This window comes from Telopea speciosissima, chromosome 8 (genome assembly GCF_018873765.1).
Source record: "Telopea speciosissima isolate NSW1024214 ecotype Mountain lineage chromosome 8, Tspe_v1, whole genome shotgun sequence".
NCBI lineage: Eukaryota > Viridiplantae > Streptophyta > Magnoliopsida > Proteales > Proteaceae > Telopea > Telopea speciosissima.
This window is the reverse complement of record NC_057923.1, coordinates 49,454,833-49,599,011: the sequence shown is the minus strand read 5'-3', so window position 1 is coordinate 49,599,011 and position 144,179 is coordinate 49,454,833. Positions and strand designations below refer to the sequence as shown.

Genomic DNA, 144,179 nt, shown 5'->3' with positions numbered 1-144,179 from the left:
GTTACCAAATTAGGACCAAAATGCAGCCATGAGAAGTAAAGAAGCTTTTACCGATTGTTTTAGTTTCCCCTTCCCAACACCATGGGTCCCACATCCAGTGATAACCCTGAGAAAAAGAATGGCTGAACAAAGAAGTACAAAGCAAATACTCAGTTAAAGGACGTAGTGCTTACTAGGTAATGGCAATGCACCAGAAAAAAAGGGATGGGGGTAAAGATAAAGATTGGGAGCACTCAACGCTTACAGGGTATGTATGCTGTAAACAGGAGGAGGTGGACCTTTAAAAGCTTAATTGCTTGTTTGACATGTTGCCCATGCAAATCAATTGTTACCACATTTTCTATTTTCTTGTTCCTGCAAATAAGTAAAGCCTGCTATCACCCTTTCACCAAAAAATGAAGAAAACGAGGAAAAATTCAATTTATTTAACAGTGCACCAACCTGGCTTCAAATATTTCCCGGCTAGCCTTTTCATCTGCCTCCAGAGCCATTTTGTTGTGAACTTTCCCCTAAACAAATGCAACATAAGCCATGTAATCAATCTAATTGGATAAAGCATTTGATATCCACAGTAAACTCAAATTTTGACTCAGTGCCAATCAACTGAACTGGGCTTTCCATTGCATGGGTTGGATCTCAGATGAGTAATGGCCGAAAGAGCACTACTCGGACAATGAAAAAGTTCGATGCACTTTGTGCCAAAACAACAGACAGAACATCTTCTTAAGTATGTCAATCAAAAACCACTCAACTTATATGGTTTTCTGGCCTATGGACCATCCACAAATTGTTGAATGGCTGAACGGCTTAAGTGTATAGAACACTTCTGGGATGAAGTGTATAGAATATTTCTGAGCTCAAACATCTTACATATATGTCTACACATTTAGCCACGTCAACCTTCACCTTCATGGTACATTTCAGCCAATAGTTCATGGCCACGCAACCAATAGTGAGTGTTAAATCTAAAATCTTTACATTTGAAGACTCTGGTTATTCCAAGGCAAACAACATGCAGAAGTAGCAAGTCCAGAATAACTCCTAGTTAAGGGAACGGTTGTGATAGAGCATATTATCCATGTGGATAGGAAAGGGTTCATGTAGGTAGGCCTGAACGGTCCATGTAGATTGTAGAAAACCTTCGCCCTTTGTAAGAAGGATCTCTAGATAGTCTCTATTGACTTAGAAAAAGCTTATGACAGAGTTTCTAGAGAATTAATTTGGCAAGTGTTAGAGAAGAAGAGTGTTTCGAGTAAATATATGGACAGCTTATGACAGTGAACTCTACATTATGATAAGATTACATCGAGGATCAGCTTTAAGCCAGTATTTGTGTGCACTAATCATAGATGAGCTGACTAGAGTCGTTCAAGATCAGATCCCTTGGCATATGTTTTTTGCTGATGATATTGTTTTGGAGGATGAACCAAAAGCAGAGACAAATGTGAAATTGGAATTAAAGAGATCAACCGTAGAATCAAAAGGTTTAAGATAAGTTAAGTAGAACCAAAACAGAGTATATGGTGTGTAACTTTAGTAACAATAGGACTGAAAATGGAGGGTGAAAAATAATGATAGGGAGATACCATAAAGTGAAAATTTTAGGTACCTAGGTTCAACCATAAATAAAAAAGGAAAAATAGAGGATGCCGTTGCAAAAAAGAATTAGAATAGGGTAGATGAAATGGAGGGATGTGTCTGGATTGTTTTGTAATTGACATATTCCTTTAAAACTCAAAGGAAATTTTAGAAGACAGCTGTACAACCAGCAAATATGCATGGAGCTTGAGTGTTGGGCATTAAAAAAAAACAACATATAAACAACTTATTGTAGCTGAAATGAGGATGTTGAGGTGAATGAGTGGTAAAACTAGAAACGATGAAATAAGGAATGAACAAATTAGAGCTAATTTAGGAGTAGCTCCTATACATGCTAAGTTGTGAGAAAGTAGTTTGAGGTGGCATGGACATGTGTAACGGAGGCCTTTGAATGCTCCAATATATAGGGGTGATTTGACTCATTAGATTGAAATAGCTAAAAGAGCAAGGGGCAGGCCAAAATGACTGTAGGATAAGTGGTGAGGAAAACCATGCATAGCTCAAGACTAGTAACAAGTAATGAATAGAGCTGATTGGAGAAAAAGAATCCATGTAGCCAACCCCACTAGTTGGGATAAGTCTGTGTTGCGTTGACTTGAGTTGAGTTTAACCTTTCTCCCACTGTAAGTGAGTGTGTGAACATATAATTCTCAGGTGGGGAGAACTCATACCTGTTCTGAAAGTAAAGCTGCATAACTCCTTTCTCCCCTTGAATACGCTGTTGCAGCCTGAATATAATTTTTACATGAATGTTACTAAGCAAGAATACTCACTTAACCTTAAACATCCAACCAGGGTGAACATAATACTCAATTGATGCATTAAAAACATCTTACTTTCTGATAGCAGGATTTCATTGAATCCCAGTGCTGACTTGACTCTTTCCGGAACACCTGATATTCATCTCCTTCAGCTACAATTTCAGAGAAAGCAAAAGGACTTGTAAAAGTAATAAAAGGTTTATAATATAACAGTAAGCATTAAGTCACAATAAACATGCCTTTTTTTTTTTTTTCTCTTTTTGGTCAGCAAAGTCGAATTTTATTAAACTGAAGACTCAGTATTAAGAGGAAGGACAGGTGGCGGATAGTATACAACACTCAAATCTCAGAAATATCATATGGGGCAGCTCCCATCACAATAAACATGCTTAATGACAATGTCCCCTAATTCATTATATTCATAAATGTAAATTCCTAAGTACTAACCTTTAAATGAATTATAAAATCGACACCCAAGCTTCACAGTTAGCAACTCAATGACCAGGAAATGTACAGTGCTGGAACAATTCAGATACATTTAAATATCAACAGTCCAATTCTGTTAAAAATGGGTATATATCGTAAACCAAACCACTATGACATACTGACCTTAGACTCCAAAGTGACAGTAGCACCGTCATCCAATTTAGTTGATAGTATCACCCATTAGATATGTGTTAAAAGAATATTTTTGAAGGCTATTCTAGTAAACTTTGATTCCCCACCCATAGTTGTCAAGGTGAATAGGAGACCCAAGGCGTTGGAGGGAGTGCGTACCTAGGCACCCTAGGCATGCAATATATGGCTATATGTTATATAGCAATGATAGTTTTATATAATTATAGCTTATCTGCAAAATAGAAGCCATATCAATGAAATATGATATAATTATGCTAGTAATGACCTAATATGAAAAAATCAACATAAAATAGACAAAAGTATAGAATATAATATAAGTATATTCATCGAAAAACAAAGCAATACACATAAATCAACGTAAACTCGTGAAGTGTAAACAAAGTGCGCTGTCGCCTTGGGCCAGAGAAAGAGCTTGGACAGCTAAGCGGTGCCTAGGTGACACCTACACAACTATGCCCCCACCCATGTTTCATAATCTCACCCCCAATTCTCCCTCTCACCCTTTTTTATCCATTGTGACCTATTTGGAACCCTTGCAATTATTCACAGGGCCAACTAGTTACTGGGCACTAATTTAATCAAATGCCAGTTATTATTTTTAAGAGGGTACAATAATAAAAAAAAAATTCCACTTGCTCAATCAGCACAATTCGTGTGACTGGCTGTCATAGTTGTCAAAACACTAGGTGATCCAGGGCGTTCAAGGGCCAGCTAAGCACTTAGGCAACAAGGCGCTTGCCTAAGGCTTTAGTATTTTTTAATGTATTCTCATAAGATTTGTCATCATCTCAATCTTAAAATATCCAGAAAGACTTTGGAAGCTTTACTTATGCATTAATTTTTAACTCATGTTCCTTTTGGTTATAATAAAATAGAATATTAAAATAAGATAAAACAAATATGTTATTATAGAAAGAGGGAATTGAGAACATTCTTGATGGATTCTGCCACAAATACTAATAAAAGAAGGGCGGTTAAGGGAATTAATATATAAAATAAGATAAACAGATATCATATTAAAGAAGGGGGGGAGTTGGAGGGATGTCGACAGATTCTGGAAGCAGGGACTAGAGGGCCAAGGGGAATAGCGGAGCAAAAACCATTCATCCTCCCGGAAACATGCTCTATGCACAACGTCGAAAGAATCACGACTTTGTGGCGGCCTGTTCTCGACGAGCTTCTCTTCATTCTTCTTCTTTTCTTTTATGGTGGTGATGATGGTGTGGCAATGGCTGCTGTGACTTCTCTTCATCGGCGACAATTGTTGTGGCTTCCACTGCTCTACTATTTCTTCAATCTCTTTATTCTTTCTCCTTCCATCTTCATCGTCTTATATTTATTACGCTGCTAATATGGCACTGGCGGTGGAAATGGCAGTGTTTCTGTTGTTGTTTCCTTCTTATCGGAGGTGGGGGAGTTGAGTCGGAGGAGTGAGCATGTGCTGTTGACACCAAAGCGCCTTGGGCAATAAGGCGAAGCTTGCCTTGGCCCAGATTTTCCGCCTGGAAACCTAAGCAGCGCCTAGGCGACGCTTTGACAACTATGCTGGCCGTAGAGTCCAAACTGAAAATTTGTCTTCAAAACTTATACTTTCTGAAAAAAGTAGGTCTTCCTTAAGACCTTAACTTGCCCAGTGAACAAATTGCCTCCTTGCTGTCTTAAAAGAAGAGTGGATCTGCATGTTGGTTTCCTTAATGTTCATTAGTAGTTGCATTACTAGTTCAGATGAAGCATCAATAGAAGATTAACCCTCTAGAAGCTACCTGCAAGAAGTATTAAATCAAACTTCACAGGCTTTTACCAGGAACTGGATATGGATAAACCATGGGCTTGTATATAAGCTGTCCCATCGTTGCGCCTCTGCCCATGGCCATCTCCTGACACTGCAAGATGGTCCATTGGCTTTCATACTAGTTGTCTTTAAACAATGATGGGGCACAGCCGCACATACCCTATAATAAGCTGTCTAACAACTTAGAATTATTGTAATCCTAATCTCTCTCTCTCTCTCTCTCTCTCTCTCTCTCTCTATATATATATATATATATATATATATATATTTATTTATTTATTTTGGGGGGGAGGGGGGAGGAATTTGAGAACATTTTATTTATAAATTCTTCGAAGAGTGAGCCAAGTAATAATAAATCCATCTGCTGTATCAAACATGTTTTGAGCTTTTACTTTGCTATAAAGTTAAATTGAGAGCAGAGCTCCATTCTCTCAGGCCAGAGCAGTAGTTTGAATTGACAGAAGGTTTTCATGACGAATCGTTGTCCCCTCCAATTCGCTGCCCCCCCCCCCCCCAATTCCTCACATGGGGGTGGGAATGACCACCCTACCCCCTGCCCGAAAACACTGCCCAAGGTAGGGTCCACTCCCCCTATTAGAGGAATTGGAGGAATTGGAGGTGCCTGCGAATTAGAGGTGATAATTATTCTTTTATGACATCATTGTGGAGAGTGATAAGCTTTCATTGTAGTCTGGACATGGATCAGCATAGAGGGATCCTGGAGGCTGGCTCATAAGATCCTGGCTTCCCAGATCAACTGCTCATTCATCTCGAGGCTTAGGTCAGGCAGATGAGCTTGATAGGCAAGTTGTATACCAGGATGTGTGGGTCTCAGGGTATTCATTGCCATTCCTGGAGTAGCGCTTCCTTTGGAATTTCTGTGTTATGCGTATCTCTATTTTCTGTTGTATATCCACCCCCCCCCCCCCAAAAAAAAAAAAAAAACAGGATTTAAAATACTCAAAATCCAGAATGCAAGCACTATGTAAAAGATCAGAAATCCTATGTAATTTCTTATACTTAATCTATTTTCCATTATCTCATCCTTTAGGTTTTATACATTTCCTCTCAATTAATGTTCATATGTACAATTCACAGTCTCACAACATAGTTGATTTATTCTTATCAATCCATCTGATGTAGATTTATCACCAAACTGGGCTTCTTTTATTAGGAATAAGTCTAGGGTTGGGTTATATACATGTTGGGCCTTTGATCCCATGGGTTTTCTATGTAATAGGCCACTTTTATGGGCCTAAAATATGGGTCATTAGATTGCATACGGGATTAGATGTTTTAGTCCTATACTTAGTTTTATTTTCATGTTTTTAATGTTTTAAATTGAACCGGTCCAAAGCTGGTTTGAACCAGTAGTTCAATTTAAGTGATTTTAGTAGTTTCCTTTTAATTTTTAGTTGGGCTGGATTAGGACTCTATTTTGAGTCTATTTCAATTTCCTAGTCAGTTTAAGTTACATAATAGGTTAGGCCTTTCCTTTTTAGTGTAGGAGTCTACTTTTGAGTCTTTTTTATAAGGTTGTAAGGGGGAAAAGCATTGAACACGAATTTGATTAATAAAAAGAAAACTCTTGTTTGCTGCCATTGCTGTTGCTGCTGCCCTGCTCTGTTGAGTGTTGCCTTGTGAGCAAGGTTTAAAATCTCGTTTCGTTTCGGTATTTCGGTCTGATCGAAATATCCGAAATTTCGTTCGAAATATTGTATTTTCGCTGCAATGTTTCGATAGGTCATTTTGGTAGGTTTTAGGCCAAGTTAAGACCTAAAACTTCATGGAAACCCTATTTTTGGCTATGTGAACACATGTAAATGTTTAAATTGAAAAAATAGTCACTCTGTGAAATCCGGGTATAAATTTGAACTTTGGAACTAGTATGATTTCAGGTTCTAGTTCTGTGGCGATGGTTGCCTCGATGCAATAGGCTGCATCGGTGGAGGATGTAGATCAATTCTCTAACTCACCTATGGAGGATTCCAGGGAGTCATCACAGCAAGCCATTCTTGGCTCTGAGGATTCTGCAGGCTGTCTGCATCTGAGCTACATGTGTCAGACATGCTTGGATGCACACATGTAGAAACTCTCCATTTCTTAGACTGATTTGTAAGTATTAATCCATTCTTACGTATATATATATAATATATTGCTTAATTAATATACAGGGGCAGAATGGTATTTTCCACTTGTGGGACCCATGCCCCTAGTGTGGAATTCAATTCCCCATAGCCTACCTTAGCTGACCCTTCTTAATTATGTCATATGACATCAAATAGGTAACTTAAATATAAGTAATTATACATTAATTGTGTAAAATTAGATTAGAGAAACTGTTTTACAAAACTGATTTTACTTAAACTAGGCAAACAAGCCTTAGTTAAGGCTTAGTATATATACATTACTTAGTTCCTATTTCATTTCCTACCATCTAAAAGAGACCAAATCGATTTCAGCTTTGGAAGGCAAAGAGAGAAAGAAGAGAAAAGAGAAGAGAAGAAGCTAGGGTTTGAAACTTTGATCTAATTGGAAGCTTGGAGCTAGGAGTTTTTCCACAAGTTGGAATTTGGGCTGCCATTGTCTTCTCCATCTTCAATTTCAGGTTGACCCTTGAACCTAATTCTGTATTTGACCTAAATCCTCTCTTTCTCCTTCAATTTCCATTAGGGTTATAACCTTATTAAACCTTAGCATAGGAATTGGTTAAACCCCCATCTTGAGACATGTAATTGGGTTAAATTAACCCAAATCACTGAATCTAACTTAACTGTACACTCCTTTACCAAATTGGGTCTGTGCATGTAAAGATCCAGCCCTAAGGAGTAAAAACCCCAATTCTGGAAGTCCAGCCGGATGCTGTTGCAGGCATCCAGTTGGACGTCCGGCTCCTGTGGCAGCCTGAATCCGGCTGCCCCTCTGTTGTGTTTTGTTGATCTATTTCTTAGGGGTATTGACCTAGACTTCCACTATAATTAATGCATACTGTTTAATGGTTATATAGGACTGTACAGCCAGTTTATTAAGTTGTTTTTTTGGGTGAATAAAAATTTCAATACTAAAAGCAGCCCTCAAATAGGAGGGAAGAAACAAGAGACAAGGACCAGCAAAAAAGGCTCAAACAGCGGAGCCCGCTGGCGTAAGGGTGATAGAAGAAAGGCCCCAAGATACAACAATGAGTCTGTTCCTTGGGGTGTCAATACAAGTAGAGGGAGCAGCTAAACTAATTTTAGTTTTGATTTCAAAAGAGATGAAATCCCAAATCTGGTTGGTAGATCTCGATTTGGAGGTCCATTTCCTTAGATTTCTCTCCATCCAAATGTGGTTGATAGCTGCCGAGAAAGCCAATCTCCCAATCATATCACAGATAGTAGAGCCACCAAAAGTCATATCAACCCAAATCCACTCACGATCAAAAGGAAGAATCCTCCTGTTTGACGGCCAGCATTTGGAAAGGATGCCCTTCCAGATAGAGCGAGTGAAGGGGCAGCCAAAGAAGAGGTGATTTGTATCTTCAATCCCATTCCAACGAAGGCCACAGTTGGGGGAGACCATAATGTGCCGGTGTCTGAGGAAAGCTTGCGTTGGGAGGCAGTTGGATAAGACTCTCCAGACCGTGAAGCTATGTCTTGGAATGTGGTGCTTGCGGAAGGCTAGTTCTGGCAAAGTCCCAAGCTGATTTAGTGCTGAACTTTCCCGAAGGGCTAGGCATCCAAGAGACACAGTCTTCCCTGTTGAAAGGTCTTCTGGAAATTGTAGGAAGGAGAGCCCAAATAGAAGTAAGAGTAGGGGAGGTGGAGTCAGGGGGGTCCCATCCATCTTCATTTAGAATATCAGCCACCAAAGCATTTCTAGGAAGCCCCGAGTCATAAATCATTCTAGGGGTAACCTGGTGAAGCAGAATGCCCATAGGATGCCAGTGGTCCAGCCAGAGCAAGGTGGTATTCCCATTACCAATGTGAGAACATATAGATCCAAGAGTCAGAACTCTATTCTCAAGAATCTTGCGCCAAGTCCAAGAAGTATCTGAATGTATTTGGACCGACCAAATAGAGTCTGAGGGGAGAAGACCTGAGTATATCTAATCCACCCAAATACTTTTGGCCCTAGAAACAATCTTCCAAAGAAGCTTAATAATGCCAGCAAAATTCACATCTTTGATCCTTCTAATTCCCAAACCTCCTTCCTCTAAAGGATGACAAATCAAGTTCCAGCTGATAGGCCGGAGGAATCTAGTGGCATTAGTGCCTTTCCAAAGGAAAGAAGCCATGAGGGTCTCCAAAGACTGAATGGTGGACTGAGGCAAGCCATAGATACCCGACCAGTAGATGTAGGAGGCTTGGAGAACAGACTTGACAAGAACCAATCGGCCTGCATAGGAGAGAAGATTTATTAAGTTGTTATTGTGGGATTGGAAGCTAAGTTAGTTTGGATACACATCCAACTTTAGGTAAGGGAATATGAGTTTAATTTGGAGTGTTTATGTTATTAATTTCTATTTTATTATGACTGCCATACCATGCATCAATCTTATAACTCAAGTCATATAGTTTTATTAGCTTTTATACTTTGCATTAGATGTGCATAATTTAGGATGCATTCTCATATTGCATTGCACATATTACTTGTTCTTGGAATTACTGTGGTTTATGATGATGTTGTTGGACAGCTTTAATGTACTACTCTTATTGAAACATATGATATCATATTAGAATGCATATGGTTAGGATTGGCATGAACCCAGTGCTATGGCCCTTACCAACAGGGGAGAGGTGTTGGTTAACCCGTGGTAGGTCCGAAGGGATGATTCCGGAATGCCATTCACTGTCCCATATCCGAAGAATATTACAGGAATGGGAACAAACAGTAAGGTTAGCATTTCGGGGTTCGTTAGCGTCAGATGTGTAATGCCTGAGCTGCCGGGTCCCCACCATAGTAGATTGGTATCGCTCCGGTAACCGACGTCTGGTTATGTGTTTCCGGGACCGAGGATATCACATTTACTATAGTAGCACTTATACCCCATGAGACCTAGTATGAATGTTAGGAGCATGCTTAACTTAGATCATTCATCATGGACTATCTGCATATGCTTGTGTGTTTCCCTTGCTGGGCTCAGTGGAGCTCACCCCTGTGGATCCTTATATTTTTTAGATGAAACTACTTCTGCTGCTGGAGTCTCTGTGGGAGCTTCATCCGCTCAGGACCCTCCTAGTGCTCATGGAGTTGATACTTCGCTGTATGTGGAGCACGATGTCTCGTGCTCGTGTGGTGATTGTGCATTCTCTTGAAGTGCCTGACAGACAAGGCTATCTCCCCACTCTTTGTTTTATAAAACACTTTTGTATACCTAGCTTTATATAGATCTTGTATCTTTTTGTATTGGGTTACTGTGTGAATCTATCAATGTAACTCAAACTTCGGTTTTATATATAAATGCATTATCACTTAGCCTTCTCTATTATTGCCATTATCTCTAGTATTTATGTTACAGCTTGGCATATTTTCGACCTGACCCCTATAACCCAAATCCGAACGTAGGTCCGAAACCCGAGGTCATAGCACCGTGTTCATTATGGAATGTAGGTTGGGTGTTCGAGCGGGTAGAAGAGGAAGATGGAATCCTTGCGTCAATACGACATCTACCAATAAAACGACGGATACCTCCCTCGTGTTGTTGCGGGATCCACAAACGAATGTACAATTCGTGATAAGTAACCCTAACCGCGTATAAGGTACTTTTAGTTTTATAAATATGTCTGTGTGTGTGTTCGTATGTGAAAAGCACCAATACTCGGGCGTCCAGGCACAAAAATAACAAGGACAGCCAACACTGGTTGATTACTCCATCAACTAGAGATTGCTGTCATGGTAGATTTTGGTCCTGGAAGTGCCAGACCCAATGTTTTGAGTTGGGGATCTCGCCGCCACGTCCCAAATATTTAGTTAGAATGTTTCCCCAACATTTTGGATACATGGGGCCCACTAATCTAACTACCTGTGTAAGTGTCGGCTTTAAACATAAATTATTACAAACAAACCACTAAACAACAAACATTATAATTAGTTGTTTAATTGGTTATATAAAACAAAAGCCCAAACTATTCAATTCTCATCTAATCAAACCGACTAACAAATACAATAGTTAATTAAATAAAGGTAAAAACAAATCTAAAACTCTAGTCATTTATCCTCAAATCTAACCGATTGAATAGAAAGGAGAAGAAGAAGTAGAAGAAGAGGAAGGAAGGCCATGGGGGACTGCTATCTTGGCCGAGCCCTCATCCATAGGTAAAAATCCTTACCTTCATCATCTCTATCACCTTTAATCATGTTAGATTGCTTCTTCATCTCAAACTCTTGCTGAATCACAGGGGAAAGTCATCAATTTTCGATCTTTATTGATGAATCCATTGTTGGATTCATTTCCTCCTTATGAAGATATCAAACCATATGAAATTCTTGCTTTTCTAATTACTTCTTTTACTTATACTAGATCAATTTCTGAGATTAGAATCTGAATATGGATTACCTACTGATTTCTGTAGCTAATTAGTTTAGAAATTTCAGAAATTAAAACAATTATCTCATATATGTTCAAATCCCAAACCCTACCCCTATGTCAGCCTTGTTACCAACCTCTTCGCTGCCTTGATGATTGAATTAAGGCATTTAATTCTTGTTTCAACCATGGAAAGCTGCTATACTGTTTTGGAATCAAGGAATTACAGCCATGTTTGTACCCATCCTTAAAACCCTAATTCCTCATGTAATTGGAGCATGAAATGGGTCCACCTCATGGAATTGGTCATGTGAACATCATCCCCTGACTAATTGGGTGGAATTCCAGCCAAAACCCCATTGAAACCATAAATTCCTGCATTTCTGGGCTGCTGTTGCATCTCTGGTGGATGTCCTGGTCGACTGCATCATCAACCAGAGAATGTTGTCTCAGTCCCTTTTACTACTGCTATCTCAGGATGATGTCCTGGTCGACTGCGTCATCAACCTGAGTTGCTGTCTCACTCTTAAATGAATCTTGGACTATACCTAACCTCACCCTAGGGTAACCCTAGGACTCCACATGAGTTTGGACACTTTCTAACACTGTGTGTGATTAAACATTCGTAGGACTTTACCTTTCGATCGTCAAATCGTACCGGCAACCGACACGAAGCATAACCCGACATCACAATCGCAATTATAACAAAGTAAGTGGGGGTAGGCTTTGATTGTTTTCAAGAATGTTTGTTTCATTCTTAGATATATTTGTGAGGAATCATTTGCATATTTACATTCCTGTCTTATTTATGATATTTATTGATTTAATTGTTTATGAATTATGAACGTGAATGATGCGATGCGGAATGATATGCTATATGAATGCTTGTGTTAGAATAGACGCCGTAGTCGGCTTGGAAACAAGAGGTATGGTGTGCCGTAGTATGGGATGCAGGAGCATTGTACACCTCGTACTATGCCATTTATATTGCATATGGCTAGGGATGTCATTCTTTAATGCTACAACCCTTACTGGCAGGGGTCCAGGTGTTGGGTGATCATAGCCCCTTGTCCCGAGGAGTACATGTCGGGGTGGGGTCCAAGCTATGGTTATCGGGGTCTACCCACGGGGAGGTATGTAATACTAACGACCGGTGTGGGTCCCATACAACAATTGAGGTACGTCTCGGGGAAATGGGAAGGAACCGAGATTGTTTCCCGAATTATTGGCGTGGCATTGACCTAGTGACTTAGGCATTGCTTGTCAGGTGGAAATTAAGATTAAAATTGAACTCATACATTTAAATTTCATGCTTGTGTGTATGTGGTCTATCCTTTACTTGCTGGGCTCGGTGGAGCTCACCCCTGTGGAATTTCTCCTTTTCTTTTAGATGATCCTGCAGGTGGATATCATGGTGAAGGGGAGGATTGTTTCGAGCCGGAGAGTTATGGTGACGATATGCAAGCTGATTTAGATGGAGAGGGGTGTGACCCCTATTATCCGGACGATCAGGATATTCCTGGGGAGTAGGGACAAAAGATGTAGACTGGCTGTTCTGTTTTCTTTTTGACATTCTTTACATTCTTTTGATGGATGAAAATCCATTGTAGATACTAGGTAGGTTACTTTTCCTTTTGGGAAGTGTGTGTAAAATGTAACCGAATGTAGGGATCAGTAGGTGGACTTGTGAACTGGAACTGTCAGTAAATAGTACAACTTTGCGCACTCTGACAATGTAAGTTTGTGTATATTTTAATCTTTTGGTTGTTTGTGACTTGTATATACTGCATCTGGATCCTGGAGGAGTCTGAATACTTCGGGTATTCGGGTCAGCCATCGGATCCTCCCAGGGGGTGGTTCCAGGGTGTGACAAAGCTTGGTATCAAAGCGTGATGCTCTATTTACAGTCACAAGCGAGGGAATAATAGAAACGGAGTCTAGCCATAAATAAAAGCTGATAATATATTATAACTTCTAAGAGCATAAACTGCTATATGGTTTGCCTCATAAAGATAAATAAGAACAGAAAATACAACTGATATAGGAAAGAAGATAAAACATAAAAACATAAGTGAAATCCTTAGAAAGTTCTAAGCCTAGGTCCACTCCTGAGGCGGATCCTGTGCTGATGGTGGTGGACGCGAGTCAAATCCGATGTGGGTATCCCAATAGTCAAATCTCAGCTCTAGAGTGCCCACCCTGCCGCTCAAAGTAGATATATCTCCTCGAATGCTCGAAAAACCCTGATCCATCCAAGTAGATATGCCAGTAAGCCCCGTACCCAAGTTGTCAAGGCGGGCTATCACATCCTCCCATCCATAAGCTCCAGATGAAGGTAATGGCCCCTGTGATGATGAAGCCCCAACGTGACCTCTAGCAGTGTCACCATAACCAAGTTCTTCCTCATCCTCACTTCCGGGCAAGTTATACATCTTCATCCTCTTCAACGAAGCCCTGTTGATTGGCTCAGTCCCTTCTCTACCTGTCAGCTCCCCAGTAAAGTCAACCCTGCAGTGTTGGAACACTTGAGATAAAAGTCTTCCATATAGTAGGTTACCATCCTCTGGGTTCCTTGCATGATACAGCATAGTCTTCAAGATGAGGTATGGCAGACAGATCTGTGGACCACCTCTACCTGCCAAGTACAAGCAATAGGTCACATAGGCTCTCGCTATGGCAACCCCACTCCTGTTTCCACCCTTAGGAGAAATGTTATATTGGACTATTCGGCTTAAGATTCTAGCTGATGGTTTGAATTCCACCTCTAATTTTGGAGCTGGATTCCCTCCTGTAAGAGCCTTGAAAACCTTCTCATGTGTTGCTAAAGGTATAATGTCTGAGGAGTTGAACCTGGGCTTGCAATAGAAATTAGTTCCATTTGGGACAATTCCCAAAATAACAGATAACCGATGCACCGATAAACTGATGTCAAACCCCTTTACTCGACTCTTCAACTGGAAACCTAAACTCTCATCATCATTACAAACCGCCAGGTTGCAGTAGAAGTGTCGAACCAGGTTTGGGTAACATGGCAGGTCTAGGGTCAACATGGGTGCCCAACCCAAGGCATTAAACCTTTCATACACTTTAAACTTCTTCAGATCATTTATATTGACATCTTTCCCATTCTCTACCTTCTTGTTCTGGTAAGCTGCCCATTTTGCGAGTTGGAGTAGTTTGAGAACCAAACCTCATCAAATTCTCCTTCTTCCTCCTCTTCTATTTCATCCTCTTCCTTTGATATGTTAGGGAGAACCTCATCCCAATCCTCATCTGGTGATGATGGAGATGTCTCTTGGCGTGTACGTTTACTTGAGGTAGTCTTAACACGAGAACTCCTAGTGATTCTTGAAGACATAGCTAAAAAAAATATAATAAACACATATATTCAAACAGTTAAAAAATCTGATTATAAAAGTAATAAACCATGAGTTAGTAACTACACAAACATACATAAATGGTTATAAAAAAAAAATAACAATAAACAAGCAACATAGTAGAGGGAGGTTAGGAATTATTACAAGAAGCAAAATGACATGTAAAAAAAAAAAATGATGAACAAACAAATTAGTAGAGGAAAGTTAGAGATTCTTGCAATGGCATATATGCAAACAAGATGGGGAAAAATCAGGAATTTTTGCAAGAATGAAAGAAGGTAAACATATGCACATAAGAGGGTTTGGGTTATTAACTAAACAAACAAAGATTTAGTCATGGTTTTATAGCCATAGAATGAGGAAAATCGCACAAATAGGTTAAAAAAAAAAACACAGCAGCATAACAGTGAAGAAAAAAAAAACAGCAAATAGAGTATGGCATTGGGTACAAAAGAAGCTTATAAAGCCATGGTAAAAGAATGCAACAGCAAGGTGGGAGCACAAGATGAAGAGGAACACAAAGATTATGTAATATAACAAGAAAATCTGTGGCATTTACAAGATGGAAGAACAAAAGAAACCCTAGGTGGGTGGAAATGCAGATTTTTCAAGAGAGCTTACCTATTTGGGGTATAAGATGCAATAAACTTGAAGAAGATCCTTGGAATGGGGTGAGAAATGCTTGGACACAATCTCCAGTCGATCCTAGAGCCACCACTCCTCCAAATTTGAAGACAGAATGGGAGAAATGAGTCTCAGCTGGGGTTTAAAACCTGCTCGCGATTCTCTGGTCGCTGTCCCGGTCGATTGCTGCATCGACCAGAGATGGGCAGAATGGTGAGAAACTGAAAACAAATGGGTTTGGGTGCCTATGGGCAGCATTTTTAACACCCCACATATGCTCCTAACTCACCAAACACGAAATAACGACACTAGTTGTTTGGATACGTTCCTTAAGTACGAGAATATATCTTGTTGGCCATGCTTTAACGACTAAGAACTGTATGATAATTTTTTTTTTTTTAGAACCTATTTTAGATGACTAATACCCGATTCTCCTGTAACAGGAATGGGCATGCTAACCGGGTGTGAGCATCCATTAACAACATGATCTGGGTTGTTAGGTTGAGGAGAAGGACAGCGAGGCTTGAAAGTATTAAAGTTAGGGCCAAAGAGGAATTGGAAAGGATACTTGAGTGAGCGGAGGTTTGCTGGGTTGTAGACAGGGGTTATATATTTTAATCTTTTGGTTGCTTGTGACTTGTATATACTGCATCTGGATCCTGGAGGTGTCTGAATACTTTGGGTATTCGGGTTAGCCATCTGATCCTCCCAGGGAGTGGTTCCGGGGTGTGACAAAGCTTGGTATCAGAGCATGATGCTCTATTTATAGTCACAAGTGAGAGAATAATAGAAACGGAGTCGTGCAAACTTCCGCTCGCTCAAGTATCCTTTCCAATTCCTCTTTGACCCTAACTTTAATACTTTCAAGCCTCGCTATCCTTCTCCTCAACCTAACAACCCAGATCATGCTGTTAATGGATGGTCACACCCGGTTAGCATGCCCATTCCTGTTACAGGAGAATCGGGTATTAGTCATCTAAAATAGGTTCTAAAAAAAATATTTTATCATACAGTTCTTAGTCGTTAAAGCATGGTCAACAAGATATATTCTCGTACTTAAGGAACGTATCCAAACAATTAGTGTCGTTATTTCGTGGTTTGGTGAGTTAGGAGCATATGTGGGTTGCTAAAAATGCAGCCCATAGGCACCCAAACCCATTTATTTTCAATTTCTCACCATTCTGCCCATCTCTGGTCGATGAAGCAATCGACCGGGACATCGACCAGAAAATCGCGAGCAGGTTTTAAACCCCAGCCGAGACTCATTTCTCCCATTCTATCTTCAAATTTGGGAGGAGTGGTGGCTCTAGGATCGACCGGAGATTGTGTTCAAGTATTTCTCACCCCATTCCAAAGATCTTCTTCAAGTTTATTGCATCTTATACTCCAAATAGGTAAGCTCTCTTGAAAAATCTGCATTTCCACCCACCTAGGGTTTCTTTTGTTCTTCCATCTTGTAAATGCCACAGATTTTCTTGTTATATTACACAATCTTTGTGTTCCTCTTCATCTTGTGCTCCCACCTTGCTGTTCCATTCTTTTACCATGGCTTTATAAGCTTCTTTTGTACCCAATGCCATACTCTATTTGCTGTTTTTTTTTTCTTCACTGTTTTGCTTCTGTGTGTTTTTTTTTAACCTATTTGTGCGGTTTTCCTCATTCTATGGCTATAAAACCATGATTAAATCTTTGTTTGTTTAGTTAATAACCCAAACCCTCTTATGTACATATATTTACCTTCTTTTATTCTTACAAAAATTCCTGATTTTTCCCCGGCTTGTTTGCATATATGCCATTGCAAGAATCTCTAACTTTCCTCCACTAATTTGTTTGTTTATCAATTTTTTTTTTTTACATGTCATTTTGCTGCTTGTAATAATTCCTAACCTCCCTCTACTATGTTGCTTGTTTATTGTTATTTTTTTTTTATAACCATTTATGTATGTTTGTGTAGTTACTAACTCATGGTTTATTGATTGGGCTGTAATCTTAGATAGAAATCACTATTTACTTACTGTTTTTATTTGAATATTTATGAAGGATTTGATACTGCTATGCGATTTCTATGATTGCAGGCCTGGAAGGAGAAAAGCATGAATCAGTGATAGAATCAGCCCCCTTAGCCGATTTTGGATGTTCAATACCAGCTGGGCCAAAGGTCCGCATGTGTGCAAATTGTCATCTCAAGGGCATTATCGTAATTTGACAAAGAGGAGATTTCTCAAGAAAAGTCGATATTGGACTCATTGCATCAGTAAAATTAAATGGTTAACATTTAATTCTTGGGTCGAGTCAATTCGGTTCAAGGAAGGAGGGATTATGGCAAAAAAATGGACTATGGCAAAGTTGGAAAGTGTGAAGAAAGAAAAAATAAATAAATAAAAAAAACAAAGAAAGATCTCTCTCCCTAATTTCTCTCTTCTCTTACGTAAACCCTCTCTCACACATATCTCTCTCCACATTTATACCTCTCGGTCCCACATATTTCTCTCTCCCATACATGCCTATCCCCTGGATTTCATTCCTAATTTTCTCCCTTCCATATCTCTCCACAGAATTTGTCTTTCTTCTCTATGATTAGAAAACATATCTTCCTCTCATTCTTTATGGGGAAACTATCAAAAGGATAGGAGGAAAAAGGGGTATTCATGAGGGAGACAGCAAGCTATAAGGAGAGGAGATTTCAGAGAAAAGGAGATCGCTCTTGGCTGTGGAGCTTTTGGATCACGGTTTGGGGAAAAGAAGGCTTGAAGAAGAAGAGGAAGAGCATCTACCATCGCCACCATCCAGCACCTTCACACACCTGAATCGCCATTGCTTCTACTCTCTTCTTCCCTCTAATTCTCTGAGCTTGTATCCCTAACCTCTCTTTAGTAATTCATGTTAAATGAGTAACTAAACTTGCTGCTGTTTTTGGGAACATGACACTTTAAGGAAGATTTAATTATTCATTCTCTTTTCTTATTGATTGCTTGGAAAAGAGTTAGGCATCCCATTGTAATTTTTGTGTAATCAAGTTTACATCTAGTTAGGGTAATTTGTTTCTGTGATTCAAGTTAACCTACCAAGCAATGGTATTGAATTGATTCATGTGGTCGTATCGATGATACGGTATACCTGAGCGGATTGTGTGTACCCGAGCTCTTTGAACTTTCGATTCATTGTAGCGATCGGACGACAATTTCGCCAAGATACTTTATACCTAGAAGGGACCCTATATTCTGTAGTTGTCGTGGGGCTTGTAGTTGCCATGAGCCAAATATGAGAGAGATTGAATGATGAATCTAAATTAAAGTTGATTCAACCTAAAAACAGTATTTTTCTCACCATCTTTTATTCGCTTTAATCAGTTGCTAGTGTTAGCTTTAAATTAATTAATTTGCATTTTTAAATTAACCTTAGACTTGATTTAATTTCGTGCAACTTAGCCTCTATTCCCCGTAGTTCGATACCCTTACTTTCCACTGTATTAATGTATGTTAGGATTAATTTTTGATTGGTTCAACGATTCGATCATTTATTACTTTTATAATCAGATTTTTTTACTGTTTGAACATAAGTGTTTATTATTTTTTTTTAGCCATGTCTTCAAGAATCACTAGGAGTTCTCGTGTTAAGACTACCGCAAGTAAACGAACACACCAAGAGACATCTCCATCATCACCAGATGAGGATTGGGATGAGGTTCTCCCTAACATATCAGAGGAAGAGGATGAAATAGAAGAGGAGGAAGGAGAATTTGATGAGGTTTGGTTCTCAAACTACTCCAACTCGCAAAAATGGGCAGCTTACCAGAACAAGAAGGTAGAGAATGGGAAAGATGTCAATATAAATGATCTGAAGAAGTTTAAAGTGTATGAAAGGTTTAATGCCTTGGGTTGGGCGCCCATGTAGACCCTAGACCTGCCATGTTACCCAAACTTGGTTCGACACTTCTACTACAACCTGGCAGTTTGTAATGATGATGAGAGTTTAGGTTTCTAGTTGAAGAGTCGAGTAAAGGGGTTTGACATCAGTTTATCGGTGCATCGGTTATCTGTTATTTTGGGAATTGTCCCAAATGGAACTAATTTCTATTGCAAGCCCAGGTTCAACTCCTCAGACATTATACCTTTAGCAACACGAGAAGGTTTTCAAGGCTCTTACAGGAGGGAATCCAGCTCCAAAACCAGAGGTGGAATTCAAACCATCAGCTAGAATCTTGAGCCGAATAGTCCAATATAACATTTCTCCTAAGGGTGGAAACAGGAGTGGGGTTGCCATAGCGAGAGCCTATGTGACCTATTGCTTGTACTTGGCAGGTAGAGGTGGTCCACAGATTTGTCTGCCATACCTCATCCTGAAGACTATGTTGTATCATGCAAGGAACCCAGAGGATGGTAACCTACCATATGGAAGACTTTTATCTCAAGTTTTCCAACACTACAGGGTTGACTTTACTAGGGAGCCGACAGGTGGAGAAGGGACTGAGCCAATCAACAGGGCTTCCTTAAAGAGGATGAAGATGTATGACTTGCCCGGAAGTGAGGATGAGGAAGAGCTTCAGAAATATGATCATACAAAGAACTTCAACAAAGCAGGTTTTTTTTCCAATTGTTTCATGGTTCTGCAAGCCATCTCCACTAGCATGTCAATCCAATCTAACAACTCATGATTGAAATTCTAAAATTTTGATACGGACCAAAAGAGAAGACAAGAAACAGAGGAGTTTCATTGGCATAAATGTAGCAATCAAGTCCAGTGCCAACCCTTGAAAAAATATTATTCAGAAAGTTACCAGTGGCCATGGACTAACCAGAAGATACCATGAGAAATTGACAGGCATGAAGGGATAATTGATGGAGGACTAGTTGGAAGAGGTGGTAGTAGAGGAAGAACACTAAAGGCAGATAATTTCAAATGAGACAACTGAAATTGCATTCTTAACTCAAAGCAGGTAATAGAGTCTGGTTTGGAAAGCGTCATTCCTAGTAGCAACATTCCCAATACCCTACCACTCACAAGGATAGGCTTACTAGATTACAATTAACTAGGTGGTCTTATTATTCCCCAGATCCCAGAAGAAGTCCCTTTGAAGCTTCTCTAACATCTTACAAACTTTTCTAGGGGCCTTTAACAGTGAAAAGCAATAAACCGTGAGGTTGGCCACCGTTGCTTTGATGATGGTAATCCTACCTCCCAATGAAAAGTAAATCCTAGCCCAAGCTTCCAGCCTACTGGTCACCTTTTCCACTTATCCACACTACCAGATCCCTAACCCTTAGAGACCTACAGACGCCCCCAACAGGAAGACCTAGATACTTAAGGGGCCACCAAGCATAGTACCTGATGCTTATTAAAAGGGGGGCACAAACAAAAGTTCAACATGGCACCTAGGATTCAACCATAATGTGCTCAAAAATGCAATCACTTCTATTTGTTTATGCGTTTTTTAAGGGGACAATAAGATGTAGCTGAGAGAGTGGGGAATTTGGGGGTTGGGGCAGGAGACAGGAAAAGAAGATATATCAAGAACAAGTCAAATATGCTAACCATACCCAGAATGCTTCATCCCCAAGATATAGTTCTATTGTACAATGCTCTCTGTGAGGCTTGCTTAGGTGTCTTGAGATCCTATATAGGGAAAAAATGTAAAATTTCCCATTTGAGAAATTTAAAAGATAGCTGATAGCTTCATGAAACAAATAGGCAAAATTGAAAATTAACTTTCATAAAAACAAATGCACAACCATCAACTTAACCTCTCATGGCTCACTTACCAAGTTAGAGCCTTATATTTTGGAGGGCTTGGATTTTTCAGACCAGTTCTATACGAATAAGCATTGTTTTTATTGATTCTGGATAGGAGAGCATGGAAAAGTGATTTGGAGAAAAAATTTCCAATAGCGGTTAGAGTCCAAATGTGGAAATTAAATTCAGCAGGGAGAATGTAAACATCAAGCTAAGAGCTAATAAATTCAGTGGTATCCTGCATCTCAGACTTCCTAACACTCCTAAAACCATAGTCCCAACTAAGCTTGTTCCAGACACCCACCACACATTAACAGAATAACAATCCTATTCTCAACTCAGAGCAGGTAATAAAGTCTAGAAAACCTATTGGCCAGCCCCACCAAAGGCCCTCCAACAACTAATCTGACTGCTATCACCCATCTGGTATCTAATGAAGCGAATAAAGGATGGAATAATTCTCACAATACTCTTATAGGGACATGTAAGTGTGACTCTGCTGTTAATACCTCATACCTGAGTGCCCAACATTCTCAATTAAACCATATTTCAACCTAATCACTGACCATTTATAAAGGAAAGTGTCATTCCTAGTCGCAACATTCCCAATACCAAACCACTCACAAGGGGAGGCTTATTAGATTCCAATTGACTAGCTGGTCTTTATTATTTCACCAGATCCCAGTAGAAGTTCCTTTGAAGCTTCTCCAACATTTTACAAACTTTTCTAGGGGCCTTGAACAGAGAAAAGCAATGAACCGGGAGGTTGGCCATCGTTGCTTTGATGATGTTAATCCTACACCTCCCAATAGGCAAAACAGAAAAGTAGCTTTCATAAAAACAAATGCATAAAATTCCAATGACCAGAACTCTAGTTCACTAGTGGAACTGAGGAATGATAAGGAACATAATCAAGGATATTTTGGAGAAACAAACAGAAGAGAATCCAGACAAAGCATAAGAAGACCAGATTCCAGAAGAAAACAGTCAGCTTGACATGATAAAAGGTGAATACCATAACCCTTCAGTTGAAGTTTAGTGCCAGCAGAATGAAAATCCAATCCTTTCCCCAATGAATCCATTTTCTTTACTACATTCTTCCAGTTCATACTGCTAGGATCATGTTCAGCACTCTTGGGGATATTAAACAAGGACTCCAACACCTTTTGAGGGAGACTCGACTTTTTAATTCCAGAATCATATCTGAACAAAAATAGAAAGAAAATTCAAATAAATTAGGAACAGATTTCACAATTTCCGTGTAGCATATTGAAATTCATAAAATATTTCCCTAAATTCCAAAATAATTCATTAGACCTTTAAAAAGAAAATGTTAACTATTAAACAGATAAAAATTAAAGTAGAAGTTAGAAATCATAAGCTTATAAAACATTGCAGAGGGGAAGGGCGATAAGTAAAGCACCCGACAAACAACTCAGTTTAAAATACAATAGTTAACAACCTCTAATACATTCTCCACTAAGCTCCATATAAAGTTCATAACTTTTTTAGAACACCACTGTAATATATGCCTTTGGATGCAGAACTGGAAGTTCTAATTGGAAATTCTAGACCCTCTGGAATTTTACTTGCCCATTAATGAAAATATAGAATCCAAGTTACTTTGATGGAGTTCTAGGTCACCTCAGGATTAGGGATCAGAATTCCCTGTAAAACCAGAATTGCAGTCAGGGAATTGACCAGATTTCAAGAGATTCCATTAACGGACTAAAGGAAGATCTGCCCTGGTTAAGACTCACATCAAGTGTCAATAATGTGGAGGAGAACAACTTCTAAAAAACTGGTTCAAATCTGATGGTCTGATCTGGAGATATAGCAATGTACTACTGAAGACAGGACTCTTGAATAAAGTTTCCAGAACAGGGTATCGAACTCAGAATGAGAGAATCAAATCAGTAAATGAAGGTGGATCAAACCAGTAACAGAACTCAGAGATTATAGTAGAATATCAACCCGTAATAGAATCCAAAAATCAACCAAAAGTAAGAGAAAACAGAGAACACACCTGCTTTAGAATTCTTTCAAACAGAAACAAGATTTTTTTTCTTCTTGGAAACAGAAATCAATAAATCATGAGGTGCAATTGCGAGATATATTCAGATTTGTAACCGATGGAAGGAGAGAGAATAGAATAAGAATAAGATGTCAACAGGAAGAAAGATCGCAATATAAGGAAGAGAGAGGAAAGTCATCATGTGGGGAAGGAAGAGAGGAGAGAGATCCCACTCAATTTTCAATGAAAATTCAGATTTTGGAGAGGTGGGTTGGTTACATTGCTATTTATAAAAACAGAATTAAAATCTCCTAATTTGACTCCACTAATGACTCTTAACCTTCCTAACTAACTTAAACACTAAACTTAAAAGGACTCTTACATAGCATATAGGACCCACACAATATACCCATATATTTAATCTGGTGTACCCCTAAAATCCCAACTTTTGGACTTATAAAAGAATCTCAGTACAATTAAAAAAAAAAAAAACTCAAAAATAACAAGCCCAAGGCCCATAGAACCCAACTACGGGGCAAAATAAAGTATTCCAAGGCCCAACTGGCCCAATTGTACACCCTTGACGGCATCAATTCCCTCGGTGTTGAAAAAAACCAGCCCTTGAGTTTTACAGTAGAGGAGAAGCAACAACACCAGATCGACATCCGTGATCGTTGGCTTTGATGGTACAATGATCCAACGCATCTCATGATCAAAATCAGCTTCCTCACATTCAAGATTTATGGAGGAAGAAGGAAATCAACTGTCTCGATCTCTGTATGAACAGCGCCAAGTTGTGTCTCTTTGATTGGTATATGTTTTTGGGGCTCCACATCTTCAGTCAGACAGTTAATCAAATCGTACACAAAAAATCTTAGTCGTGGTCTACTCTTGGAAATTGTCCACCTCCAGTGATTATTCAAGTAATTCAAAGATAGCTTCACTTTTTCGATTAAACTCTTTAGTGGCTTCAATATAATATTCTCTTTGGACATGCATACTCTCTTGGAGTGCATGGGGATCATCTCTCATTGAGAGGAGTAAGTCAGACGAATTGATCAACCTCCATGATGAAGAGTTTCAGGTTCACTCTGATAATAATTGATGGAGTTCTATGTCACTTAAGGATTAGGGATCAGAATTCCCCGTAAAACCAGAATTGCAATCAGGGAATTGACCAAATTTCAAGAGAAATCAACTAACAGACTAAAGGCAGATCTGAACTGGTTAAGACTCGGGTCAAGTGTCAATAATATGGAGAACAACTACTCAAAAACTGGTTCAAATCTGATGGCCTGATCTGAAGATATAGCAATATCCTACTGTAGACAAGACTCTTGAATAAAGTTTCCACAACAGGGTTTTGATCTCAGAATGAAGAGGAATCAAATCAGAAAATATAGGTGACCCTAACCCGTAACAGAACTCAGCGATTATAGTAGAATATCAACTGGTAATAGAATCCAAAAGTCAATCACAAGTAAGACAAAACAGAGAACAGACCTGCATTAGAATTCTTCCAAACAGTAACAAGATTTTATTTTATTTTTTTTAATATTTTGGAACCAGAAATCAATAAATGACAAGGCACAATTGTGAGATGAATTCGGATCTGCAACCGATGAAGGAGAGAGAATAGAAGAAGAATAAGAAGATGATAAGACGACAAAAGATCACAAGATAAGGAAGATAGAGGAAAGTCACCACATGGGGAAGGGAGAGAGAAGAGGTAGATCCCACTCAATTTTCAAACTGAAAATCCAGATTTCATTCCCATACAAATCATGGAGAGGGTGGGTTGGTTACATCGCTATCTATAAAAGCAGAAATAAAAATCTCCTTGAATACTATTTTCTGTGTTCCATACTTTCTAATTTCTGTTACTGGTTGTTTTCTCCCAATTCCCCATTGGAAAAAGCTGAAATTTAAGCATACAAACAGCCCCACAGGGCCTTCCTTCGATCGAAATTTCAGCCTCATCCATTGATCTGATAAGGAGTTATCACCACTTCTATACTATGTCCACAAGTTCTGTTGAGTTTTGGTCACTGCAAATCTGGTTTTCTGTTAGGTTTGATAGTGTTGACCCGTTTCAGCCTACCATACCACATCATTTAGTATCAGAGCTATCGCCAGCAGCAATCCATAGCACTCCAATGATGGTGAAAAGCTTAACCACCTCATAGAGCTGATCACTCAACTTACTCATCGAGTTGCAAAACATAGAACAGCAGCGTTTGGAGCCTAACATTGCTAGTTCTAGGCCTCAAGATGACATGTATGGGTATTCTACAGCAACTAATTTCCCAAGGACTCTTCGGGAACCTCGGAGGAAATTAGTAAAGCCACCTCCCCACAGCCTACATTTGAAGACCATGTGCATGCCTACTTTGAGGTGGGCACTCCCACTTGGCATAACATGGACGACTACCATAAAGTGAAGCTAGAATTGAAGGACTACAACGGCCGACATGATTCTCAGGTATTCTATGACTGGTTGTATTATTTAGATGATTATTTTGTTTGGTTTAGCTTGATGGAGCCCAGGAAGCTACAACTTGCTCATGTTAAGCATTTGCCTCCAACTTTTAAGGCTCAGTTACATGAGAAGCTCAACTTCCTACGACAAGGTGCCATGTCAGTAGAAGAATACATGGACCAATTCAGCACCCTCGTGTCACATACGGATGCTGAGGAGGATGAACACCAGCTGACATCCTGCTTCAAGTTGGGATTAAGGCCTGACCTACAGGACAGGATTGGAGTTGCAGATATATTTGACTTACAGGATTATTTTCAGAGAGCACTCTGAGCAGAGGAATTGTTGAAGACTTTAATGAGACGGTTTGGTTCTCAAACCGGAGAAAGTAGAATGGACTTACAACTGATAGGCCTACGGCTTGACCAACCCCCCACTACTATCCCCGCACGTACAGACAACAAAGGGAAGGCGCCTATGGATGGTAACCACAAAACGCAATGTTTCCAATGTCTTAGACATGTTGCAAAGTTCTGCCTGCAACAACAGTTGAATGTTGCGGTTACTAACACTACTGAAGAGGATGATGAAGTGGAAGTGACCAAGCCATACCCACTTGATGATGATGCCGACTATTGAGGTGAGGACATTCAGGGTGTCGATCTATATGTCTTCATACTATCACTGATACTGATGAAAAGAGCGACAATGCAAAGGACAGGGAGCTTGGTAATATTACAGAGATTGAGATGGAGGTTGACACTACAGTCCCGGAGATTCCCACGGAAACACGCATCTTAGTGGAAGATGAATCTGGGGAGGAGCACATTGAGTTTATAATTCCATCCAAATTCTTTGAGGAGAGGGGACCACCACTTGAGGATTACATTCCTACTATCATGTGCTACCAGAGTACTTATATGGGCTTTAGTTGGACATCCATCATACACAATTGATCCCTCGACTTACTAAAACTTGACGTCAAGTTTTTTCAAGCCGGGGAGTGCTGATGCAGTTCAAGGAAGAAGATTGTTCATGTGTTATTGTTCACATGGTACTGTTCAAATGAACAGTGGTACATGGTTCTGGTTCTGGTGCCTCGTTCAAGCCAGCTATTGGGCCAGCAAATGGACAGCTCGCATGCTTCAGTTTTGGGCCATATGGACAGCTGACACAGAAAAGTAGAAGCTGCCAATATTCTTTAAGATTTTATTTCAGTAGTTGTTATTTTCTAGTATTGCTATTGATTCAATTGCTAGATTGATAGGAACTTCTATTTTCTCTGAAGTTTCTATTTTGATGTTAGTCACCTTTTTCAGTTATCATGGCAGCCAAGCTTCTCCCCACAGTTTTGGGAGTTGCTATTTGTGTAAAGTTGATATGACATATTATACATAAAAATATTGGGCCTCATATGCCCATGATTTGGTTGAGAATTGAAAGCAATGTCTTATTCAATGGAGCAGTAGTCTGGTAGTGAATCAAGATGCATCCCTAGGTGGTGATTCCTAAGTTGGGACTGGTGGTGAAGCCTTTCCCACAGGCGCAGGCCTTGGTGGTGAAGCCAGGTCATATCCTCCTTTTCCTTCTTCTTTCTCTATCTCTCCCATCTCTGTCCATCAGAATTCCAGCAGCCATCCTTCACAGCCGTGGACTCTTATCAGGTAATATCAGTGCTTATTAGGATGCTTGACTAACTAACTATTACTGTTCTTAATCTCTAAATCAGTTCTGATACTTTCCAGCCCTGTTTAGTGTCTGCAATAGGTTTTTTGTCAGCAGCATGTTCTGATCTTCAGTCTTGGATTTTAGAAAATCTAACCGTTAGTTTGTGTTGAGATTTGGGTATGCTGTTTCTCCCCTTTTCAACTCCCTTCAACCCAAGTCTGAAGACCATCAGACTGCTGGATTGAAAGTTAGAAGTTACTATTTCATACAAACAGCCCCACAGGACCTTCCTTCAATTGAAATTTCAGCTTCATCCATCAATCTGATTAGGGGTTATCATCACTTCTATATTCTGTCCACAAGTTCTGTTGAGTTTTGGTCACTGCGATTCTGGTTTTCTGTTAGGTTTGATAGTGTTGACCTGTTTCAGCCTTACCATACCTCATCAATTCCACTAATGACTCTCAACCTACCTAAACAAACTTAAACACTGAACTTAAAAGGACTCTTCTAGATTAAACTAATTTGACTGCATAATAGCACATGGGACCCACACAATCTTATCCCACACAATCTTATCCATATACTTTATCGCATGTAATCACTTAAATCCCAACTTTTGGGCTTATAGAAGAGGCCCATTACAAAAAAATAATAATAATAAAATAAAATAAAAATAACAAGCACAAAGCCCATAGAACCCAACCATAGGCCAAAGTAAATTATTCCAAGGCATGATTGGACACCCTTAACTGCATCACACTTGGTTCTGGGTTAGACTGTAGGAATTTGTTCCAGACTGCCGACCAAGTCATATGAACACAAAAATGGAAACTGAAAACAGAAAATATATGAAAAAAGGAAAGTAAAAGCATTTGTATCTTCCCTGCTGTCATACCTAGCAGATTGTAGGATTTCCTCTAGTTCTTGTTCAGATAAATAGACAGTTGAATTCAATGCCCTATCTGCTATCTGTCACAAGATTACCCGAATCAAGATGGAGGAAAAGAAGATAATCTATGCACATTAATCACCTAATAAGGTCAAAGCACCTGACAATTGAGCAAAGTGGAAGAGACAGAAATGATTTAATCCTTCATCACCCAGTCCTCATTGAGTACAATAGGAATTCTAAATAATATATGGACAATCATAAGAAATGCACAAAGTTTAGTACAAACATCTCAGTTCAACCCATGAAACCAGGTGAAGAAATACGACATCATAATGCAACAGGAAATATGAAGAAGAATATATATTAAAAAAAAGGGGAATTACCCAATGCTGGTCTCACCTATGCGATTTCGTGGAAGGGGGTGAGTTTGGAGTCGGTCCTAACCTTTGGCATTTTTTGTGCAAAGTGGCCACTCTCAAGACTCGAACCCGGGCATTTTCCCTGGCAGCCCGAAGCTTTTAGCATTGCTCTAAGCAATGGCCCCTTAAGAAGAATATATATTAAAAGTATTAACCAAAACTTGAACTAAAAAAAACAGAGAACTCCAACCCTCTACCGCCCCCCCCCCCTGCCGCAAAAAAAGGGTTTTTTTCGTGTACCTCCCCTGAGGTTTGCCTTAATTATAAAAACATTCCTCGGTTTTGGAAAATTCTGCATACCCCCTTGAGGTTCTTAAAAGTTAACACACACCTCAATTCCGTTAGTTTAGGTCTAACAGTGTTAAAAACAAAGGGTGAACTGACAAAAATACCCTTCTAAGAAAGAAAAAAACCTACAACTCATCTTCCCCAAAATGAGTTGCAGGTCAGTGATCCTCATAATTTTGTTTCAGGCCGATCAACATTCCATGTGGATAGAATTCATCGTCAGTGACACCGGAAGAACAGCAGAAGAGAAATGGGATTTCAGCCATTCCATGCAACCCAGCTTCTTATATGGACTTCCAATTTACAGACAGCATCTCCCACGAGAGCTTCAGAAGCAACCACTTCGGATTTTCAAGACGGGTTCCATTGCCAGAATCCATTCCATACCAAAGAACTAAGATGTTAATGGATAATGTAGAAGACACTGATTCTCCTCACTCTGCAATCTCTTCACTCTGTTGAGAACCAGAGGCAAAACTCGCCATTCAAGGCAAAGAATTGGACGACCAAGAAGAAGATGAAGTTATGAGCTCTTATGTTATTGAGATCACATCTAACAAGATGGAAGTAACAGATGGAGTAGTGGATGAAGCAATTGCATGGGCCAAAGAGAAGTTTTTGACTCAAAGCTTAGAGGTGTTGGAACGAGGTGATCAGAATCACAGAGACCACTATTCAGAAAAAGAAGGTAACACAACCACTATTGCCTGAAGAAGAACGAATTTCTATGATCTTATACTTCGAGTTCTCACAGAATATCTAAATATGAACTTTTTTCTGTTCTTTTTTCTCAAAAATTTTGCAGGAAGGCACCAACGAATGGATCCAGCTGAAAGAATGCAATTCCTTACAGTAAAGGTTAACTTTTTGGTTATCTGCAACCCATCTTCAAATGTTGCAGGTTTTTTTTTTCTTCTTAGAAGGGCATTTTTGTCAGTTCATCTCATACTTTTAACGTTGTTAGTCCTAGACTAACGGAATGGGGGAATATGTTAACTGTTAAGAACCTCAGGGGGGGCACGCAGCATTTTTTAAAAGTGAGGGATTTTTTCATAATTACGTGAAACCTCATGGGGGGGTACGTAAAAAAAAAGGCTTCTAATTCTCAGTTCAACCCAAGTCAACAAATCCCTAGCTTCATGATCAGCAGAACGGATGGAACATATCCATATCAGTAGCCTTACAGTAGAAACTGCATTAATACTCAAATTCAAACAATTCTCAATAGTATCCAGAAGAGTACTGAGAAGATTTTTATGAAGTCTAGGAGATATTCATACTCCATAGTAACAAACCAAAACCACGACGAGAGTACAAGTGAAACTTCTAAATTTCCACCATGGTTTCAAGTATCAGGATCAGATCGGCAGACTGATAGGATCCAGATCAAGATTGGCAGAGACCGGTCTATCAACCCAATACTGATAACAAGCCTCTTTCAAAACTTTCTTATTAATTTCTGACCACTTCCACCCAGGTTCAAGCCGCAATACCAAGTTTTATATCTTTAATAAAAACATAACAACTTTGATCCTTGAAAACCAAATCCAGAAAAGCTAGATACAACAGGTTAAATTTTCCAAGTAAAATTTGAGACCATACAAGCCATACTAAATTAGAAGAGAAAACTCAATAAACATATTAAAATAAAGAGATTTGTCCTCAGGTCCCAGATAAGTAGAAATTACCCAAGAGTACAGATCTCAAAGCTAAAGATATTACCTTGCATTCCCCTATTGTACCATCTAAACTGTCATTGCACTTGGTAGCAGTTCCCCTATCTTGTTTATCGCCTTCAGAATAAGCAACATAGCCACAGCTCTTGGACTGGTCGTACGAGGAGGAAGATAATTCAAGCAATATATCCAAGGCCTGCATTCAGACAACTCTGTGTTTACTACATTTGCCAGAGAGGTTCTATCAACATTGGTGGTTGGAAAAATAGGAGCCTGCATAATTGTTAAGGCATTGCATGGCGTCAAGGCGCCTTGACAACTATGGTCTCCTTGGTCTGCCAGGCAGGCGCCTTGGTCACCTTGTTGGTGTCATCTTGCGTCCAGGCCCCCTCCAACATCCCTAGGTGCCGTGACAACTATGAGCCTTCCTACTATGGTATCTTATATTTCTCATGAAAACATGACATTTTAGCAGTGTGGGATCTACCATAACTATCATCATCGGCCATGAAATGTAGTCAGAAATAAAGGGAGCATCAGGAGGTCCAATCATCAGGTTGCTTAAAGGTCCACATTGACTGGTGACATTGATGAATAAGATCATGTAATGATCCAAATACAATGACGATGAAGATGATGATAACAATAATTACAAAAATAGGAACAGTACTAATAGTCAATGTCAAGTCATAACTGCATCAAATGAATTTAACTTGTGGGTCAAGTTTACCAAAACATGCATGTCATGAAATATATTGGTGTATGTTTACAAATCATGTATCTGAAAGTGGATCCTTTAGTCCACATTCTTTTCAAGTATAGCAACTGCTCAACTGGCAAGTCACCAATTTGAAGTAGGATTGCTATCCACCAGAACTAGTTATATTGCATACCGAACATCAAATCTCATTTCTTGGATTCTCTGTTACATATTTACGTCCTGCTAATATCAATACAGATACCCAAAAATAAGAAAAATTTGAATAAGACGTCAAGGATGACCTCTAGGTCCACTTCAATGGAATATTTTCACCATGTCGAATCATCCCATACACAGATATGAATTACACATTCTCAGAACTTTATTATTCACCGACAGATCTTGGTTTGAACTGTGAGTCAGTCTAAAACAATGAACCCACTTCTCACCTGATCTATTCAGGGTCAGATTTTGTTCTCGCAAGAAAAAAATCTAATCTATGATCACCATCAAGTGGAAAACAAATATAAAATAGAACTAGTAGCAATGCTTACCATACCAACGTCACATCCACATTGACCTGCAAAGATGAATTTCTTGTTATTCACCATATAATATAAGTTCATCCCTAAAATATCCTAATGTCATAAATAAACTGAGGTGTAAAATATAATACATGTCAATCCATAAGTAAACTATCTATTTTATGCTTTCTACAGTTTCATGGACAAAGTATAATGCTATTAAACTTGGACAGTGTAGCATGGGAAGTAGAATCAGGAGGGGTCAACGAAAAGAAACAAATGGATGCCCTACTGTGGTAGGTTTGGTTTGGCATAATTCAATTCCGGGCTGGGTACTCATTTTGGGATGGGGTCACATTGCAAAAGGGAAGTAGAATCAAGCAGGGATCAATGGAAAGAGACAAATGGATGCCCTGCAGGGGTAGTTTTGGATTGGCATAATTCAGTTCCAAGTTGGGTACTTGGTTTGAGATGGGGTCACATTTCAAAAGGGCAAGTAATAAAGGTTTTTTCCAGTTCATTTCTTCCAGTTTCTTACTAAAGTTCTGCTCAACCTATCCTCCCCCACCCCAATGCAGCCCTCTCTAGCTGACATAGGCTGGTGGAGTTGGGACCAATAGGGTCTGAGCCACGTCTGTCAAAACTCATACCAACCCATTCCATTGCCATATCTTATTCCCCACAAACTATCTACCTATTATTTTAGCCTACCTGGATACAGAGGTTTTTCTTTAAAAAAAGGGCGTACCCAGTGCACTAAGCTCCCGCCACTGCGGGGTCTGCGGAGGGTCATAATTTACTCAGCCTTACCCCAGTTTTCACAGAGAGGCTGTTTCCAGATTCAAACCCATGACCACTTGGTCACAATGGAGCAACCTTTACAGAGGTTTTTCTTTCTCAACCATAAATAGAAAATGAACGATTGCATAATTTCCCTTCTATTCAATTGGCTTCTGCAGAAATTGTTAGATTTATGTGCCAACCCAATTTAAATGGTTTAAATAATAAATTGATTTACAATGGTTAATTGTTTGGCATTTGATTGTCCTAAGGTTATGCTTACATTGTTCGCAACTAGGGACAAAACTAGGCATTCTGCTCATATGGTTGTCGCATTGTGTGTTGATGTGAATGTTTTAAAGTCCAATCAGTGACCTAGACTCTCTATATAAGCTTTTCCATACTCGTAGGTCCATTATGCGATATTGTTAAATGAATGGACTAAATTGTAAGGAAACCATATTTTTGGGGCTTAACTGTTGTATCTTATATTAGGTGTCCTTGTGAGTAATTTGTCTTTATTTTAGATAGACAGACTCACTCAGTTAAGGATTTCCCACTAGGATCCCACCAATTGGCAATTTGAGAGATACAGGGAAATTGGATAAGAATTCTACAAAATGGTAGCTTGTAGGAGAGAGGAGCACCCCTTAGTCCCTTACCAACACAAGCAATTTTTCTCCCTCTCTCCCTCTCCTGCATTTTGGTGCTTCCTCTCTCTCTCTCTCTCTCTCCTCTTATGTTTAGTGCTTTGACCCTAGACTGTGAGGAGATAATTTAGCTGCATTCTTTCAGCATTGCTTGTGGGAGGCATTCTTCCAGCTCCTGTGATGACTCGATTGATCAAGTGCTGAAAATCTTTAGGAGAATCTGCGCTTGTGGATTAACAGGTAACCCTAAGCTCTATCATTAATTAATTTGAATACACTAATGCTACATGAGGGAAGATAATGTGTATAAAAGATTTAAAAGGTATATTTTTTCCATAACAAAAAGATGAGGTAAAACAATGACCTATTAAGAGAGAGAAATCAAGTATGGGAATTCACCAAAAGGAGGTTTCGCAGAAGGCAATTTGTAGGACAGGACAAAAGATTCATTTATTTCAGTACTAGTTCTAGCAGAATCAGTCACAAAATTCAATTCCATCTAGTTTATGTAGAGACATGACACTGAGGCCCAAAAAACAGGACAGGATGAACCATTTACTTTATAGCATGTCCACATTCTTTCATAGCATATCCAGCATCAGATTGCTAGAGAGATACAGACCCTGATGGAGCACAAGCAGTTCTTAAGAAACCATTGCTGTCAGCCTGAAAAGAGTACTATTCATATTATGAAATTCTACGTTCTCACTCTCAGAACAAGCACAAACCTAGACAGGTCAAGATTTAGTTGTAGTAACATTTTATGTTCACCGGCAGCCATGAGATTCCCCATATTAATTCGTTTTCTTACTGTCATATGTCAACAACGTTGACAAATTTAAGCGACTAAATTGGTTTGAAAGAAATTCTCAAAAGACCAGCACTTCGAGCCGATACCATAGATGAGGAGGACCTCGATATAAAAGCCAAAGAATTGATGAAGAACATGAAGAGGGGCTTACACAGGACATCTCTGACTACCGCCATACTCAGTTCACACTCATCACCAAGCATGGAACACAAGAATTGTTCGGTCTCTTCATTGCTTAAGTGCTCTTTACTGACCTCATTGGACTTCCTTGGGCTAGACATCACATAGTCCTTTCCCAAAAAACTTGAAACTGTGCCCGTAGATGCAACAACCCTCTTCTGCTTACTTCCTCTGAAGCCTTTCGAACGGACCGGCGTCTGAACAACATTGGCCTCGAAACAACTCTCCGAGGAAGTGGAACTTGTGGCAGCAGAATCAACGTTCTCCGAAGAAATGGAACTTGTGGCAGCGGATCCAACGTTCTCAGAAAAACCACCAATAATCTCCGCTTCCTTATTCGGATCCTCTTTCACCTCTCGATAAGCAGAACCAACTCCATCGAGAGAAACCGAAGATAACAACTCGGTCAAGCATTCCAACCCTCTATCTTTCTCCTTCTTTTCATCCCCTGAAACTTCTCTACCGTTCCGCTGAGAAGCTCGCGACTTCCTTTTCCTCCTAGATGGTTTCATCTCTTCAATAAACTGCGGAGATATTCACCAGAATCCAGATAACCTGATTTTTTTTTCTACATCAAATTAAAAGGAAGAGAAGGACAAGTATCTCCAATTCAATTCAACACAGAACCGCAAAACAGATCTTCTGAGTTGCAAGGTTTCCCCTCCAATTAACAAATCGAAGACGCAAATTTACAAGAAGATTTCGAGTCAATGATGACATAAGTCAGCAACTCGTGCTCGTCAGAATCCTAATCAGAGATCGAAGGGAGGAAATTATCGGAACGAAGATAGAAAGCAAAATGAATAACGAAATAAACGATTGGCATCTGTGATCAATACAACAACGGCTTTACTATTGGAAGACTTCTGAAAAATTTACCCACAATCTAGAGAGAGGGAGAGACTCTCAACCCTGGGCCTGAGGTAGGTGGAGCCGTGGAGGTGGCCGGGAATCTCGTCGTCTTCCTAAACTTCAACTTCCAATAATGGAGAGGAAAATCTAATAAAGTTGCTGTTATTCGCGTTGTTCTGACGGTTGATGTTCGTAATTTATCCGTTAATCTCTTACCAAAAAACAAAAAAAATTTATCCGTTAATTCTGATAATGGAAGCTAGCAATCCGTCCTACCATCGGACACGGTGACCCACATCATGAAAATTACCTTTAAAAGCTGCCTAAGATATTTTTTTGGGGCAAAAGCATCTCATTGGGGAGCGTGGCCCTGCAATGGGAGTATGCAAGGCGACATCACCAAAGTAGTCGGTGGTCTTTATCGCGTTTCATGGGGTGGGGCGGTAATTTCGCCTCCCATCTATGTGTGTGGGCGTAGGACACACACTCTCCTCACAAAGAACTTTTTTCCTTTTTTTTGTTTAAGGAAAGAGATCAGCCCTCTAGAGCCTGCACGTTCGTTGGCCAATGACAGCATGTGTGCACAAGCATCATTCTAATCAAGATTTCTGTTTTTTCATGGGGGCAATGTGATACTTTCGCATGCTTCTATGTCTAGGTGCAGGAATCACGTTGCCCATGCAACCAGGTAGATTATTTTCCCTCTTCTTTTATGAAAAGTTTTCATATGATTGATGTCGTACATTGTTGAAAAACCAAGGCTTCCTGACTTCGCCCACATAATCAGGTAACTCACAAGTCAAACACTCAAACCTACTAATGTTTTGGTAAGATTTCTATTTTGAATTTCATGGGGTGATATTTTTTATTTTGGTTTTTGGTAAAAAAAAAATTCTATTCGATTAAATATAAGACATGTGTTACACAAGGTTTCAAAAACATTTAGATTTAAAAACCAAGGAATGGAATATGGCCCTCTCTTATATGTCATAGACAAGACATTCCGCTTAAGGAATAGGCACAACCATTAATATCCCTAGAAACAAAGTTAGATGTCATATTCTTCATACTTGGTAAAGCCACTATGGGCATGGGAGCGTTGGGATTGACAATCTTTTTCTTATTATTTTTTTTGTCACATTTCTTTTCTTGCCATGATAAATAAAAATTAAATTCACCGAAGACTAACCAATCAAAATCATGGCTTGTACTTAAAGCCACATTTGCTTCACTAGGATTGTAACCTCTGACCGCAAATGGTAATTGATAAGCACTAAATATAGATATTTGTGGAGCACTAAGTGTAGATAAGGGTGTCAATCTGTTCGGTTTTGGTCATTCGGTTCGATTTCGGTTCGGTTCCATGAAGTGATAGTGTCATCCAAATCCAAACCAAGAACCACCTCGGTTTTAGAATTAAATCCAAACCCAAACCTTCTCGGTTCAGTTCGGTTACGGCTCCAATTCAGTTATAAAATGCGGTTTCAATTCGGGTTTTGATATGGTTTTAATTCAGTTATACAGCTCGGTTCCTATTCGGTTTGCTAAATGGTTCTACTATTAGGCTTTAAATTCCTAGCAACATCTTCTACTAAAAGTCCTACAAATGCCCATCTTGTATTTTGGGCCTTACATTTTTAAATGCACAGTCTGAAAATCCATTTAATTCAAAAATTATAAAAGGTTGGAACTTGGAACTTGGGACTTGGGAGAGACGAAGATTCATAGAGAATAGAGATAGTAAAACCTTTTAAAAATTATAAAAGGTTGGAACTTGGAACTTTGGAAGGTAAAGAGTCTCCTGCGACAAAGGAATGAAGGAATAAAGCATTAAATCCTAAAGCCTAAAGGTCAATTGTCAAATGTAAAGTTGTAAAACTAAAAAAACTAGGGATTTAGTCGTGCGTGGCGTGGGGGTCATCTACGAGCCCAGGCGGGATTTAGTCAGCCTAAAGTTGGATACCCCTCCTGTCTCCAAAAAAAAAAAAAAAAACTAGGGATTCAGGTTTGGTCATTCAGTTCGGTTTCGGTTAGAACCGATGGTTCCGACATCGAAACCATATCCGAACAAAACCGAAATAAAATCTTGATTGGTCGATCCGAATCCAAACCGAGTTAATTCGATCCAGTTCGATTCGGTTAATTCGGATTGGTTTTGGATTCGGTATTCAGTCCTGGTTACATTTTGACACCCTTAAGTGTAGACTTAGAGGAGCACTAAATATAGATGCTAGTGGAGTTTTAGATGCCGTAACCGACGAGAGATAAGAAGATTGATTACCACTAGGAGATGTGTAACCGCTGCCTAATTGAACTGATTGACGAGCGTTGATAGATGTGAAACCGCTGCCTAATTAAATTATTGACGAGCGTTGATAGATGTAACCCCTGTTGTTGTCTTGAAACCGCTAAATCTGGATAAATGTGATGGCCAATAATGGCAGACTCAAGAACACTACCATTAGAGCCTACTGACATATTGCCACGTGGATGTATGCTATGTGGAATATTGTGTTGAATATCTAGTGCAATTCTGATCTCCGTCAGCCAGGCATGGCGGCAATGGCATCGTAGCAGAGCCCATAGCTAGGCATGTCAATTCCAGGCCCAGCCCAGCAGGCCTTATCGAGCCCGCCCGGTTAAAGTCTGGCCCACCCCAACCTGATTATTAATCGGGTGGTCCCGGCGTGGGGTTCTAACCCTTCAAGCACCCGACCTAGCCCACCCGATTACAATTCGACCCATTTAAGATTGCTTGAAATCCCCATCTTACCCTAAGATATATTGTCTACTGATTAAGTTGATTAGATGAATAGTTGAGGGCAGAACTAGAAAGATGTTTTGGACAGATTAGAGCAATTGATTATTATTTTTAAGTGTTGGGTTGATTCCCCCATAAGTAAATTCTATTGTTTAATCATTGCTATGCAATGAGAAATGTCTAGGAAGGAAACATTGATGATCAAGTTATTCTTTAATTAATGGATTGATTAAGATGAATAAATAATGAACATCATCCTATTAGTCCGATTAAGACACATTTAAAGACCGTTTGGAATTAAACAGGCTCATAGCCCGGTTAAGGTCCGATTCTAGTAGACCGATTATAGCCCGAGATCGACTGAGCCTGACTAAGCCTGTCTAGGCCCAGCTCGATTGGCTAAACTGGCGATCACAGTGCAGGGCTTGAGATTGGTGAAGCCTGGTGATGAGCACATTTATGTGTGAAATCTTAGGGCATAAAGCATACATTTTACCACATTGGACAGAGTTACTGGGTGCTTTCTTGTGCTTTTTAGGGTTTAGGTGAATTATTGTGAAAATGGAGGAGATGATGCTAAGGAGATATTTATAAGCTTTTTAGAGGTCTTAATAGTATGGATGCATAGCCCATCGAGTTAGCTTCGCAACAGTTCAAACGGCATTTGATTCCGAGTTGAAATGAATAAGTTATGGCCGTTTTTGTAATGACGCACGAAAATGGTCTGTAGCGGTTTATTTATAATTATTGACAGTCGGAGGGGGATAAAGTGAAGCGGAAGTTCGGATTCCAGGGGCCTTAATGCAATTATTAGAAGTTACTTTACTGTACCCGAAAGATTCCATTTGGAAGGCTCTGGACAGTCCAACTTCAACTTGAGATATCTTGGGCTCCCCAACTCCGAATTGGACGAAATTTGGGTCTATTTTGGGTGATTTTTCGTAAGGAACACAATGGTGAGGCCTATATAAGCACCCCATGCTCCACGTTTTCTGAAGGACAGAATGGGTATTTTATTTATTCTTGAAGGAATCCTAGTCATCACCCTTACTCTCTCTCTCCTCCAACTTCTCAAGGGGATTTTTGGAATTCTACTTGAGATAGATTTGTATTTTCTCATCTATGGAAGGTTGAAAAATCAAAGATGCTTTGATTTTATTGCTTGGAGAAGATATCTACAAAAAAAATGATGCACTTGTTAGAATTGAAAGTTTACTTTTCTAGAAATAGAAGGTCTTTGTAAACAATCTTCTCTTCTTCTTCTTTCTATTTTTTTTCTTTTTTTTCTTAGGATTCAAGGCATTGTAAAAGAGGAAAGAAAAGAGAATATTTCTTAGGGAATATTTCTCCTACACTTCCATCTTCTCTCTTCTCCTCTCTTCCACCTATAAATACCCCCTACCTCTCTTGTAAAAATTGCTCATTCACTTAGTGAAATTTCTTCTCTTCTTCTTCTTCTAATTTGTGATTTTTGATTTTTCTAAGTTCTAGTTTGCTTTTATGATTTTTAGTTAATGGTTATAATAGATTTAGTTTATGCTTTAATTTCAATTTAAGTCTTTAATTGGGTTGTAATTTCTTAATTCTAATTTAAGTTTTAAGCCTTCTAGTCTAAGTTCTTAAGTTGATGACAAGACTTGAAGATTTAGAAGAGGAGGCCATGGTAAATTTATGCAAGTATTCAAGCTTTTCAATTACATTCATGCAAGCACATCCAGGTTTTACTATCTAAATCTCAATCTCATTCTCCATCTCCTCTATCTCTCTCTATCTTCTTCTTCTTCCCCCTCTATTTCTTTTATTTTAATTTTATATGGTTGTGGTTTATGGATGCATTTTTATTCCCTTATTTCTTTTTATGTGGTTAGTATGTGTGGCTGCATTTTTATTCCTTTCAATTCGCTTTAATTTGATAGGTTAGATGCTCATGTGTTAGGACGCCGATTTAATCCTTTAATTTTGTTAGATGCTTATGAGTTGGGATACATTGATTTTCGTTAGTTTAATTAGTTTAATTTAACACTTTAATTTGGTTCACTTTGCATTACTTTTAAGTTAGTTAAATAGAGTGGCGTATATCTCCTCGTGTTCGACCCATAGCTACGATTGACCCGTACGCTTGCGATTTTATTTTAGCTCAAACACCTGGTTAGGCCCGACCGCGACCGACCAAGCCCGACCAGTTGACACCCCTACCCATAGCTATGTTGGAAGAGTGTGTCATGTAGATTCTTGAATTCTCAAGGAGTTAAGACATAGCACGCTCTAAGCTTCTTTGGTTAGGAACCATTCCACGAAGAGAAGGCCCATACTTCGGTGGGTGAATGGAAGGAAATGACTTGATTTTCTCTTGCATCCCAAAACGCATTTTAATCAAAGCGGAAGCAAGTAGTGGTTTACGTCATCGTCTTACTAGGCAGACTTTGTACCTGGATATCATTCCTTGCACCTGCATCACCTTACTAGGCAGACCTATTATTAGAGCAAGGGTGAAAGCAAGTTTGAGAGATAGTAACTCACTAAGAACGCCATGAAATTGTATCCATGTTTCAATGTTTTGAAATCCAAACTCTATCATCACCCGCTTCCATCTTAGAAACATCCACCTCGCCTTGAACATTCCATGCCGAAACCAATACTGCAATGTTGTTTGCAAATTCGTCCCCTACCATAGGTCCACAATCTTGTCTGCACAAGCTTAGGGGTAATGAGAGCACACGTAGGAGGATATGCCTGAATGTGATATAGTACTTCACTGGAGTTGGGGCAGTAATTTCACACAGTCCTGTCTCTGGATGCAAGAACCACGTGACCGGTTAGCATTCTTTTTTTCAAATTGAAATTAGGCTTTTTAGTATATGATTTTAAGGAAGTAGTTTTCTGTCTGGGAATATGGCCTATGCCAACACTCCCATGTGTCTATCTCCCCCCCCCCCCTTATGAAAAGACACCTATGTCCCTTTGTTTTGAGGAGGAGAGAGATAGACACATGGGAGAGTTGGTGTAGGCCACACTCCTGGATAGAGTTCTTTTTCCCATGATTTTATCATGTGTCTTGCCGGATGTCAATCACAATTTCTATAGCTCACCTCTCGTATCCACATTTCCATATTTGTTGTAATCCTACCATGTAATTAGCAGTAGATTGATTTATTCTTTTGTATATATATTCCATATATTATTGAATGAAATATTCAAGTGTGCATTATTGGATACCAACATTAACATGGTATCAGCCAAAATAATTGATCCTTGGTTTTCTTCTTTATTTTTTTTCATTCTCATCTTCACCATGGGGGATCAACATCCTTCGGCAGCCCTCCCTTCTGCAACCATGTCGGTAGGATCTTCTTCTCTTGTGATACCGGTCTCATCACCTTACTTTCTTCATCCATCTGACCAGCCTGGTTTTGCACTTGTTCAGCCTCTTCTCGACGGCGACAACTACCCCCCACTTGGCACTTTTCCATGATCATAGCTTTTGAAGCGAAAAACAAACTTCTATTCATTGATGGTTCTTTAACCAAGCCAGACGCTTCTTCGCCTGATTATCATAACTGGATCCATTGTGACAGCATGGTTCGTTCGTGGATTGTTCATTCCATGATCCCTTCAATTCCACGATCCCTTCAATCTCTCATTTAAAGGTTTTTTGGTGCCTTTGTTTTGGGAGGAATCATGACATCCAACACAAATTTGATCAAGGGGCTTCATGTTATACCCGTACCCCGGGAGTATAATTAATTATTAATTCTTCCCGGTGACGTGTAGTTATCACTACCACGTATGCCGGTGAGTTGTTCTCATTGGTGGTCAAACCCAGCTATATTGACCATAGTACGAGGTTGCCTGTGGAAACTAGTCGGGACCATGGAGGTTGCCCCTTGACGTGTCAGGGGTAAGTAGTTGACCAAATTTTATTGTGTGCTTACTGCCCTCTCAAAGCCCTCGAAGTGTGGTCCAAAGGCCCTGACCTCTTATGGTGGGAACCACCTTCCTACTCGCATCGGATGCAAGGTTACTGGCTGCCTCCGACCCTGCATCCAATGCTGCTGACAAGGACTCTTGTGGGTGAGACCCTATGGCTAAGGTGCTATGGGTGTCCTGCCATGTTTGACCCTACCCAAATAGACCCTAGGTTACACTTATGAGGCCTTATCCAAACAGGCCATTAAAAGTGATTTTCTATATGAGAGAGAGGGGTAAGACTATTCCTTAGTCTTTCTTTTTCTTTTCTTTCCTAACCTAATCGTGAAAAGGAGGAGAGCTTTGAAGAGAGGAGGCGGCAAGGAGGAGAAGAAGGAGAAGGAAGGGAAGAAGAAGAAGGAAATGGCTGCTGGGTTTGGAGCTTTAAAGAGGGCACATCTTGTGTATCTCAGACCAGGTAAGCCAAGTGCCCTTTTCCCCCCTTTTTCTCTCTTTCCCCCTTGCTCGTTTGAGCTTGGGTGGTTCTTTGGTTGCAGCCCCAAGATGGGGATTTCTTTTTGAAACCCAAAGGGTTAGCTCGAGTCATGTGTAGTTTCCCCTTGTAGGATGCTTTCCTATTTTCATTACAATCCTATAAAGACCTCTATTTTGACCTCTTGCTGAATCTATTTGATTCTAAAGCTTCAACCACCAAAGAAAACCCCAAATCTGGATTTTTGAGCTTTTGATCCTTTAAACCCCCTTAAATCTTTGAATGTTGGGTGTTTCTAAGACCCAAATAGACTCCAAGACACCCCTCCCTTGTCCCTTGAGGCTTAGAGAACCAAATGGGACAACCCTGGGCTTTTAAAGACCTTGAAATCACACTTGGGTTGCATCGGAGGCAAGACTGCGTGAGTCCGATGTTTGCCTCCGATGTGTCCTGAGCCTGCAGGGAAGGTCGGAGGCAAGGTCGGAGGCAAGACTGCGTGAGTCCGATGTTTGCCTCCGATGTGGCCTAAGCCTGCAGGAAGGTCGGAGGCAAGCCTGCTGAGTCCGACGTTGCCTCCGATGCAGTTTTTAAGGCTTATAACTTATGTAAACTGTGGGGTTTCTCTATGAGGCCTCCCCTACACTCTCTCACACTCTTATTCACTTCCATAGGCACCAACATATGTGCAATGGAGTGATTTTGAGCGAAAATCGTTGCGCTTATACAAATTCCATTTGAAGTAATTGGTGAGTGAGTTTGGGTGACTGTTTGAGCTTGTTTACTATTGCTTATTCATGCATTTATGAATTATATTGTGATATTATCATTCAAGCATGATTGCATATTTGCATTTATTCTTATTCGATGATGATGATTTGGATGATATGGATTTGTGTTGGGTTACGGTGCCGGGAAGTACTGGCACCGGAACCCCCGTATTACGTGGAATTGTATATTGCATCTCATTCTTGCCTGTATGCGCCGTGTTGTGCTGGTACCCGGGTGTTAGATGGAATGGGACGTTGACACACCCGGATGTACCTCTCAACACGATAGGATTCATGTAGTATATCTGTGGTTAGGCTCAGTTCCCTATGCTACGACCCTTACCAACAGGGGTTTAGGTGTTGGGTAGCTAGAGCACCTGCTGTCACGCCCCTATTCCAGACAATGAATATAATATCATATAAAGGGTGACTAGGACGACGCGTGTCATCCTACTAAACCGCCCGGATCACTGACACAGTGTCCCAACGCACAGTCATAACCAATATTAACACAATATAATATTAGAATGCAGAAAAGAGGAATATTACATTCCAAGGATCAGTAGTATTGCGGAAGCGTATAAATCGAATAGTTACAAGATGTTCAAAGGCTAGATGATAAATACAGTAATTAGTTACATTTCCAATGACCATCTAATAACTATCAAAAATGGTATAATAGTAAGTATTTCAACATAGGCCTTAGCCTCAAAAGTAAATCAAAAAGGGATCGAGTCCCGAATATCCTCACGGCCCGTAGGCACAATCATCGCAAGGACACCCGTCGCCATGTTCCTCAAACACGGCCTCCGGTTCCTCCTCACCAATCTCATCGTACCCCGAGGGCTGCACTCCAAGTCCCGCGAGATATCCATCACCTGCATCATAATCTAAAAAGTGTGCGCACGAGGGGGTTAGCTCCACTGAGCCAGTGAGGGGATGGGGATGCACAAACACGCAATTCACATAGTCCAATGATGCATGCACATGTTAAGTCCATTTTTCCACCTAACAAACAACTAAGTCAATGGCATATGCTACTGTGACAACTCGGGAGACACTGTGGGTCACTTAACTTATCGCCACAATGAAACCTCAATTGTCACGTGGGACCTACGCCGATCGAAGCCTCCAAGACCACTCGGTGGCGGACCCCGATAACCAATACTACCATGACCGGCCTCTCCCACCTCCACGAGAATCCGGTGTCGATTACCCAACACCTAAACCCCTGTTGGTAAGGGTCGTAGCATAAGGGTGTGAAATCCTAGCCACAATATACTACATGCAAGTCCTATCGTCCCGAGAGGTAATCCGGCGCATCAACTTTTCATCCGGTTTAGTGCCCTAGGTTACCGACGGCACGGCGATACATTCAACATGACATTCAACATAATTTCTTCATAAATGTATATAGTGTTCGGGGTTCCGGCACCGGTACCCACCGGCACCGAGACCCATCAAGGTACAACATTACCAATCAACATTATAACAAATAGATATAAAATTATGCAATATGCGCAAACATGCTTATTAATTATAATGAGTACATAATATATAGTGCAATAATAATAACAAGCCCAAACAACCAAACCCACTCACAACGTATACGCCAAGCACCAAGATTATCAGTTGTCGCCTCGATCAAGCAATAAGCCACAAAAATGAATATATTAACCTATACAAAGAGTGAAATAAGGTTAAACGAGCGAAGGGAAAGGATCCCCAAAAGGTCTCCCATAAACACTTAAGTATAAGGTTTCAGAAACAAAGTGGTTGCAGGAGTGGTTTCATGCCAAAATTCTGCAACCACATGTAAATCCTAGGAAATCGGGGGGTTCGGGACAGTTTTAGTCAAGGTCGGATGCAGATGTGGTTTTAGAAAACTGAAACCGAGTGTAAATCCGACCTTCACAGGGGCTCGGGACAATTTTGGTCAAGGTCGGATGCGGATGTGGTTTGGAAAATCGAAACCGAGTGTAAATCCGACCTTCACAGGGGCCTTCACGGAAGGTAATTTCGTGGTGGTTTCTTGCAGTCGAACCCACATGTAAACCCTCACACCTTCAGGTCCAAAATCCGAAGGATTCCCCTCCAAGGACCCCATTTCAAGTGGTTTTAAAGCACAAGGACTTCTAGGAAACTCCATCCTAAGCTCATTAGGGTCCAACCTTAAATCTCTCAAATGGCAATGAGAACCCTCACATTAGAGCTCATAATGGAGTGAAATAACTCCACCATAGCTTGGCTTTAATGCTCCATCGACTCCCTAGGTTCCAAGAGAGATCTAGGTCAATCTCTCCCATTACCCAACCCCTTTTAAAATCCAAAATAGAAGAAGGAAGAAGGTTCAATAGCTTACCTACCCCCAAGATGAGAGCTCCACGATTTATGGCCCAAGAGATGGGGTCTCCACCTTCCTCCAAGCCTCTCTCTCCTTCCTCTTCCTCTTTCTCTCCTCTTTCTCTCCTCCACGATTTAGGGTAGAAGAGAATGATGAAGGAGAAGTAATGTTCTCTCTCTCCCTCATGGACTCATTTATAATAAATGGGTATTTGGGTACCTCTAGACAAATGGGTCATGAGGCCTAATGGGTCAACCCATTAGTCCTATGTGGGTAAGTGGATGGAATAACCCATCATTGGGTCAATAGGTTAAATGGGCCTGCCCACAACTTTAATTAGGGAAAAGCCCATTCTTAGATGGGTTCATATGAGATGGGTATAAGTCCCCAATGTACTTCCTAAAGGTACGTGGGACCCGAACTTAAATTATTCCCTTCTCTCATGAAATAGCTCGAGTGGTTCAAGCCCGGACCCGCACTTCGAGGTTACCAAGGGAAGAATAATTAATAAGTCTTGAGGCTAGAACTTACTTTTCCCCTGTCATGGTTTATTACCCATGACCCCGAACAGCTTCGCCACGGCAATGCTAAGCTCATCACCGAACGAATTATCCAACTGAGGTGACGGTCCAGGATGCTCTCTCCTGAACTCCTCGCTTCCCGGGCTGGTACTTGGAGGGTAGTCGGCAAGTCGCCACAACGAACTTTCCCCACGCGGTTGAGGAATCTTTCCTCCACAGGCAAGCCCGTGCTGTGGTCAACGATTTTGTAGCTAGGTTTGACCATCATGGAGAACAGGTCACCAGCATACATGGCAGCGGTATCTACACGTCACGAGAAGAAATGTTATTTAATTATATCCCGGGGTACGGGTATAACACCTGCTGCCTGTGGAGAGTTAGAGAGGCCAGGCCAGGGGTAGTAATGGTTATCGGGGTCTGCCTCTGGGTGGTGGTGACTACGACCGACGCGGGCTCCATAATTGAGGTTGCATTGTGGTGAGAATGGAAGGATCCACAATGTCTTCCCGAGTTATTGCAGTAGCATATACCCATTGACTTAGCATTGTGTGTTAGGTGGTAAATGAATTAATAATAGCATGCACCATGGACTATTTGTGATTGTGTGATTGTGCATCCCCTTTTCTCTCTCACTAGCTCGGTGGAGCTAACCCCCGTGTACACATTCTTTTTAGATTTGGATGCAGATGATTACTGTGGAGCCAGAGACCGTGACTGAGGATCATGGCGATGGTTGCCCATGATGATTGTGCCTACGGGTTGTACTGTTACTTGGGATCGTTCCCGTTTTATTATTATTTTAGAGCATTGTGCTTTGTATAAACTTTTATGTTTTACCTTTTTGGTAGCTACTTGATGGTCATAGGAATTTTGTAACTATGTTACTTATTATCATTAGCCAATGAACATCTTATAATCATTTCATTTAGGCTTTCGCAAACTCTGACCTGTCTTGGAATGTAATATTCCTTTGTCTTTCGTACTCTGATATTATTGTATTTTAATATTGGTTTATGACTGTGAGTTGGCCACTGCATCGAGATCCTGGCGGTGAGGTGGGATGACACGTGTCACCCCAATCATACCCTGATATTGTATTCTATCCCTTGTCGGGATAGGGGTGTGACACTTCACCCGGTGTTTTCATTGGTTAACCTCCTGGTCAGAAGGGGGAGAATACTGTTTGTCGCCTCAATAAATCTCTATATGACCTAAAACAAGTTTCACGCCAATGGTATTCCAAATTTTCTGCCGCCTTATGTGCCTACGGCTTCTGCCATTCCATTGTAGATCATTCACTTTTCATACTTCACAAGGGCAATGCTTCTATCTTTATTCTATTATATGTTGATGATCTTGTCATCACTCGATCGGATTGCTCCCTGATTGTTGATGTACAAGCCATGCTACACAGACAGTTCCATATCAAGGATCTTGGTTAGCTCAAATATTTTTTGGGCATCGAGGTTGCTCGTTCCACATCCGGATTATATCTATGCCAACACAAGTATGTCCTTGATATTTTGACAGACTATGGTTACACTGGTGCTAGCCTGGCCGATACACCCATGGAACAGAATTTGAAGTTAACCACTGATACAAGTGATATCCTCCCTGATCCCTCCAGTTATCGTCGCCTTGTTGGGCGACTGATCTATCTGACGGTCACTCAGCCCGACATTCCCCATACCATCAACATACCGAGCCAATTCATGCACCAGCCTAGGCAACCGCACCTAGATGGAGCTCACAGTTTATTGAGGTACCTCAAGACCACTCTAGGGCAAGGGCTTTACTATCCATCCAATAACGCCTTGGATCTCCAGGTCTATTGTGATTCTGACTGGGCCAGTTGCCCATTGACACGACGCTCCACCACTGGCTATTGTGGATTTTTGGGCTCTAGTTTGGTCTCATGGAAGACAAAAAAGCAGCAAACCATCTCTCGTTCTTTTGCCGAGGCTGAATATCGTGCCATGGCCGTCGCTACTTGTGAGCTCATATGGTTAACCTATTTGTTTCGTGACATCCGCCTCCCTTACAAGACCCCGGTACCTCTATACTGTGACAATCAGACAACACTCCACATCGCTTCTAATCCAGTTTTTCACGAACGCACCAAGCATATTGAAATTGATTGTCACCTTGTCCGTGAATGACAACAACAAGGGCTCATTACACCAAGTAAAGTCCCTTCCCAGGAGCAACTTGCAGACATCTTCACCAAGGCACTTGGCCATGAACCGTTCCACCAGTTGTTGTCCAAGTTGGGCGTTCGCAACCTCCACACTCTAACTTGAGGGGGAGTCTTACCGGATATCAATCACAATCTCTACAACTCATCTCTCTTATCCACATTTCCATATTTGTTGTAATCTTACCATGTAATTAGCAGTAGATTGATTCATTCTTTTGTATGTATATTCCATATATTATTGAATGAAATATTCAAGTGTCCATTATTGGATACCAACATTAACAATGTGAAATCAATTTCATTTGAAAATAGTGAAATAGTTGGGCACTGAGAGGCAACAAGAACATTAAATCAAAGTTGTGCTAGTCTGCTGTCACTTTGGCTTCGTATATCCAAATCGGAAGATGCAAAAACAATTTTTCTCTATATTTCACAATTTTTACTCCGTGCGAAAATTGGGGATGCATTAGCCAATAGGGGTTGCCTCTAGTATAGGTCCTAGTCTATGGAATGGAATTATTTTCCCCTAAAGGCGTAAATGAGCTCATATTTTGTACTACGATGAAACATTCTATCATTCAGACAATTGACAAATTTTTGGGATTAAATAAACACTTATTATCAAGTTTTCCTCTTCAGGGGTATTTTGGTCATTTTACAAAGAAAATTTGGTGGATATATCAGGGAGCATGACAAACTTCCCAAATCCATAGGTACAAAGTCACTCAACCTCGAGGGATACTCATCATCGTCAAAGCAATCTCTGAGGTGACAAAATGAGGTGTCTGCACCCAAGTAATCAGTTTGTTGGGCATGTGGTTAACCCTTTGTACTGACCAGGGATTTATTTCTTTTGAGGTGGCTTTACCCCTCTCCCTGGGTATCATTTTTATTCCCCCACTTCTATTGTTATTCATAACCATTTCTATGCCCGTGCAAGCCGTAATAGACAATCAGCTCATTGATAAATGAGGCCCTCTCTTCCTCTCACATAACAGGTTCCCTCCATCCAAACCGAAACCGAATCAAACCGTTTAAACCAAAAATGTGAAACCATTTAATAAATGGTTCGATTATGGTTTCAAAATTGAGGACATTTAGTTAAACAATTTGAACCGAATCAAATCGTTTAACCGAATAAACCATTTAACACTCTTAAATGTACATAAATGTACCAAAAGAAAATAGAAACCGGCCGTTATCGAACCGGGCCGTTTAAAACCGAAACCGTGAGACCGTTTAATAAAGGGTTCGCTTATGGTTTCAAAGTTGAGACTATTTAGTTAAACGATTTGAACCAAACCGATTAACACCCTTACCCTAGAGTGTGTAGCTGATCCCAATATGGTTAAACACCAGTAGAAGGGGTCTTTGGCGAAGCTCATGTCTACTTCACCGAAAAGCCATGTTTCCAAAAGCTGAAGCAAGAAGCGATAAAGGGTTGTTGAAGGTTCTTGCACTTCTTTAGGCTTTCTTCCTAGCATGAGTTCCAAGGGGTTTAGTGGAAGAATATGGTGCTTGATTGGTTCTGTTATTTAAATTATTTTAGTATATATGGGTTCACATTTTGTAATTTTAGTTGATCCACAGACTGATAGTCATTGGTGTTTAATTGGATTATATGTTCCCTCTTCTTTGGCTGGTAACATTCTTTTCTAGAGAGAGCTTTATGTCTTTTTTTTGTCTCTCACTATTTCTGTTGTTTTTATAGGTGATTTTAATCAAATAATTTTTCCTTCTCAAAAACTTGGAGGGAAGACTCCAACCCAAGACTCCAACCCTTGATGGCCCTGTTTCCTAAGAACTTATTAATTTAAGAGAAAATTACTTGGACACCTTTGTACTATGGCCATTTTGTTTACGATTGCCAACGTTTGAAACAATTACTTGACATCTCCAAAATTTGACGGTGTTAGTCTTCTCGTAGTGTTTAAACGGAAATGTCCATTTTACCCCTTCTCCTTCTTCTTCTTCTTCTTCTTCTTCCTCTTCTTCCTCCTGCAACCCCACCGCCCCTACCCCTACTGATTTCACCTTGTGCCCGTCACCTTCGATTTCGATACAGAACTCTGCGTGGGAAACCTCGAGGAGTCCAAGGCTCAGGCCTAGGTTTACGTGGCTCTCGACGGCGCATCTGCAGTCCACCTTCCAATCCCCGGTGAAGTTGATGAAATTGACGTCGTCGTCTACATAGTCCTTCCTCCTGAAAACACGCTTGAGTACCTTCTCCTCCCTCCATTACACTTCGAATCGGACTCCTTCGCTTGCTCGGACTCGCTCTCTGCTTGCGAAAACGACCTCTTTTGTGGATTCCCCAAGTGGAGGAGAGTGGGACGTGATCACCCGGTGGAGGGTAACGAATGCGGGGGAGTCGGAAGGGATAAGGACATCGTTGATATCAAGTGGGCTGCCGCTGATGCGAGGCAGATAATGGAGAGTGAGGGAGCCCGGAAGCGGATTTTCCTTTAACCGGTATGAAAATTTAAAGGTAAAGAACTGGAAAGGTAAGCCAGAACTTAATACTAATTTTTTTACAGAATTCCTCAATGGCTGGGAATTTGTAGATCAGATTCCCATGCACATGAGAGAAACAGATAACAGGGACCAGCATAACATAAAAAATGCCACCACCAAGCTTTCAAATTTTCTTCTTGGTGACAGTAAAATTCAAACTAAAATTTCAATCAAGCTTCGAACTTTCCCAGGGCTTTAAGCATTGTCACCATGCATTACTTTAAAATTGGCATCGATAAGCCATCAAAATCTTTAAGAATTTACCCTTTCAGGAAAGACTTTTAACAAGTTTAAATCTCTACATGAATCCATAAAATCCTAGAAAAAGCATAAACAAATAAAAAAGGCATTTTTTTTTGGGTGAAGAGAACAAATAAATTACATTCTCCCATTATATTTGAAGGTCTTGTGATTTTGACTTCTCCATTACGATTACCCCTAATTTTTCTTTTAGATTTAATCTGAAAATCTGGAATTCGTTTTTTCAAACCCTAACCTCCATCTCTGCAAATATCGCCGGTAAACTAGAATCAAAGCTCACATTCAGCAGAGAACAGAGACAGTAGGTGCAGCAGGATTCTCTTCGTTTGATTCTTTCTTAATAGATTTATTTCCCATTTTTCAGGCAGCCGGTGATAATAATAGAAAAATTGCAGATAATGTAATTATAATCCATGATCAATAATGGTGAATGGAATTCTAATCTCAATGTTTCCATCTTTTCATGTTGATTTAGCTAAAGGTTATCTTAAGTAGTCCCTTGAGAAAGCCTCACCATGATTTTGGATGTCCTTTTACTAAGAATGGATCTCTCACGACTCGGGTGGCTGCTAAAATTTTTATAGTTCTTAAAGAGGAGTGGTTAATAGATTATCTAATAGCAAGATTTAGAATTTTGTGTGGAATCTTAAGATTTAACTTGAAATTTAAAATGTTCTTGTGGAAAACTTTAGTATATAGTCTTATTACTCGGGGGAGGTTAACTAGTTTTTTTTAAAAAAAAAAAAAATTAGATCATCCGTATGTTTTTTTTGTCATGGAGAATTATAATCATATTGACACTTTTCTCTATCTTGTGAATTATGTAAGAGATTTTGGATTGTATGGCCATTCGGTTTGCGCACAGAGTACCTCCAAGCTACATCACATTTTAATTTGATAGAATCCTTTCTATTCCACTTATATTTCAAAATGGAAATGGAAAAAATATCATTTTTTGTTAATCTCGGCCATCACATTTTACAATATGCAGTTGTTAACGTAATCAATGTGTTCTGCATCGGATTAGCTCCAACCTTTTACTATTGGTAGTATTATCTCAAATTTGATTTATGATTCAAATATTGTGCAACCTACCTAAAGTTATACCTTCTTATACACCACTTTTTATATGTCCAATCTCTATCTTACATGTGGCCTCGCTTGGGCTACAAGCAAACCGGTTCTTAAACCAGAACCCAAAGAGCCACGCTTGAGACAGTTATACCAGCCAGGACACGTCAGAGAAGACAATTGTAAAACTTCCAAGTGGGTATACGCTGATAACCGTAATTCACATGCCACACATGGAAGGATCCCAAGATTTGATGAGAGAATCTCGGTTCTTGTAAAAGTTTCCTAATCCGAGCATACAAGGACCACCTTACTAGAAAGGAAAGCTCCTCTAGCCGATCGGAGGGATGGGATAGAAAAGGGGTTAGGCATGAATTTGTATAAATAAGAGCTCTAATGCTCATGTAAAGACATTCATTGACTCATCCATTCATTCTTTTATCAATAAAGAAATCAAGAGACTTTGCAGTGTGATCTTCGTTTTTCCCAATTCATTCCTAGTCCGAGGCTATCTTGGAAAGTTGTACTGCCTGAGCATTTTTCTCTGGCAAGATTCTTTGTGCAACACCTTCTAATGACCATTTCATAACTTTGGATGATTACCAAAGATTATCATCTGTGGATCAATATATTATCATCATCAGGGACAGTAATTCTGATCTTGTTATAGAGGCAGGATGAGCCTCTATTGGTTTATTTAACTCTCAATTTGTTGTTGTACATATGGACTATGATGCTTAAGGATGTGATTAAGACTTTGAAAGATGACTTTTGTAGGTTTTGCAGGGAAAAAGGAATAGAGATGAAAAAGCATAGAAGTCTAGACTGACTGTCAAGAGATGAGGAATCTTGAGAATGGCATTGGTTGAAAAATAATAAATTGTTATCAATTTTTATTCACCGTCGATGAGAAGGAATTTTTTTTTCCCATCAAAACACTGAATTATATTGATCCAAATTCAAGATTAAGGGTGAAAGGTAGCTAAAAGGCTCAATGAGTTGTAAGTAACAAGGGTGTCAAATTGGAACTCGAATCGAAAACTAAAACCAAATCATGACCAAATAACTAGAACCGAACTGAATTGAATTTGGTTACATTCCAAAACTAAGAAAACCAACCGAGGCTGGACTTGGTTACTTTCTGGATCCAACATAGGAATCGAGGATTAGAACCGAAACCGAACCGAATTTGGGTAACAATATATTATAATACATTAACAAAATGTAATACTAATATATTATAGTATATTAATACACTATAATACTAATATATTGTAATGTATATTTTACCAGTATTAGATTTTATAATACTACTATTATATAGTAAAGTATATTATATATACTATATATATAATATAAACCAGTACAAGCATTACCCAAAAAAAACCAAGTTCAAGAACCAGATCCAAACCATGTAGGAACCAAATTTCGGAACCGAATAGGAACCGGAACCATACAGATTCGGTGTAAGTACCAAATTTCATAACCGAGGCAGGACTTGGTCCGGATCTGGATCACACTAATACTGCCTAGAACCGAATCGAAACCAAACCAAATACCCAAATCCAAACTGATTTACACCCTTAGTAAGTAAACAGAAAGGAGAAGAAGTGAAATTAATTTATAATAGAAACTTTTATAATCATGATTGTGTGGTTACATTAAACTCAATCTTATTAAATATGGTAATCATACGTTTAAAAGTGAAGTCTCTATTTAGTTTCTTAAAGTCAAGGAATTTGATTGCAAAATATATTAAAATTTAAGAAAAATTATGTTTACCACCCTTGTATTTTTAAATAATTACGTTTATCACTCCTGAAATTTCATATATTTCATAAACCTCCCTTGTACTTTGAAAGATTCTTATAAACGTGATCCTATTATGAGATAAGAACAATTAAGTGATGATGACAACGCCCAAATATTAATTAAATGCCCGTAATACCCTCAATGAAGATACTTTTCCATATTTACCCCCATTTACAAAAAATGAAAGGAAATAACCCCACCACCTCTTTCTTCTTCTTCGTTGTCGTCACACATAACCATTGCCACAACCCCATCCTCCTTTGTTCTTTCTCCCCAACGAAATTTTATTCTGTCCTGTTCCCTGCCCGAACAGGACCGTTCAGTCCCCCTATAGATGGCGGACAGGGGTTTAGGTCGTCATTTTGCACCCCTATGAGGGGACTGGACGATCCTGTTGGGGCCGGGAACAGGAGACGATAGAGAGAAACAGAGAACCCTCAAACCCTCGTCACCCCATGCGGAACAGTCATATACGCCTCACTCCACCGCTTGCCTCCCTTCCCTGCAAACCCGCACCACCTCCCGGAATCACAACCCCTTGAAACACGACTTCCCTCTCCCATTTTCACTCTCCCTTTCCCTAATCCCACCCTCCTCTGTTCTTCCTATCGCCCCACCTCCTCTGCAACACTTTTCCCTGATGCATCAGATTGGCAATCCAATGAAGATTCACCACCCAAACTTCGTTCAATCTATCTGTAGTTTCTCCTTTTTTATTTGTAAGCTTCTCAACTTAGCCTCACAAATTGCTGCATTTTCTGCATCATTCCCTGTACAAGCTTTAGGCGAATCACCGGTTCCTTTTGCAGCCTCTAAATACTCTACAACCAATTTGAAGCCTCTCTTCGGCCATTGAGAGATCTATGGTTGCTTTCTGAACAACAGCTTCTTCAACTTCTTCCTTAGCTCCGGTTCCTTGAATAGTGTGCAGGGTAGTATCGACATGATTCCAAGCATCTGCAGCTTCATCTTTCAGGCGATTGCAGATTTTGATATCGTCTGAGCCTTTTCATTTAATGGAGGTTCTTTGCTTGGGGTTGTATTTTTAGGGTTCAGATTTACCAGAAAACAAGGGTTCGGTCTTAAGAGGAATAATTGCAGGTACCATTTCTTAGAAACTGTGATCAATAGAATGAACAGATTCTCATATGGATTCATGGAATGCAATAAACAGGGAATAAAAAAAACGACATACCTCTTGATGACGATTGTAGATGATCCTCAAGTCTCCAAATCTTTCCCAAGTTGTTTCATAGTCTTTCTCTTGAATCTCCCGTGAATAGGAATTCTAATAATACGGCTCTGGAGACTTTAATTGGATTGAATGTATATAATATTCTTTCTGATCCTAATCACACTCCCACAATGTGTTAGGTCAGTAATACCCCTAACTTAGCTTAAAGTGGATAACCTGTCTTATGGGCCTAATAAAAACTAGCATGCATTAACGAAGCCTAAAACCCAACACCATCGTCTTCTTCGTCACTCTCACCTCTCTCCTTTACCTAGGTTGGAATACTGTTGGTATTAGAGGGAAAAGCCAAGTTTTAATTCTTTATATGTAAGGGTATTTTAATCACTTCAAAAATCTTTGAGCAGTTTTCGGACCTGCTCGAGTGTCACGAACTAAAGGTGTCAATGAGTAACCAGTAACCAAGTATCAAATCCAATCCAGACCGAATACCCAATTCCAATTCGGACCGAATTTAATATGGTTAAGTCTTGGATCTGAAAATGGCTTTATAATCCGAATCCGGATCCATCTATCCAATGGATCTATCCGGATCTGGACCGAATACCCACCTTAAAAATTAACATAAAACTATAATATTTTATTACGTTTAAAAGACTCTAGTTGACGCCTTGACGGTTACGTGATTAACTTAACCCTTTAATTCACACTTCTTCTTCTTTAGTCTTTATCGTTTCATCTTCCCCTTCTTCCTCTTTAGTCTTTACCGTTCCAATTAGATTAATATTTCTTTTCAATTAAAATATTCTATCAATATTTTTTTTACTTAAGTCATATATTTTGATCTCAAACTTTAGGTTTGCTTTGTCTTGTGAATATCATAACTGAACGAAAACCGAGTGGCATAACCAAATTTAAATTGGATATAGTTACCGGATGTAATAACCAGATCAAATACAAGAATCGGATTGTAACCAGATCCGAATCGGAACCATAAAGGAAAGGTTCTCGTATTCAATTCTAGAACCGCTCCGGGACTTGGTATGGATCTGGATCCCACTACCACTGCTTGGAACCGAACCGGGTATTCGGTCACCGGATTCGAACCGAATACCCGGTTCGGTATCCAATTGACACCCTTATCAGGAACAACACCACATTGAATGACCCATGTCTCGAGATCGAAGGAATGAAACCCTTATACAGAGCCATTGACCCCTCAACCCTTACTATCTTCAAGGCACAATCCATGGCTCCGTTGTAGGGCGGCTCTACCCTTGCCTCAACCTTCATGTTCATTACCCTCGTCTTGGTCACATCCACCGAATTAGACACCACCATAGTCATAAATGCAGCAGTAAAGCTCGAAGTCACATGGCTACCAAGCCCATCCTTCATCACACCATTCTCAATTAGAAAGGACAAAATTGTCTTTTAGAAATAAAACTAATAGAATTAGTACTTAGAGGTACAGATGTAATTTTTTGAATCCTAACGGTTATAGACATAAATTTCCCTAAATTTTAAGAGATTTTCTTTTTGACACCCCTAGAGTGTCAAAAAAAAATTGTAACCTTATTTTTATTGTCCTTTTGATATAACACACTTATTTTTCAATGAGTATAGATACTATAAAAAGGACATTAAATTTAAAATGACTTTCAATTTTTGAGGTGTCATTTAGGGCCTTGGGCACTCCCAAAATTTAATAATAAGATATGAAATCAAATTAGTTACAGAAACATATTAGATAATAATGATTACAAAAAATTGCATATATGAGTATTGATTCCATTTAGTTTATGTTTGGATCTCAAGAAAAGGATAAAAAAAATTCAAAAAAATTTTGAATTTTAGGAAAGTGATAAACACATAAAAAAATAATCATTGCATCATAATAATTTTTGTCTCGTTATATTTTTTTCCTTCCTTTTCTTGACATCCAAGCATAGCCTTTTTCAGTTTTTTCTTTTACAACTAGATGAGCAACTACATGATCGAAGCCGAATAGAATGAAGTACTTTGATAGAATTTTTTTCCCCCCTTTTTAAAATAAGAAAAAACTGTCCCTAAGAATTAGTTGTGGGTCCCACGAATCATGATGTATGCCAATGAAAATTGGCCACAGACAATCTGATCTGAAAGCATAATTAGAACTCCCCAATCTGTTCGCCGAATTTGAGACAAACACATTATGAAGAACAATAAAACGAAGGTAAGGCTTGGTGTAAAAGCATGGTGAACATAAGTAGTTACCATCCTACGTGCCACACAAAAAACAAAGACAAAAACCTGTTCCCGTTACAAAGCTGGCAGCCAAGGAAATGGGATCTTAAAAGGTATTTTAAAAAAGGGAAGCAACTTTTTTGTCTCGGAGTGTGGTACGCCAACACTCCAATATGTCTATATCTCTCCCCCTCAAAACAAGGGGGAAGAGGTGTCTTTTCATATGGGGAGGAGAGAGATAGAATCATGGGAGTGCTAGCATAGGCCACACTCCCAGACAGGGTTCTTTTTGCCTTTAGAAAATACTAAAACTTAGAAGGGTATCTGTGAACCCAAAGGGGAAGTGAATTATTCCATTTCCTTGGCTGCTAGACTTGTAACAGGGACATTCCTACCATAAGTGTAGCAACAAATTTTTTTTTTCTCCATTATGAGTGTAACTTTTTTGTTATCCAAATTATCCTTTATTGTATGTAGGTTGAGCTAACTTCGGGTCAAAACTATCTTAGTGTCAAGCTCGGTATTATCAGTTTCAAAACTCTTTGGAATTGGGGATTGAACTGTTCAGTGCCGGTTTCGGTCCAAAACAACTAGAATCGGCTGAATCACATAATCGATTATGATCTAAATTGGCAGATTCACGGGTTCAATTACTGATTTCTAAAACCATGGTGGTTACCCAAAGAGACCCATAAAAGAAGATCAAGAATGTAAGAGAAAACTGTCAATTAAAAAAAAAAAAAAAAAACATCTGGATAATATTTTTGTTATCCAAAATATCATCTATTGTACTGAGTTTGAATTAACTTCAGGTCAAAGCTGTCTTGGTGTCAAGCCCAGTATACCCAACAGTGGTTATCGATTTCAAAAGACTTTTGAAATCAGGGATTGAACTGTTTAGTGCCGATTTCGATCCGAATCAATTAGAATCAGCTGAATCACACAACCGATTTGGATCCGAATCGACGGATTCACCTGTTCAATTACTGATTTCTAAAACCGTGGTGGTTATACCAAGAGACCCATAAAAGAAGACCAAGAATGTAAGAGAAAACTGCCAATTAAACAGAAAAAACGGCTACAACATTGGACGGAGGAGCTGATAAATAGGGAAAACCAAAGACCAAAGATTACCAAAGAAGACACTGTTTACTTCAAGAGAAAACAGAATGAGTCGAAGATGGTGGAAGCTCCAGAAGGGTTACAGGTTGGAGAGAAAAGGAAGATAAGGTTATATAGAATGCTAATAAGAAGTGAGAAAAGATGAAAGAGGTAGAGAGATGAGTTAAAAGCAGACATTGATGCAATCCATATATTTATTTTCTCTCAGTTATTAGATGGGGGAACTGGAGAAGCAGGTGAAGGTAAGGACTAAAGAATTGAAGGCCTATCTTAGTATACACAGATGGATGGTCGTCGGCGCCTGCAAGAAAGGATGGTACAAGCTTCGTCGCAAATTCAACATCTAAAGAGTTGAAGGTGAAGATGAAGAAGATGAAGAAGATGAAGAACTGCATTTTGATCACAAATTCATCAAGTTTGAAAAAGTTTCACTCTTTTGGAATAGTATATATGTGTATGTATCATCATAGTATAAGCTAATGTAGTGAAAGAACAGAAAAGCCATGTAGCGAAATCTGGTTCGAGTGGTATTGTACTTAAGGACCCTGATCTTCTATGGCACCATGGGCAGAGCGGCCTGAGCGGCGCACATACAGGTCGCCCTGCAATGACCGCCTTGCCCCCTGCCCAAGCACTTTTCCTGAGCGGGGGTAAGACGGTCATTGCAGGGTGCCCTGTTTGTGCGCCACTCAGCCCGCTCTGGGCAGGGCGCCGTAGACGATCTCGATTGTTTTACTTAAACCTCTCTCTCTGCTTTGCTCTTCTCGCAGAGTATTACAAAATACAGTTTAGAACTTTGTGAACATATTGTCCATTTCATCTTCTATCCATGCGCTGAATTTTAGACAAAAAGTATTTCGCTATTGGGATGAAAAAGCTTCCAAGAAAAACTGAAAATGTATGATGAAATATCCGATAAATGATTAGTAGACTATACAAATGAAATGGTAGACATGAAATTTGGCATGTGCCCAGTCCATCTATATGATCAAATTGGCAGAAATTAACAGGCAATGGTTTAGGGAATGCTTCCCTGACTTGTCCTGTAGAAAATGTTTCCATTACATATTTTGCTTTACATTTTTTTTGGTAACATATTTTGCTTTACATAAATGAAGTCTTTTTTGTCCTTACAGTCATGAAGGTGTTGTTCAATTTAAAGGATGGGAGGAGATGGTGATTTGCCCAAAATTTAGTTTTGGGACTTCATGCTTGTATTAGCTAGCCACATGAAAGGTTTCTTTTTTTTCATCTTTTTTTTTTTTGTGGGGGCGGGGGAGGAATTTCTTATATCTACCCCATAAGAAAACGAATTACACAAGTAGGTTTTTTTTTTTTTTGTAGAAAACACAAGAAGTAGGTTTACCGATAAAGTAAGTGTAAATTAAATCAAAGTCAAATCTACTTTTTTTGTAATTAATTTTCTTATCTCGCAGAACTAGGTAACTTTCCCCCTTTTTTTTTTTATCGATACCTACTCTATTTTATGCTATGAGGGGAGGGAAGGTGAAAATCATGAGCAATGTTTGTAGTGTTTCAGTGACATGTCACACGATATAGCTTGCATTTAAAAAGTATGCATATTTGATTAATGAACACCCTTTTTATCCACCTCCATTCTCTCTCAAAGTAAGAAATTAGTCTATCCTGAATTATTTCTACTTCCTAGACCAAAAGTGGATCAATGCAAGATGTAACATGTGGTTGACATTAGTTTGAGTCATTCAAATATGCAACTTGTTATCCATTATACTCCAAAGTACAAATTACAAACACATGCTAAATGCAAGCAATATTGTGTGACGTGTCATCGAAACACTACAAACATTGCTCCTGATTTGCACCTTCCCTCCCCTCATAGCATAGAATAGAGTAGGTATTGATAAAAAAAAAGGGGGGGGGGGAAGTTGCCTAGATCTGCGATATAAGAAAATTAATTACAAAACATGTAGATTTGACTTTGTCAGTTACTACCTACTACCATATCAATAAGCTTAGAGGAACGAGTCCTATTAGCTAGTACATGAGCTAGCCAAATTACATTTTGATTAACTTTATAAACAATAACAATCTCAAAAAACACAAAATAAGAAACTATATATAATATAAAAGATGAAAGAGTTGCCATGACCAGCGATGAAAATTCTCCTTTCGCAACCAAAAAACCATTTGTGCAGAGTCAGTCCAAACGGCTAGGCACTTGATGCCTTGGTCTTTTGCTGTCAGGATACCATGTTTAATTGCCTTCTCTTTTGCTTAATCTACAGAATCTTCAATGCTATAATCAAAGGAGAAAACAAACTTCTCTCTATTAAGATGCAAGATAGAAGCCCAACCACTCTCCTTAGTTTCCTTATGAAAACTCCCATCAGTGAGTAATAAAGAGTGCCCATCCGGTGAACTTAGCTGCTGATATAAGAGATTTATAAAAAGTGGAGAAAGTGGAGAAAGTTGAGAAGACTCCAAGTTAATATTGTTAGAGAATTGAGTATTCCTAGTTTTTGTTTTTTTTTTTTGGGTTATAAATTATTCCAAAGTTAAGTAGCAATTAATTAGGGGGTCCAAAATGTGGGAGACAATATATGAAGCAGTGTCAACCTAATGAATACCATTCATCTATATATAATATTGCTGTATTTGTACTGCATCCAAATCTCTTGAAAGTGTAGTGCTCTCAAGGCTCTCTTAGTGTTATTCTAAAGCATTCCCTTCTCAATAAATAAGTTTTGAGAGGACAAAAGTTTTCTCCACCCATAGAGGACGGTTCACCCACCATCCTAGGGTTTTGGTATGTTCCAAAATACACTCCTGATACTCATTCCTGCCCTCTCCCCCCTTCAGTGAATGGGAACCTTTTTACCATGGGTGGAGGGAAACTCGACCTTGAGAGAAAATTTTTTTTCCTTTATTTGTGGAAGAAGGAAACACCCATGTACGAATCTATCATCATTATTACTCCTCAAATACATAAATCCAACCGTAACCCTATAAGATATCCATTAAAATTTGCTAGCCATAAACAATTTCAAAACATCCACTACGGGGTCTGGGGAGGGTCATAAAGTACACAGCCTTACCTCTTCTTACGCAGAAGCAGAGAGGCTGTTTTCAATCTCGAACCCGTGACCTCTTAGTCACAATGGAGCAACCTCAATCGTTGCACCAAGGCCCGATCTCTTCATCAATTCTATTGCTGTTCAATTTAAATCATTCTTAAATAAGTCAATAAGCTTTCATTCTCTTCTTTCTTAGTTCCCCATAAACATCACAATTCCATTCCATTGAAGCACTAATAAAAATTTCTACCCAAAAAAAAGAAGCAATAATAAAAATGGATCTCTTCGTTATTTGCTTGAAGATTAGAATCTTGCTTCAAAAGCCAGATGCTTTCTCTTATGACTACTATTATTTGGAACCTTTGGTTAGCTTTCAACAATGCTCATTTTTGTCAGGAATATAGCAGTATTTGGTCTACAGTGAATACTAGTTAGATGTTGGCAAGAGAATATCTTTCGGTTTCTTCCACAATTCTTTGGTCTGAGCATACAATTTCTGTTTCTTGGAAGCCCCCCTCCTAATTGTATAAAAATCAATATTGATGGAGCTTAAATCAGTTCTCCTAGTTCTGCCGGCATCAGAGGATTGTTTAGAGACTCTAATTGAAGATTTATTACAACTTTTACGGAGTTTTTAGGCATCTCTTACTCACTTATCGCAGAAGCTCTTGTTGTGCCACATAATTTAGTCTCAAATCGGATGTACTTTGGCCATGGAATGTCTAAATAAGTGACGGTCAACCTTCACATAATATAATGTGTTCTGGGTCTAGAAATGGGCCTTAGGAACAAAATCGGGTAGACTGGAATGTGTCTGCATTGGACAATATCGTGGTTACGTACTCTGATACACTTACGATGCATTTTATAACCGTGCAACAACCCTTAGACAAAGCAGACAATATCGTGACATGTGGTGAACTATGACAGTATTGTTGCGGATGATTTAGCCTCTATCAAATGTAACCATCATCTTTTTGTTATTTGGGACTCCTCTCCCCCTCCCTTCATGGCTCATTTTTTGTTTTTTGATGTTTCTGCGGACTCCCATCCTAGTTATGTAAATATTTCCTCTACTAATCAAGATTCAGATATTATTAAAAAAAAACCCTAATAATAGGTTTTGAATTAACTTTCATTCCACATCTTGCTTGTACGTTTCACAATGTATGGGGCTTGCTAATCATGTCAATATTGAAATTTATGCCAATGAGAAGCCATTATTTTTTTAAGCTTATTATTCTTCTAAGAAACAAATGTTGTACGGAGTTGAAGTGTGATAGCAATTCACATTACACCTCGGTCTAGGTTAAGTTATTTTAGAATTAAATAGAAGTTTTTGTCACCATATTTAAATAATGGGAAAATCTAGTAGCACCAAGGGTTTTTTTTTTTTTTTTTTTCGGTAACTTGTAGAACCAAGGTTGGTTACAATAAGATTGTAACCTTACTTTGTTGCCCTTTGTCTTATTTCCAGAGTTATTTAGTCATGGGTGAAAAAGAGTTTTCAAGTTGAAAGTGACTTATCATTACGTCATTTTCAAAAGTTATCATTGTCCATGTGAAATGATCAGATTACCCCTATATTAAATAATTTTTGAAAATAAGACAAAGGGCAAAAAAGCAAGGGTGCATGTTGTTGTACCAAGTAGTTGAACTAAAAAGTTGTAAATTTACTTTTTTTTGCCATTTGTCTTATTCCAAAAAAGTTAATAATATTGGCATTTCACATAAACAATGACAATTTTTGAAAATGACATAATGATAAATTATTTTCAACTTATTTTAAAAACACTTTTATTCTCATGGCTAAAATAAATTTCAAAAATAAAACAAGGGGCAAAAAAGTAAAGTTGCTATCTTGTTGGAACCAACTTTAGTTACAACAAAATTTTCCCAAAAAATAAAGTTACCACTTCTTAGTTCATCTACTTGGTGACAAAAAAATGCACCCTTAAATAAGAGTAGGTGGTAGTAGAATGGCCGTGTCCTAGGCTTGACCTTTTTTTTTGATATCTACCATGTGGTGGTGATCCACCTGGCATTAAAATTTGGTGACAAAGTTTTCTACACAATTTTACCATAATTAACTATACACAAGAAGAACACTAAGGTCCAAGATTGATTAAAAGTCCAAAAATACTATTGGCAATGATTCTCTTCCTCCTTTTAGGAAGGTTTGAAAAATGCTCTGGAAATTGAAGGTCCATCCTAAATTCAAGATTTTCATTTGGAAAATGTTGATAAATGGCATACCTACTAAGAGGAAGTTATCTAGTTTTCTCTCCTTACATAAGTCTTGTGCTTTATTTCATTTGAATGACTAATCTGATTGGCATATCTTTTTTCCTTGTTACTTCTCTAAACATGTTTGGTTTGCGGGCCTATGGGATGGAGAACTGAAGCACTCAAAGCTCATTCTATCATGCATTTATATATTCAATTCTTTTGTTATCGATTCCAATCTTAGTAGAATAGAGGTACATCGTATATTTGTGATTTCGTTAATTACTTATTGGGAAAAGGAACACTAATCAGTCGCGTTCTTGGCGTGGGAGACATAACCGCTTAAACCGCCTTGGAAATGAATGTCTTGCCCCATGGGATTTCCGCCTTTTCATGGAGATAGGTCGGTCATTTCTAAGGCAATTAAGCGGTTACTGTGTCTAGGCGTTGGAGCCACCCCTCGAGCGCGACTGAATAGTGTTCAGTATCGCTTACTAATTATTTTATTTGGCTAACTCGCAGCAATCAAGTTTGTTTTTCAGGCCATAAACCTAATCCTTGTTTTACTATTTCCCACAGAAATCACTGGATATCTGAATTAGGTGTTATGGAACAAGGGTTTGTTCACAAGCATCAGCTCGATAATGCTTATGAACATAGGAGCAGCTTTATTGTTTATCTCTTGTTTCTATAATCAGTTGGCAGAACTTTCTGGGTGGGCATCCTTACTTGTCTTTAACCATAATATTATTTGGGGGTTTACGGAGTTGGAATAGTAGAATGTACATAAGAGCATTCGGCCTCTCCTACCAGACACAAATAGGGTGAAATGACCGCCCTACCCCTTGCCTGGGTGGGATCCACCCCTATTTGTGTTTGGTAGGAGAGAGGGAGGTGGGACAGGTTGTAGGAGGGGAGCCGGATCCTTCACAAGAGGCGACAGCACAGGAATTTCAGCAAGGATTGTTCGTGGAAATGGAAATGGAAATGGGATTCATAGAGCTAGATTTATAGATCGATATTGAAGATTTAGTGAGATGGTTTGATGAACATCATTGTTTGTTTTGGCCGTGGGATTTTTTCCCTACTACTTTAGCTATGGGGTGCTGTTCTCTGAGTTCAGATCTGCTACCCACATGGGGACGGCTGGGGACAGATCTGAACACTCCATGGGAGTTGGGACCCGCCTCTAGGGTGTGGGACCCACGCCCCATGGAGGGGTCAGATCTGTCCCCATCCGTCTCCATGTGGGTAGCTGATCCAGAATTCCTGTTCTCTGTGTCGTAGCGCAAGTTGTGGCCAGGCATATGGGGGTGGGCACAATGACCACCCTGCCCCCCTGAGTAGCAAGCCCATGTGCCTGGGCGCAGCAGCGCAGGCTGCACAGAAAACATTCTCCCTTTAGCTATTTAGAAAATTCTATCATCTTTTAAGTTGTGATTTTCCATGTTAAAGAACAACACCACTCTTCTATGATGTGTAATTCACAGATTAGGGGTCCTATGACCATGGGTGTTGTATTAACTACCTTTTCCTAATCTTTTTAAAATCTTCATTACCATAAAAAAAGGCCAAAAAAAAAAAGACCATTTAAAATACACAAGAATAATCCGACATCTTGATTATAAGATTAAGTTTGACCACTAAATTTTACGTATAACTATGACAATTCCTATCTATTAAGAGTAGATGTCTTTTCTCACTTGATTTCATGGTTTACATGGGGGTAATTTCAGAAATTTGTATATCTTTGTTTTCTCTTTAAATTGGCAGCCGTGGGGTTATTAGGTTTTCAAGAATTCTTTGTAAGGGATGTAAGGAAGAGTACTTGTAAGTTGTAACCCTTTTCTCCGTTGCTAGTGAAAACAATTCTATCTCTCTCTCTCTCTCTCTCTCTCTCTCTCTCTCTCTCTCTCTCTCTCGACGCTCTTACATTGTGTTTTCTGTATCTTGTATAGGTTTCAATTTCTACACCATCCACATGGTTGAAAATTGTATGCTTTTTTATTAGGTATATTTTTTCTTTGTGGTATTTCCCCGCTTGATTCTTAATGATAGTTGGTTGTATTCACCAATTTTTGCAATAATCACTTGTTTCAAAGCAAGATTTGCCACATTTTATATGTTTCAGATATATTTTCTTACTTTTTAGGGATATTGAAACGTCCATTTTCTTTACCCCCAAAAAAAAAACCGTCCATTGTCAAAAGTACAACGACAAAAAAAAAATCTCGTTTTATTCAATATTTACATACCATATGACCAAAATTGAATGAACCATATTACCATGCCTAACGGGTGTTAGTTAGGGACTGAATAGAACTCATCCATAAAAACTAGCTGTTAAGGAAAGGGTGCCCAATTACCTATAAGTCTTCAAAGTGGATTACTCACTTTTGATGTGTGGTTATTACTTCTATCTTCTACGTGGAATCTCAACAATCTCTCCCTCCAGGCGGGAGCAATCTAGATCTTCCTCATCTCCCCCTCAATGCAGAAGCAATTGAGATCATCTCTGATTTCTTCCTCAGAGGTACAACAAGTTGCCACGTTCTTGCTCTTCTACCACATAACTCTGATACAATTTATTGGGGACGAATGCGTAACCACGAAGAAGAAACCAAACAACAATCACACAACATGAGGAATTTAATATGGTTCAACACGAATGCCTACATCCATACAAAATAATCAGATATTTTCCATTAAACCTGAAAAATCTCTCTACATTACTCTCCACCTCACAAAGTGATATTCCTTTTATTTGTGTTTAAATTTTTCCCATAGAGTTAAAATAGAAAACACAAAAATCCTAAAATACAGCACACTGACCCAATTACAAATACAAACCCAATAATATTTATATGCACCCATAAAATACAGCACATCCAATCCCAATAAAAACGATCTGTTAATTTTTTTGTCTACAAAGGTAGAGAAAAGGCTGACCACACCGTCAGAGTGCCTAGCATATGTCAACCTCTCTCTTCTCCCTTTGAAAAAATCTCGTTGCCTCCCTATGTCCAGTGTTGTGATTGATACATGTCACTAAATTACAAAAAATTGACGACATACCCAACCCTCTTCCACAAAGATGACACATTTTATTTCTAGAGTTTGAACCTTAGGCTCATTGACTCAGTTTGGAATACTACCGACGAAATGAATATGGACATGAGCTGTTTAAAAATTACATCATTGCTGAGAGCAATATACCCTTTTGCGAGAGTTTCACATAGGTAATCAATTAAAATATAAACAGAATTAGTTAATATATATACATCATATCAGGTGAGGAGGCAAAGTTCATACATTCCTCTAATAAATTATATCCCTTACCAAAAAATAAATAAATAAATTATATCAATATAAAATAATTAAGTCAAAACAGAAAAAAAATAATAATAATAATTTGAAGATCTAAGAAAACTCATTTAAAATGTATAGCTGATGATATCAGATATTAGTAGCTGGTTAAGAAGGGAGAAAGACGAGAAGCGTGGGGAAATGAAGATGGATTTGGCTGCTACACATTTCTGTTACAAGGCTAGCAACCAAGGAAATGGAATAATTCACTTCTCCTTTGGAAAATACCCTCCTAGATTTTTGTATTTACTAAAATACCCTTTAAGATCCCTATATGGGTGAAGAAAAACTTAAATCTTTAAGATAGGAACCAAACTATGTCCTTTTTAAGTATCAAAATGTTGTTATAAATTTTTTTTTGAGTAGATTTTATTATACATATAAATGTTAAAATGCTATTAAAAGAAAAAAAAATTTGAAAAAAAAATCCATGTTATTGGAAGTTTATCCTATAGGCATATAAATATCTCTATCCCATTACATCGACAACTTTTTTCTTTTGCTTTTGTTTTAATCTCTCATTACATCAACACCTTTCTTTTTCTTTTAATAAACTAATCTTTTTTTTAAGGAAAATATTTTTCAAGTATAGCTAAGGTACACTAGTGTCTCTATGTCTATCTCTCTCCTCACATAAAATTAAGGACCTTGTTACCTTCTAATGTACAATATCGTTTTGTTACAACTCATTGGTGTAATCCTCTATTTCGCTTGCCGAGGGCCCTTTCACTTTTTATTAAAAATCTATAGGGAAAAAAGAGCCTGTCCAGAGCATGATTCCTATGTCTAGATACAGACCCTTTTGAAAGAATTGACTGCACCACCCTTATAAAAGACAAAAACCCTGCCCCTATAGGAATTTTTATCCTATGTTGTAACTGCACGGTGCTGTACTACATCGTGCGGCGCTGCAGGGACCATGTGCGCCATGTGGGGCCCGTTGTGCCACATGGCCTCTGCAGCGCCACACGATGCAGTACAGCACCGTGCTATAACAACAAAGGATAATGATCTTTCGTGTGCACTCCCATTAACCCCCATGCTAGTATAGGGTCCAGTTCCTACATAGAAAACTCTCCCCCATTCACATGACGCACATGGCCTCTGCAGCGCCGCACGATGCAATACAGCACTGTGCTATAACAACAGAGGATAATGATCTTTCGTGTGCACTCCCATTAACCCCCATGCTAGTATAGGGTCTAGTTCCTACATAGAAAACTCTCCCCCCATTCACATGGCGCACATGGCCTCTGCAGCGCCGCACGATGCAGTACAGCACCGTACTATAACAACAGAGGATAATGATCTTTCGTGTGCACTCCCATTAACCCCTATGCTAGCATAAGGTCCAATTCGTACACAGAAAACTCTCCCCCATTCGATATATATAAGACCAAGAAGACATGGGTTAGTCTAGGGAAGGCATTATTGAAAGTGTCTAAACAGAACACATTAGACAGACTATAGAGTATTAAAAGGTTTTTCTCCGTTTTCTTATTTTATATTTTCCACCTTGCTTTGACAGTTGTCCGAATGTTCTCCCAAATTACCTTAAACACCCCAAACTGAAAAACTTCTTAATAGGTCGAATAGGGTTGAACTCGAGGATGAATCCGTAATTAAACTTCTCTCACACGTCAAACGCCTCTGCCTTGCGTTGTCTACCTTTCTTGTTTTCAAATTCTCAAAAAGAAAAGAAAAAAAAGAAGGAATCATTTCCATTTCATTCAATTTCGATTTTTTTTTTCGCACTGAGAGGCAACAAGAACATTAAATCCTTCATCCCTCGATCTATCGATCGAGCGGTTTTGGATAGATTTGATTGATTGAAAAGCTTTTGAAGATGGGGGATTTCAATCTTGCTCTGGTCATCGTTGCTATAGTCGTCTGTGTTCTTGTTTTCATCTTCAATGTCTACCTTCTTGTCAACTACCAGCATCCAGATGATGCGAACCAAGCGTATTTCCCCAAGTTCGTTGTTGTTTTGGGTCTCTCTATTGCCGCCATTTCTATACTCATGCTTCCAGCCGATGTCGCTAACCGTTCGGCCTGTCAAAACTCGATCTATAATGGCGCTTGTAATCTGACATTGCCTATGAAGACGCTATGGATTATTGTCTACATCGTTGATGCTGTTCTTGTCTTTTTCATTATCCCCTTCGCCATGTTCTACTACGAAGGCGACCAGGACAAGTCGGTATTTCTAGGGTTTTTATTTATTATTATTATTTTCATATAGGCTTTTCTAGTTTCAGTTCTTATTCAGCGACGAGCCCTAGTGATGATTGACTTTTGTTGGTGATGGTGGTGTGGGTTTGCAGGAGCATAGGGAAACGGATAAAGAGCGCATTACTGTGGGTAGTGACGACGGTCATTGTTTGCGCTCTAGTGCTTGGCATCTTATACGGTTAGTTTGACGCTTTCATTTCTTTTCCTTTCTAATATTGTCCCCATGTGTGTAAATCTTTCATCCAAAATGCTCCAAGAATTTAATTCTGTTTATGAAGATTAACAAGAAAAAAAAAAGTCCAATCTGATGACAGTTGGTGGCTAATTGCGAATTTTGAAAAGATTTGAACAACTTAGTGCCACAATGGGTGTTAATGCATGAATAATACTCATTATCGTTTAAAAGGTAATAACAAAACGAGTCTTTAGAATTTGCAATGTTGTGTTAAATAAATAGAAGGCATTTTTGCAAGCCAATCAAAAACTTGCAAATAACATCCTATGGAGAACTAGGGCTTTGTAGAGTGTCCAGGGACAGGGGTAACATCTTTGGTCGATGATATGAAATTAGAGGAGGTTAAATTTATTGCATGCCTCTCATTCAACTCACTGAAATAATCTGCAAGTACATTGGGTTGGTGGGAAAGGTAGCAGATCTCCCTTTTTTTTTCTGTTCATTGTCCCTGGGGAGGATGGGCTTGGTGCAACGGTAAGGTTGCTCCATTGCGACTTAGTGGTCCCAGGTTCGAGTCTGGAAACAACCTCTCTGTGAAGCGGGGGTAAGGCTGCGTACATTGTGGCCCTCCCCAAACCCCGCAATGGCAGGAGCTTTGTGCTTTAGGTACACCCTTATTTTATTCTCCCTGGGATTACAAATTAGATCATGGACCGGAAAGGGGTTAATTGGCGGGTAAAGTTGCTTTGGGAACTGATCAGAAGATGATTTTCTTGAAGACCATTGTTTTGGTTGGGGCCAGGGTGTTCTCTGAATGGATAAATTCAGAATCATATCATGGACTTGGGGCAACCATTATATAGAACTTTGCTATACAACAGGGGAGTTCTGAAACTCAGTCCCATACATTTTTGTACAAAGACTAACTAGTTGCTTTGAATTATGGCATCCTGATTAGCAGAAGTCTTTCCAGCCCTAAGCTTTTAATTCTTCATGTATTGCTATCGTCATCATTTGAGTCTGATTGCAATTTGATGCTGTTGATTATGAACAATCATTTATCATCATTATCATAGTTTTCAAGGCGTTGCCAATGCACCAAGGCGGGTTTCCAGGACCTAGGAGATGACCACCAAGTTGTCTAGGCACCTAGGTCCCAAATCCATTGGAAAAGGGGGATTAAGGGGAAAATAAAGGAAAGGAAAATAGGATGAAGAAATAGAGGAAAATGGAGGAGTCACTACTTACCTGTCCGTTGCAGTAACCACAGCTGCCTCTTACATCCTGCCTCGAAGAGGAAGAAGAAGCTGTACGGTTGTTAATTTAATGAAAATAGGTTAAAAAGATATATTTTCAGATTTTAAACATTACTCACCTTCTATTTATAAGTAGAAGAACTAAGATTTAACTTTACATAGTACTGCCAAAAAATTAAGTCTTTAAGGACAAATTCTCATATTTTACATCTAACCCCCTTTTTGTTTATGCATGCTTTGATCACCTAGGCGCCAAGGCGCCTTACCACTGCCTGGATTCGCCTTGGCACCATGGCAACTAAGGTCATTTTTGTCTATGCTCCATTTTTTGATTTGTGGTTTTTTCATGTTTTGCCTCCTTATTTATTTATCTTTTCCCCTTCCCTCCTATTGTAGGAATTAAGATGCACTAGACCATTGTTTACTGCTGTAGATGACCTAAATGAGGTGGGATTTTCAGCCATGTAGGTGTAGGTCTTAATCCTCTGAACAGGTGACATGGAAGTTATTTGAGCTCCAGACCATGTATTGTGTCATGTGACCTCCAATACTAAAGAACCTATACAGTGTATATCATTTGTACACATAACATTTAATGGTTTAAATATGTTATATAATGTAAAAAGTATATGAAGCAGCAGTGTATAGGCAGCTTTCATTTTTTGGGGATGGGGAAGGAAGGCATATTTGACTTTTTTGGGGTTGGAGGTGCTATGGTGGTTGAATCTGAAACCTCTCTAGTTCCTTTCTTTCCTTTTCCACCATTTATGTTGAGATGATTTTACATAATTGAGCCCTTCCCACTGCTAGCTCCACCCCTTTACTCTGCAAGGATATTATCTCTATCATGGATAAGGAAGCCATAAATGTTCATTAGCATGAAATAACTGTTTTCTTCAGTCATAGAGGCCTGACAAGCTTGACTAAAGGTTGGTTTATGATCTGCTATTCTAAAATTTTACCTGTAGAGATCAGTTTGAATATTATACAATCTCCATAATGAGCTTTGGCTCTTCAAAAAAATTTAGTTTTTGTGAAAATGGGATGATGGGAGAATCATACAGTTCGGGAGGTTGATGAGCTGGACAGTGTCTTGGCTGCATAGTGGCATACTCTGGCTGGGCATAGTGTGCTTATTTTCTTCAAAAAAATTTAGTTTTTGTCAAATTGGTTGGACTTCATTTCTAGTAGCTAAGTAGCACATCTTTTGTGTGAGCTTCTATTAGTTACATCTATATTTTCTTGACATATTCTTTTTTACTGTCTCATGGTATAGGTCTAGTTGGAAAGGTGGACTTCACTGTTCAACACCTTTCTTCAGCCACAACCAATTTCCCTACCACGTGGGATTATTCTAGTAGCCTGCAATGTATTGGTGGTGCTTCTGTTTATCAGGTTCTATTCTTTTGCATTTGCTCTATATTCTTTCTTAATGTAACTAGTTCCATTTTGACTTCAATATTCGGGGGGTGTACCGAACTCTACCTCACTGTAGAAATGTTCTGGTGATTTGTCCTAAAGTCAGACTGAGAATTCACAGCAAACAAAAGCAGAAACAGAAATTTTTATCACAATGTTTGTTATCTCTTGATTACCAATTTTTTTTTTTTTTTGGGGGGGGGGGGTTTGGTTTGCTAGTGGAGGGTGAAAAAGAGGTTCGAGTTGGTGCTCTAGTATGGTTATTATGTACACGTTGTTAATTTCTAACCCCCTTTTTTTTTCCCCTTTATATCTTTATTTTTCCTCCAGTGCTCTGCATATCTAGCAAATGCTTCGTCACAGACAACTTGGACTATGCGTACCACTTTTCCAGAATATGTTGTCGCCCTCACCACCATTGTTGGATCGGTTCTTTTCGCTGTATGCTTCTAAACTTCAATTTCTCTTTGGGGCTTTGTGTGTATTATAATTGTATTGCACCTTGGATGTTAGATGCAAGTTTAGAAGGGTTATATTAGTACATATCGTCCTATCTATCATTTGAAAATATGTATCTGCAGTCTTTAGAGTCATGTTTGAAGTTATTTTGGATGAAACATGTTTGAACTTTCAACTAATGTACTTGGATATTATGTTAGCTGACAAATTTGGATAGAGTTTGGCGTCTTGGAAGAGTCTCTATCACTGATGACAATATTCACATTGCAGATATTTGGTGGTGTTGGTATTGCTTGCCTACCTTTGGGGCTTATATTTTCATTTATCCGGCGTCCAAAAGCGGTTATTACTCGTTCACAGTATATCAAGGTGCATCTTTTGTTTTGCTTTGCATCTGTAGAGAAGTACCTGCTCCCATGAGAAAGTTTTTCGATATTTGTTGATATTAAGTACTTATTATGGGGGGTGGCATCAATATCCTGTAGGAGGCAACTGAACTGGCTAAAAAAGCTAAAGAATTGAAGAAAGCAGCGGATGCGTTGCATCAAGAAGAGAGAAGTGGTTCTAAAGGGAGGAAATGGCGTAAAAATGTAAAGGCAGTTGAAAAGGTATTTACCCTTGTGTTAGGTCACTTAATATTTAAATTTGATTGCACCATGTTTTCCGTATCTAAAGTTTATGAGGACATGTATGTGATCAATTTGTTCTTTGTTCCTTATGTCATTTGTCAACGATATTTCTCTTTTGCTTCCCATATTAATTCTTGTAACATATTTGCTTTAATTGGAGGATTTTTTATTTGAGTATTAGTAGTCATGGATTCCTTTTATGCCTAAGTGTGGAGTTTATTACATGGTTGCTAATTCTTTCAGGAGTTGCTTCTTTTGGAAGAAGATGTCAAAGCTTTAGAAGAGATGTATCCTCAAGGAGAGAAGGCAAGACATATCTATTTTATGATGACAATGTAGTTAACATTTCTTCTGCATCTCATTTTACTGCTTGCTTTATCCAGGCAGAGACTTCTTGGGCTTTAACTGTCATTGGCTACCTGGCAAAACTTGTATTGGGAATTTTAGGGTAAGTGGTCTGCCCCGAAATGTGAGTTGAAGTTTTGTCATTTGTTCTCAAAATGGTATGGTGTGTTCATTAATTTCATTGCTTCCATATCTGTTCAATATTATCTTTAGGAAACTCTAGTAGGTGCTGTTGGACTAAAAGACAAACAATTAAAGGTTAACTCAGTTTCTATTTCCATTTTTACTTGAAAAAGGGAGAAAAGAAAGAGAAGCGTTCATCTTCTATTTCTAATTGGTTGCAAAGATGGAACAGGGACCTGTTTCATTATTATACATCTCTAGCTATTGACGTTAAAGAGGTAAAGTATAGATGGAATTTGTAAAATATATTTTCCTGGTCTGCAAAGTCCGGAGAGTATCTCTGGTTCACTGCAATTATCTGCCACATATCATAGATTGGATGGGGCTGAAAATATGTGGATGGGTAGACCCCAAGGTCCCTTCTCACATATGAAGTTTCAGCCCAAATAGAGTTTTCCAAGTGCAAAATAAGCTTTGAAATCCCGGACCATGAGAGGATGAATACCAAAACATGGGAGGGTATATGATTTTGTTTGTCTGAAATTTGACACATGGCCAATCCCAACCATTTCCTCAATGCCCAACAATCGGAATCGAAACATCACTGTTCCAAATGGCACAGCTTTGTGCATTCCATAAATTCCATTATGGAGCAGTTAAGGAACCTTTTGCCTAATAAAATACGTATAAGTACTGTGTATTCAAATGCAAACTGTTTTTCTGTATCTTTGGATTCGGGACAGAGATTTTTTAAAATCTTTTATTTGGGTATATTCCATTTATATAGTTGTGTTAACTGTGGCTAAGGGTTGCTTTTTGGGAGGTTTCTGTGCTTCGTATCCTCTACGGTATTTGAGAGAAAGAAATTGTAGGATATTGAATAGGTAATTATCTAATCCTTCTATTGTCATCTGCAAGATGAAGTTATATCTATACTTTCTCTTCAGTTCCTGTAGAGTTGAAACGTGTAAAACCTGAGAGATCATTAGGTAGTGGTGAGATCTTGGTTTGCTTGGGATGAACTATCAATATGATCGGAGTAGCTAGTAGGGCAACAGATATATTGACTGTGATGCAAATTTATTTTATGGAAAACTTATGCTTCAAGTCAACTTGGTGCTTGATCCAAGTATTTCATAAAGAAGTGATTTTACTGAAGTGTGAGTATCTCTTGGATGAATGGATGATTAGGTATCCCTTTGGACTTGTTTATTGGAGATGATTCGGTATCCCTTTGGACTTGTTTATTAGAGATGATTTGGTACCCCTTTGGACTTGTTTATTGGAGATGATGAGTACCTCTTGCCTCCAAAGATCTTTTGTGCTAAAGAAGTGATTTTACTACCATTGTTCTACTTTATGGTTCTTAATAGCTATTTAGCATCGATATCTTTATTGATTAGCGAGGGAAACAACACAAGTATTCAACTATGCCTTATCAGATAAATGAGGTTGGCTACATGAATTCGGTTCACCAATCAACTCTATTTAGAATCATATTTGTTGTTACAAAGAGTAAATCGTAGTATCCTACTATGCAAAAGCCTTCAACCGTGCCTCAATTTTTCAGGTGAATGAGCGAGAGAACCAAAGAGGGCCTTTGAATTTTTATTGATAAGGTGAAAGAGGATTATCACCTTACCAAATTCCTCTAGTACCTAATGTAGCCTTCTGGATTCCTATCTGATACTGTGAAGTGTGAATAATGTGACTGTAGTGGTGAGTTTGGATCTAATTCCTCCATTTGCAACCAGAGGCGCCCAGAACATATTATGAAACATGTATTATGCATCTAATGAAGTCCCACTGTATACGATTGTATGGCTATTCCCAAGTTAGTGCCAACCCTTCGTGCCAACTGTGTTTTAATCAAATGCATTCATTACTTATATAAGCTCAGTCTAGAATCTGTAAACTTTGATGGATCTTATTCTTGTCAAAGTATTTACCGTAACATATTTTCTAATGTAGATGCAAGAACTTTGCTAGTTTGGGTGACATGAGGAATAATTTCTAGTACTTCCACCACTAAATGGCGAAAAATTAGTCAACTCCTGTATATCATCCTTCTTTGGAAATAGTGTTACAAATATTACGTTGACCCTCCTAGCTGGAGATGCATTATGTTGAAGTTCCATAAAGTCTTAATGCAGAATTGGTTATAATAATAACACTGAAACAATCAAGACTTATCACTATGTTTTCACAAATTTGTAAAACAATCAAGACTCATGACTCATCACTATGTTTTTCACAGATTTTTCTTAGAGAAGGTATTAAAAAATTACACAGATTTTACTAATGCCTGTGGCACTTCAGACTCATGAAAACTCAAAGGGCCCTATTAAACTCTATATCATTCAATCTAGGCTGATAATGGAGCACCTTTGGGTGTTGCAATGATAAACCCACTCCTTCACTGGGGATGATTTCAGTGTCCACCTTGAGTTGGTTTTGTTCATCTGGGAAGAACTTGATGAATGTCATGTTCAATCATTTGATGGTTGAATTTTTCATCGAATGATAGTGGGCACTTTGTCCACCCTTTGAGTTCCTTGGCCTCAGTGCAAGGTACCCTTTTTTCCCAAGAAAATGAAACTTACCATGTCTTTTCTATCTATGGCTGGCAATGACTTGAAGAAGTGACTGCTTATTGAATCCAATCCTCCCAGAGTTTCCTTTTTCCAATTCCTTAAGTTATTTCATTTACAAACTTATAAAATTTTTAACCTAGGCGTACCTTGGATTCCTTCAAAGCATTATGGTTTCCAACATGAGGTGACCGATTCCATAATGCTCGGAGCTTTAAACCTCATAACTTTAGAGGGAGCAAGTATGGGCCCCTTTGGGGGCTTCTTAGTTACTGGCCAGATAGGCCTTTATTTTTCAAATTGAAACTCTCTGGATTTGGCTTTATTTGAATTTCCTTTTTGGGTGTGGTGCATGGGTAGTCTTGTGGGACGAGGACTCCATATTCATTTGTGACAACCACTGGGCTCATAGATTTCTGGTGGCATCAGAGTAATCAATTATTCTGTTTTTAATATTTGGAGCTACTAAAGATACATGGTGGATCTTGTGTACTGTTGTCTTCTTCAAGTAGGAACTTGAGTATAGTAACATACTTTAATGCTTTCATTTGCCACTTTTGGAGTTTGTTTGATTGGTAAATGATGAGAAAATGGTGAACTGCCTGAAATTATTGGACCAAACATGTTTTAATGCAGATATTGTATTATGTTGTTGAGCAGCTTGGTGGACTGCCCAGTTGGTAATTTAGTTGACTGCGAAATCTCATTGCCATGGCTAGACTCTGCTTGGTTTCCTAATTCCTACTCCCAATGCTTAAGTTTTTTATTTTTAATTTTTTAATTTTTGAAGGGGTCTAAATTTCCTAAGAAACCTTAACTTAGGTGAATATTGTCTCTCTTTCTTTAGTAATGGTGGCAGTTATAGGTGATGGCAATGAGGCTTAATATGCACTGTTTTATAATATTTTATATTTTACTTTATAATTAGGAAGGTAGAGGCTTTAAGTCTTCCACTCACTGCAGTAGTTGTATGTTTTTGCAAAGATTAAAACCTTTTTTTTGTTTTAATTCAACTTCTGAAGTCATATAAAGTTTTCTAAGTTATGTTGCTGCAATCTCGTCACTGCTGATTTTTTTATTTTTATTATTTATGTTTTCTGGTGGACTGTTGAAGTGTGGTATAACCTTAGTTTACATGTACTCGTTGCTTTCCAGGTTGATTGTATCAGTGGCTTGGGTGGCACATATTGTTATATATTCATTGATCAGTCCTCCTCTTTCTCCTTTCCTTAATGAGGTTTTCGTCAAACTGGACAGTGTCTGGGGTAAGTTGTGATGAAAACATTGCATCAACCCCCACCCCAGGAATGGGCTTTTCCTTCTTGAGAATTCTTGGTGTCTGACTTGTGGATTCTGCTACTTGACCAGGCCTTCTAGGTACTGCGGCGTTTGCTTTCTTCTGCTTCTACCTTCTGATGGCAGTTGTTGCCGGGGCAATGATGCTCGGTTTGAGACTGGTTTTCATAACTATTCACCCTATGAAGTAAGGAACCTTTTGAGTACATCATATTCATGCATTTACGTTCCATGTGGCGGTTTTCAATAGTTCTCCACATTTTTGTTGTTGTTGTTACCGGTTTACATCCTTTGTTGTTTGTTATCCTCAATTTAACTCTTTCTTTTCCAGGTGGGGAGCAACTCTTATGAATTCATTTCTTTTCAATGTTGGACTCATTCTCCTTTGCTCGATCAGGTCTACCTTCTTGTTTGACATCCCAACTCCTTTTCTGGATTTTGAAACAGTAGATTGACCATGTTTAATTAGATTGAGACTTGTCTATGAAGTTCATTGTTGTCATCAAATCAGAGAGAAGAGCAGCAAAACATGGACTGAATATTCTTAAAAGGAATCATACAGCAACTAGTGAGCCCCAAAGATTAATGCCTTAGTGGGTTCAGGCACTGTTTATCGCTTCAATCTGTTTTTCGATTGTGTTAACATCTGCTACACAGTATGGATTTTGTCAAGAGAACAATTTAAACTTAGATCTAGGGTCCTGGAGCCTGCATGACCACTTGAAATGGTAACTTGGGGACTCATAAATCATGAAATCAGGGCTCAATTAGTGACTATCTCATATGATGGGTCTTACCAATTAGGTACCATGCCATTTTAGCAAGTATGTTCTGCTTTTTGGTTCTTTTGGAAAATGCTGGTCATTTGTCCACTATATGTCAATGGCTTGATATTTCAAAAAATTTCCATTTATGAAGGTTTCTAGTAGTTTTCATCATGTCCTCATTTTTTCTCTGTTCATCACTCCTCCTATTGCAGTGTGATTCAGTTCTGTTCTACAGCTTTTGGTTATTACGCCCAAGCAACTTCAGCCCAAGAAATATTTGGCCACACCTTGCAATCTCTTCGTGGAATTAAATATCTGTACATGTGAGTTACAACTGACCTGTTTTCTTACTCTTCTTTCGATATTTATGCTCTGATGACTGGGTTTATTGTGTTTTCACCCCTTGTTTTACAGGTATAATGTGTTTCAAATTGCATTCGTCGCTTTGGCAGGGCTTACACTTGTTTATTATGCAGCCTTTGTAAGTTATATTCCTTAGATCCTCAGTCCAACAGGAATTGGAACAACCTCTTATTTTCTCAGAATATTTTCAGGGATGGAGAAAAAAGAGAACAACTGGCAGATTCCAGCTTTCCAATTGAGTAGTGTGCTTCTTGGAAGAACATTGGGCTGGGCGACTCCTAGATTCTCGAAGTCAAAATCATTTATCTTGAAGAGATTTTCAGAGTTGGATGTTAATGGGCTGACTTTGTTTCAATATGGTAATGTCAAAAGAATGGTGAATCCATGCCCAATTGTAAACATGCGTTTCGATTAATGTGGTGTGCTACTGCTGCTGCTGGTGCCTATGTTGTTGGTAGCATCTGGGGTTATCTCATACTACGTTTCTTTTTTCCATCCTCCCTTTTGTCTTTGTAATATTGTTTCATGGTTGATTTGTCTTATAAAATAGCCATGGTGGTGCTTGTGATAGTGATATGTACTTTTAGAGAGGGATGTGGGGCTTGGGGTTTGGTTGGATAACTAACACTGCTGTAATTTAGTTGTCAGGAACAATATTCTTTTTTGTTTGTGCAGAGAATCAGTTTGTCATTTTTATGTACACATGAGATTGCCTTGTATCACAATTCCTAGGAAATTTAGGATAAAGTTTTTTTAAATATTGTGGGACTAAGATCAATGACTTGGAAACCGTTCTCTTCATTTCTGTCGCCTATTTTGCGGTTGGTGACTGCATCAACCTGTTTGTGATAGATGAAAGAAACAAATTGAAATGGTGATGTTACTGGATGATGGGTCATGGCTAAATGGAAATTTCTACATGTGCCATCATTTGATGTCCTCAGTTTCATATTCTATTAAGTTGCTTGGAAGTTCTTTTGATAATATAGAGGCCAACAGAGGTATTAGATAAGGATGTCTATTAAGCCATTTTAAGTTTATTTTTATGGAGGTTTTATCAAGACTGTTGGGAGTACATAGGGATCTGAATTTATTTCGAGGGGTTAAAATGTCAAGGAATGCTCTTCACTTATCTCACTTGTTTTCAGATGAAACATTCATCTTCTGTTGAGCAACGAAAGAATATTTTTGACAATTAAGGCCATTCTTGAACTCTTCTCTGTTCCATCTCGGCAATATATTAATCTCAATAAAAGTGAGGTCCATTTTAGCAAGAATGTTTCATTGGAAAATAGAAGATATTTGATTGACTTGTTAGGAGTTAAGGGTAATGTCATCTGATGCTGTTTTATTTGGATGCTAAGCTCTTCTATTCATCTAAAACTAAAAGGATTGAAATCGATTGTTAATAGGATGGAGAAGAAATTAGATTTATGGAAAACTAATCTGTTATGATTCAATTTGTGTTGGCTGATACACCTAGTAATTGGATGAATTGTTTTCAGTTTCCAAAGACTGCCAAATTGGATTCGATCTATGCTAAGTTCTTTTGAAGAGGTAATAAGGCCAAGTCTCAATCTCAGTATATTGTTTGGCACACTATTTGTATGCTTAAGAAATATGGAGGGCTTGGGCTTCATGACTCGGAAACCCATACATAACAAAGCTTTGTTAGTTAAATTAGCATGTTGACTATTAGCAGGTAAAGACATTGTGGCCCTCTATATTCCATTTTAAATATTTTTACAATAAATATTTGGGGATAAAGAACGGTAAACTGGTCACGCAATGCGGCATGTACTTGCATCTAGATACAGTCGTGTTCGAAATGATCGGCACATCCCTGAACCTTTCCGCCTTTCTAGGTAGTGTGTCTGTCATTTCACGCACGGCTATATCTGGCCCAGGTACACGACTCTGCGCGACCAGTTAGCGACTTAGCGTTCCTTTTCCCAAATATTTCTTAGATGAATTTATTAAAATAACAAAAAAGGATGGACTGATCCATGGTAACCAAACTCCCAGGTTTTAGTTTGCCGCCTTCTTTAAGTAGACACCCTATCATAATTAAGGTTAGGGATGTCTCCTCCCTCTGAATTGAACTTGCCTTTAATCAATGGTGTATTGCCTCCTATTGTGGCAATGCATGTCTATGCCTTGCCTCTTAATGATCACTGTTCAGATAGATGGTAGAGCATTTTATCCAAATTTGGCCTCAACTACCAAACTTGTAATCATCTTTTTAATAAAACAGAAATTCCAATTTTCAAGTTTTGAAAGTAGGGCTAGATTTAGATGGTGAAAATTCATGAGGGAATTGAAAATTGGTGGCCGAAATTCAAGATTTTCTTTGGAGAGTGTTACTTGATGGCTTACCTTTTAATTTTAAGCTATCCTTGTAGGGACATTGCTGATGTGATGGGGTGAGGGAATTGGGGTGGGAAAATGCTGATGTGGCACTTCAAAATCACACTCCAACCTTGTTTGGTTAATTTGGGATAGTAAATACAAAAGCACAGTGGATATTATTAATTGCTTTGTCTATTAGTGTGACACTTTAAAATCCCATCCATTTGGGACTTAGGTTATTATTCATGGGAAAAGTAACTTTACCTCAATATCTTCACCCCAATAAAACCCCACTAACATGTGGGTCTCATCTTTCCAACAATCCCACCCCACCTTCAGCTCTAAACAAATGGGGCCTAAGGGGTAGTTTGTCTGACGAGGAGGATGGGGTGGGAATGTTGTGGGACTGGGTCCCACAATGTAGTGGGTTGGGAAACAGAGGTGAGATTTTTTATTTTCCCATGAATAACAACCCTTATTTTTTTGTGAGACTTTGGATAGCATGGTGGCGGGATGTTCAAGTGCCATGTCGGCAGACAAAGCATTTAATGCTGTTCCCTGACTTTTTGTAAATTCACCACCCCAGGTTAAACAAATAAGGTTGGGGTGGGATTTTGAAGTGCAACATCAACACTTTCCCACCTCAATTCTCCCACCCCACGTAAGTCCCCGTCAAACAAAAGGGGGCCTAAGAGACTATGTGTTGTAGCAATCCTTGGTTTGAAGACTGAACTCTTGAGGGATGAGTCAATTCTTGAGCTTCCTTTGCCTTCTTATGATATTCCTATCAACCTTGGTTTTTCTTGTCTCAAATCCTTCTATATAGTGTAGTGTCGTTAATTTCAACACTCAAACAAAGGAATTTAGATGGGCATTATTCATTATTTCCTAAAAAGATTGTATCGTTGTAGCTTTTCAGCATAGTGTGGTAGGTTGTGAAGTTGTGAAGTTGAGACAAAAGTTGGGGCCCTCCCTTAAGGAATGAAAGCATGTAAGAAACTAAGAATTAACTCAGTAGAAGTCTGGACAGATTCCAAAAAAAAAAGTTTACATTTCACATAGTGAACAGCTTACTGATCCAAAAGAAAGAAAAAACATGATCAAAGAAATCATATTGGATGGATTTGGCTCTGTGGCATACGACCTACATAGTAAGTATGAGTACTTAAAAAGAGCCACACGTCACAAGTCAAGAGGATTAGATCCATCATTGGATGGGTTTCTACTTCTTACCTCAAGTTTTTTCAGCCTGATAAAATGATTGGATGTGTATGAACGACACCCAAGTTTTGAAAAACTGAATCAGGAATCGAATCGGTCAGTGTCGATTTGAATCAACCAAAAAGAATAGTAAGAAACAGAGTAGAACTGGGAATTGGTGAATCAACCAGATTCATCACGGACGATTAAATTATTCTGAGTCCGATTTTTTTATCTGACCTGACTCACTCATCTCTTATCTCTTATATTTCACTAATTAAATAGTGCTGGTGTTGGGTATGTCTTGTATTCTACGGATCTATATAATTGTAATTGAGACAAGTTTTGGGTTAATTGCATGTGCATGAGTAGAATTATAATTGTGTGGGAATTAGGGTTTTGAATTTTCTTATATATGTCTCTATGTGAAAAACCCTAGCACAAGTAAAGGGGAGTAGTTTGCGAGGTGGAGATTAGTGTTAAGAGTTTTTCAGAAATAGTAGAAAATCTCTAATTTTCTCAAGTGGATGTATGTGATTATTTGCTTGGATTTTTTCTCGTGGTTGTGTATTCGTCCACAACAAGTGGTATCAGAGCGAAGTTCAGTGGATTGTCGCAGGTGGCACAAGGAGATCTAAGAAATAGGCGGTGTGCAAGGAGAGGAAAGAAAATAAAAGGATTCGTGATTATTTGTGATCGGAGAAAACTATGATATGAGTGAAAAATTGGTCAAGTTTTGATCGCAAATTTTTTATTTTCATTCTCGTTTTATTTTTTAATTGCTTGGAGTTTAGTTTAGTAACATTGTGTTTCACTAGAGTTTGTGAGTGAGAAGCAAGCGCGTCAGTCAAGAAGAGTGCATGGGAGACAACCATCAAGAAGCAGCATAAAAAAAAAAAAAACTCAAGTCTTGGATGCCGATTAATGGCTTATTTATTGAATCCTGATTCTTTTTAATCATATTGTTGCAAACGAATAAGACAGTGCTGATTCCGATATGTTATCCTACTATAGCATTAAGTGTGTATCTCTAGCGTATCTTATGCTTCTTCAATAAGATTCGATATGTCTCTTAAAATTACCCTCCAATACGATACCTGCTACCGACACTTACATCCTTGATTGTAATTGACTTACCTCCTCAAGGATCGACATGCCACCATACTACCTAATGTTACTTTGGTAAATTGATATCCATTTAGCCAATGGAGAAATGACTATTTTCGTGCATGTAAAGTTGGGATGAGATAAAGTGATAAACACTAAAGTAATCTTGATACATAAGACAAGTTTATCTTGATGTGATGCATTCTAGCCATATTATTAGAATTTCAAACTATTATTATTAATAATTTTTTTTCCACAGGTAAATTGTAATGAATATAGATTGACACTGAAAATTAGGTTTGACTATTTTCGGTATCAAGTTATAGACAATTGTAATTTGCAACGTTAGCCCACATGAAGGTTATAGTGAATAATGATTTATTGTTTCATTGTGACAAAATTTGCAGACCTTTGCAAGTTACAACTTAGCCCAGATGCAAGTTGTTATGATCATTAGTTTGTTGTTGAAAATTAGTATTCAGTTAGTTTCAACATTAAGGCTAAGAGTGTTAAAAATTGCCTGCATCAGTAGGTCTGACCTGAACCAATCAGTTGGAGCTCGAGACTGGCTTGACCGATTACTAAATGTGTCATGCTCAAACACCAACCGATTAATAATCAGGTATTTTTGGTGTAAGATAGTGGCTTGATGATTGTCCGATGGGATTGATCGAATATTGTGACTGACTAATAATTGACTATTTATAGTCCGATTAACCCGTTCAAGCCCATTTAGCATGATTATAGCCCATTTATAGACATTTTTTAACCCGATTGGTCAATTAGCCCGTTTAAACCCTAATTATAGTCAATTAGTCAAATTACCTTGAACTCGATAATTAACTAGTAACCAACTGACCGACTGAATAGAAACATGTCTATGCCCTGGTCTACGAGGTCCGATTATCCGAACGAGCGAAAATGGTGTGGGACCTTAATGGGGATCAATTCGGTTCGATCGAAACCGATCGATTGACACTCCTAATTAAGGCTTCATGTTATAGTAAATCACAATTTTAGCCCACAGTCAGGTTGTGATGAACTATGTTTGTTAGTGAAATTGACATGGAGTTAATTTCAATATATATTGTATCAGTATTCAGTACATTACGATTTTGGAATATCAAAATATTGAATTTATGGAGGATGACAACAACAATGAGAATATAAAGTCATGGAACATAGAGTTCAATAAATTGTCTGTTTCAATTACCACTCTCACATACATAAGTGAAGTTGTTGAAACTTGTTGTTCAACATAGAATTTCAGAAATAGACAACTAAGTTAGAGAATTCTGAGTTAGGAAGTTTTTAGAGAATATTCCTTATGAATCGTTGTGACATTGTTTGCTCATTTTGATATCGAGCTACATTAGATGTGTACCAAAACAACATTCCAAAATGGTGATCCTTTTGAGAAATATCGTATATACGTGTGAAATAGCAATTTAATGTATACTCAGATTCGCACAAGACTTGTATGGCCTTCACAGTGGGAGCATTGGAATGATTTCATTAAGATTGTTTTTCCTCTTTGGAAGTAGAAGCCATATCATGGTATGAGTTTATCTCTCAAGCTTCATGGTTAAGGTATTTTTGTTATTGGTCTAAAAGTTTTTCTGTATATTGAGAAATTAATACAAATCTTTTGTGACAATATTGTGGTAGACCACTTCTCTGACAACACATGCTCAATGAGTTGACACATTGAGATAAAGTACCTTGTTAAAGAAGTTATTTGGAATCATTGAGTGGCAATAGAACTTGTTGATACTGAAGAAATGTTTGCTGATTCTTCCACAAATAGATGATCACTCAAGTGGATTAAATGGGGTCGTATGCGACATTAAATAATTTAAAAAAAAGAACGCTAACTGGTGTTGCATTGCGGCATGTACCTACACCCAGGCACAGTCGTAGACGAAATGACTAGCGCACCCCTAATCCTTTCCACCTTTTCAGGGGGATGTGCTTGTCATTTCGCGCGAGGTTGTGCTTGGGCGTAGGTACCAAGACACAACACCGGTTTGCGTTCTCTCTCCCAATTATTTTTATTATTTATCTGATTTGTGCACAAAATGTTTGAAATATTAAAGGCAACAAGGTTATGATCCAAAATTAACCATGGGGTTGACTCAAAATTGACTATGAACCAAAATAAAATCACCAAATAAAAATTCATTTTAAGAAGGACAACTCATCATGATACATGGAGGAAAGTGTTCTTTATATGAACATATACTACTATAACTGATAAGTGTAGGAATTGTGAATTCCAATTGTAGTACCTTGAATGAATCAATCCCCAAAGGGGCAATATATGTATAATAATGGTTTCCTATTTTTGTGTATACAAGAAAGGTATGTACAGTCACAGTATGATATGATTCTACAGCTAAGGGATATGGATGATATGATATGATTCTACGGCTAAGGGATATGGTCATGAAGTGTCATGTTAACACTCCCCCTCAAGTTGGAGCGTGAAGATTTCGAATGCCCAACTTGGATATCAAGAAGCAGTACTGATCACGGCCCAAAGTGATTTGGTAAATAAGTCTGCAACCTGTGAAGCTGTGGGAATTTTGCTGGGATGGATCAGACTTTTATGTATCTTCTCACGCACAAGGTGACAATCAATTTCAATATGTTTTGTGCGTTCATGGAAGACGGGATTAGCGGCAATGTGGAGCGCTGCTTGGTTGTCGCAGAATAATAGAACCGGCTTAGGAATGGAGAAACCGATATCTTGAAATAAGTATGACAACCATGTAATTTCACAGGTGGTGACAGCCATCGCCTGATATTCTTCTTTGGCAGACAACTGCGAAATTGTGTGTTGTTTCTTTGTCTTCCAAGATATGGGGCAATTTCCAATAAAAATGCAGTAACCTATGGTAGAACGCCTAGTCATTGGACACCTGGCCCAGTCAAAGTCGCAATAAGCGCGTAACTCAAGTGATGAGGTGACAGAATAGTAGAGACCCTGTCCGACAGTAGCCTTGAGATACTGGAGAAGGCGATGAACGGCATCAAGGTGTGGCTGATGGGGCTGGTGCATAAATTGGCTCAAGGTGTTAACTGTGTAAGCAATGTTGGGTCGTGTCACAGTTAAGTAGATTAATCGACCAACCAATCGTCTATATGAGGACATGTTTGATAATAAAGAACCACCAGTGTCAGTCAACTTCAGATTCTGTTCCATGGGCGTATCAGAGGGGCGGGCACCACTCAAACCAGAATCCTCCAGGATTTCTAAGACATATTTCTGCTGACATAAAGAAAGACCATGAGAAGAACGTGCAACCTCGATCCCAAGGAAGTATTTTAGAGGACCAAGATCTTTTATATGGAATTGTTGATGAAGCATATCTTTGACAGATGAGATTAATTCATCATTGGAACCCGTGATGACAATATCATCAACATAGAGTAGCACAAACACATAATCAGTGCCCATACCGAGATGGAATAAGGAATGATCCGCCTCAGAATGCTTGAACCCATAATTGCACAAGGAAGCAGAAAACTTGGAATACCACTGTTGAGAGGCTTGTTTGAGTCCATAAAGGGACTTGTGTAGACGACAGACGAAAGTCTCCCCCTTACGCCGATACCCAGGCGGGGGAGTCATGTAGACCTCCTCAGTCAGGTCACCATTTGATGTAAATGCCAATGGCGTATGGTGGCAATGGCAAGCAGAACCCACACAGTTACCATTTTTGCCATTGGAGCAAAGGTATTGTGATAATCAATTCCCTAAACCTGTATGTAGCCCTTGGCGACCAAACGAGCTTTATATTGTTCAACCGAACCATCAGACTTGCGCTTAATTTTGTAAACCCATTTGGATCTGATGGGTTTCTTTCCTGGTGGAAGGGGCACAATGGACCAAGTTTCATTGAGGGTCAATGCCTGGATTTCAATCTGCATGGCATCTTTCCATTCCTAGTGTTTCACAGCTTCAGTGAAGGTGGTCAATTCTGTAGAACTAGATAAAGCTGTGAGAAAGGCTAAATGTGGTTCCTTAAAATGAGTATAAGATAAAAAATGAGATAAGGGGTGAACTGTACCTGAACCAACAGAAGCGTATGATTCTTGAGACAAGGTAAGCGTGCACTGGTAGTCTTTCAGATATCGGGGTGGGTGCCGTGAACGTTGGGAACGAACAGGAGGGGGCGGTGGTGGTGGTGGTGGAGGTGAAGCCGTATCAGGGGACAAGGGAGATGGGGGCAAGGGTGAGGGAGGTGGTGTAGACGGAGTTGGTAGGTCCATATGGGATGATGTATCGGAGTCGGGGATGGGAAGAGGTAGGACGGGTGAGGAAGAAAGAGTAGGGTTGGAATGAAGAGAATAGGGAAAAATGGTCTCATGAAAGATGACATTGCGGGTCACATATATGCGCTTGGTAGTGAGGTCAAAAATTCAAAATCCTTTCTGGCCATTAGGGTATCCCAGAAAAACCTCAGGGGACGCACGTTTATCAAATTTATGGTGCATGTGGGTAGGGCGTCCAAAAGCTAAACATCCAAAAACTCTTAAATGAGTGAAGGTAGGTGGTTTACCATATAATTTTTCAAACGGCATTTTCCCGAGTAAGACGGATGTAGGTAAAAGATTGATTAAAAAGGCTGCAGTCAAAATGCATTCTTCCCAAAAATCAAGTGGCAAGTTTGATTGGAAGCGTAATGCCTGCACCACATTTAAGAGGTGACGGTGCTTACGCTCAACAATCCCATTTTGTTGAGGGGTAGACACACAACTTGATTGTTGGAGAACCCCCAAGGTGCGGAGATAGGAAAGCACAGAATTATTTAAAAATTCGGTCCCATTGTCGGAGCGAAGACATCGAATAGAAGTGCCAAATTGAGTTTGAACTATTGTAAAAAAAATGAACAATTAAAGAATTAACATCAGCTTTGGATTTCATCAAATAAACCCACGTGCAACGTGAATAATCATCAACAATGGTAAGAAAAAAACGTGCGTAAAAAAGAGATTGAATTCGAAAAGGTCCCCAAATGTCCATATGAATTAGCTCAAAACAAAAACTAGTAGTTATTGAACTAGAAGGAAAAGGTAAGCGAGTCTGTTTTGCAAGAGGACACACAGTGTAAGCACATTTATTGGAAAAAATAATAGTAGAATCTAAGGTATGGAGGCGAGCAGTAGAGGTGGAACCTAGATGACCCAACCGCCAATGCCAAAGATCGAAGTGGGTACCCGAAGAAGTGGTGGAGACGAATGGAGAAGGTGGAGCAGTTGCCAGAAAATATAGCCCACCGTGCCGCTTACCCGTTACTAAAATCGTCCTTGACTGACGGTCCTGGATCATACAAGAATCAAATTCAAAAAGAACCGAGCAGTTAGAGGCAATAGTAAGTCTGTGGATGGAAATTAAATTAAAGCGGAAGGCTGGAACATGTAGAACGTTATCCAGGGATAAATTGGGAAATAGAGAAACCTTACCAACATGAGAAATAGGCACATGGGAACCATTAGGAAGCATAACAGGACGTGAAATGGTGTTGGCAGTGTATGAAGAAAATAAGGAGAGATCAGAAGCTATATGATCGGTTGCACTTGAGTCAAGAATCCAGGTTGCAACCGAGTTCATGCAATAAGAAATACCTGCAAGGCTGACTAATGGGTGGTCACCAGGAGGAAGTAGCGTTAAGAGCTGCTGAATCTGAGTCGCTGCAAGAGAGGGCACCGAAGATGAGGAAGTCACAGCATCAATAGCGACAGCAAGAGCCTGCGTTCTAGAAGAGCGCCGCTGAGCAGTGCGAGGCGCACCATTCTTATGAGAACTAGAACGAGAAGTCCACCATTCAGGAAATCCATTTTTTTTAAAACATGGCGATTCAGAGTGGCCATCCTTATCGCAGTAGGTGCAATGGTATGTGGGCTTGGAACCAGTAAATCACGGGGGCGGACGAGACACTGCTATTGCAGCCTGTTTAGGTAGAGCAGAGCGAGTATCATGGATGACGCACTGACGTTCCTCTTGGAGGAGAAGAGAATAAGCCTTGTTGAGAGAAGGCAGTGGGTCTATTAATAAAATATGGCTGCGACCAACAGCGTATGAGTCATTTAAACCTTGAAGGAAATCAAGGAGATGATCTGTGGCAAGAAAATCTTGAAGCGTCTTCATCGCTCCACAAGAACAGACTGGAAGAGAACGATAGGAGTACAGTTCATCGCGATAACCTTTGATGGTGGTGTAGTAAGCGGAGATAGAATCGTTCCCTTGAACATGTGTTGATAGGGTGCGGCGGATTTAAAAAATGCGAGGAGCATTCTTGGGAGAAAAATGTTCCCGAAGATCAGTCCAGATGGTATGGCTTGAATCAATCCACAAAATGCTATGAGCAATAGAGGAGATGGTGGAGTGAACCAGCCATGAGCGCACCATGCGGTTACAGCGAACCCAATGGGAGAAATCGGGCAAAGAAGCATCCGGAGATGGGAGAGAACCATCAATGAAAATGAGTTTATTCTTGGCCTCAAGAGCCATCAACATCGACCGGTGCCATGTTGGGTAGTTGTCGCCATCCAAGAGAGGGGTGACAAGAGAAGAACCCGGCTGGTTGTTCGAATGGAGAAAGTAAGGGGAAGAAATAGGTAAGGTGGCCCGAGGGGTGGAAGACACCACCGCGGAGTCTGAAGGAAGAGCCATAAGGAAGGTAAGAGAGGATCAAATCCTAGACTGATACCATGATAAGTGTAGGAATCGTGAATTCTAATTGTATTACCTTGAATGAATCAATCCCCAAAGGGGCAATATATGTATAATAATGGTTTCTTATTTTAGTGTATACAAGAAAGGTATGTATACTCACAGTATGATATGATTCTACAGCTAAGGGATATAGTAATGAAGTGTCATGTTAACAATAACTACTAAGTTGAAATTTTCATTTTGAATGTAAGGTATTCCTTAAGTTCTGTATGACCATACACCAAGTCTAGAACTTACAACAAACTGTTTTTGACATGTAACAATATAGGTCAATTTTTTTTTTTTGATAAACAATATAAGTCAAGTGGGAGAATGTAATAATGTAACTTACATTACCACATCAACAACTACTGTTTATGGAATTGAGTAGTAGTTGTAACCACCGGTAACCTCCTTGATGGGAATAAATTACCAGGTGAGTTATAAAGTGGAGACAATGGGTCCTGTATTCATCAGATGAAATTGCAGAATAATCATTATCTCCTGTGTGTCTAGTGAGACAGATCGGAAGCTAGAACCTTTCTCCAGAAACTCTCTCCAACCTTGGATTAAAATCCTCTCCGATTCCTTCATCTTGCGGTGCCCTGCAGTTCGGGCCTGAGAACTCGACACGTGGAAGATGCTTCATCCAACGGTGCAAGCTCTATTGATCCAGTTTTTTTTTTCTTTCTTCTGCAGCTCGGCACTGTTGGATGTCAAATCTTCCATGTGTCAAACTCTCATGCTCGAACTGCAAGATTAAGGCACTGCAACAGAATTTTTCTTCTGAACCTCCTGTCTCTTTCAAATTAAAGAAAACATCACCGGATGGACTCCAATTTGCCGGAGTTACCGTTGGATAGTATGACGACACGTCGATCTTTGGGGGGGGGGGGGAAGTCCGTTGCTCTCCTCCTCTTAAAGTTCAATTAATCTAACACAAAATGCACAAGACTTAGAGAACCATGATGAACAAAAATCATCTTATCCACATCCATCAAAAGTGAAGGGGCCTGTCGCTTGCTTTTCTCAGGCTGTGGATGAATGAGAGATAAGAGATAAATTAAGCATAATCCTTTAATCAAAGTAATCGATCCTTCTAATATATTCCTAAAAATTGCAGAGCAAATATCTAATAAGGTTTTTTTTCTTAATTCCCACTCCTCACAACAATCACCATTGTGTAGACAAAAGCACATATCAATCCAGTTTTTACTCCCACTGTATTTTCCTATGAAAGGTCCACTCTGCAGGGTTGATAGTAGTCTTCCCATTGAATGCAACAATATCATATGGGGAATCCTCAGAAAATTCAGTTGGCAAAGACTTCCAGTGCAAACATGGTTCCCACTCGGCTTCCTTGAGGACCTTTAGTATCTCCTTCACAACTATCTTGCTTGCTTCAGAAGAAAGATGAATACCATCTCTGTAAAAATGAAAAGACCACCAGTTACAAATACCAATACAAATGGAAAATATCACCTGCCATTTTCAAAACATAAAGAAGATGCTTGCATTTGAATTCAGAAATGTTAATAAAAATATCTTTATGATCAGTAAACTTGCACAATGAAGATTTCAAAATATTCATATAGAGATTGCATTTATACCCTGTCAAACTAGGCAATATATCAGTTAGTATTTAGGGAACACCAATCTTTGTGGCCTTAATCCATACACCCCCCCTCCCCCCCCCCCCCCAGAAAAAAAAAATAAAGGAACTTAAAAAAGGAAAAATCTTAAACAGAATCATCAATGCAACTACATTGGTCAATTTCCTGAACAGCTGATTTCTGTAACATTTTGTGTGGAAGAAGCATCCGATCTCCTTGATCCTAAGTCCAAACTAGGGGTTATAAATCACCATCTGATGGGCCCATCTAGAGCTCCAGCACCATTAATCAACATGATAATTTTTTCAGCATGAGGGTCTAATTTACCAACTAAAATACTATTCATTTGCCACCAAACATACCAGCGTCACAATTCCATTTGTGTCTAAATTTCCAAGTAAATGGGCTCCCGACTGTAGTAGTTTATTAGTGATCCTTGAGGGCCTCATGTTGTCATGAGTTTGAATTTCATATTTAAGTATCATTATATACCCTGCATTCACTAGCAAGTCCAACTCAACTATTCTATCCTATTATATTAAGGGTACCCATCTTTCTACTGTCAATGGTGAAGTCAAAGCATTTTTCAATTTCCATAACTACCAATCTATCTATTAAACAGTTCTACTATCTCAAAAGGGTATTACAGTAATTTAAAAATAACTTCTTTTGAATAGTTATCAAAGTTGTACAAACACCTAACTGATTCACTGGAGGTTACAAAACTACCCATTAGTGAGAAGGATTAAAAAAAGTTAAATAAGCCCATTATTATCTGTACAAATACCTAGCCGGATACCTTGGCAGATAGAAAACTATTCATTACTGACAAAGATAAATGAGAATAAATAAACCCATTCTTTGGGAGAATGAAATGACAAGAAGTAACATGTACGCACAAGCATTGCAAGTGCCACCCCTCTAATAAGCTTATTTAGATCACTGATGAGTACAGTGTCTTCAATTTTATAATTTATCCACCTTAAATCTAGAAACTTTGTAGCTTCTTGTCACTTCATTTCTTAATACTTAATGCAATGAACATGAAATCTGGATGTTAGGCTACCCCAAAGGGTTCACTTTTTTATCAGGGAACATTTGTTGGTCCCAAATAACCTGCCAGAGCACATCCAATGTAAAGATATACCTGTACTAGTGCAATTATATGTGGATCCCTTTCTCACTCATTAGTTTTTCAGGCTAGTTACTCCTCTGAACATTGTCCTACAGTTATCTCAGAAAAAAGGAGATAAAAACAAGAGAAGTGCTTGTATGTGAATGCACTCCATAGTTCCTCATTTAAAATACTGATATCTGCCAATGCAACAACAGAAGTAATCCACTTGAGATTGCCCCTTATCAGGTTCCCTAAAGTTTGAAAATTGACAGAGATAAGAAGTTGACTGACGTTCATCAGGCCATCACAGTTTTCTGATAGGCCAAGGGCAGCAATCTGTCCTAATGAGTGATGATACATATCAAGAAGCAAATGAGATAGAACTAGGGATGCAAGCTAGGGGACTTTCAGACAATATGATGAAGGTTGATGTTATCTTCTAAGAACAGTTCAACAATACATGAGTTATGACCCTTCAAGGTTATAGAGTGTTCCAGATACCAGTTACCTGAAGTCACAACTGGCATCGAAGATAAAATGAGTGATTAATTTAGGTTACAATGATTAACTCACAATAGCCGAAGCATGTTTTTGTTTGCATTATTATTACCCTTCAGATGGATGCATGGTTTAAAAATCATCTGCTACCATTCCCAATCCATACCAGTCTTAGACAAGAATAATTCACTCATTACGAGTTACAAAAAACTACATTATAGAACTTTTACACTGAATGTTTTCTTGAGACCAGTATCCAAAAATTATATATAAATTCTGTTTGGACTATACCAAAGGGTTTGGATCCAAACCCATTGATCCACCAAAATTTTATATGAATTGCATTGCAGACTTTAAAAGCAAGATGTTGTAATCTTCAAAATATAAGAACAAAAATTTATATATGTTTATAAAAATGTAAAAAACATTCTGTTAACTATGTAAATATTGTAAATTACATGTTTATTATTGTATATGTCTATAAATTTGCAAGTATTGTATCATGGATGTCTTTCTAACAGTTATATACAATATGTTGGGTTATTTATAAAAAATGGGAGAGGGATAAGGCACACCGCCCGTGTGCGGTAAGCTAGGGGGCGGCATCAATGGGGGCGCAGGATGGGGCATCATACAGGAGGGGCAGGGGGTCATTTCAAAGGGGGGAAGTGAGAGATAGACACAGAGGGCGCTGTGCCCAGCATTTTCCCATAAAAAAAATCATGATTTTTAGAAAAAATAAATAAATAAATCAGCAAACTGTCAGGAATTATCCCCCCCCCCCCCCCCCCAGCCCCCCAACTCGACCTGCTCTGATCCTTCACAGATTGGATCAGTATTCCCCACTAACAATCAGGGGGTGAGACTGACCCTTAAATCCTTGTCCATAAATGCTTTTCACCATATAAGGTTCCACTGTCCAAAAGACTTGGTTGACCCCCCTTCCACCCCTAACAATAGTGAACATTTTAGATAATAAGTGGAAATAAGAAGAATAAAACACAACAACAACATTGCCTGATCCCAACTAAATGGGGTAGCTACATGGATCCTTGCAATCCAATCAGTTCTATTCCAACTCATATATGATACAAGTCCTAAGCTATGTATGTCTTTCCTCGGCACTTCTCCTATGGTTAATTTAGGCCACCCCCTTTGCAATTCTTCCCTTCCCTGCCCTCCTCATCTGCAAAATCCTACCCCCTCCCCACTCTGCAACAGTTGAATCCATGCAAATGAATCTAGCCGCAATATAACCCGCCTCAGCCACCACCCTCCAACACAAACTAGTTCGACGCCATGAAGACATGCCCCCAAAGCAGTCTCCTCGCTGGTCTGGTCTTGATCTTGTTCCCAAGGTACCCACCCCATGATTGCAGTCCGATTGCAAAAGAGATGGGTGGATTTAGAGAACATGCAGTAAAACAAAATAGAGTTTGCATCAACAAACCCACTCAGATTTATCAATAAAAAACAGAGACTCAAAAGTACCAATTCACAGGAGACACAGTGGACAATGTTGTCAAACGCTACAGCATCTTGACAGGCGCAATTGAACTATGCAACCGTCTCCAAGCATCCCCGAAACTCGGATCTGCAAATCCAACAATCCAAGAATCTACTCCACTTTAAATCCCGCCCTTGTTCCCAACGAACCCAATTGATCCCTGCTGCAGCCCTCTCCCTCGCCCTCCCTCTTCCCCACAATGGTAATCCAGATGGGATTGGGAAAAACTCCATTGCTTGCTCACCAACTTTGCATGGGGATAGAATGAGTCACAATCTCTATTGACTGCCACTGAGTGGTGAATGCATCACGATCCTTGTCCACTTTGCACAGGATAGAATGAATCACGACTGCCGCGGCTTTGGCCACCCAGTTGGGAAAGCCCTGGGTTCTCGACCCTATTGCCATCATGGCATCCGATTTCTGGCTCAAGGACTGCTTCGAACTTGTTGAGCTTAAACCTAGCCACCACTACCCCCTTGCCCCTACTACCCCACCACCATCTGTCTGTATCCCGCCCCTGCCTGGCATCTCTCTCTCTCTCTCTCTCTCACACACACACACTTGTGAAATCACATTATTAACCCTTATAGTATGCTACCACATTATTGTGTAGAGGGTAAAAAAATCTGGTTACAAACAAACGCACCCATATATATATATATATATGAAGAAAAATAAATGAAAAAAATGGAAGTTCCCTAATCATAGTCTAAAACTAAAATAGAAGTGAAATAAAACTCTATCACCAACCATATCTATCCCAATCTAAAATTTCCATATAAAATTGAATTGCAACTTACAAGAATAACCCAAGTAAATAGATAAACCCCTCCTACTGGACCAAAAGCTAAATTTGGACCCTGTTCATCTCCGTTTGGGCTCCCAAATGGTTTGAGCCGGTTCACAGAAGTGACACTGCATCAACGTCCCATCAGATAATTCTAACCAAGTCACATGTTACAGAATAGAAGTCCATTTTTGGCATGTAAGACCATGTAGGAAGCATTTGGTGATGGACCCCCATCTTCTATGTACTTAACCTTGATCATCATAGGGTGATACATACACCTTCAATGAATTAAATGCCCATAAAAGTGAACCACCCAATGGTTGGACAGAACAAGGATCTATTACTAGTATATATAAAGACAAGAAACTTACGTAAAGCAAGCAGTCAACCAATCATCCCTTTTTTGAATTGCAGTCCAAAGATCAATGGCCTTCACATCCATCTCCCTACAAAGCTCTAAACAAGCTTCTGAGTATCTTCGGCAAGCTTCATTTGTTCGATCCATAGGGCTAAATATACCACTGTAACTGGTTTCAGATCAAACCAAGATGTAAGGACTTCAAAATAATGCTCTAGAAAGACAGTGAAACAAGACATGCAAAATAGGCATCAAAGCACCTTGAATCTCTTTCACGGATTGTCGCCTCATTGACAGGAGGGCAACTAAGAAATATAATGCGTGTTTTCTCTGAAAGGCTCTGGTTATCAAATAAATTTTGAGTTAGAAATGGAATAAAAACCATATTCAGGTAGGAGACAGCTACCCTTCAGATCATAGTTGTCAAGGCATCGCCTAGGCGTCCATTGCTAGAAGGGCACCTTTGTCGCCTAGGGGACACCTTGACACGTTGTTGGTGTTGCCTTACTCTTTTCCCTCCTCCAACGCCTAGGATTGCTCTGTTGCCGTGACAACTATGCTTCAAATCTACCTAAAGGACTCTTCAGCATCAAAATGCTCCAAGTTCATACAAAATCTGAATAATTGGTTGTAACAATCCTTGGGTGTACAGGTGGAGAAAGAGCAGTGGTGCAGAGCAGAAGCCCTCCCAATGGATAATTTTTTATGTAGTAAAACTAGAACTGCAGAACTTCCCTGTCACTAATCCCCTGGTCGATTTTCCATATCACTGCTTTGTGATTCAGACTTGAACATGTAACAACAGATTATGTTGTTATTATGCAAAAACATACCTTGAGATGAATTGCAATCCTTCTCATGTTTTCAATATATTCTGGAAGTGGTACATGAGGTCCCAAGCCAGATGAGTGAGGCCCCATTGAATCATTGCCCCCAAAGTAAACTATTACCAACGAAGGTTGTATAGCAGCATCCTAGAACAAAGACAAAAACAACAATGCATCATGAATTAAAGTAAGACAAACCTGGAAGCCTGAAACAGAAAACCAGGTCCATATGCTTGAGAATCAAGCCCAGAGAAAGAAACTGGTTTATTTTGCACTACTGTATAAATGAGACTAGACAAAAGAACTGATACCAAGTTCTGCAGCTTTATAAAAGTCCTCATGAACTTGGGACAGATTTTGTAAATTTTAGAGGGTATGATATATTTTCTTATTTCAGTAAAAGAGAAAAGTAGCAACTATGGCATGTATATGGTACTGGTGATAAGCCTACAAAGGCAATGTTTGGTATGGCCTTTTCATTTTTTCTTTTGAGACCCATAATGGATTATAACTCTAAAATGGGTAGATTGAAATGATTTTCATCTATAAAAACATGAAAATGTAAAGCAGCTGACATCAGGAATGGATAAAGACCCATTTTTCTGTTCTCAAAACATATATTGGAGATGATAAGGTTAAAAAGAATCAAATGCACGGGTGCAAAATAAGGGTGTTTCCATCATTCTGTCTTCTAATAAAAAAGTGCCGATTTTGAGATTGAGGGTGAAATCCTAGCCTCTTCCACGTGTGTGAGATTCCAGACATGCCACCAGAAATCAGCCTCCTGCCAGTTGACAGCACGGTAAGTGGTTGGAGCTTCCTGAATAACTCAATCATCAATTCTGAGACATCTCCCTGTTGTCAATTACATCCATTTTCACTGTCTACAACTCATGACAGTCTGTTGCAGCGGGCAAACCTCCTATCATTCTTTGTAACCACCATGGCTGATGCTCCTTGAAAAGAAGGCTAGAGATCAGGCAAAACCTGCAGTTTCTTAAACAACTCATACAGAACCATATCAGACTGCCAAGATCGGCATTAAAATATGGGTGGTATATCCCATAGCTCTTCATATGTATGACTGAGATTTGATTGCCAGCAATGAGTCTTCATTGTTGGTGGAGGAGAGCAGTGTGGGTTAGTTTTTATGCTTCAGATAGTGACTCGAGCAAAAAATCCATTTCAAATAAAAAACCATCAAGCTAACAGTATCAACAGTAATTTCATTTCAAAATTGCTTTTAAAAAACAAGAACGAGAAAATCAGGAATGAGAAATCGAAGGCTATGCCAAAATGCCATAAGTATTCTCTACACTGTCCATGGTTTCAAGCAAGACACTAGAGACATATGGCGCAGAGATGTCCCACTCACTACATGCAAACCCAAAGCCCCATGTTCTCAGTTCAATTAGATTCTGTCTCATTCCAGAGTTCACAATTTGAGGGTTCACTAGATTAGCTAGTCACCAAGCAAAGATAATGGGGTTACTAACTGCTAACAGAACTGAATATTAGAAAAGCAGAAATTTCCAGAAGCACAGAGAAAGGAATTATAACCATATTTAGAGAAAATTTAATAACTCAAATAGAACTGTTCTGGTTGACCAAAACCTTAGGTCGACGGTTCGTTCAATAGGTTGATCAAGTCTCCAAACGTTTGATTTGATTCTGATGACCAGATTTCAAGATATGGAGGAACTCTACTGCAAGTGGGAAATCTCAGACTTGCATAATTGATGGAAGACTTTTAAAGGCTTAAACAGAAATTGATCAAGGCTTTAATCAGTGATTAAAACAGAAAACTGAAACCAGAAACAGTAGAGCAAACCAGAACTTGAAGTTAACAGATTTGACTACGACTAGGAAAAGTAGAATTCGAGAAGAGTGAAGTTTTAAAACATAAACTTAAATCTGAGAATAAGGATGCAAATCAAATTCAGAATATTGCAGAATCTAACCAATAATCAGTTTAGCAACCAGAATAAAAACTATGAATAAATCTCACACTGAAATTCTCATAAAACAGTAAAACCGCAGGTAGTATGGATAAGAATTCTGACCTGAAGTTGCTTGAATGATAGAGAAGAGATAGAAAGAAGGATAGAAGATACCAGGTTAGTAATCCACCTAAAACTCAGGCTTGGAATCCACCAGAGCCTCTTCCAGAACCCACCACATATGCTACTGAATCCACAGCAGCAAAATTCAGAAAAACCGAACTGAAAATTTCATAAATTCGTGTATGAGGTCATAGGCCACTACACCTATACATAGAATTCATAAACTGACTCTAACAGTCTTAAACTGACTTGAAAAACTACGGCTTAGAATGATCCAAACAGACTAGTATTTGACACTCCTTTCCAAACTAGAACTCTAAAAACAGAACATAGACCTAGAATGTAATGTGGACTCAAATTCCTAATAGTTCTAGCACTTGACTAAATGAAGACAACATAAATAAAACAGGACTGGACTTATCAATTCCTAATCCAGCCTGACTAATGACAACTAATCACAATCAAAATAGGGAAAAGAAAACTAAAACAGAACTCCTTGACAGACTAAGAATAGGATTCCTAAGGGGACTAGGATTCCTAGAGAGACTAGAATTTCTGGAAATGCTGGAAAATCCATAACCGCAGACTTCAGATGGCTTCTTTCTTCCTTGTTTCTGCACAAAGGAAGCTTGATTTGCTAAATAACAAGGTTGATATTTGTTATATTCCTAAACTTTATTCATGGAATATGTGAACCAAATTTGTTTTCACTTCCTAAGTCACTGACCAAAACTAAGGTTTTCTAGAGTGTCAGGTCTAGAGGGTATCTCCAGACTGGCACCCAAGTTTTTTCCACGTGGAAGGGTGACGTGGCAATTATGACCGTATGTGCAGCTAAGAATTGGTCTGGAGTGGCCACATAAAAAATTTCATTGAGATTCAGGCTTATACCCTCCCATGTAATGGCATACCCCTCCCTTGTATGTCCATGCATCCCCTCAGTAGTGTGTTCACCCTCTTGGTAGTCATCAATTTTTCAATGCTTTCTTTTTCCATTTGGCAGACTCTGTTTTGGGCTTAAACTTGATGTGCGAACAGGGAGCCTCGTGGTCTATCAGTCCACAAAATTTCATCCTGCCATGTGCAAATATTTGTGTCAGTCTAGAGATATCCTCTAGACCTGGCAGACTAGAAAATTTTCTCCAAACAAAAAAATGTTAATTAAAAAATACTAAGATTCTTTTGTATTGTGGGACCTAGTCCAGCTGGATTTAACGTTTTCTGGTTCAGAACTGGGACTTAGACTTAGCTGTATAGGACAACTGATTTGTCCAGCAATGTGCCAAAGGAATTGTGGAATTTATTAATTTTGAAAGAACTTATTGTCAACCTCTTTCAGATACGAATCTATCTGATTCAGAAGGGAAGAACTTGCATCAGCATCTCAATTTCAATTCAAACATGGGTTTGATTCACACTCTATGTTCTGAGAACTATTTACCATCTGAAAAGAGGAAAAAACAGAGTCTGTCTAAAGAAATGCGTTGAGAAACGGAAGATGAATAGAACCTTTCAACGAGATAGTGCTTTTTCAAATCTCTCAAAATGGAATCTGCTCCAAACATATATGCCATGGTTCCTTACTTTGACAGGGTGAAAATATCTAATTTTCACCCTTTTAGAAACTTTGAAGACCTATTACCGATACTAAGTAGCAGTCACAAATTTTTATCTATTTTTCATGATATTATGCATGGATCAGAGTTATCATAGCCAGTTTTTCAGAAAAAAATGGTGTCTTCTACAATGGAATCTGATAACTGAGATTTCGAGTAAGTGTTTCCATAATCTTCTTCTGTCTAAAGAAATGATTCATTGAGATAATGAGTCACCCGTTCCGTTGATATGGACACATCTGAGATCACCAAATGCTCGGGAGTTCTTCTATTGAATCCCTTTCCTTGTTCTTGTTGCTGGATATCTCATTTGTACATGTCTTCTCTTTGTTTCCCGAGCCTCTAGTGAGTTACAGACAGAGTTTGAAAAGATCAAATCTTTGATGATTCCATCATACACGATTGAGTTGCTATTTGTGAAAACCTCTGGATAGGTATCCTTCATCTGAATTGATACTGAAAGGTCAAGTTCTTAGGTAGACGGAGACAGGACATTGCTTGCTGAACAGTCAACAGTAAGTATACAGTCAAATGAGATTCGGTCAATACGTGGAAGCTTAGTTGTGCTTCAAGAGTTGGTCATGGGAAGATGAGCATGGACTTGGTTGCCCATATAGTCACATACCTGTCCTCTTTCATTGAGTTTCCTTTGGCCCACTGCTGGACAAACTAGCTGTTAAATTACATTGAGTGGAACTTTTTGTGAAAATATAAATAAAGATGCAATTATTAGTGTCTATTTTAATAACAATTGAGATAATTAAAACCATAATTTTTGGATTGGATTCAACTGGCATCTGAACCAAGGAAAACCAAAATTGGAACCGCCCGAGCACAGAACTAAAAAGCAGAATCAAAGCAGGTTGGTTTGCTGTTTTTTCTTTTTCCAATTTATATTATTTTTAGTTTTTTGTATAATTTTTTATTTTATTTTAGAACTTCAGTTTAAACTGGAACAGGGTCCGTTTTAGTTTGACCACCAGTTCAGGTTTAAAAAACTTTAGTTAAAACACAAAGAAAAATGATTATCATAATCACCGTCAAGGGATATTTGATTTATATTACAAATTTGTATGTAAGTATACTAGCAAATATAATTACTCATACTCCAAGTTATCTTTTAATTCCTTTCAACTGACATGAAGAATATGTAAGGCCTATTTCACATGTAAAACAAGTCCATTCAATAAATATAAAAAAAAAAAATTACTGGGCCATTTTGTTCAGAAAAAGTCTATTTCCAGATTAATCATGTACCATTAGCAAGTCATTCACAATACATCATCAATGGTACTGACAACTATGAAAGTATGGTTACGTTATTACATAGGCTTGATTTGGTATGAATTCTATTTGAATTTCATGGGGTGATTTCTATTTCGGAAATTGTTTGGTTTGATTTTTTGCATCCTATTTCAGTGAAATAGAAATCAATAGTTCAAAATCTCGTGAAATCTCGATCGAGATTTCGGAAATTTCGAGCTGCTCGAAACGAAATGCTACTTCGAATCGAAAAAATACAATATCTCGAGCGAAATTCTCGAAATTTCGTGATATCTCAAGTCGCGAGATTTCGAATTTTTCACCAAACCCCTTTACATAAAAGACCACATTTCGTCAGTCTCAGTCGAAACGAGACTTCAAAACAGCTCTGGTTTTTTGGTTTTTGCTCATTTCTTCTCCATTCTTCCACTTCCCATTTGAATCCTTGCCGCATCTATGCCGGAACCACTTGGAGAACACAAGATTCAAACTTCTTAGCACATTTGTGAAGCCTTTCCACTATCCCAGGTAAAACCATATTCTCAAAATTGGTTTTTTTTTGGGGAAATGCATGATCAATATGTTTGTTTGTGATGAAATAAATATATGTTAGACACCGGAAGCCGATCTACAACTTCACGGTGTCGAAAACACCATTTTGGGTGACTATTTTTGCAATTTGAACATTTAAATGTGTTTATATAGCCTAAAATAGGGTTTTCATGAAGTTTCAGGCCTTAACTTGGCCTAAAACCCACCGAAATGACCTACCGAAACATACTAGAAAAATACAATATTTCGACCGAAATTTCGAATATTTCGGTCAGCCCGAAATACCGAAACGAAACGAGTTCCCGAACAATGGATATAGCTGAGGAGCTGTTTCAAATTTGAAATTGATTTCACTCTTGCTCTTTACTGAGCACAAGGTTAATTTGATGGGCAAAGCAATAATTTCATGTTAAAAATAAAACATCACCCTTCTTCTCCTGATGGTCTCACCACCACCTCCCCCCCCAACCATCACCATCACCACCATCATCAGCACCACCACCACCACCATCTGATCAGATACATCAACAAAAGGGGCTTATTTTAATGGAAATAAGCCTTGGGTTGGGTTCTGTAAAGAATCCCAGAACCTGTAACCAGTGCCTTACAAAGAGAAGAGAGAAGAGAGAACTGGATGGAGAAGAAGAGAGAACAATGGGAGAAAAGGGTTGTGCGATAGATTGTTTGTTCTACTGCACCAGCCAACATATATTTATATTAGGCCAAAACAGAATTACAAAAGGAATATAACTCTTACCTAATTAAGCCTAAAGCCTAAAACAATAAACTTACTTAGACTAGGAAACTAACAATTAAAGACATAAACTAATAAAGGAAACCACGATAGGGGGACTCCCCCTATCATGTTACATACCTCTTAACATTCCCCCTCAAGCTAGAGTATACACATGTCAGAAGAAAGCTCCGGCTTGGACCAACAAGAACAGATATGACAGGTAGCACCAGTCTTGAACACATATAATCGTAGATGCCAGCAAGTTCAAAGCAGCACTCCAATCAATAAATCCATCAACAATAGCATCCCAAACAAATCCAAGCAGCAACAGCAACACGCCAACACCAAAAGCTCTTCCCAAGGAAGATAACAAAATGCAGCTCCCAACGGCTACACCAAACGTCCTTCCCAATGAAGGCAACAAAATGGGGTAGTAACCTGCTCAAACAAAGACAAACAAAAGTGCAACTCCAATGGTTACACAAAATCTCATAAAAGTGCAGCTCCGATGACTACAAAAAGCCCATAAAGGTACAGCTCCAATGGCTACACAAAAGCCCATACAAGTGCAGCTCCAGTGACTACACAAAAGCCCATAAAAGTGTAGCTCCAAAGCCCATAAAGGTGCAGCTCCAAACCCTCCAATGGCTACACGAAAACTCAAAAAAGTACAGCTCCAATAGCTACACAAAAGTCCATCTCGAAGAAGGCACTCCAACAAACAATCAAACTCACTCCTGGGTCCCGAACACGAAAAAAGAAAAAGTCTCAGATAAAATTGCTTGCAGTAGACATCTTCAATTTCCCCCTCACGTGTAGCATTACATGTGAACAAATAATGACCAATAAGCAACATCTCAAAGGAAGGGCATCTCAACAAATCTTATAAGCAAGAGCACCAACAAAAAAGATCCCAATAAATTAATCTTCAATCACCCCCACACGGTAACAAAGAAAATCCCAATAATAATTTCTCGCCTCCCCCTCAGTGTAAAATTGTAGGCAAGCACAATCACTACTCCATGAACATAAGCCCACTGGCAATTCGGTAAATTCTGACTGCGCTAAAGGGAGCACCCAAGAAAATATACCAAACAATGGAAAAGCAAAAAAAGTCAAGCCGGTTCCAGTAGGACACTAAGCAGGCCGGAGATAAAGAACGAAAGATTGCAGATGCGGAGGGGCGAGGCAAAGCTCAGCAGGCAAGCCAGCCTTATAGAGTCGGCTCATTAGAACTAAAGTCTTAATGCTTGCCTGAAACCATGCCTACAGCACTTCGGGTGTCTAGGCCCTCGGCCAAGACGCGTTGAGGTTATTATGAGACCGGCTAGAGGCTAAAGCCGCCTATTTCCTAGACAAGGAGGAGGTTGGCCTTTGTGCTAGGGACACAAAACTTTCCTAATTCCGGGTTCCAAAACCCGTTTTGGATCACATATGGGCTCACCAAATCAACAAATGGCTAAAGTTTAAGAACCAATGGCAATATTGTAATAAGCCAGATTTTTCAAGAGTTACCAGGTAAGACAAAGAGCCAAGGATATGAAAGGGGTTAAAAATTAATGACCATGGGTATACTTGGAAGCAGTAAACTCGTAATGGCAAGATGTAAATAACATGAGAAGGATGGGTAATAATTAAAGGTAGGGTGATAGCATAAAATACCTTCAACAAAGAAGGCCATTCGTAAAAGGATACTTCACTAAAACAAATAGAGAGGGTGGGGGCAAACTTGGAAAATAGGCAATAAAACAAGGTGAAAGTGGAACCTGAAAAAAAAGGTCTTAACCGAGAAGGTGTTGGAGGCTTTCACGGTACCAACTAGGGGTAATATGGGAAAAGAAAATGATGAGACTCATAAAAGCAAAGAATTGATCCCTAAAGTTAAGAGTCCCGACTGTCTTCTACCTCTTGATAGTAACGGCTCTGAACCAGCCGAAACAAAGGGGAAACCAAGGGGTAAATCTTCTTCAATCCTTCGATCAAGAGGAGAAATTGTTCAACATTCGACCAAGAAAGCTATAATCCGGCAGAAATTGAATCATGAACTAGAGCCGAAAAGTATGGAATCAAAACCAGCAGTATATAAATCTTCTTCATCTTCTTCGGTCGATTGATCGAAATACCAATCACTAAGGAATTTATTAACAGCAAACACAAATACCAAAAGGGGACATTACCATCTTCAGTAACCTACCAAGAACAGCAACTTTCTTGGACCAGGAAATCACCAGCAAACGATTGCATCAAATAGCAGCAAAGGTAACTAACTAAGCAAATAAATCTTTGAGAACCATCAAGGGGACAACATACGAAGCCGACAATGGCACGCAAGAGGAATCGATTCAGGTATAATCAAGGGGAAGCAGCGGCCACTCATCAAACAAATCGACACCGCAGGTTTTCAATTAACACCATTAGTAAAGTTCGATCAACATAGATTGATCAGTAACATCAGTGATAGATAAAGGGAACACTTTGCAGCATCAAAATATTAATACTTCAGTCTTTAGCATACGGAACCCTAGTTCTTCTTCTTCTATGAACTAGGGTTCCCTTCTTCAAACTGGAAACCCTAGACGACTCTCAAAACAGCAATCACGGAGAGAATCAGGTATTGGTTACTGCTCTGATACCATGTAAAGAATCCCAGAACCTGTAATCAGTGCCTGACAAAGAGAAGAGAGAAGAGAGAACCGGATGGAGAAGAAGAGAGAACAATGGGAGAAAAGGGTTGTGCGATAGATTGTTTGTTCTATCGTACCAGCCAACATATATTTATATCAGGCCTTACTTAGACTAGGAAACTAACAATTAAAGACATAAACTAATAAAGGAAACCATGATAGGGGGACTCCCCCTATCGTGTTACATATCTCTTAACAGATTCTATACATGTTAGGCCTTTGATCCCATGGGTTTTCAATGTAATAGGCCTAAACTATGGGTATTAAGGCTGCATACGGGATTGCTTTTATTAGAACTTAGTTTCTTATACTTCACTTATTTTTAAGTTGTTTTGGGTTAGTTCAATTGAACCGGTTCTATGTGGTTCAATTTAAGTTGCAAGTCATTGTTATTAAGGATCCTGTTTGTTTAGGGGGGTGGGGTGGGATTTTGGAAATAATAGGTTCCACCTGCAGGTGGGGTGAAGGACCGGAATGGAAAAGACATGGAAAAGTAACTTTACTGTTCCACGTAAGTGTTTGGTTGGTCAGGGAAAAGGAAAGTGAAGACTTGAGGATGGAGAGAGTGAAATAGAGGCGGAAAGGGGAGGATGGGGAGTGAGTGAGATAGAGAGCGGAAAGGGGGAAGATGCATTGCAGGGGCCTTAATCTTCCATCACAGCAAGGGCAGAGGTTGCAGAGACGCTGGGTTGAGGAGAAGAGGGCTGGGTTGCAGAGAACCAGAGAGGGTTTCAGATGGAGGCGATTGAAGACTGGGTAGTTGCAAAGAGGGCTGGTTTGCAGAGAGGGTTTCGGTTTTGTGATGGGCCTTAATCTTCCATCACAGCATGGTTTCTTTCTTTTTTGGGAAAATTACTGGCCCCTCCCCTATATTTCACTTTAAAGACAGTCCCCCCCCCCCCCTGCATATTGAATAATGACACTCACCTCCCCTAAAATAGAAAGATTCTATCAACCGTACCCAGTCCGTGAAAAAACACTGTTAAGTGATGACATTAGCCTTAATAGATTCATTTAAACCCAAAAATACCCTTATATGGTGTCATATTCCAAGATTACCCTCCCTAATAATAAGAGAACTAAAGTGAAACGAAGAACTTCTTCGTTCGAACACTCTGCCGGTAATCTTCCCATTTCGAATACTCTCCGGCAGTAATCTTCCTCTCTGCAAATCACCCACAACCCCTTGGAAAATCCCGCTTGAAAACCATGTTACGTCTCTTGTACTTCAGAGAAACAATGCTGGCATGGCCATTCTCCAATGGATGTTTCTTCAACGGCTCAGTAGAGCGGAATATGCAGGCAGTCTCTCTATCTCCCAACACGTCTCTCGAAACTCTCTTATCAGACCCCACAAGCCCTTGAGCAGATCAACAAAACCCTTTAATCCCAACTCGCCTCATCGTCCAATGCTGACTCCTCTGCCAATTTGGTTGGCAGCTGAGGTTCAGGTTCAGGCTCAGATTGCAGCGCTGCTGGCACAACCCTTCTCCCCTTGAACAGTGTCACAATTCACAAAGCAGTATGTCAACCTAATCAAGCTCAATGTTTCAATGTATTTGGTGGCTCAGGACTTCTTTATCTTTATAACAGATTAACAATGACCTTTCCATCAGCATCTTAGAATTGTTCACCAAACCAGAATTCTTCAAGAAAGTAGTGTACTATGTGGGGAAATGTTTTTCTTTCATAGATCATTTTTGCATGCAACATGGAACTGTAAAGTAGAATTTGATTCTGCATTTTTCTTTTCCTTGGTTGAATCTTCAGGAATATATACGAAGGAGCTATCTTTCAACTTGGGTCTTGGTGTTGGTCTCTTTTTCTAATTGCTGAACTTCTAGGCACTGAGATGCCTGTCCAAAGTCCAAACATAGACGTCAGTCCCCTTCTAATTTTCGGAAAAAGATTCGATTTTTTTTTTTAAAAAGGAAAAAGTTCTTATTCTTGATAAAAGTACAACGTTTACAGGCTTCTTCTTCTTCTCCCTTGATCGAGAATTTGAGATCCGTCACTGCACAATCTCTGAGATGAGGAAAAAATTACTGGAAATAGAAAGTGAAACACAAACATCTCCATTCGACATCCGTTCCTTCTCTCCTGTGGATCCTCTCTTTGAAACCCTTAGAACTGGTTTTGGTTCAGAAAACCAGGGCCCGGTTGGGAAAGGTAAAAGAGGTTCAGTTCTTCCACCACCAGATACGTTTGTTTCCCAGCTGTTATTGCAAGCAATTTTTTTGCAGATCTTTGCATTCCAAGCTTCTACATCTATCTCGTCCTTCAATTGTTCTTCCCAACATGAATGACCTACTATCGGTAATTCTTCCGCTTTTTATTTCTCTTTTCTATGTTTTAGTTGGTTTTGAATTTGGTTTTGATTGGTACTTTGATGATGTTAACAGGTAGACGATGGTGTTCTGACGTCAGCAAGGGCGATACCGGTGGTGAAGGCGGCGATGTTTGGTCACTCAGAGGTGCAGAGGGGTGGGAGCCAGTGGGGTTGTATGAGGAAGGAGGAAGAAAGAAAGAAAGAAAGAAGAAAGAAGGGAATGAAGATAGAGTTGAGGGTATTATTAACTTTTTCATTGCATTTCTAACACTGTCAACCAATATGGGTACGGTTGATGGAATCTTTCCATTTTAAGGGAGGGAAGTGTCATTATTCAATATGTAGGGGAGGGGACTGTCTTTAAAGTGAAATATAGGGGAGGGGACAGTAATTTTCCCTTCTTTTTTTTTTTTTTTTTTTTCTTTTCATTCCTTTGCTCTTCAAGGCCGGTTTATTCCGAGATGTTGACATGCCAACGGCAGCAAGGAGCCCCAGGGTGGAGGAAGGATATGAAGAGAGCTGTGGTGAAGGCCGAGATTAGCAGCAAGGACACTGGTGGGGGTGTCAGAGGGCGGGGAAAGAAAAGTGCTGATCTTTAACAGAGAAGAAGAAACTGTTGGTGCCACTCTGCTCTGATCTTTAGGAGAGAAGAAGAAATCGTTGGTGCCGTTTTCTCTCGGCACATGCTCGATTATATTCTCTAAGCATCGCCAAATGCTCTGTACAAATCCTAACATCTCACTATCAATTGTCCCAAACATTTACCAAATAAAAAAATAATTTTCGAAATTGACTGTTTAATTTTTGTTCTCCATTTTCTCCATCATCTGCAATGGGGAATTGTAAAGAGAAAAAGGATCTAATAATTCGAAGTTCCCAGCTGGCGCAGAGATTATGGGTTGGTCTCCAGAAATAGAATCACCAGCAGAGATGGTGCTTCTCAAACCCGTTCAAACGGCTCGGAGATTATGGTTTGGTGGATCTGCGGAGAACACCGGTGCTCTGGCAGTCGAAACTGAATATTTTGGTGGATTAACTCATGCTGCAACTATTTCCATGGATTTTTGCAAAGTCCGGCATATTTGGTGGGACTTTGCAACGGGGTGGGGTGGGAGAAACCATCGGCCACGCGGGCCAACCGTAAAAACTGACAACCTATTGTTTGTTGATCCAAGTTTCCACCCCATAAAAACAAACAAATTGCCTTAGGCAAGGGGTGGGAAATTTCATACAACTATTCCACCCCTAAACTCCCACCCCACCAAAATACTTCTAAACAAACAGGGCCTAAGTATTTTAGTTGGCTGGATTAGGATTCTATAAGTTCAGCCATGTTTTGAGTTTGTTTCTTCATTATTTCACTTTCCTAGTCAATTTAGGATACCTTATTAGTTAAGGATTGGGATAGGCCTTTCCTTTTCAGTGTTTGAGTCTATTTTTGAGTTTTCTACATAAGGTTGTAAGGGCGGCAAGCATTGTGCACGAATTTTGATGAATGAAAAGATTTTGCTGCTCTCTTCTGTTGAAGAAATCCCTTGTGTTTGATCAAGGAACTCCTTGTGTGTGATCAAGGTAGGTTGGTGTTTGATCTAATCGAACCACCTTGTGGTGTGAAGCCCAGGTGTTTAATTTCTAGTTGTTCTTCCTTCCATCATCTTCTCCATCCATTAACAAGTAAGTATTCTTCTATTTTCCTGCAACTAGAATCTTTGGTCCTAGAAGATTACATGTTACATGTTTTTTAAGATTAAGCAAACCAGCCACATGATTTGATTGAAAGTTGAAACTTTAACCAGATATCAAAAACCCTACGTTGAGAACTTGATTCAAGTTTCACTCAATTCTGACCATCCGATTGGCTGCTGGAGTGAAATCTCTGTTTTGCCGTTTGCCTTATCAAACCCTGTTTTCAGATCTGATTATATTTCTGATTTGCTGAACCTATTAAGCTACCGTTTATAAGTTATTTTTATGTCTGAAAACCTGCTATCTTTCTTCAACCTCTGAATCCTAATTCCGGTGGTTAATGTACTGCTTTACCCCTATTCCTAATGCCACTAGGAATCACCCATAGATGTTGATCTGACCATCCGAATTGATCTCAGATTTTCAGCGTACATTCCAATCTCTATTTGGTAAACTCTATTTCAGTTTTAGCCCTAACCTACCATCTGATGTTGTTTAATTTGATTTCTCTTAAATCTGGAATTATTCCTCTGTGAAAAGATCTTGTTTGGCTACTGATTTGAGCAATCAAATCCAGTACTACATTTCCATCACCACCTCGCCACCACCACCCCCTTCCCGGCCCGCCCCCTCTACCACCACCCTCTCCCAAAGAAATATAGAGAATTCATTCTCAGAAATTGAACTACCAAATGAATTTCTTATTCTTGAAATATTTCAGATTGATGAAACCAAAACAATTTCATTCTTGACCAAAAATCTATTTGTAGACCATTTCATGAAATCAATCCGAAATTGAAATAGAAATCCTACCAAATCTGGCCATAGAACTTTGAGATAAAGATGAATGTTTGATTTAAAGAATAAAGTACATAGAAGATAAAGATAATGTTAGGAACTCAACATACATACATACCTTTGGAAAAACTTGTTCGACAACTTGGAGAGCACGCCTTGAATTCCAACCACTATATCCTCGCACCAATATGTCTGCCTATCACATCACAATTAAAAGTGAGTCACTTTAAATGTAAACATAGTTGCTGGAAAGAAAAACTAGATGTTTGTGTTTGTTATGCTTCAGCGATGAAGGTATTATACTTTTAATGGTTGGGGTCATAAGTTCGGCCCTCTAAAGTGGAATTAACTTTTAATCATCTACTCAAGGAACGGGTTTAAAGTTTAAACTGACAGCACAGTTACAACATTGTTACCTAATTCGTTCTTTGGTTTGATCTATATGATCTGTAATTCATTTAATACTTACCTATGTAATTCTCCTGACCAGATCACAGTTTGCTGTTGTTTGAATAGGTAGAAACAGTGGGTTGGACAATAAATCTGCTAGAATCAACAGTTTCAAGAGTGAAATGATGATAAAGTTCAAGTAAAGTGATGCAGATATGAAGACCTACATCCGTAGGAAGAAGAAGAAGTGAGGCCAAGTTGTGGCCTAACTTGTTGCTGTTTTACTGTTTCCCATACTTGGTCTTTACTTCATGTCTTGGTTATGTTTCAAATTTCAATTGAACCATGGTCCATGTTGATCCAATGTCGGGTTCAATTTAAGTTTTCTTAATTTTAATTCTTAGCTATGTATTGACTAAGCTTGGTTAGGGGGAATTCCTATTCCAACTCTGAGTTTGGTTTTTTATTCTCTTAGCTCACTTAAAATAGGCTTGTTAGGACTTTAAGGCTTAGTCTAAGTTGGAATCAGTGGGGACTTTTCCTACTCAGATTCTAACTCCTTTTTATTATCTATTTAAGCAATAGAAGGCTCATTCTGTCGCCCACGAATTTTATTAAATAAAGTCTGAGTTGCTGTCTCTGCAACTTGTCTTCCTTGTGAAGAAAATCTTGTGTTTGATCAAGGTTTGACGGAATCGGTGTTTGATCAGATTGACACCTTGCGGTGCGAAGCCTAGGTGGATGGTTGGCTATTATTCTTCATCTTCTACTGCTGTACTACTGTTTGGGAGATCTGAAATCAAGTTTTCACAATTAACAAGTAAGCTAAACCTTCAAAACCTGCAACTAGGATTCCCCCCTTCTAGAAGATTGCATACTACCTCTTTTTTTTTAGAGTTTTCTGACCAGCCCAATCCAGTCATTAGATTCTGTTCAAATTTTGATTGAATGTTTTAACTCCCTATTCATGAACTTGATCTAAACTTGAAGAGATTCTGAGCAGCCGATCATATATTTTTAAGTTTTCTTATTCTACCCTTTCCCCCATTATTACACTGTTAAGCTTTCTTTCAAACCCCATTACAGCTCCATTAGGCCATTACAGTCCCCTCCTTTTACCTATTTGCTTGTTATCCTAATTCCCTTAATTTGAACCTTCCTTTGATAGAAAGATCTTGGTATTGGATACTGGTTTGATCAATCAAACTCAGTACTACATTATAAAGTCAATGAAGTGTTTTAAAACAATTAGGTAATATCTATAAGGAATAACAATCTTGGAGCTTATACGTGCAATGGTAAGACAACATGTCATGTTAGGATATATGGAGAAGGGAAGTAAAGGAAAAAAGGGGTTTAATTTGAGTCAAGGTAGATAAATTTGTGATGAAAAAGGAATGTTGACTGGTGGATGAATAAGACAGGGAGAAAGCATGAGTTTGAGGATAAAAAAGGGGCATACCCAGTGCACGAGGCTCCTGCCACTGCAGGGTCTGGGGAATGTCATAATATACGCAGCCTTACCCCTGCTGCTTCACGGAGAGGCTGTTTCCCGACTCAAAAACCTGCAACCACTAGGTCGCAATGGAGCAACCTTACTGTTGCGCCGAGGTTTGCAATGGTAAGGTTGTGGATAATGTAAAAAAGACAGCAAATCAGAAACAATTCATGGAACAGTATTTTTAGAAATTAAGAAACAAGTCCAAAGAATTAGGCTAACTGAAAGGAGGATGCAGAGGCCGATGGGTTGTAGGACATGGCTAGATTTAGAAAAGAACATATTTATTGTATAGGTAACAGTATGAGAGAGTGCACAGAGATGGTTTGTATCAAAGACCAACAACTGCACCAGAGAGAGCAATAGAACACAAGTTGAAGGTACTAAAAGGACAGAGGGAAGACTAAAAGAACATGGGTCAAGGTAATGAGAGAAGTCCTAACGGCCTATGATTTAATAGAAGACATGGGGATAGATAGATTAGAATCATAGGATTTGAGTAGCTGAATCCAAATATTGAGGCAAGGTTTAGTTGAATTGACTAATGGAGACTTTGTGGCAATAGTGAAGTAAAGGAATGTAAGGAAAAAGAGAACCCTGAAGATCAGACGGGTAAAAGAAATAGACGACATACATAGATAAGTTTCAATGGCGTTATTAACGTTATCAACAATCAAGATGGATCAGACTCTTCTAGTCAACCATATCCACAGCCTCCTACATAGCTAAAAACAAAGCCAACAAAATAGACACTGATTTGAGCCCAAGGTCTAAGACACCAATTTCTTGAGGAGGATTTTGGTCTGATGTTAGGTCTTCAACTTAATGAGATTTTGAAGTGTCAACCAAATACCCTCCTAATTTGCAAAATTGGTGCTCATTTCATGCCACCTCCAAGGACAATAATAGCATAAAAATAGACACCCGAGCAAGCTTATTTTGACACCAAAGATAATAATGACATGTTAAAAATAAATTTGTATGTGCAAAAATGTCTCCTATGCTAGGAGAATCATGATGACCCTTCTCAAGATTAGAAGTTAGATTAACAGCACAGGTTGAGTACTTGGTTTTCCTTCAATCTGAACATTGCAAGAGCATTACCTTATCCCAAAATCAGTGTTCAACGCCAATTCCAGTTCCAGACATTTATGCCTTGGGGCAGGGGTTGAATTCTATTTTATGGGATTGATTATCATGGACCTTTATGATATTTTATTTGTGTATTACTGTACAAAAATTATACTCTACAGCTTACTTATACCTATCAACAAATTTTTTTGTTTCCATCACACAGAGAAACAGGGGAGGGGAGGGGAGGGGAGGGGAGGGAAGGGGGTGCAGAAAAGAAAAGAAACCTTATATGGTAAACACCCTATCTTGCATCTCCAAACATCCTCCACACCCTCCCCACCAAAAAAACAAAAAGCCTCTACTTCAACACATCCATGCTCTTAAACCTAACTTGACTTAGGATACCATCAATCTGATTCGTGTAAAGGTCCAGTGGTGATAGGAAAAGCTGCTGGATATGGGCCATCCATTTAAAAAACAGAACATCAAAGAATATTAAAATGATGACAAAAAGGAGACAGAAACTATTGTCCATCAATTAAGCTACACATTCTCATTTTCAAAATGATGAATTTTCAATATGTCAATGACATGAACAACCCAACACGACTAGACCCAATTAAGCGCTCTGTGGATAGAACGGAATTTTCTTTTCTGAAATTCAATCAGTTATCTTCACAAAAGCCATTAGAAAACCTATATCTCCTGCAAAAATTAACCCTTCCTAACCTTATCTCAGGAGTTCAGTTCAGAACCTTGAGTACCTGCCTCCGTCTCCACCTCCGCCATTTAGTGGAGCAGTTGAAAGGAGTTTGTAATTTTCAAAGAAGACAATGTATTGAGGGAAGTAGAGTGAACTGTGGAACCCACCACAAACCACAAACCGCAAACCAAAACAAAGCAAAAGAATTCCCCACATCAATCGTTAAACCAATAATTTATCTTGAAACAGAGACACATTCAAAGGAAATAACTTATAACTTAAAAGACTTAAAAAACACAAAAAGACAAAATACAAACAAATTGCGTCTTGTGAATCATGATTCTGAAATAGAAAAACAGAAAAAAGAAGCAACACAGTCGGCATAATCGATTATCACAGAGAGGAAGAGAGAGAGAGTACTTTACGAGAATAGATGTCAGCGAGCATAGCGCCCCAACCTTCTTCGCTGTAGCTGAACTGAACGATGGAAGAGCCGAACAGAACAAAAAGTGGTCGTTCTGGGCCCACCATTCTCTCTTTGTGAGCGATCGCCACCGCCTTCACCACCACCACCTTTTCGGCTTTCGGAATTCTTGAAGTGAAGTGTGAGAGACTGAGAGAGAGAGAGCGAGAGGCCTTCAAAGATCTATTATTCGTCGGCGCCTCCCAATGAAGAAATCAAGTAGGAATGAATCATAAATTTTTCTTTTTTGTTGTTTGGGAGGAGGGGGGGGGGGGGGAGGGATTGCGCGCATGAATCGTTCGTGGATGTTGCCAAGCAGTAACTGCTGGTTTGATAGTGACGTAACATAACGTAACGTAATTTAACGTAACGTAGGTAATAGACATTAATTATAGGTAAGTAATTAAGAGATAATTTATGTACATTTGTTACAAGCCGTAGGATTGGCATTGGATCATTCTCAAAGGGAGGACCACCAAGAGGATTTGAAAGCCTTTGTTGTTATTTTAAGAGTTATTTTAAGAATGTTTTTTCACCCGCCAAAAAATATATATATATTTAAGTAAGAATGGGACCAACTCTAACCAACTATAACCTGCACCTCTGTTCCATCTTAAATGCCCACTTAAGTAGGATCCATGACTCTGTCACTCAGACTCATGAGAGAGAGAGAGAGAGAGAGAGAGAGAGAGAGTCTTATTATAGTATCTGATTATACTGTAGGCCCTACCATAGTAAAGTATCCTCAACCCCCACTCTCCCCCTCAGGAAAAAAAAAAAAAACCCCCTTAGTTTTTAGTAAAATTTTACGGTAAAATCTTAGGGTCTTAAAACTATCACTTTTATTTACGAATGGTCGAACATATTTCCGTTGTTGTGTGATTAGGGATGTAAATGGATTGGATTCGACTCGGATAGTGCTATATCTGCATCCGCATCCGATTAGCTTTCGAACGGATTCGGATAGTGCTAAATGGATACGGATATAGATACGGATCGGATATTTTATCCGTTTATATGAAAATATAGCTTTTTGGATAGCTATAGCCTATCCGTATCCGCGTCCGTTTAGATTTCGGACGGATTTGGATAGTGCCAAATAGATACGGACACGGATACGAAAATGGATTTCGACTATTCATTTACACCCCTATGTGTGATACCCTCTCTTGCCCATCCAAAGGCAACGGTCAAAATTCCCTTTTATGTGGCTTAAAGAAAACTCAGTCCTTGTTTTTATCAATGATTTGGAAGAGATGTTTAAGACTTCTGAACAAGTAAGAGATTATGAGATCCTTAAATCTTTTTTTGTCCCCTTGTCTATGAGCCTAGTAATGAAACCTTGGTGGAAGTATATTCACCTATTAAAATGATTTCGAAGTCATTAAAAAATAGGAGAAAATTTTCCCAGTTCACCTAAAATGCCTAACAATGAAACCTTGGTGGAAGTATATTAATCTATTAAAATGATTTCAAGGTTATTAAAAAATAGGAGAAAATTTTACTAGTTCACCTAAAAGGCTAAAATCCATTATTACTCCCCCTCCTCCCTTTTACTTATAGTTGAATGTCCAAAATACCATCCTCTGGCCTACATTTTGACACCCATTCTATGTGATAATATGGGTATCAATGTAAAAATATCTCATTCATGGTAGTTGAAGAAAAATTGCCTCCTCCAAAATAGGAACAAAGCATATGATAGTTGTTGGCCTGAAACCCCCTTTATTAATTGAATCAATGAAGAAATACCTCATTCACGGTAGGTGAAGGAAAACTACCTCCTCCAAAATATGAACAAAGCATATGAGCACGTGGAGTGGTCACACATTGTTGGCATGACATAGTCGGTATTTGGTTTTATCTTGGTTCACTTAAAATCTTAAGGTCATTATTACTCTCCACCCCCCCCCCCCCCGGCATCCCTTTTACTAGTTGAATGTTCGAAATACCCTCTTCCTACTTTTTGACACCCAAACCATGACAGTATAAGTATCAGTGAAGAAATACCTCATTCACGGTAGGTGAAGGAAAACTACCTCCTCCAAATATGAACAAAGGGTATGATCAATTGGAGTGGTTGGGATTTGGCAAGAACTGTTGATCCTTGGTCTTTGTCTTGCCTAAGTAATGTTTCATTTTCTATAAAAATTAATACCTCAATTATTGATACCAATCTCCACAATGCAAACTCAGCTACTTCTTAAAACCTTAATTAGGTAGTTGGATATGATAAGCAGCAATCCACTTTCTAGAGAGAGGAGAATCTCAGTTCTAGAAGAACAAGGCTTTCAATTATTGTCAAGTCTCTTCAAGAAAGAATGGGTTGGATTAGGGTTTAGGGGTTTAAAGGTGCAAAATTATTATTAGCTTTTTTTAGTAAATTGGTTTGACGGTTAGCTAACATTAAAATTCTACATGGGCATTGGTCTTGAAGCAAAATATTTTGGAAATTATATTTTTGAATCGAAGTGTCCTCAACGTCCATCCCAACTTGGAAGACAATCCAACAATGGGTTGCAGTATCTTAAAAAAGGGAAAAAGATCTCTATTTGGTGATGTTTTCTACGCCTTCTCATAGGGCACCGTGAGATGACGCTTCTGCCCCCTGGGTAGATATCCAGGTGTACTCACCCATTGGCCCAGACACTTATGTAGAGACCATGCAACCAAGTAGAGATCTCTTGCGCCCTTAAAAAAATAGTGTGTTGAAAAGATGCAAAATTATTATTAGTCTTTTTTGAGTAAATTGATTTGACGGTTACTAACTTATGAAAATTCTACATGGGCATTGGTTTTGGAGCAAAATATTTTGGAAATTATATTTTTGAATCAAAGTGCCCTCAATATCCATTCCAAGTTGGAAGACAATCCAACAATGGCTAGTGTTGGAAAATTTGGCAATGGTGAGAAAATTAAAGCATGGGAGGATCCTTGGATCTCAAGGGTGCTTGGCTTTAGAGTACCCAATGATTGTCAAGTTTGTAGTTGGATAAAAATTGCAGTAGTTTGTATTTCATTATCTATAAAATTTGTGAAAGCAAGTTCCTTAGCTAAGGAATAAACCGAAATGGGAGTTGGCCCCTTAATCTAAGGAAACAAATTTGATATCAATACAGTAACTAACGAAAAATTCAAATTGGTAAATACTCTCCCTCAAGTTGGAGGAGCAAACTAATTTACGGATAAGAGAATGAAATTAATCCCTGCCTAAGGCTTTGGTAAGGGTATCCGCAAGTTGATGATTGAAGGGAATATTCACAGTCTTGATGGTGTCAGCCCGAATCTTGTCACAAATGAGATGACAATCGATCTCAATGTGTTTTATTCTTTTGTGTAAAAAGGGATTAGAAATGTTGCCAAGATTTTAAAACACAGAATCGGGGATCGGTTCAATCCTCGTCATATCAAAATCAGTCAGAATTGGTCCCAAAAAATCCTAGAATCGACCCTCAAATCTGAAACTCAACAATTCTAGGGTCTTGGACCCATCAGACGGAATCGAAATTGGTCACGGTCAATTCTTATCTGAATTGACCAATCTGATTCTGATTCTAGAAACAGTGAGCGTTGTTTGATTGCCACAATAGAGTGTGATTGTGTGTTGAGATACACAAAGATCATGAACTAGATATTGAAGCCAAGTGATTTTATATGGAGCAAATGCCATAGTACGATATTCAGCCCCTATAGATCATCTCAAGAACATTTTTTGTTTCTTGGATTTCAAAGATATGGGACTAACATCAAGAAAATACAATAACCAGTGAAGGAACACCTCAAAGTGGAACAAGTGCTTTAGTCCACAATAGACATGTAAGATAAAGGAACTGGATGATGATAAGAGTGCCAAAGCTAAGAGAAGATTTGATGTAACGAACTACAGGAAGAGCAGCTTGCCAATGCGGTTCTCTTGGCTAACTCATAAGTTGTCTTAATGACAAAATAAGAAATATCAAGCCATATGATGGTAAGGTATAAGAGGTGGCCCAAATCTTGTACGAATGCACCATCATCAGGTTTGAGTTTGAGATTCTGTTCCATAGAAAAATCACAAGGATGCCCGCCAAAATATAAGAATATTAGCAAGAATATCCAAGGCATATTTATGTTGGGAGAGAAAGATATCTTGTTTGGAATGGGCAACCTTAATCCAAAGGAAATATTTTAACTTATCTAAATCTTTTATGTGAAATCTGGAGTGAAGAAATAACTTTAAAATGGTGATTGAAGTAGGATAATTGCATGTGATGATGATGTAATCGACAAAAACAAATACATACATAAAAGAAGAACCACGAAAATGAGGTAAATAATGAATAATCTGCCTTGAATTGAGAAAACATGATATCAAGAAGAACCGAAGAGAGTTTGGCAAACCAATTATAGGAGGCTTGTTTGAGGCCACATACCCAATATATTTAAATCTTTGGACTTCGGCTAAGAATCTTTAATTTATGATTTTATAACATATTGATGAATATGTTATTTTATGGTATGTTGTTAGCTACTTACTTCCTGAGCTAGTTTCACTCACCCCATTATTACTAAAATTTTCAGATTGATAGTTAGAGCTTTGGAAGTGCTTAGACTTTTGTGCTAAAGCCTTGTGGGGAAGATATTTTTTAGGTGTGATATTTTTTATTGTAATTTTAATCTTTGAGGATGACAGTATAACTTAAACTGGCCTTAGATGGATTGGATTAATCCTGAGTGGTTTATGCCTTTATGGATGGTCTAAGTAAGGATAATTTACATACAGCATCCCTGAGGTATCATGAAAATATAATTATGCCCTTCAGTTTTGAAAAATTCTGCATATCCCTGAGGTATACAAACGTTAACACATACATCTATTCCGTCAGTTTATGACTACGAATGTTAAAAATATGAAGACAAAATTGCCCTTCCAAGAAAAGAAAAAGAAAAGAAAAAACCTGCAATTCATTTTCCCCAAATCGTTTGGGGAAGATGAGTTGCAGGTATCCAGGGAACACCATGGAATCCATCTGGTCTCAGACAGCTCTGAAATTCCAGATTTGTTGTCGCCTAGGACTGCTGGATCGATCCAAACCACTATAGGACCTTTTATTCCTTGCATAACAAGTTCAAACAATTACCCAGCGATGTCTCTCTCTGCAACAACAGAAGCTGAAGAGAGAAATGGGGTTTCTTGATCCAAAGTTCCAATGTTTTTGAAGCTCCCAAAAAGACCCAAACCCTAATACACTCTAACGAACTCCTTAATCTCTTCAAATGCCAGCAGGAATACATGAATTTCTTCTTCAAGAACCTCAACCTTTCTCAAACCCTTTCCTTCACTCAGACCCTATTGAACGCCAAAGGTACTATCTTTTTCACCGGCATCAGCAAATCCGGTTTCGTTGCTCAGAAGATCTCTCAGACCTCATCTCTCTCGGCATTCAATCGGGTTTCTTGTCCCCTCTCGATGCTCTTCATGGAGATATTGGCATTTATCCAATTCAGATCTCCTGGTTCTCTTTAGTAACTCTGGGAACACTGAGGAACTTTACGAGGGAGTTTTTTTGTTTTGTTGTGATTGCCTGTTAGCTGTTTGTTTTCAGTTCTTGCTTTGAAGTTGCCCTTTTCTTCTGGGTGTGTTAAATGTGTGATGGTCTTAGTGGGCTGGTATTATGGAATACGCTAGTGCTGGTTTGTCTTTACTTCTGAACTGTATAACTTTGGGTTTTCCTATCTTCACTTTTCTTTTCTTGAATGTTCGATTTGACGTGGAAGTTTGGTAGATGAAGGGATGGGATGCATGCTGGCAGTGGCAGGGCAAGGCAGGGCAGGCAGGTGGGTGTTCACTCACCTGACCGATTAGAAACCCTAGGACTTCAGATGCTGAAAGCGATCCCATTGAGAACATAAGCTTCGATTCCTAACTGAACCTGCAACTACCACTAATTCCAAGTTTCATAAATTTGTAATCGAAATACCACTTGATTTCTAAAACTCTAGTGGTCTGGATCGATCCAGCAGTCCTAGGCGACAACAAATCTAGAATTTCAAAGCTGTCTAAGATAGATGGATTTCATGGTGTTCCCTAAGGATACCTGCAACTCATCTCCCCCAAACGATTTGGGGAAGATGAGTTGCATATTTTTATTTTTTTTATAAGGGCAATTTTGCCCGTTCACCACATATTTTTAACGTTGTTAATCAAAAATTGACGGAATAGACATACGTGTTAACGTTTGTGAACCTCAAGGGGGTACATAGAATTTTCTAAAACTAAGGGGTATAATTATACTTTTGTGATACTTTAAAGGTGATATGTGTGAATTACCTTTTAATTAATTTCATGCTTTTCGCAATAATTATTGAACACTAGTAGCAAGAGGACTTAGGCATCGGGGTGTGACACTTTGTCTCTCTCTCTCTGCTATTTTTGTCCCCCAAAATTTATCAGGAAACATCGTCTCACCCTGAGTGGAAACACACAATGGATGTGGAGATGAAAGCTCTTCAGGGTTGTGAGACATGGGACTGTTGGGAGGCTATTGATCTGCCTCTAGGTAAGGAGCTAGTATAGTGACGTTGGGTAAAAAAAAAAAAGTTGTCCCTAGTGCAAAAGGCTCCCGCGTTTAGCAGCATTACCCCTGTTTCTAGAGAGGCTGTTTCCAAGACTTGAACCCGTGACCAATCATTCAGCAAGTGAGCACTTGACTAATGCGCCAAGCACGACCTTCCCTAGGATTGTTGTAAAAAGGTCATTTTTTTACCAATACCACCAATCCGTATCTGTATCTGTCAAGGTCGATACCGATAAAAAAACACAAGATATCAAAATTTCTTATGGCTATGTCATACGAAAGAGGAGGAAGAAAGGGTCAGACAGAAATTCCTTATGGCCACTTTTGCATTCTCCAGTCTCTTGGTTAAATTTGGTTACAAGTTACTACACCAGATTTCAGAATTTCTGGTGTAATGACCCACCTTTGAGTTAAAGCACCATGGTTACAAACTACCTTAACTGCTGGCCAAATTATTGAGAGAATTTAGACTACCTACTTGGGCAGGACTCAGGCGGATCCAATCGATCTTCCTTGTCATGACAGGGATCCAATTGATCTTCCTTGCCATGGTAGGTTGATAACAGTTTAGCTGCTCTGGTAAGGTAAGCCTGGAATTCTTCATGCTCAGCTGATTTCTTAAATTCAGCTCCATCATCTATTCTTTCACAGCCATTGATATAAGGTGCCTTCCTTTCTAGCTCATCCTTTACTCTCTAAAGAGGAAACATAAAAATAATGAGCACACATAAATATCATAGTTTCAGAGCAAAAGTCATTCATGATTGCCTAGGCACTAAAATTAAGAAATGATTAGGAGACAAGAAACCAAAGACAGAATTTATTAATATGCTAAAGGAGCTAATTAAATACAGTTAAATTCCTAAGGCAAAATCTCAACACCTAACCATCTGCATCACATCAATGCGCAGACATGCATCCTGAAGGATATATACATTTGGATACTTTACCAAACAGTGAATGAAAACCATTACATCACTATGAGTTTCATATCAGACTAGAATGCTGCAATAGTTAGAACCAAAAGAAGCACAATCTCCATATCTTCCGCAATTCTAAAGAACAAAGCAGCCAAATGAAATGTCCTCGAGAGTAGATTGGAAAGGCATTCTAACCTGGTAAGGTGTGTTTCCTTTATGGAAAGAAGTCAAGAGTTTGAAACTCTCTCTCTCTCTCGGGGGGGGGGGGGGGGGAGCTACTCAAGTTTGAATTAGTAGTATAATAACACAGCTGACGTTTCCTTATTGCTAAAATTTAAGTATAAAACAACAACAAACTCAGCCTTATCCCAACTAAATGGGGCTGGCTACATGGATCATGGCCCTCCAATCAGCTCTATTCAAAGTCATACTAGATACAAGGCCTAAGCTATGCATGTCTTTCCTCACTTATCCAAGGGTTATTTTGGGCCTTACCCTGGATCTTTTAGTTCCTTCGATTTGAACCAAATCACTCCTCCAAACTATAGCATCCCAAGGCCTCCCTTGAACATGGCCATGCCACCTCAAGGCAACTTTCTTGTAACTTATCATATATCGGACCTACTCCAACAACCGCTCTAATATGGTCATTCCTTAATTAATCCTTCCTAGTTTTGCCATCCATCTCAACAGCCTCATCTCCGCTACACTTAGTTTATCTATATGACGTTTCTTAACTGCTGAACATTCCACCCCATACATCATATCTGGTCGTATGACTGTCCTATAGAATTTTGCTTTAAGCTTTAAAAGAATACACCGATCACACAACGCTCCGGATGCACCTCTCCACTTCATCCATCCTATTTTAACTCTCTGTGAAACATCATCCTCTATTTTAAGTATCTTAAAATATATATCAATGTTACGGATCCAGCCCAATGATATGACCACCTATTCCAGCAATTTGAATGGTGCATATAATTAGGACTGGACACTATATTGATCAGTCAGCAGTTTTCAGCAAGAAATCAGTTTGACCTAGGTCCGGACTGTTCACCTTCATGCAGTCAACATTTTGTCTGCCTGATCGAATGATCTGTGAATCTGATTCTAGGCACACATCTAGAAAACCAGTAATGTTTGCAACAGAAGATACCAAATCACCAAAGAGAAACAAGAATAACGACACTCCTAAGTCCTAAGTCCTAAGTCCAATATTATTCCCCATGGAATCAACAGACTAGCATGCCAAGCAACAGATGACAGGTAACTAACTGCTTATATAATGACAACTTTACTTAGCCCAGCCACCCCTTTACAAAACTTACAAGGCTGCAATCCCCGACAGTGTTCCCCAAATTTCATGAGATGGAGCCATTCTTGGGTGACAATATTTCCATATTCAAGAATAGGGCAATGCTTAACTTTCAATGTAGAAAATCTCAGAGCAGGATTGCAGATATTGCTCTCCCATGATCAACAATACTTCCCAGAAGTGCAAATTTTGTAGGATATGTTTGAGAAATAAACATTTGTTTTGTTTTCCTTCTCCAGGAAAAGAAAATTTCTAAAAGCAGAAACCTACCATACAGACAATATCTTGTGGTCTTACTTTAATGGCTTCTTAGGTAGTTAGGTTAAGACTGTAAGACTAAAAGGCCAGCCGAACATGATCGTAGTTCAGGTTATATCCCCCACGTTGATACCAACCAAATTAATGATTTCTTTTCAGTGGGAAGCAATTACAAGGATAATGTCAGAGTTCAGCTAACTCATTTCAGAAACCAGCCATTACATTGCATTGTCCTAATTTTTGCAGGTTCCTGTGTTGTTGACCCTACGAAGGAAAAATTTAAGATCACAACTCGGCCGAGGAAAAACTTTCTGCACACATACATGTAGGAAAATGACTCGCCAAATGCATACTAATCATGTGATACAAGCCAGTTAACAGTAACACTCATTTAATCAACCAGTGGCCTAAAACAGCCATTACAAATTATGGAAGGACGCTTGATTCTACATAGCACATTACTGTACAACATCAAATAGTAACAGAGAACTGTTTGCATATTCTAGCTGACAAATGCAATTTTAGTAGGAAATTAAGGAAATTCCTAAAAGAAACTAGAGGACCTATTGAAGCCAGCACTATAAAGGCATTAAAAGATTAGAGTAATTTGCCATGAACACAAAAACTTATCAGTCCCAAATTACCATCAGTATTATTATTGCTGTCATTGTTGTCGATTTTGAAGTCACTGCGGCTAGCCTTGTTGTTGCTACCACTATAGGGATTTAAATCCTCTGCAGTGCGGGCATCTAGCAGTGCACTGCAGTGCAGCCCTGAGAGCTCGACATGTGGAAGAAGCTTCATACAATGGTGCGAGCTCAATGCAAGGCAGTTTTTTTTTGTCTTTTATTTCTTCTCGAGCTCGGTACCATTGGATGTCGCATCTTCCACGTGTCGAACTCTCAGGCCCGCAATGCAGTGCACCGCCAGATTAGGGCACTGCAGAGGATTTTTTCCTCCACTATAGATACAATAATTGTTGTTGTTGTTGTAGCTGTTATAGTAAACATATAAGTAAGGGCAAAAAATTGATAACATATTCTTTTCACATTAAAAAGTGTTCGAATGTTTTACTTGCAGCATTCATAGAAAGGTTAGCAGATTAATTTTCCGATGTGACTAAAGCTAATACAAATTGGAATTGATCTAAGCAGGTTGCAGGTAAAATATGAACAGGGTACAGAAAGCAATAGGATCATAACTTTTGATTTACACATTTCTTAAAGGCTGAGAAACACAAGTTTATTTTTTAGGGGAAGGTTAAAGAAGAAGCTAGTGAGGGTGGGACCGTCATGGTCAAGTTCTCGATTAGGCCAGCTGCTAAGGAGAGGAGGCATCTGTGTATTCCTCCACATAAGATCCATGGGCCTCTATTCAGAAAAGAAGGGACAAAATGAGAAGCCTCTAACTGGAAGGGGGGGAATGAGTTTATTGTCTTCCATTTAAAAGTAGGAAGATATGATCAATAGGAAATGATATTTACTTTCTAAATTTGGTTTATTTGAGTTCCTTAAAGACTTTAGGTTGGTAGGAGCTTTCTTCCTTATTTATTCCCTTTCCTGTTTTAGGGTAAACTAGAACTAAAAAGAAGAGGGGACGTTGGAGTCAGTTGTGATTATTGTTATAGTTTTTCTTCAAAGACATGTTAATGGAAGTGTTTCTGCCATTATTCTAATCTAATAAGCTGCTGCTGTTGCTATCATCTCTGCTATTATTTCTAACAGTTACCTTGTTTTCTCCTACTTGGCTTGATCTGGCAAGTGTTATTATCCTCTTTCTAAGTTCCTTTGATGCAGATTGCAGGCAGTTCACCCCAATTATCAATTAAGATATGTAGGGGTTTAACAGCTGCTGAGGCCCAGAATTGATGTATATCAGGAAATAACAGGAGCTGGTATGAATTGAAATAGTGGAAGAAGCAGGGTATGATATAGAAGAAGAAATATATAATTAGAAAGAAACAGACCTGATATAAAGCTTGCTGATTAGTCTGCTAACAGTAGCCTGCGGTAGATAGAAAGGGAGAAGAAATGGGAGAAAGAAATACAGAAAAAATAAAGCAGAAGAGATGGAACTGATGAGGATAGAAAAAGTGACGAAAAGGGAAGAGAGAAAGAGACAAATAAGGAGTATTGATAGGGAACAAACGAAGATAGAAAATATAGGAAAGGAAAGAGGAAGAGAAAGCTTAACAATAGAGGAAGACAGAAAAATAACTGCCAAACCAGGCCATGCAAACAACTTTGGCAAGAGTTAACAAATCAAATATTATCCATTAGCTAAACAGGGGGGGATTTGGTGAACTTTTATACGGGGAAAAAAGGAATAGAATAACCCTAGGATTCTAAGACAAGACATAATAATAAACTTTATTTTACTCGCATCCCATGTAGAGACTAGAATATTAATCAAATCGAGTAATTGACAATTTTCCAGGAAGAAAACCATAGTTCAGCTTTTTGGTTTATTACCCCTATGACATCTAGAGAGATCTTTCCTTCCATATAAACCAAATATTGGTTGGACAATATAAGATTGTAGCAATGACTTATGTAGTATGGTACAAGAACTTGCGAGATCTCGCCAAGATCTCGCTAATAACTCGCCATTTCAAAATAGCAAGACAAGATGAAGGTCAAAATGCATTTTCACCCCAACTTGATCGAGTTTAGATCTCGGGTCAAGATTTCGGTTCGACCGAGATTTCAACCCAAACTACCTTATCAAAGTACCAAATCTCGACCGAGAGCAATACCAGTATGACCTGGGGACGGAGGTGGGGCTTATGCGTTACACAGGTGAGACTCAGTTTACGCATGCCACACAAGATCAAGACCATGGTGTCCCCACTACGTACCAGAGACATCCGCGTCGCAAACAGTCACAGGCTCAGGATGATGATATGAGTATGAAGACCATGCTTGAAAGTTTCGAAAGCATGAGTATAGATACTACTAGTGAGCGTCAGTCGTGGCATGCATCTCAGTCTCAGCATGACTATGATTATGGGCAGGAGAGCACCAGTTCCGAATATAGTGGCTATGGTCAGTTTGGGTAGTCAACATATGAGTTCGACAATCAAAGCACCGGGTCAGGTTTTGTGGACATATTCCCAGTCCCCACCAGCCACACCCATACATGCCGATGGTATTTCAACAGCCTCAGTATGACAGTAGCAGTGGATCTAACGCCTTATGGCCCTCATCACAACCGCCTCTTCTATACCCTCGGATAGGGAACTTGGAATATGCTGATGACAACACTTATATGAGTTGTGTGGCAACCTATGTGCAACACTACAACAACACTATGACATGGAAAGACTTTGTGGAACGATATGGGGGTGAATACTTGATTCGGCAATATGGCATGGGATGATAGACGTAATACGTTAAATAGATTGATGTATTGTACACTTTTACATTTGTAATGTTTATTTAAGTTGTTTTATATTAATTGTATTATTTGAATGCATGCAATTACTAAATTAAGTGTAGAATAGGGCCTATTAGTACGTCGCCGCCTACCAACCTAGGGTCCGAAGTGAAACTCCTATTTGGACTTTGTTTTTGCAAAATCTCAGTGTCCTATTGTGTTTAAATGGCCTAAAATAGGCTGAGTAGCAAGTTTCAGCCCCAAAATAGGTCTAAACCCACTGAAACCAGCCATCGAGTTGAAAAAAGAAATTACCCCAACTCGGTTTTTGGCCAAGGCGAAACCTATACCGAAACCGAATTCTTGAACCTTGTAATGTAGACAGTTTCAAACAGTGTAGTCAAGGTGTTGACCCTTGATTACTTGTTCGAATGAAGTGCATGAAAATGCATGCACCCACACACAAGTTGAGTGGTATTGATCAGTTGACTGACTAGAGTTAAGTCATCAAATTATTTTGTATGCTAGTTATTCATTACGACATACATACTTTCTTTGTTATTTAGTCCTTTTTTTTTGTTATTTTTCCTTATATTAATGCACATATAGGTCAAGAGAGTATAAAGAGACCTTTAAGGGACCAAATAAAAGGACTTGAATATCACACCCTTCAACGAGAAGTTAGGGTCTATAGGGGTTATTGAACTATAAAAGAAGCTTTTTCATGATTTTGCACAATCCCAGAGATCAAATAGTCATTGTTTTGTCTTAACAGTCTTCAGGTTCAGAATAGAGTCCATACATAGTTTTGTCAGTATACATGAAAGTAACCAGATGCTATCATGGTTTCGATGATAGGATCATCCTAGTTAGACAGCATAGTTCAAGATCTCGCTCGGAAATCTCGGTAAACTGAGCTAGTCGAGACGAGATATGATACGAAACAACAAAATGTCAAATCTTGAAAATCTCAGTCGAGATTTCGAATATTTCGAGAATCTAGGAGAAATTTCGGTGAAATCTCGAATATTTCGAGAATCTTGACCTCCTCAGTACTCATACAGTCATAGTATTGTATTGTTGGGACTTGGGAGTTAACATGTGGAAGACCAGGGTAGTATGGTGTCTATGACTATGTATTATTCATTGTACTTACGTTGGGTGTCTATGTAATATGCATTGTGAAGACTTCATTGTATTCTTGTGGTTTGTAGTACAAACTTTAAGTCTTTAACTATTTCTTAAATAATTATTCAACTTTATGTGCATAATTTAATTGTTTTACTTGCCAATTATGTCTCATATCATTCAAACAATGTGTAGAATAGGCAATATTACATTAAGGGTTCGGCCTTTACTGCCAAGTGCCAACCAAAGCTACAAATCCAAAACACCAAATTGGGTTTTTTTTTTCCTTCAATTTGAACCTTTAAATATGTTTATATTAAGCCTAAAACAAGCTTACCTTAAAGTTTCGGAGCCAACTATGGCCATATGCCCACCGAAACATTAAAAAAAAAAAATACACAATCTCACCAAGATCTCAAGATCTCGGAAAACTCGACCTGGTCGAGACCGAGCTTTAGAACCTTGTTAGACGGGACCTATGCCATCTTTAAAAAATAGTGGATCAGCCAATCGACTAGCAATAATTGATCTGAACCAAACCAATCCAGATAAATATCTCCTGAGATGATGCAGGTCCAATCCCGATCTTTAATTCATTGGATACTATTCTATTTGAAATCACATACTTCCACAAGTTGAAGTTCCATTATATATAAGCTATCCTTGTCTAGATCAATCCTTTTTTACAGTTGTCAATGGTCAAAATTATTAGAAGCATTGTTTTGGATGAGTTCAACAATTTCACTTCATCAATTTAGGCTGATATGATGTGAACTGTACAATTGGCAAAGAAAATCAATCATGTTTGCTTAATGAAGCCCAAAAAGAGAGAAAGAAATGTTAAACTCCAATTCAATGGTTACCCAAACTGTTCATAATTGGTGGCATAACCATTTATATTGATTTTTTAAATGGATACTAAAAAAGTCTTCCTTAAAGCCTTAAAGTTGACCATGCACACTTAAATTTGCATTTAATAGCGCAGATCAATTCAACATTTTCCATTGCCACAAAAGAAGCCAAAATTTGTATAGACATATAGTATAAGCTATTAAGCATTTATGTAGTGATCTGGATATTTTATATTCACATTCTAGTGCACAATATGCCTTCTGTTTTTTAATGTTTCAGAAGCTCTAAGTATGGTCTTTTTTTTTGGATAGGTTTTAACTGATATAGAGGACGGACCTCGGTGTAGTGGTAAGGTTGCTCCATTGCGACCTAGTGGTTGTGGGTTCGAGTCAGGAAACAGCCTCTCCGCGAAGCAAAGGTAAGGCTGCATACATTATGACCCTCCCCAGACCCTGCAATGGCAGGAGCCTCATGCACTGGGTACGCCGTTTTTTAGGTTTTAACTGATATGGCATCCACAGGGGGAAAAAGAAAAATGAGCTAAATCAATATCTTAATTGAGGATCTCTGAGTATTTGTTAGTATTAATTATGATAGACATCTAATTTCACCACCCACTAGAACTAAAGGATAACTAAGTTGTACATGAAATCATAAACTCAGCTTATTATTTGAAGGATGCATAGGTATGACAGTTTAACCATCCCAAACACTCAGCTTATGTTATCTCTAGCCATAACAACAATGATACAGCACCAAATACCATTGTCAAAGTTATATAAGAAGTGTATCATCAATACCTGGTTATTATGTAAGGCATGCCCAAATTCTTGATATCAAACAACAGCCATGACCAAACTAAAAGGATATCTGATGTTGGGTTCTAGGAGATACATGTTCCTCATTCTCCAACTGTACCCCCAAGCATCCATTGCTCTTTTCAAGAAAAATCTTAGCTATATAAGTCTGAGCTTAAATGTTTTACATGCATTAACAGTTTGGTTACATTTCAAAATCTCCAAGAACAATTTACAGTAATCTACTTTGGGAAGAAGGGTCTTCTAAGAGTGTGATGAATGTCATAGTATTAATTTCTAAGGTCCCTAATGAATGATACCACATTCCAGCTAGTAGGACTTCAGTCGCTGTATGATATCCTGATGTGGCCATTCTTGAGTACAGACTTATTTTGACATATTTACTATTATCATGCTCTTCTTTAAGATGCAAGTTCAAATGGAACCGTATATTTTGGATTCTTAATTGCATGAAATTCCTGGAATATTGAATTTCTAATTGTCTACAGAATGTGAATATACCAAGCTGATTCTGGAAAGGGACATGAAATTGAACCACGATAATGGTTCTGATTCATTTAAGTTCCAAAGTTGTAACATTTGTCATATGTTGAAATTGTATCCAAAAAAAAAAAAACAAGGGTAGCACACATTAGTTACACAAAAAGCCCGCAAAAGATTTTGACAACTTGAAAAATAGATGTCCATGTCTAAATAGAGAGATGTAAGAAAAAAAAGGGACAGACCTGCAGCAACCTCAAGTCAAATTTGGGAACACCAATCTGAGCAACAGTCAGTGAACCGAAGAAATTCCCCAAGAGTGCTGCATCCGGCACTGCCAAACCTCGAATAAGCCCTGCAACAAAACCCCCTAACAAACTATCACCAGCACCTGTAGGATCAACTTGAACAGTCGGAAATGGCAGAATCTGCATTTCCCCATCTTCCCGGAAAACCCTACAACCATCCTTCCCGTCGGTAACAAGAACACAACACCATTTCCGTGCCTCTTCAACATCAACAAAAGGAGCTTCTTCAGCAGAAGCCTTAAGGAACCCAATCCGAGGCAAGAGATGAAAGAAGCCACTCTCTCTGAGGGTAACAAGCTTCACAGTCCCATCCACAGGATCAAAGTCGCGAATTAAAGCTTGTATGTCAACAAAAACCACACGACAGATATCAAGCATACGCTCAAGGGTTTCAGGCAGGATCTCCCCAGCAACACCAACAGCCAGACCGAAATCGAATTGGGAATCGGGAAGGTCTGAGGGGTTAATCGGATCACAGACATGAACCCTTTTGAGGACACGATCTTGATTCCCATTTGAATCTGGGTCGGAGGTGAAATGGGCATGGAAGAGAGTGGTCAGGGAAGAAGGAGAGGAGATGGGTTCGTGAGAGACAGAGTAGACGAAATCGGGGCCGACCTTAGAGACATAATGACAGGGGATCGAGAGGTTGTCAAGGACGTTAGAGACAAAGGACGCAGCACCGCCAAGGCTCTCACCCACCACTCGGCCATCGCGGATCAGAACGTCGTGACAGTAATTGCCCACCACCAGACCTCGGAGACCCACCACCGCCTCTGGTTCTTCTGGAGCTTGTCTCACCATAGTGACTGCTTTGATCTGGAACAGAGGTTAAGGTTTGTGTCTGTTCTTCGTTGATACCTTCTGGTTTCATGAGTGCCCACAAAAACCCAGGTTTAGACCATGAAAACAGAAGGAGAGAAAGGGAGAGAGAGAAAGAGAGAATCTGCGATGTGGACCAAATTATGCTGAAGGATGAAGGCGTGTTCCTGAGTTTTGAATTGCGTTCGATAAGCAGGCGACGCGCGCCAACAAAATGGCTGGAGAGAGAGGTGGGTGGGGGTGGGGGGGGGGGGGGGGAGATTCCTGTGTATGTTGGGTGTGCTGTGTTTTCCACTCTTCCACCTTCAGAGATTCTAAGTCATTGGTGGGAAAATGGAGAATTGATCAAAGGGAAAAAGGAAAAGAGAGGGTTGGCCACTCACGCCAAAAAAAGATTAAAATTCCCACTTTTTCTCGCAGAGGAATGTAGCCGTGTGGGGCTGCAACTGCGAGAGAAGGAATTAGGCATTAGATTCTGGTGGACAGCTGCGGGTCGTTACTCGTTGTTAGTTTGCTTCAGAAAGCGGGAAGGTGAGAACTGGGATTTTCCGCGGTTACAGCCTACAAGTGCGAGGCTGGATCAGGTTCTCTACGCTACGCTCTTAGACGTACAGATGGTATCCACTCACTCTCTTAAATTCCATTTATTGGGGATATAAATGGTTAATCCAAAATTTGAATTCGATCGGCATCCATATGCGTTTAGCCGTTTAGGGACATCCGTATCCTTTTAGATCCGGAAATAAAATTTGAACACTCCGATAAAAATCCATCCAAAAAAATTTCAAATATTTAATAATAATAAATTAAATAAATAATGATCTTGAGGGTTTTTGAAGATTCATCAGGTTCTAGAATATGAGAAAAGAGAATCATGATCTAAGAGATATGGTTTGAGAATGAATTGTATCCATTGGGGGGAGAAAGGTCCAAGTTACACAAGGCAAAAATGTAATCGGATGTTAAAAAATTTGAATTCGATCCATATTTGAATCCATCCAAATCCATTTAGAGGTATCCATATTCGGCCAGGGAATATCCGAATCTGATTACATTCGATCCATATCCAAGCGGAATCCGATCTATCTATAAGCCTATCATTTGAACACTTAAGAGTGTATGAGAAATTGATCTAAAGCTCTACAAGTGACGGGTTGGAGTTGGGATAGAAAAAGTAGATTCGAATCTGATAGTAAACCTTTCCCTTTGGATTTTGGAATCTTTCCATTTGATGCTTTCAACGTTGATACCTGGGAGTTTCTTGTCAGGTAGTAGCTGTAGAGAGGGGTGAATGTTCACGTACATGAGCGTACGTGAACGACTCACAGCCGTTTAAATGGAACATTCCCACAGAATAGATTCCATTTGAACGATTGTGAGTTGTTCACGTACGCTCATGTATATGAACATCCCCTGCACACGTAGTTGTAATATGAGTCGCTCGATACATGCAAAGATCTGATCAATGCCTTTTAAACACTTTGTTTTCTTTTTTATGAAACCTTTTAAACACGTTTTCTCATAGCTCTCCTCCCCCTCCCCCCCCCTCTCTCTCTCTCTCTCTCTCTTTTATTAAGAGTGAAGGTTTCCTATGAGGGCAGGAAGCCCACACTACAACTAATGAGAAGTTGGAAAATAGTATTATCCAAGAGAAATGTAAGTTTCCACTGTTTATTAAGTGAGGCGAGTATAAAGGAATCTATACAAAGCCAGTTTAGCAATCTTTTTCTTTTTTTTTTTTATAGGTACCTTCTCTCTAGAGTCACTCTCCTCTAACTGCCGCCTCCAATAAAAAAGCACATGCTACTTTTTTTAACCTTTAATAAAGAGATTTTCTTATTGACTTCCTCAAAGTGTCAAATAATTTGTAATTTTATATATATATATATATTGTTTTTTAATATAATATATAATTTTTTAAATAGTAGTTTTGTTACATATGTTTCAAAAGAAAATTTTAATGTCATTTTATATGTGTACTCAAAAAATATGCATGACAATGATATCTTTTGATAATGACAAAATGATGTCACTTTCACATTATTTTGAAAATCTTTTTTTATCTCTATCTTAAACAACTTTTGAGGAAAAGACAAGAGACAATTAAAAGAATGTGTCAAATACTAAATACTCACTTTAATAAAATTACACTTGAGGTACTTAAGAAAAAATATCTGCATTTAAATTATCTAATATTTTAAATAGGGATTATTTGAATGATATCCCTATGGGTAGGGCTGCAACAGGGTCTGGTTGGGCCGGGCTTTTTAAAACCCTAGCCCAACCCTGAGTGCCCTTAACTGGGCCGAGGCCCGCCCTGACCCTGATTCAGGGCCTAAATACCTTGACCTTAACCCTGACCCTAACGGGCCAGGCGCAGCCCAAGCCTGCCCTGATTGGCCCTGGCCCTGCAATAGTTAAATTAAAATTACAAGGCAAAGGATGTGAGAGAAGAGGCTTGAACCCAAGACCTTTTAGTGCCTACTGGATTTTACACAATACAAACTACCAAGTGCACTAAGTACTTGATATACATATAATACCTTTTATTTTTTAATAAATAAAGAAATTTCTTCAGGGCCAAAATCAGGGTTGGGCTGACCCGAGGTCTCAACCCTGACCCGACCTGACCCTGACTCAGGACCAGGAATTTCTGGCCCTAACCTGCCCTTAGGGTCAGAAATCTTAGCCCAGGCCCTGTTCGGGCTCAGGGCGGGCCAGGGCAGGTTCAGGCCGATAGGGCCAAACTTGCAACCCTACCTATGGGTGTATGTAGAACATGTGATCTACTTTTGACTGTCCTTTATCTTATTCCTAAAAATTATGTAAGTTCGGAGAAAACAAATTTCATAATAATTTGTAAGTATACTTACTATTATGTCATTTTCAAGAGTTATCATTATCTTGTAAGTATTTTAAGTTTGCATGTGAAATGACATTTTATCCTCCCCTAAAAAAATAAGTGTGTTCTACTAAAAGTAGGGCTGTAAACGGATTAGATTCGACTAGGATAGTGCTATATCCGCATCCGCATCCGATTAGCTATCGGACAGATTCGGATAGTGCTAAATGGATACGGACACGGATACGGATCGGATATTTTATCCGTTTACATGTAAATATAGCTTTTCGGATAGCTATAGCCTATCCGTGTCCGTATCCGTTTAGCTTTCAGACGGATTCGGATAGTGCTAAATGGATATGGACATGGATACGGAAATGGATTTCAACTATTCATTCACACCCCTAACTAAAAGGGCAATAAAATAAAGTTACAAATTACTTAACACCAAAAAACCCTTTATTTTTAAACAAGTTTTATTGTTTTTATAAAAATGAAGTTGAATTGGATTGACATGTTTTATTATCTTGTGATTTTCTTAATCCAATTATTTTCTTAAGTTGTTTTCCAGCAAGTTAAACCTAATCCTTATTCCACTATTCAGTTAAATCTTATTCTATGTGTCTTAACTCTAAACTTTATCCTAGTTATATATCTCAATCCTTGATCCATTCACGATCTAATAGTATCTATAATGAATCAAATTACCTTTCTACCTTCCATATAATAGAATTTTACCAAAGAATCGCCTGTGGGTTGTGGATTGTCTTACCATTGTTTGTGATGGTAGTTTTGATCAGAATTCTGGATTTGCAGGGAACACACATGATGAGAAGATCTGAGGTATCGTTTAAGGATTGTTGCACTTAGCACAAAGACAAGGCTAGGGCGAAGTAGACATTTGGGTTGATAGTATAGAGGTAGTGAGTTGGCTCTACCAAGCATGGTTCTGAATCTCGGATCGGATCGGTATTGGTCGAGGCTGATCCCAAGATTAGACCGATACAACAAGGTTTGACTGGATCGTTCCTTGGATCGGCCGTTCCAATCCGATCCTTGACTGATCCGACTAAATATTTTTTTTAAAGTTTTTAGGTATTTTTTTAAATTTTTTATATTATCTTGACCGATATTGACCGATATCAACCAATATTGGCAGATCCAATCCGGATAATGTCGGCTGATCCGATCTCGAGATCAAAACATCCACCAACTTTGGCCGATACATGACCCGATCCATAAAAAAATGATTTTGAGGTTGTTTTGACCGATCCGATCCCGATCCAAAAAGGCTTTGGCAATGACCGATACCTGGATTTTGAACCTTGGTACCAAGAGCCTAAAAGTGGAGTGGATGGACATAGGAGCTTTTTGTATTGCTTTCTAATGGAGTAGATATTATGAACTCTTTTTCATATGTAACTATCAAAAACAAGAAAATCTTGGATGAACAACTTTTTTGCTCACAACCTTTTGGGTCTTCTCTTTTGCACCTAAACAAAAATCTCTCTTTCCATTGTTCTATTTGTTAACCCTTTTTTGAAATTTCGAAGGGTTAATTGATAATTTATCCTGTCCAACAATTTTATGTTCTTTTCATTCTTTAGTATCCAGATTGTAACTGAACTCATGAGTGTTCATTAATTGGAAGAATTCGATTAATTTCTTGAACTCCCCTCCCAGATGCCAACAATTTCGGGGTAATTCTGAAAGTTTTATTCGTAGCAAGTTTGTTTGTCCCTCCATTTATTATGACACTATCATTTAATTAAGTATTACACGGGTGCAATGACACAGTTAAAATAACTACATGCGTTAATTAGCACAATACCCACGTAGCTAGCCTACTACTACTGTCCTAAGTAACTCACTTATAAACAATAACTCCTACTACCCAATAGATCTCCACGTAACTAGCTAGTCCCTTAGAACTCCACTTACGGGTTGCATGCGCCCATGCAACACAACCCTATGCATATTCCTCATGCAATACAGCCTATGCGCGTAACAATCCATCCCTCTTAAAATTTGTCCTTGTCCTCAAGGACAAATAAAAGAGTGTGGTTCCCAGTCTTTTAGTAATTGTAAGGAGTGGTAAGCGCAAGCATGAAGACCATCATGAAGAAGAAACCCATCAACTGAATTGCGAACTTCCCATTATAATCAATTTAGGCCATCGTAAACCAGTACGTACTCAAGGAAAAATTCAGATAATTCTATCTGTCCCACCTTTCATTACGATACGACAATTTAAAGAAGTATTACATGGTTACAATGACACGGTTAAAATAACTAGATGCCAACCCCACAAACGTAACAATAGTAGTTACATAACTATCCCATCGAGGAATTGTAGGAGAGAATTATTAGGAGTTTCAGCTTATCTTTCATTTCATATTCATCCCTATTAAATATAGTAAAACAATACTTGTTACAACTATACTATAACTATCCCACTCCATGTACTCCACTGTTCCTTACAACCTACAACTATGTCAACTAACTTCTATTAGCTTTCCCACTATATGGCTCCCATAACTATCTGAGCCACCCTTGCACGTGATGTGCTTACATGGCTAACATGAGCCATATAGGTTCTCAACTTCCTCTCCCTTAATAATCCTGTCCTCAAGGTTAAACATTGGGAATTGATGTTGAATGGATTCCAAATCTTCTCACATAGCCTCTGTGGGTGACAACCCGTACCAATGGATGAGAATTTGTGGCCGATACTTTTGAACCCTCCAATCCAAAACAGTTAGAGGTTCCGGATAAAGCGTGTCATCCTTTTTTGAAATGTAGGCAAGTCTCCTTACACTTGTTGTGGATTAGGGTTGATGTGAGAGTCTTTTAAGCCTGACTTTGATACCAGAAATTATGTACATAGAAAATATGAGAGATAAAATAAGAAAAAGAGAACGTACGGTGGGAGAGAGAGGATTAGGGTTGATGTGAGTCTTTCAAGCCCGGCTTTGATACCAGAAGTTACGTACATAGAAAATATGAGAGATAAAATAAGAAAGAGAGAAAGTAAGGTGGGAGAGAGACAAGAGAATAAATAGAAAAATAAAATTGATTTGGCTTTATGGAGGAAGCCTAACCTCATGACTTTACGGAGGAAGCCATGACCTCGTCTCTCAAGGGAGAATTTTTTGGAGTTTCAAGCTTATCTTCACTTTATATTCATCCCTATTAGACAGCAATACAATTGTAGTTACAACTACACTATAACCATCACACTCCATGTATTCCACTACTCCTTACAAACTACAACTTCTTCTACTAACTTCTATTTGCATCTTCTTCTACTAACTGCCCCACTATATAGCACCCATAACTACCCAAACCATCCTTGCACGTGGTGTGCTTACATGAGTTATACAAGTTCGTAACAACGTCGACTACCTATTTATTGTAAAACCTCTCAAATAGGCTTGATGTTTCTTGATTTCTTAATTACATCAGCCATAATGTTGAAAGAAATCCACGACCAAGTGAATTCGACTAGATTTTTGTGAACTTAAAGGAACATTTAGATGGGTTTCCAAGAGTAAGAGAACTTGTTGTAGACCTAGAGAAAGAGATTGAAATCACAATTACAAAGGTGCGAGTGCAGCTATGACTTTGCCAAATTTGGTTGTTGGTAGAGAATCGTGTAGACTCAGAGGAGCTGAGATAGATTAATGGGTGTTATACCCAAATATCACTATCCAATTAAATCGTGCCACGTCAATAAGGTATGGTAGGCCATAGGCAGCCAGAGAATCACCAGATCAGTTCCACAATTCAAACCAATAAAGAATCTACCAAAAGCGGCTCATTATGCCACGTAGCATGGGTTAGTCTTTCCTTATGCTAACCTGCTCCTATAAGGAAACTACTAAAGTAGTACCAGGGGAGAGAAGGAAAGAGGGATCACACTCCAAAAGGGATTCTACTAGGGATATTCTGACCAAGAATAGAAGCTACTATATTGGGACTCTCTCAAGGACCGCCTATGCTTGTCCTTGACGCTATATATACCTAGGTATGACTTTATATAGGGGAGTTGAATGATTCTTAATTATTGCTTAGAGAGATCTGACTTAGGCATCAGAGAGTCCTTCGCTGGTGTAAACCAGTTCTTTGGTGTCTTCTATTCTCCTCTGTGAAGGCTTCTAGGCAGGAGGACGACTTGTGGTGATTTCTTGACGTAATAGGGAGGACGACTTGTGGTGGTTTCTTGATGCAATAATGGGTGTGTTGGGTTTTATTTGGGAGGGATTGAGGAGAACTTTGAGTTTGAACTGATTGATATTATAGTTAAAGGTGACTCTAGGTTGGAATTTGTGAGCCCTTTGTTGATTGTTGTTTTGCTTTTTCATAGGATGGGAGATGAAGGGAGAATGAAAAACACAAAAAATAGTTGGACAGAGATAAATTATAGATTGATGCTTCGAAGAAGAGGAAGGAGGACCAGAAATAGGACTTACCTATTTTGTATCTATCCTAATACAATTAATCGAAAGGGAAACGAAGAAGATTGTCAGATTTCAACCATTGGATAAATTCAATTAGAGTCATTGGATCATGGGGGGAGTGAAATTGCAAAGGAACTTGGGTGACTGGGTGAGAGATGGGAGGGTAGGGGTGAATGATGGAGGTGGGGTAGGCATGTGGGCGGGGAAGGTTTTACAAAATGGGGGAGGGGGCAGGGAGTTGCAATGGAGGGTGGGGTGGGTGTGAGAAGCCGTAGGGGGAAGAGGGAGTAGAGGGACAGCTTGATAAATCAAGTACCCGATTTGAGAAAATAAGACTGAGATATTTTTGATAGCCACGAACTAGCAATTGTGGTTGAGTCACATCAATGAAGACATTCTCCTTAATGTCTGAAATGTCTCCTATAGAAGTGCAACCGGGGTTTCTTATGTTTTACCTCCAAGATAAATCAGCCACTGAACCTTGGTCTTATGCACAAAGACTTCGATTATAAGGGAGAGCAAGGCTAGGTTCACTAGAAGGTTTAAAAAAAATAATTTTAATGCCGTCGAAAAACCAAAAATAGTGAGATTGTCTCTATACGAAAATCCTTAAAGAAATATGCGACACCCCCTCTATGAATCTAGGAGAGGAAGAGATACCACTAAGGGATATCTCCAAGAGATATGCTTTAACATCATGCCTTTTTCCAAAATACTTATTTGTTGACCATTCAAACAAGTTGTCTAATAGTCACACCTACTGATCATTTATGTGTCTATTGGTGCCTATTAGGAAACGACATAATCCTCTAAATATTTAGAATCTTTAATTCTAAAGACAAATAAAAAATCCCACAATCCCCCATAAGATTCGAAATATGAATAAAACATGAATGAGTCTAGTAAGCGTATTAGACACAATAAGACACATCATTGCAAGTGTTTTCATGACTTAAACCCACTCCAGGTCTGATGAACTACGCTATAGAGTACGGGTGAAGTCAGAATTCTTGAACCTTTCCTCATTGGCGTAGCCGACTAGCTCATCAAACATATCCTACTGGTTGACCTTAGCAATCAATCCCTTTTAAATATGAACATTTTTTTTTATTTGAAAACCGACCTTGTCCCTTATCCTGGACTCATGGATGTTTAGAGAGTTCGCCTATGAAACTCTCATTGATAGGTGGTCACACTTTCTACATCCACTTAGGTCAACCCACAGTGTACACCTTAATTTACACACCCCCACATTTGCAAGAATTGACTTAATTAAGAGTTTAAAACTCATCATCATTTCTTTGTGGTGGTAGTACTACTTTACTAACTAATCAGAATGAGCGAATCATAGTAGTACAAAATAGATCATCCAGTGACTTTGTTTTTACCCTTTGAATCTAATTCAGGATTAAACCTCTTCACATAGGTTGGGTGTCCATCACATGATCTATGACACATGCTTTAAGCCCATTCCTTTAGATGTATACCACAATAGTGATCAGAAGCTATATAATAATACCAATCATTTTTGTCCCGATTATACTGAGTTGATAACGCTACCTTCCTTAGACTCAATAGATATATGTAACCAAGACATATTAGTCTTTATTTCTCTACTGACCATGCCCTTCGTATTTCGTGACACAATTTGGCTTTGGTCATCACCATATATCTTTCATTATATTCATAGCCTCATGGCTTCAGATTTGGCTTTCTTACGAAGCCATAAAAATAAAACCATGGTGGAACCTATAACTTAGGCTTATATTATCAATTCCATAAATCACTCCCACCAACACATGTTTGCATATGCTACATTTGAACCAAGATAATCTTCCAAATATTTACATAACCGAATGTAAACATATTTATTAGATTCAATTTTCAAGTAGAGATTAATCATTCTGATAAAAAAAAAAATAGAAATTAATCATTCTACATGGCTTTATTTATCTTTTAAGAAGATACTCAACATGTAAATATATACATTCTCATAATAACCCCAACATTTTGGATTTATCACATTTAGAGATATAAGTCAAAATAATATGAGAATGTCCTTGAGAGAAAATTGTAACCCTCACACTTCCATACTAATTTATACATGCAACTTTACTTGCTTGACATTGAAATAAAATTCATGTTCCCATGCAAGTTTATATATAATTATATACTTGATAGATTAAGCACTTGATCAATATTCATTAAACAATGCCACTTGTCTTAATAGACAAACAATTAAGCTAATGTATTTTATACATAGCTTTACTAGCCAATACTTAGATTGTTATAAGAGAGTGCAAAGCTAGGCTCAGTAGAAGAAGGGAAAGGGAGAGGAAGAGGGAGAGGGAAATTACAAAAATATTCTCACCCATAAAGAAGGTGAAAAATAATCAAAGGTAATAAAAGTAAAGAAAAAAAGCTACACGATCAAGCATCGATCTCTTGCCCATATATAAAACTGTTCAATTGAAAAGATATGGTTCACAATTTTCTGTTTTTTTAATCAATTTGAATCATAGACATTCATAAAACATTTTAAATCATGCAAACATCATGGTATAGTTTAATTAAAAATTATACCATTCAATAGCTTGAAAAATATTTCAATTAGAAGTATAGGGTTCAATCATAATATTTTGACATTTTTAAATGTTCAATTTGTATTATGATCGTTAACTTAAAATTTTAAATCATAACAAAGCCGGTGGTATAATAAGAAACCAACGAATTTTTTTATAATATTTCATCTGAAGGGATACAATTCAACCATTATATTTTAATATTTTTAAACTTTTGATTTGCATCACAATTGTTCATTTAACATTTTCAATAGTTATAAACACAACAGTAAAATTTGATCAATGACAGGTTCAAAAAAGCATTTGATCTTGTATCATGTAATCACTTTTTCAATTATATGATTAGATGCTTCATACATCAAACTTTTTCATATATCAAATTTTATCATTATGTTTATTATGATTTTCAACCGATTCAAATTGAAATGTGATCAGAAAAGGGGGGAAAATGTAGAGATGTTCAAGTTTTTTGTGAACTAACCAAAGGGCCAAGTAGCAGATAAAACCAATCAGTGAATCTATAACCACCCCCCCCCCTTGCATTGGTGGATACAAATAGTTTCTGTTTGTTTTTTTTTTTTTCAATTATGATGAGAGAGAAAACAAAAAACCACTTTACTCGCAAATGAACCTAACTACATCATCTACTACAGTGTTTGTCATCTTTTTAGTCCTAATCTTAGCAGTTGCATCACTGGTTACAGAAACCGTATGTGTCCTTCAAAACTATATTTGCAATCGACTTAACAATAGAGTAAATAGATAAAAGATTATCAAAACATTCCAGCGGTGATCGATCATAATGTCGTTGCTGCAATCAAGACACAATGACATTAGTATCTAACCACACTTCTAATTCCTTGAATCCTTGGTCCATTGCGTACGGCAGCCCTTGCAAGATACTCTTGGATGTAGAGTCCAACAAGCTCCCTGTAAATCCATGATTTATACAAGTAGAGTGAAAATTGAAATTTATACGAAGAACAACAGCCCATTCTGCTGAATGGGAAATAGGATCATAGCATCCATCACATATCAGCACTGAATGATGAACAAAATCAAAAAGGGGCATGCCACAATGGTTGGAAGACAAATTAGAGTTCCAAGGAGGTTTAGAGCTAACAGGCTCAGCACAGCACTTGATGATCGAATGCATAATAAACCCGGGTGATGGCGGAGTGTTAAGGAAAACATATTTCTTTATGAGAAAGCCAAACATAATACATGGTTACTGCAGCAATGGAAAAGATACAAATTTTATCAGATTTTAACAGGGTTCCATCAGTAGCAAAAGACTCAAGGACGCCGGCATCATTCGAGAAGAAAAGTATTCAGATTGGTTAGCCAAATAAATGACAAGATATTCTCCTTCTAAATTACACACGGGATATAAAATATCAATGGATGAATATTTAGCAAGCTTGTCCCTAGTTGCAACACCATCAATTAAAACTTTCCACAAAAACATCTTAAAGCAAGGATAAATATTACTCTTCCATAGTAACTTCCAAGTTTTATAACAATGCTGTCTCAAAGGGTAATCAAACTCATAGTTCATAAGGAATTTCATCACCGTACGAGTTGCAAGCTCACCATTCATAGTCCAAGGGCAGAACCAACCCCCCTGAGACTCAGAAACTATAGGAATTCAAACAATAGATAGAGCCACAACTGAAGGGAAAATAGAAAATATAAGCTGATAATTCCAGCTTGGATCCTACATTAAATCACCCACACAACTAATAACAGAGCTAATGCGTAAACCTACTGGAAGATAAAAATCACTAATGGTAAAAACCTAAGGCTCATCCCACAAGGGAATGGAGGAACCAAAACAAACCTTCCTGCATACCATTCTCTTTAGAATAGGCAAAATGTGAGTGATGCTGTCCCAAACTAGAGAGCCCTTCATGTGTAAAGTTATCTGATAAAAAAGTTCAGAATTAGGAAAATATCTTGACACCAAAAATCATCGCCTAGACAGCAACCTCCACACATGTTTGGCCAGAAGAGCCTTATTATGGGTAAGACTAGGCCTAAATCCTAGACCTGTTAAAGTTTTAAGCAAGCAACTCCTTCCCACAACACAGGAGTCCACTTTTTAGAGGTACCAACCTCACCTCTCTAGAAACGAGAGCTAATTGAGTCCAACCTACTACAAAGGAATGGAAATGGAAGCAAGACATCCAAAATGCCTTTTTTTTTTGTTTTTTGGTAATCACACAAACTACACGCCAATCCCAAAAGGTTAACCAACTTTTGGGACTGCAGAATGACGGACATCCAAAAGGTTGGAATCCACTTTTTAGAGGAATCAACCTCACCTCTCTAGGAACGAGAGCTGATTGAATCCAACCTACTACAAAGGTATGGAAATAGAAGCAACACATCCAAAATGTTGGAATAGAATTCAAGACAGCTTTAATTAGAACAGATCCACCAGCCTGGGAAAGCAGCGGAACTTTCTCCAGACTCAACTTTGCTTGAATAACATTCCACACACTGCCAAATACAGTTCTTTTTCTTAGGCACCACAAGAGTACCTAAGTAACAAGAACCTTCCCCCATAGGAGTCAACCCAAGAATGTTGATAACCTTATCTCTATTAACCACCGAGGTACCCTTACCAAAAATTTCCCCTTGGAAAATTGATCAGAAAGGTCTTGAAAAAGGTTTAATTGCCTTGAATACAATAACCTGAACCATCCATTCAAAATATTATTCATTGGGGGAGGGGGTTTTCCATGGTGACAGTGGGGGGAAATCTCCTGCCCTACACTAATCATGGCATGGAAAATAGTATTGTCTAGTAAGGGGCTCACATGGTCAGAGATGAAAGTGAATGTTAGTGTATGACCTACATGGTCAGGATGTGAGAGGGTGTAGGAAAACATCCCCAAACTGTCAGAGTGGGGGTGTTTTTTCCTATTCATTATTAATGTGAAGGCTTGCAATGAAAATTCCATGTAACAGTTCGACATAAAATTAGTTTGGGAGAAAGAAAGCTACCAGGTGCGTGTGGTGCGCTGCCCTTGCGCCAGACATAGGGGTGCACGGAATG

At 38.9% G+C, this 144,179-nt stretch overlaps 6 protein-coding genes across 10 annotated transcripts in view; 1 reads left to right on the top strand and 5 right to left on the bottom strand.

Annotated features, from left to right (window-relative positions):
• The window catches only part of LOC122671294 (protein EARLY FLOWERING 4), an 8,764-nt gene extending 4,113 nt beyond the window's left edge, over window positions 1-4,651 (bottom strand). For both annotated transcript variants that reach the window (XR_006334331.1, XM_043868422.1), the window contains exon 1: window positions 4,642-4,651. The gene's annotated coding sequence lies outside the window, so the exon portion shown is untranslated. The remainder of the gene's footprint in view (window positions 1-4,641) is intronic.
• The window catches only part of LOC122671293 (SMR domain-containing protein At5g58720), a 35,455-nt gene extending 575 nt beyond the window's left edge, over window positions 1-34,880 (bottom strand). Inside the window, exons 1-11 of one of the 3 annotated variants that reach the window (XM_043868421.1) lie at window positions 34,083-34,880; window positions 31,726-31,746; window positions 31,616-31,620; window positions 30,513-30,662; window positions 28,075-28,160; window positions 22,043-22,230; window positions 2,436-2,512; window positions 2,271-2,327; window positions 442-509; window positions 245-354; window positions 52-122 (exon numbers count right to left, since the gene is read on the bottom strand). In XM_043868421.1, coding sequence (XP_043724356.1) covers window positions 52-122; window positions 245-354; window positions 442-509; window positions 2,271-2,327; window positions 2,436-2,512; window positions 22,043-22,230; window positions 28,075-28,160; window positions 30,513-30,662; window positions 31,616-31,620; window positions 31,726-31,746; window positions 34,083-34,623 — 1,374 coding nt within the window. In that variant the 5' untranslated portion in view covers window positions 34,624-34,880. Of the gene's footprint in view, window positions 1-51; window positions 123-244; window positions 355-441; window positions 510-2,270; window positions 2,328-2,435; window positions 2,513-22,042; window positions 22,234-28,074; window positions 28,161-30,512; window positions 30,663-31,615; window positions 31,621-31,720; window positions 31,747-34,082 lie in introns of all 3 variants that reach the window. The other 2 variants (XM_043868419.1, XM_043868420.1) reach the window with 2 other exon arrangements.
• A 33,608-nt stretch (window positions 34,881-68,488) lies between these two features.
• On the top strand, window positions 68,489-79,205 carry LOC122671853 (LIMR family protein At5g01460-like). The gene is made up of 14 exons (XM_043869305.1): window positions 68,489-68,994; window positions 69,123-69,208; window positions 71,738-71,856; window positions 72,211-72,321; window positions 72,610-72,708; window positions 72,825-72,947; window positions 73,212-73,274; window positions 73,352-73,416; window positions 77,183-77,292; window positions 77,396-77,510; window positions 77,655-77,720; window positions 78,303-78,413; window positions 78,505-78,571; window positions 78,645-79,205. Exons 1-14 carry the CDS (start codon window positions 68,645-68,647, stop codon window positions 78,690-78,692), a joined length of 1,533 nt encoding a protein of 510 aa, XP_043725240.1. The 5' UTR covers window positions 68,489-68,644; the 3' UTR covers window positions 78,693-79,205.
• Window positions 79,206-85,621: 6,416 nt separating this feature from the next.
• On the bottom strand, window positions 85,622-86,743 carry LOC122672395 (uncharacterized mitochondrial protein AtMg00810-like). Its single transcript, XM_043869877.1, has one exon. It carries the CDS (start codon window positions 86,741-86,743, stop codon window positions 85,622-85,624), a length of 1,122 nt encoding a protein of 373 aa, XP_043725812.1.
• A 4,237-nt stretch (window positions 86,744-90,980) lies between these two features.
• LOC122671464 (GDSL esterase/lipase CPRD49-like) lies at window positions 90,981-114,504 on the bottom strand. Of its 2 annotated transcripts, none has more exons than XM_043868684.1 (6): window positions 114,356-114,504; window positions 110,389-110,466; window positions 96,550-96,690; window positions 95,977-96,056; window positions 95,730-95,885; window positions 90,981-91,256 (listed from the first exon to the last, which is right to left on the bottom strand). In XM_043868684.1, exons 1-6 carry the CDS (start codon window positions 114,464-114,466, stop codon window positions 91,043-91,045), a joined length of 780 nt encoding a protein of 259 aa, XP_043724619.1. In that variant the 5' UTR covers window positions 114,467-114,504; the 3' UTR covers window positions 90,981-91,042. The 2 variants fall into 2 exon arrangements, with proteins under 2 accessions (XP_043724619.1, XP_043724620.1); XM_043868685.1 differs by having other exon boundaries at window positions 95,730-95,879.
• Window positions 96,649-131,458, bottom strand: LOC122671463 (inositol 3-kinase). The gene is made up of 4 exons (XM_043868683.1): window positions 130,350-131,458; window positions 121,434-121,650; window positions 110,389-110,466; window positions 96,649-96,690 (listed from the first exon to the last, which is right to left on the bottom strand). The coding sequence occupies exons 1-3, from the start codon at window positions 131,214-131,216 to the stop codon at window positions 110,441-110,443; spliced, it is 1,110 nt and encodes a 369-aa protein (XP_043724618.1). The 5' UTR covers window positions 131,217-131,458; the 3' UTR covers window positions 96,649-96,690; window positions 110,389-110,440.
• Between the last annotated feature and the right edge of the window lie 12,721 nt (window positions 131,459-144,179).

What these genes read in the sequence shown, in the direction of transcription:
- LOC122671853 (XM_043869305.1), top strand. Translation starts at nt 68,645, where the DNA reads ATGGGGGATTTCAATCTTGCTCTGGTCATCGTTGCTATAGTCGTCTGT. An exon ending in TACGAAGGCGACCAGGACAA is followed by an intron (nt 68,995 to 69,122) that starts GTCGGTATTTCT and finishes GTGGGTTTGCAG; the next exon opens with GAGCATAGGGAAACGGATAA. An exon ending in ATGTAAAGGCAGTTGAAAAG is followed by an intron (nt 72,948 to 73,211) that starts GTATTTACCCTT and finishes TAATTCTTTCAG; the next exon opens with GAGTTGCTTCTTTTGGAAGA.
- LOC122672395 (XM_043869877.1), bottom strand. Translation starts at nt 86,743, where the DNA reads ATGACTCCCCCGCCTGGGTATCGGCGTAAGGGGGAGACTTTCGTCTGT.
- LOC122671464 (XM_043868684.1), bottom strand. Translation starts at nt 114,466, where the DNA reads ATGGTGGGCCCAGAACGACCACTTTTTGTTCTGTTCGGCTCTTCCATC. An exon ending in GGATTGCAATTCATCTCAAG is followed by an intron (nt 96,057 to 96,549) that starts GTATGTTTTTGC and finishes TTTGATAACCAG; the next exon opens with AGCCTTTCAGAGAAAACACG. An exon ending in TGGTTGACTGCTTGCTTTAC is followed by an intron (nt 91,257 to 95,729) that starts GTAAGTTTCTTG and finishes TCATTTTTACAG; the next exon opens with AGATGGTATTCATCTTTCTT.
- LOC122671463 (XM_043868683.1), bottom strand. Translation starts at nt 131,216, where the DNA reads ATGGTGAGACAAGCTCCAGAAGAACCAGAGGCGGTGGTGGGTCTCCGA. An exon ending in TTGACTTGAGGTTGCTGCAG is followed by an intron (nt 121,651 to 130,349) that starts GTCTGTCCCTTT and finishes TTTCCTCTTTAG; the next exon opens with AGAGTAAAGGATGAGCTAGA. An exon ending in TCCGCCTGAGTCCTGCCCAA is followed by an intron (nt 110,467 to 121,433) that starts GTAGGTAGTCTA and finishes GTGATGTGATAG; the next exon opens with GCAGACATATTGGTGCGAGG.